General features: G+C 43.3%; 5 protein-coding genes and 1 long non-coding RNA gene across 7 annotated transcripts in view; 4 read left to right on the top strand and 2 right to left on the bottom strand.

The window, feature by feature from the left end:
* The window catches only part of tonsl (tonsoku-like, DNA repair protein), a 17531-nt gene extending 3594 nt beyond the window's left edge, over window positions 1–13937 (bottom strand). Inside the window, 25 exon segments of the mRNA XM_036543033.1 lie at window positions 285–460; window positions 806–977; window positions 1503–1810; window positions 2753–2831; window positions 3024–3180; window positions 3524–3624; window positions 4111–4239; window positions 4524–5045; window positions 5490–5719; window positions 6066–6189; window positions 6780–6943; window positions 7266–7338; window positions 7581–7670; window positions 7853–7908; window positions 8288–8468; window positions 8690–8815; window positions 9235–9387; window positions 9769–9914; window positions 10299–10413; window positions 10738–10909; window positions 11208–11337; window positions 11885–12068; window positions 12355–12497; window positions 13322–13417; window positions 13823–13937. Coding sequence (XP_036398926.1) covers window positions 285–460; window positions 806–977; window positions 1503–1810; window positions 2753–2831; window positions 3024–3180; window positions 3524–3624; window positions 4111–4239; window positions 4524–5045; window positions 5490–5719; window positions 6066–6189; window positions 6780–6943; window positions 7266–7338; window positions 7581–7670; window positions 7853–7908; window positions 8288–8468; window positions 8690–8815; window positions 9235–9387; window positions 9769–9914; window positions 10299–10413; window positions 10738–10909; window positions 11208–11337; window positions 11885–12068; window positions 12355–12497; window positions 13322–13417; window positions 13823–13847 — 3852 coding nt within the window. The 5' untranslated portion in view covers window positions 13848–13937.
* Window positions 13938–21806: 7869 nt separating this feature from the next.
* Window positions 21807–23487, top strand: LOC118786532. The gene is made up of 3 exons (XR_005005345.1): window positions 21807–21895; window positions 22613–22660; window positions 23428–23487. It is a non-coding gene; the product is annotated as an uncharacterized LOC118786532 (long non-coding RNA).
* Window positions 23488–26370: 2883 nt separating this feature from the next.
* On the top strand, window positions 26371–32395 carry LOC118787471. The gene is made up of 8 exons (XM_036543042.1): window positions 26371–26413; window positions 26773–26832; window positions 27787–27846; window positions 28190–28249; window positions 30821–30868; window positions 31443–31501; window positions 31605–31697; window positions 32041–32395. The coding sequence occupies exons 1-8, from the start codon at window positions 26371–26373 to the stop codon at window positions 32275–32277; spliced, it is 660 nt and encodes a 219-aa protein (XP_036398935.1). The 3' UTR covers window positions 32278–32395.
* An 8928-nt stretch (window positions 32396–41323) lies between these two features.
* On the top strand, window positions 41324–91229 carry crybg1a (crystallin beta-gamma domain containing 1a). Of its 2 annotated transcripts, XM_036541817.1 has the most exons (22): window positions 41324–41911; window positions 57962–58106; window positions 64504–65855; window positions 67236–71046; window positions 72468–72506; window positions 72612–72730; window positions 73078–73243; window positions 74102–74241; window positions 75972–76098; window positions 76496–76531; window positions 77568–77725; window positions 78371–78497; window positions 78739–78884; window positions 80565–80691; window positions 81859–81888; window positions 82027–82139; window positions 83178–83310; window positions 84105–84244; window positions 86369–86492; window positions 87637–87795; window positions 87998–88160; window positions 89576–91229. In XM_036541817.1, exons 1-22 carry the CDS (start codon window positions 41568–41570, stop codon window positions 89662–89664), a joined length of 7788 nt encoding a protein of 2595 aa, XP_036397710.1. In that variant the 5' UTR covers window positions 41324–41567; the 3' UTR covers window positions 89665–91229. The 2 variants fall into 2 exon arrangements, with proteins under 2 accessions (XP_036397710.1, XP_036397712.1); XM_036541819.1 differs by lacking the exons at window positions 41324–41911; window positions 57962–58106 and adding an exon at window positions 62970–63275.
* A 196-nt stretch (window positions 91230–91425) lies between these two features.
* rtn4ip1 (reticulon 4 interacting protein 1) lies at window positions 91426–104546 on the bottom strand. Its single transcript, XM_036542365.1, has 9 exons — window positions 103882–104546; window positions 102536–102687; window positions 102078–102146; window positions 101238–101362; window positions 100299–100347; window positions 100063–100199; window positions 99216–99399; window positions 95275–95367; window positions 91426–91803 (listed from the first exon to the last, which is right to left on the bottom strand). The coding sequence occupies exons 1-9, from the start codon at window positions 104177–104179 to the stop codon at window positions 91681–91683; spliced, it is 1230 nt and encodes a 409-aa protein (XP_036398258.1). The 5' UTR covers window positions 104180–104546; the 3' UTR covers window positions 91426–91680.
* A 127-nt stretch (window positions 104547–104673) lies between these two features.
* Window positions 104674–114631, top strand: qrsl1 (glutaminyl-tRNA amidotransferase subunit QRSL1). The gene is made up of 11 exons (XM_036542738.1): window positions 104674–104775; window positions 105628–105787; window positions 106164–106262; window positions 107643–107739; window positions 107964–108125; window positions 108877–109052; window positions 109595–109707; window positions 110094–110286; window positions 111456–111573; window positions 112213–112418; window positions 113514–114631. Exons 1-11 carry the CDS (start codon window positions 104752–104754, stop codon window positions 113732–113734), a joined length of 1569 nt encoding a protein of 522 aa, XP_036398631.1. The 5' UTR covers window positions 104674–104751; the 3' UTR covers window positions 113735–114631.
* Window positions 114632–120366: the final 5735 nt, after the last annotated feature.

Here is a 120366-nt window from a genome sequence, read left to right as displayed (position 1 = left end):
GAGCTAGTGGTAAAAAGAAGTTATTCCTATTTCCGTTGTATTTGCCTGCACCAAACAGGCAGACAGCAGCAGAAACTGCACGCAAACAGTTTGTGCATGAGTATTACTAACGACACTCATGGGTTTCCCATTCACTGCAATGCATCTTCAACAAACAGTGCGATCTCCTTTATTCAATAGTAGCCACTGTATTTCAGCTGCATTATAGTAATCAGAGCAACAGGCTGAGTTATGGGAGACAGCCATTTTGTCTCTGTGTTTATAATTTCTGCCAATTCAGCTACCTGTGACAGGAGGGCAGTGAGGTGGTCCGTGATGGGGGGGTCAGCCGGCCCTCCGCGGACGGCCGAGAGGTAAAGGTGCGTGAGGCAGTGGAGGGGCAGGGTTTTCAGGACCAGCTCAAACCCTGTGGAGCCCAGGGCATTGTGGGATAGACACACCGACCTCAGGTGACCTGTACCTGGTGGGGGCAGAGAGGCAACAGTTAGGAGCTTTTCTGTCAGCTGAGGCCACCTGGAGTAACACCTTTAACACGCTCCTTCCTTGTTTCCATGCTGACGCTTTCATCCGTCCGAATCTAAGGCAAAGTCCAACACGTAACAATGGCTTAGCACTGCTCTGTCTCCGTGCAAGGCAACGGCAGATCATGCTGCCAATGATGGCCCAGAATGCAGAACTGGGAGGAGCCGCCACACAGTCCAACTCAGGCTAAACAATGACTGGCCGCCGAGCTGAAACAGAAATCGCTCTCTCTCACAGGATTGGCCAGATACAGAGCCAGGTGAGACGTGTGGGGCACACTCACTCGAAAGCGCACAGGCCAGCTGAAGGCGGTGCTGCTGGAGGACCCGGGCGGTGAGGCCACAGCCCTGCAGCGACAGACTGGCCAGCAGGGGGCAGGCCGACAGCAGGCTGGACAAAGCCTGTGACACACCGTCTCCTAAAGGGTTAACGCTCAGCACCAGCTCCTCAAGACACTGCAGGGAGAGAGGAGAGAGGCGCACGTACACATGCTTACATTCAGACCTACGCATTCATACTCCTTTTCCTGTCAGTGAGCCAGTAACCCCAGCAAAGTCTCCTATCCACTGACTCATCAGGGCATGAAGAGGGGGCAGGCAAACATGCTGGCCTCAGGAAACAGTATAACAGGAAATGACATCACCCCTCCCCGTACCGTTACTGCTACTAAGTGCTGCCTGATGACACATATTGGAATCACACACAAACACACCCTACATGTGATATTCACACTGACAGAATTAGTCACACCCACCACACTCACACACGTTCACAGTAACAGATGCAGACACTGACAAATAGATACTTTCTCACATGTGCGAATAAAAACTCTGCACAGACACCAACTGAGGGGGGTGAATTTATGTCAGAAAGCAATCATGAGTCTGCAGTGCCTCCCTTCTTGTTGTTGGATCAGTACAGGCACAGGTCTCATTAAAGCAAAGACTGCAACATCACAGGTTAGGCAGCCAATGAAATACCGGAAACGCTGGCTGACTCCGCCCCTCCAAAGTTGACGCAGCCTTCTTCAGCCCCTCCCCTGTGATCTGATTGGCAGATACATCCAGTAGCTGGAGCTTGGGCATGGTGGTGACCGCAGATACGAGCTCTGGCATGAGGTCGTCGTGGAGACGGTTGCCAGACAGGCGGAGCTGAGTGAGGTTTGACTGCAGTTTGAGGGCGCGGAGCAAGGGGGCGAGGGAGGCAGGGGGCAGGCCGAGTCCACACACCGAAATGGAGGGGCTGCCGTCTTGAACCTCACACAGACGTAGCAGCAGCCTGTTCTCACCTGCAGATACAGAGACACGCTTGCCAGGTTCACATACCTGCACACCCTGAAACATACACACACACACACACACACACACACACCTGGACTGGCCCACAACATACATACACACACACACCCATACACATGCAACAGACATAAATGCAAATACAAAACTATTTTGAAACAACATCCCCCCCGAGAAACAATGCTGATAATTTCCTCCCACATATTATATGCTGCGATTAGTATTGATTAGTATGGCATCCCAATTACATGCAGATTATCTCACACAGCAAGGCTTGCCTCAGTAATGTATATGATAAACGAGCATCTCACACACACACTTTTCTTTGTCATCACCACTACACCACCTCGCAATATCCCGTGACAACATGACTGTGTCATCAGTCCTGACAACTGCCCTGACAACAGCGGGATCATTGTCCTATTCAGACTACACCTGGCTTCTCCAAACTCTGATCCCTCCCGCTCCTAACAATGTGATTAAAGCTAGCAGTTGTAAACCAAACTGCTATTTAAGTATAGAAGATAAAAGCTTGGTGCCACCTCATACCAGTTGCAGCAGCAACTGTTCAGTGACAAACACATGGTGGCCATATAAAACATGCGGCTGGCAACTGACAGTAATAGTTTAAGGCTGTGCCTGTATGATTGTACTTACTGCTATTGTGGCAGCGCTTTCCACAAAGGCACCATATTTCAAAGATTGCTCTAATGATTCAGTATATGTGCGGCTAACTGACTAACCCTATTGAATAGACTCCTCTGTCACTATTGACTGCTAAATGAATACATATAGATGTCTGTGACAGAGTGAGGTAGTGACGGTAAAAGGTAGCAACAGCACGAGGTTGCAGCAGTGTGAAGCAGTGAAGATGTGAAGATGTGTGATGGTGTGGGGTTGGTTCACTGTATGATAGTGTCTCTGTGAGGTGGTACCTGTAGCCAGACTCTGACAGGCCTTCTTGTAGCGTTCAGGGAGTGGGGGAAGATCCCAGGAGCACACCTCTGCCAACACCTGCGTACACAGTTAAGCCTTCATCTCCATCATCATCATCATCATCAAACATTTTACTTCACAAGAAATTGAGTGTAGCTTGTCATTGTTGTCATCGTCATCCTCGCTGTTACTATTACAATCCATGAGTCTTCTCTGTGAGAAGCAGTAACAGTACAAAATAATTTGTGGCACACAGACATCGACTCTCACCTCCTCGTTGGTGTGGAGCACAGAGAGCAACAGGTCGGTGGGGGAGAGAAGAGCGCCCTCTTTCTGCAGGGAGAGGCGTGGCAGGAGCCCACAGGCTTGGTAGTACCGTTTGGCAGCCTGTTCACACAGCCAGGACACAGTGCAGGTGTCCGCCTCACTGAAATACAAGGAGACAATGAGTGTGTGTGTACATAGGCCTGAAAGACACGTATCACTCTAGCTCAGACTTATATAAATTCTAACAGATGCCTTGCATCCTTTATTTAGAAGCTTTGAACTAGGCTAGGCTTATAAACATATGGATTTAAATAATCTTCAATATTTTGATCTGAAAATTGAATTGAACTGAATTACCTCCAGTACTAGCTGCATCACAAACATATTCACAACTTAAGCTGGCAAATTCAAAGGAATATGGGAGTCCCCTAGTGGCACAAATGAAAACTACATGAGCTGTAAACTGACCAGAGTGATGTGCAATCTGAGGTAAAAAGGCCAACCTGTGTGGAACCGGAATCAGGAAGACATTGTCCTGAACTCTGACCCTCATTCTGATTGGAGCCAGCAAGGGAGCTCCGACACTCTGCGATGAAGCTGGAGGCTTGAAGAAAGACCCAAAGATGATTTTAATCTTCTGCGTGTCAGGCAACAAGTGAACATGGTGTGCCATGTCCACCACAATTATAAAGACACATCATTCGCCCACACAGCCACACACATGCACCCATCCACTAACCTAAGCACAACACAAACAACACTATCCAGGACAGTGTGTCTGACAGAAAACTCATGAGCTGACTCACAAAAATAAAGGCTGGAGCATATTCTGTCCCCAACAAATGACACACCTGCTTTTTAATACATGACTTGAGATAATTCAACTTGAGACAGCATGATTTTACCAGTCATTACCCATATCATAAAACATAACAATGCAATTACACTGACATTTTCCAAGAAGAAAAAAACTCCATGGATACATGTGACAATCTCCCTTTCTCCTCAATGCCAGTGAGGCCTGTAAGTGAAGAGACTCTCTCTCTCGCCCTCCCTCCTTTCAGCCCTCCCCCCTCTCTCAACTCCATACCTGTGAGGGATATGAGAGAGTGGGCTCCTCCGTCGTGGGGCTCTGAGGTCGGCTCACCTCCCTCCGGCCCAACATCACCATCCCAGACAGCTGTGTCATCTTTACCTGCCGGGACTTCGAGGCTGCCTTCTGCAAAGAGTGCCCCCTACTGGAGGTGGTGGAACCTGCATCAGAGAGGGAGAGATTATCATTGTTTTACTCAAATACTTTAGTGCTATAGTAGTGCAGTCTGTGTCTGCGTGTGTATGTGTGAGTGAGAGGGTATGTGTACCATGAACAGTAATCACTGTGTGAATGAGTGGGTATGTCTGTGTGAGACAGCAAGTCAGTGAGTGTTTGTGTGTGTGTGAATGAACAAGAGACTACGAGCGTGTGTATAAGACAGAGCATGTTTGCGTGTGTGAGAGAGAGACTGTGTGTGTGTGTGTGTGTGTGTCAGTGAGTGAGTCAGAGGGTGTGTGAGTACCTCTAGGTGCAGGCTCCGGAGACACAGTGCGGTGACTCTGGCTTCTCGCTGATGATGAAGGTCCCGCCTCCCGCCACCCATCCTGTGCTGTACCAACTCTCCGCCTCTTCTTGGGCTGAGCCTCGCCCAGGTCATCCTCGAGCCAATCGTCTGCCATGTACTCCTCCTCTGGGACCAGTGCTGACCTGCCACTGGTCAAAGACGACGGCATGCCACTGCACTCAAGCTCTGATAGGCCCTGAGCGAGGAGGCGGGTCTTGGCACTACCCAGGCCGCGCATGGCACTGTGGTACTCCTTCGCTTCACAGACAGGGGGCACTGTGGCGTCTCTCGCCGTGGGCGCAGGACGGCATGGGCTGAGAGGTGCGGCCGGAGGGGGAGGGGACGCTGGGAAACGTTGGCGAGGCCTGACGGGGCGTAAGGGGCTAATTGCGCCATCAGAGTCGCCGTGCTCTGAGGAGGAGCTGCTCTCCTGCAGGAGGAACGCACACAGACAAAAAAAACACCTATCATTTTCTACAGGACTCAGCACTCTGAGCTCTGAAGCTGCATTCACATGGATGTCTTTCAAACTTTTCTTTGTGTCAACAGTTATTTATTTCCAACGGGAGCTCTGTGCTATAGCTCAATATGTTCACCATACTGATGTCAGACGTGACTTTGATTTCATGTCTTAGAAAATAGGCACCAGGTGCATCTTAGACGCCTCCCACAATGTTTTGGACTGGCTGGAAAATCAGTCCAGCCAATCAGGTGATAGAGGAGTATCTCAATCTGGTACAATCTGTATTTATTCCAAAATAACTTCACCTCATAAGTTTGCATAACATTAACTAAAACACACCCACACAACTGATCCATTTCATCCAGCGCTTGTGAATGCAGCATTACAGAGCAAATATACCAAGAAGACTCATACCCCATACAGAACGGCCTGCTCCGTTCCGCGTTGATGGCCAGCGGAGCGCCTCCTCGGTGGCCTGGGTGATAACGCGCTTCCTTCCCCACTCCCGGCCCTCTGAAGGCCCTGGTCGGAGGAGCGGCGCCCCCCGGAGGGCACCAGCGGCTCGGAGTTCTCTGCGTCAAACAGCTGGCTGTCCAGCAGGACGTCGAAGGGCCTCTCTGCCGCCGGAGCTGCAGGCACTAAGACGCGAAGCAGCGAAACAGAGTCAGTATCAGAGGGGCTCTAAACTACAGCGTACATCAACTCTCAGTGAAGTTACCAAGTCACCTGGTTACACTGCCCACATAAGCATCTGAGCAGAAACTAACCCATCTGAGACTAGCTGTGTGAGTGGGGATACAGCTGATCAGCGTCTGTGCAGGAACACGCATCTGCACACATGTGCATGCAATCTGTATGTGTATACTATTAATGTGTATGTTGCCGGTGTATGGATGTGTATGAGTGGATGTGTATGTACGTATATGTGTATGTACATATATGTATGTATATACTGTGTATATGTATGTGTGTGTGTGTGTATACCTCTCTCTGTGGCGGCTTTCTTTAGCGCTCTCTCAGTCTTGATGCATTCGCTCCGTGTCTCCTGGTCCAGATCTCTGCTGTACATCTTCAGCCACTGACGCAGGCTGTCCAGGGGGGTCTCACCCTGCAACGGAATCCCATAGGAGGGGGGGGGGGGGGGGGGGGGGGGGAGTCACGAGGGCAGCACAAACGAAACACCAACACTGGGAAAACGGGCAGTTTGACTAGAGGTTTTGTGTGACACATTCCCCCACACATTCTCACTGAAGCAGAAAGAGCTGAGCCTGAGATGGCGACAAACAGAGGGGTACCCTGCCGGATTAAAATCTGACATCTCCCCTCACACCCCTACCCACAGAGCACCACCTCCTAGTCTGTGCCAGCTGTGCCTTCACTTGAAGCACACGCTTAAAGCTGATTGCGGTTTCATTTCAACAGGCTCATCGCTGTATGTGCTGTGACAGCTCAGGTAATGTAATGACACTGGTTAGTACAACAGCCCTGGTCTGCGATTCGCGCTGATCAGTAAACCCAACTCTGGTTGGCAATTTAGGCTGGTCAATACACAGATCTACTGTGCAATTTACACGTGTCAGTATAGACAGTTCTGCTTGTTAAATGACAGTGGTCAGTACAGAGTGCTTTGTTAAGTAATTTACACGGGTCAGTACACGCTGCTTCGTGTGCTCGCTGGGGGTGGCGGGGGGTGCTGACCTTTTTGTTCTTGAGGGTGACAGAGGCGCCCCTCTCCACCAGCAGTCGGGCCACCTGAAAATGTCCACAAGAGAGGGAGTCGTGCAGAGGGGTCACGCCCTCACAGTGTTGGCCCCCAGGGTCGTTCACATTGGCCCCCCGATTCAACAGCAGATCCACGATATCTAAAGGGGGGGGGGGGGGGGGGGGTCGAGTCGATTAGAGAGCCATCCTCATTCTTCATGCTTTACTACAGCATGAGTGAGAAATCCATGAACAACCAGCCAACCAGCATCACACAGTAGCCTTTTAATCCTCAACTGACACTTTTGTTGTCCCTTTCAAAGTGAAGCTGCTCCAAGGGATACACCTGTACAGTCCTTAGTGCACGTCAGTATGTTTTTAAACAAAGCGAAGCTTGAGAAAAACGAGAGAGAGAGAGAATCCTGATAAGGCACATCTCACACACATCAGAGCGCTGCTGTAGAGTTTCAGCCCTACACTTACCATAGTGGCCATGGTTACAGGCTTCATGCAGTGGGGTCCAGCCACAGTAATCTCTGGGATTGATAGGGTGACCCTAAAAAAGGTAACACACATTAACACACCTGTCGCTACGCCTGGGATATCAACTTTTAACCACTGCAATGAAAATGCATCAGCTACAGTGGTTACCAGCAAACACAACGTGGTGGTTTAAATTCCATCACTGACTGTTACCTTGCAGTACTCAGTTTCATTGAATGATCAGCTGTGAATCTAGGTATAATAAGCCACACATTTGTCTGGGCTCAGTCCGTGTTGAAGCGGTCAGGGACTCACCTGGTCCACCAGGCACTGGACCTGCCTCAGGTTTCCCTCGATGCAGGCTCGGTGCAGAGATGTCTCGCCCTTCTCGTTTCTCCGGTTCCACTGAGCACAGAGAGAGAGAGAGAGAGAGAGATGAAGAGCTCCAGCCTCTCCTGAACCTGAACAGAACTAACACCTCCTACTAACCAGCACTCTCGCAGGCCTAACTTCCACCGAACACAGCACCCTCCCTGGTCCAACCTCAAACAAAAACAGCCCCCTCCCTCACCCGGCTCAGCACTCACCCGACCCGTCTTCCTTCGGCCTGGGACCATCTTGTCATACTCCTCGAGGTCCTCATCTAAGCGAGAGAGACAGAGAGAAATGATGACTGAGTGAGTGATTATGAGTGGGAGTGAAACAAAATCAAGATACTTCTACAAGCAAATTGTTGGCTAGTGCTACTACTAGCTTTTCTATTCTGCTGTTTCTTTCCTTTCCCACTTTTTGTGCCTTATTAAAAGTCTTTTCATGGGATAAGGAGATAATTTTCCTGTTTCAGTAGATACAATGATGTCTTTGCTAATCATAGTTGTCTGCTGTGGGCCCTTAAAGATGGGAGAGTGAGGATTCATTCATCAGTGGATCATCAATGCAAAACACCAGCTGTATCATCCATCGGTGACTTAACAATTTGCACCAATCACACCTTGCGCAATCACTACTGATCCTCTCCTCACCTGAGTCAGAAAGCTCAATGTCACTGTCTTCCAGTGGCTCGCTGTTCTCCTCTTCCTCCTCCTCCTCTCCGTCGCTCCCCCCCTCTGCCTCACACAGCTCCTGGAGCCGAAAGGCTGTGTCATCACATTGGGAGGAGCCTCTTCGTTGCTGGGCAGCATGCCACGCCCTAAGTACCTGCCGCTAAGAGAGAGAAAAGGACAGAGGGGGAGTCAGAAAAGGAGAAAGAAACAATTAAAGAAATTACAACTTCACTGTTTGCCGTCAAACATATGCAATAACATGTAGTTATAATATTTTATATATATATATATATATATATATATATATATATATATATATATATATATATATATATATATATATATATATATATATATATATAAATAAATATTTCCACACACCTGCAGTTTAGGGAGTCCTGTTCTCTCTGCACACTGAAGGGCTGTTCTGTAGCAGCTGTCCAGCTCCTCCAGGCTCTGCCCACTCTCCTCCTCAGATACAGCAATGTTCAGCCACGACTCACATTCCTATGTCGCACACACACACACAATGAATTGTTAATGACGCTGCAACACATCACGCTAGAACCAAACTCTGTGGCAGCTGCACTGAACACACTGCCTACACGTAAACTTGACTGTATGATCCTGGACGACGCGCTGAGCAAGTGTTATGCCACGCAAAGCCACGAGAGAGAGCTGCAGTCTGGAGAAAACAGAAAGCGACGGGACTGCTGTCACACAGACGCGGGTAGGCTCGTGTAAACACGTGCACGGTGCGAGCAGAGCACTTCCTCTGTGTACTGTGAGCATGGCGCTTTCTTAGTCTGGCTTGTACGCGCTCCTGAATCGTTCTCCAACAGCACAGCAAACACACACACACACACACAGACGACAGCCCTGAGCAGTCCCACAGGTGAGCACAGGTGCATTCAGGTGTGCAGTACCTCTTTGGGGTTGTTCTGCCTCAGGGCAAGCTCCTGTCTGTAATGTTCCACAGCTTTCTGATGCTGGCGGAGGTCAGTGTAGGTGGCCGCCAGGGAAACATGGATCACGGCAAGCTCCCGGGCTGGCTTCCCAAGAGCCACTGCGCTGGACAGCTGCAGGCACATGTGCAGACAGAAGACACCAATTTAGCAGCAAAGCTTACATCATAATTGCCAATTCACACACATACACAATCTGTGGTACAACACCACATACAGTGCTGTCTTTCTTCAAGAGCAACACTCTGTTATACCAAAGATCAAACCAACAGGCAATGATATTCTGATAGTGGAAAGAAGACTGACAACAAAACTAAGACCCAATAAGTGCTGGCATTAACAGATTAGTTTTAAATCCTTTACCAAACAAAAACAGGCCTGACTAGCAACTGACCGTGCTTATATTAGATTCAAATTCATTCCCCTCCAAAACTTGGCCTGACTAGTGGCTTTCTGATTTTTGTCAGCCTTCCTCCCCAGACTGGCTCCTCTTACCTGAGATCGGTAGGCGTCCAGGGCCTTGCTGTAGCAGCCCACCTTGCAGTACAGGTCTCCCAGCTGCTCCGACAGCCCAACGGCCTCCTGCGGCTTTCCATCCCCCAGCTCAGAGAGTGCCTGCTCCAGCCGACAGCCCTGGATCGCTACGGAAACAAACACCATCTTGTCTCACAACCCTGGAGTGTGACACAGAAGGAGCAGCCGGAGAGCCTCACCTGTGTAGCGTGTACCGTAACACGAGGGGGGCTGAGTTTGGATCTCTCTGTGTATGGGTGGTGTCTGTGACGAACAGTGGACACATGTTGGGTGTGTGTACACATTGAGTGTTGATTATAGTGTGTGTGTGTGTGTGTGTGTGTGTGTGTGTGTGTGCAGTCTGTATACAGCGAGACGGTTAGACTGTGTGTATGTATGCATGTGTGTGCACATGTGTGTATGCATGTGCAGCGTGTGTACAGTGTGATGTCAGAATGTGACTGTGTGTGAACGTGTGTGCAGTGTGTTTACAGTGTGGTGGTCAGTCTCACCATGTTTCAGAGCTCTCTTTACAACCTCCCGGTCTGCAGGCTGCTGGGAGCCCAGAGTGAAGGCTTTCTTAAGGGAGCGCCGAGCCGCAACAAAGTCGCCCAGAGACAACAGCACCTGTACATACACACACGCACACACACCCACACACAGATAAAAAAAACCTAATTTGAGTTATCAGCAGCAACTACTTATCTGAATCAAAGACTCTCTGATCACCAGAGGTCTCCACACTGAAGTGTGGTTTCCCTCAGGGGCTGCCGGCTCACCCGGTGAGAGCAGATCTAATGAGGCCCCTCTGGGAGGGTGTAAATTTAAGTGGATGTACCTGGATGAGTGTAGTTAGTATTGTGTAGCTTAATCAGAACCGACTGGGTGAGTACATTTTTCAGGGGACCTAGCTAGGTGTGTGTAGCTTTAAGGGGAGGCTGGTTTTGTTACCTGGCCAATGCTGCTGTAGCACTCACTCTCGCAGAACCGGTCCTTCATCTTCCGGGCGCACTCCTTGGCCTGCTCCAGGCAGCGCACGGCGTTGGAGTGCTGCCCGTTGCGGAAGTGGATGCGACCGAGGTTGAACTTGGCGCGGTACAGGTCTTCTAGAAGCTGGGTCTTCCTGTGAACACAGAGACAGAGACTGAGAGAGGTAAAAGAAAAAAGCCTTCCTTTCTCAATTAGCCTGGCCCGATCTGTTAATTCTGTGACCACAGTGTAACCAGGCAAATTGAAAAGGACACAGACACATGGAAGGATTACAAAGGGCAGGGATGCTGGCTGACTGGGTGGGACAGATATATGAATAGACATTAAAGCAGGGAGAGAAAGAGAGAGAGAAAGCCAGGTGGGGTGAGACAGACGGCTGGAGCAGGACAGACAGACAGCACAAAGGGCCAGGGACAGAGACACAGTCATACTCTGCGATGAAGATGCTCCGGCGGATGAAGTCGGTGCATCGCTGTGCGTCCTTCAGCCCATCGTACACAAAGCCCAGGTTGAGGTACAGCCGTGCCCGCATCTCACTGAGCTCGTGGGACGGCACCACACCTGAGCAGAAGGCAGGCGAACCCATAAGTAACCCTGGTTGAGCATTCTATTACATATAATGTCATAGCTGGAGTGTGCATTACCACTGCTGCTCCTCTACAAAAACACACTGCACCTCTAACTGAATTCATCACCAAGCCAGAACTACATACTGAAGAGCTAACACCTTTACACATATTGCATATTATATAAACCTCTTCAAGACAGAAATACCTTAACTGGGATAGAATCACAATTTTATCTATTCAGAGACAGTTCAACTACTTCCTGTTTGGTGACAGTGTAACATAGGGCAACTGTAAGCTGTGTGTACTGCTGTTATATCATTGAGAAAGGTACCAAACCTTCAGTAGTTCAGTAAACAACCAGTTTGTATGAACAGTTAATACATAAAACCGGCAGCTTCTTAGGCTAGCCTAACATTGCACATCACTTCAACACATCAACCATTGTTGTAAATAGTTGGTATCAGTACCTTCTGTGGCTAAAATTGTTTCACATGACCGTTTTATTTAGAGGATTTTTCAGTTTTGCTGAAAAAGCTCACCTTGCAGACGGTCATCGACAATGGCCAGGCTCTTCCTGAAAGCCTCCTCCGCCTGCCTCAGGCTGTCCTGCGATTGGTCAGATTCGTAACGGAACAGGAAGGTTCGGCCAATGGTGGCCAGCGCCCTCTGCTCCTCTGCCGCATCACTGACTGAGCGAGCCAGGTCCAGGTGACGATGTTGGTGCTGGGAGGGGGAGGGGAGGAGAGATGGAGGTAGAGACAATCTGTAACTCAGAGGATTTCACCACAGAAAGGAAACAGGACAGTGCAAGTTACAGTGCAAGACAAACATTCTATATTACATTTTATACAAAGAGGTTTTCCCTGCAAACCTACTTTCACAGCACTCAGTTCTACTTCCATGTCTATCAGAAGACACAGTCACAGGGGAAGAAAATGGAACATGACCATATTTGACCAAGCCCAATTACATCTGAGACCTGCTCCATGTGCAGACCTTGGTCCCTCACCTTCAACGCTTCCACAAAGTTGCCGAGCTCGGCAAAGCATTCTCCTATCTTCCGATTAGCCACAGCACAGCCAATCACATCACGCAGCACTTCAGACAAGGCCAGCTCCTGACGGTGCTCCTCGATCGCTGCATGGAAATCGCCTGGGCAACAGACAGACAGAGGCTGCTGTCACAATAACTCAGCTCTATGACCTAAGACCTTGATTTCATCATTGTTTCGCACCATTCACTTTATATGGTGCAATTGTTGCTCTTAAGGGTAACTGCAAGGTGTTGTGATTCTACAGTTACATTTTAAGTTACATTACATTACATTAACTTAGCAGATGCTCTTATCCAGAGAGACTTCCTGCACAAAAGAACAGGACAGAAGTGTATCCATTCAAACTGAATGAAGAACAGTGTCAGACCAGGCTAACAATGTTCCCAAACCAGTGAGTGTGAGCATAAGACTATTCAAGCCCTACCACAAGTTAACTTGTGCAACCTGACAAGGGAAGCCAAGTATACTACCATACATCACAGTCAATAGATCACAGAATTTAAAATACATCGCACAACTAAGCTTTTCACTTTAATGCATATTAGCGGATGTATCTGATGTATGTAATCTAGAATGTCGTATGAGCAATGCGCATGTACCAAATAAATACATAATAAAAACAGTGAATGAAAACCATCTCTGAGCTGCCACATAACCAGAACAGCAGGGGCTGTCCACTTAGGAGTGACTATTGTTTTTCTCACCAAACATCAAGACCAACCTAATTTTCTAGCCTTGAATAGGGGTGTTGTTCGATACACGTCACATGCCGACATGCAGTCTCTGTCACACACACAGAGCGGTGATGTACTCTGTCCAAGGGTACAGCTGTATGACCCTGCTCTCTTGGACGCACTTCCTTCCAGCGGCAACTGGATAAAGCCACCGCCAGTTGTCACTACTTAGCGATCCACCCTCTTACCATTTTTAGCCAGAACCTCCCCAAGCTGGTTGCACAAGCTGGCCTCCTCTTTCAAGTTGCTGGTGCTCTGCGCCTTACTTTTGGCCTTCTGCAGCTCTGCAATAAGACAGAAATCAGGCCAATTAGATCCAACCTGTCGTTAAGCTTTTTAACGTATCTGCCTAAATACCGTGTTCGACAAAGCAGTCTAGATACAGTATTAACCAGCCACCATGACATACTAGCTTTCGCTAATGCTTGTCTTCCTAGCTATCTAACGCTGGCTAACGCAGTGTTATTAGTTATTAGCGTAGTGTTATTTAGCTAGCTTGCTGTCATTGCTAGTAGCAGCTCACCTCCAGCTAGCTAGCTATACGCGGTAGACTAACGGCAGTCGTGATCTAGCTAACTAGCGTTAAGTAACATTCGTAACATGCTACCTTATATATAATTAGATGTATATTCTTACTTGTCCATGCCCTTGCTAGTTTATTCATCCAGCTATCTAGCATGCATACTTACGTTTTATCTGCCGGGAAGCGCTCATCTCCTAGCTATTTTTCTAGCTCGCTAGCCAGCAAGCTAACTACAGTTTTAGAGTCCAGCTCAGCTAAAACAGCACGAACAAATGACAGAAACGCCGAGGTTCTTCGTTCTTGAAACGTTAGCTAACTATAAGTGTTCGATTTTACATAATCACTATTGTATTTATTTCTGATCACAACTCATGACCATTTTCACTTTTGCTAACAAGATGGCTAGCAAGTAATTTGTTTTCGGCAGTCTTTCTTTTCGCAATACCGCGCCTGAATGTTCTGCCAATCAGTTCTCAAGACGTTTCTAATTGGCTGGCGGGAGTCCGTGACGCACAAGGAAGTTTGGTAAGAGTATGCATGCGTGTCAACACGGTAGATAGAGGTCTGATTAGAGGTTGGTAAAGGCTTCGTTTACATGTTGTAGTTTGCTACGTGGTGATCATATGTAATTCGACATATTTGAAATTCGCAATATTTTTAGCATGCTGTGTAGTCTGTCCTTCATAATTAGTACGCTGACGTGACATGCTGAAAGCAATCATCAAGAAGTTTGCTAATGTAGTCATTAGACTTACTGTACAGTATATTTGCTGTTGGCTTCTGTTAACTTTGCTAACGTTACGAATGTAGTTATCACATCAGTTGCATCTGAGCATTGCCATTGACAAGGGGGGGTTAGATGGACTGATTGTGAACTCTCTATGAAAACTAGGCAATAAGTTAATTTTATTGGTGACACTGTGGTAAGTGCAGTGAATGCACAAATACTTTTGCAGATGAAAGGCTTATAAGTACTTTTCAGTTTAACCCGCTTTCTTGGGCACTGGTGTTGCAGTGAGCTGGCGAAATGAGACATCTGTGTTTTGCTGAACTTCAAATAATAAAGCAAACAAACATAAAATACAGTCCATTGCATCAACTGCCCTCAACTGTCCTGTTTCAGTACCAGATAATGTTGCAAGACATACTGTATATTTGTAAAGGACTCGTTATAGTTTGACATTATGTTAATTGTGTAGAATTGTCATCTCCCAGTTTAAACCCCTTTTGTCTTTGGATATGCTGGGGGAACTTTGTTTAGAAATAGTTTTGGAAAAGTGTTTTTTAAAGCCACTGTATGACTGAATAAATAGTTAAATGGTTATTTTATTACAAATAAACTCAGTTCCATCTTTTCCACATTTTGGTCGCTGTTTCCATGTTGGTTTTTATTTAAATACAGTTATTTTGTATTCTTATAAAAGTGGGTCTCTCGCTATAAAATCATTTGTCTTTTCTAAGAATCAAAAACATACGGATGAACAGCTGACTTCTTTTTTTCTTTTCTTTTTCTTCTTCATGGTTAAAAACAGGTCAATGTGAAGTAGCATATTGTAGTTTCTCATGATCTGCCTGGCAAGTTTTGCTCTTTATGGTCATCAGAGAATTCACAGCCACAAGTTGATGCTACAGACAGTTTTTCTGTGGTCATAAGTACTGCATCACTTCATCATGTGATATAAAATGTTCTTGTCCATATATGGGAACAAAGTAGAAAACCAAACTATGATGTTTCTGAGATAACTATAGTATGAGAAAACTTGTCATGTTAGTTCAATAACACAGAAATATAGTGGGATTTGTTATTTTATCTGTGAAGGCCCCCATTTAAGACAGTCTTTTCTTTTTAGATAGGTTCATTCTTCTCAAGCACGGGTCATGAACAGGCTGATGCTAAAGCTCATTTATTGGTAGTCTTATTTTTGTTAGGCATGTTTTTAATGTTACTGATATTTCATAACAAAATAGTCATGCCTCACAAGAAAACATTGACCATATATTCTTACTGCAGATTTGTACCTGGAAATACCATAATTTTAAAGTTTAGAAAGGTTTGAAATTCAACTGGGTAATTGTCTTTTGAAAAAGATAAAATATTTGACTGAAACTTAAAAATATGTATTCAGTACTTTTCCACCAGTAACATATTTCATCTCTGGGGTTACCTAGATACAGAGTGTCCATACAAACTCTGACAGCCAGTTTTGATAGTGCAGCTTCACTGGTTCCTGTCTGAAGGACTTGAAGTTATGGAGAAGATGACTATTAACACCTAAATAAAGAGCGATGAGTGATTTATGAGAATTTCAAACTTTTCTGACATTATCATCCTTCAGTGAGTGGAGCATGAGAGCAGCTTCAGTGGCCACTGTGTTAAAACTCTTTGCATGTATTGGCCATGACTGTTCTCTTTGCTCTGTTCAAGGCCTGCAGGAGACACCAGGCCTCCCAGGCTGGTCTCCATCACTGCATGGTGACTACGGCCCAGCCAGCCTTGGAAACCAACTACTCTCAATCACTACTGGTGATCTGGCTTCCTTGTTTCTGTGCACTACTCTGTGGTCATGGTACAGACACTAACCTCAGGGAAAGAGCTCTATTTCAGTCTTGGTGTCAGTTACCTAATTTCATTCCTGCACTCTAGACTCTTTGACTTTCAGGAACCTGTCGGAAGATTCTCAACATATGGTTCATCTGCAAAAAAAGTAATTGTTTTTCCCATCGGTTAAAATTATGGTTCATGGCACCAGAGTAACAGACATTTGGCAACAGATACTTTACCTTTAGTGACAATTTTCTGAATTTGTATTTTACTGTGCGCTATGGTGACTTGATTGGGGCCTGACATATGAAATGGATTGCCTGATGTTAAATGTTGCATTAATAACTTCTGTATAAGCCACAGCATGTTCACACCATGCTCATTACTGTCCAATAGCTGACCTTGTATTGGGTGAAAAAAGATGTCATGCAAAGGAAATCAACACATTGTTTCATATACTTCGTATAATCATGTTCAGATAATTCTCAATTTTTGTATCTCTACAGTTGTTCTTGTGAAACCTATCTGCTAAATTACATGTTCATCACCAAAGCACACAAGTGGCCATAAGTAAAATGAGAATTTTTTCATTTCCAAAGTCTTTACAAAAATGTCAGCTGTATTGTCAATGAAACAAAAATGCCAACAAGGAAGTGTGGCCTATGTAAGTGGCTATTTTGTTCTGTCTTGTCCATCAGTTCTTCACACCCACACTACTCTATCTCTTTACTTCTTCTCTTTTTCTCTTCACCAGTGACCAGATATAACCAGTCTGTTTGACACTGCACCCGCAATAAAATTTCAGTACGTTCTTCAGGGAGGGGTTTATGAAGTTTTGTGAAGGAAACCATAAAGGGCAAAGTTCTCTGGAGATGTCGTTGTTCTTACTGTTTCACAAGTAGACCAATATTCTTAATTCTCTTGAAATATCGTGAGTATGTGTATGGCTTTTTTGTTTTCTTCACCACACCTTTACTTTTTGCCACCTCTGCACCACTGTTAAGAAATACTCAAGCACTGAGACTGTCATCTGACACTGGAACTGGTGGCACATTTGGGAAAAAAAGGATGCCAGTTCAGCCCTTCATTTCTCACATACCTGCATGTGAGGCCCAGTCATCTGTAGTTACCTATACTAATCATCTTTTCTTAATCTGATTTTTTGTTTTAAAGAGCAAGTGCCTCATTTCCTCTGAGCTTTACACCATCTGTTGTCCATGGCAGGACAGCAGTCTGTTTAGTGAGGGCCAATAAAAGGACAGGGCTGCAAGTGGCACACAGCTCTGCACTTTAACTGTGTTAATGTCAGGAGCCACGAACGCCGACGTTGGCCCCCGTTACCCAACACAGGTTCCCCCCAATAGATCCGCCCGCCACAGACGACCAGGACGCGGGAGTACAGGTACCAAAACTTTATTAAATACAAAAGGCAATTCATACAGGGACGGCTCACGCTCTGCTCTCATCTCTCCCCGAAACAACCCAAAAGAAACAAACAAAAAAAAAACAAAAGCGAAACTTAACAAAAATATTCACAAAACAAAAGAAAAACCCGGACGTAAACGACAACCAAAATCAAAACCGAAAATAACCGAAAGCAACAAACACCGAACTAAACCAATAATAAAATAATAATAATAATAATAATAATAATAATAATATTATAACTTCCCCCTAGTAAAACCCGCGCGCGGTGCAAAGCGTTTCCTTCCTATGCCTGATTTGTTTTTACACCTGCACTCCCGCTAATCATGACAATTCAGAACAGCCGCGGATCCCGCCAGTTCGGCAGCGGCAACCATTCAACAAACCCGGCTCAAACACGCACCCGCGGCTCCCAATTAATTCCCCCGATTGCGGCGCTTAACACGGCGGCAACTGTCGGCTTACCTCCCGACATTAATGAGAGATGTTTGGTCTGATTGGTGTGTATGTGTTGTTTTATTTTGATTGGTTTAGGTTCCTTTTTATTGCTTCATGGATGTACTTTTGAGATGTTTTTTTTACTTTTCTCATTTGTAAGAATTAACCATATATGACACCACAGTTTCATGTTCCATACTGTATGCTGAAACCCCATCCACTTCCATTTAGTGGAAGTGGCCAACTCATGGTATTAACAAACGGTTAGCTGCCCTTGAACTGCTGTTAGTGAGTATAAAAACCCTATAAAATCCTGGATCTCTACTAATACCTCCCCAAAATGAGCTCAAAAATGCATTTGTTCGTGGTGATCGGTTACTACCTTATCTATTCTGGTGAGTACAACTGAAGTATATCTAAAGAAACTGTTGTGCCATATATGTCTTTCTTGGGCACAGAGATTGTATGTATTTATTGCACATACAGCCCAGGCAGGAATTCAAGTTGGCCAGCACTCCTGTAATCAATACTGAATGGGCTCGTTGTAAATGTTAACCTCTTTCTCTCTCTGTCACATGCCAGCATTTGGGGAACACATTCCTGATATTGGGGAAGACTTCCCTTCATTCGGTGAGCAACTGTGAAGCATAGGGGCAAAGACTCACCTTTCACTCATCTGATACTTCATGCCTGCACTTGATATTTGCTGTGCTGTGATGAAAGAACTGCTGTCTGACAAATTAAGGAAAAGCTCTTGATATCATGAAATAGCAATAAGACGTTGTCCTACATTAGTCATTATTAGGGTGTGACAGAATTACCACTGAATAAACTGTGATAGTAAAACTTAATGTAAGCCCCCAACGATACTGCTATTCTATTCTATTCTATCCTAATACAGACGTATAAGAAATACTATATAATAGTTAATTGCAATTTTCATAAGCATTCATAAATAGCACTTTAAGGAATTTTAAGGAAAATATTACAACATTTCACAGGAACTGTGGAGTCTTGCAACAATTATGTAATGCACATTATTTTCATATGGATGTCATTTATAAAAAAATGAGTTCATTTTAGCAGTCACTAGTCTTCAAAGTGACACATTGATGAACATTCATGACTCTCAGCCACTGGTGAATGAGACTGAAGATTCAGAGTTTAATAACAAGTCTGGATATCTTTAAACACTTGACCTGGCCTTTGTGTCTTTTTGCAGATCTTGATGATTCTGCATTTGACATTGACCTTAATGGAGAGCTCTATTTTGATCCCACAGTAAGTTGACTAGTGTTCCACTAAGGTCACCTTCCTGTTCAATTCTTCTAATCCTCTGTTATTGTGAACCTGTACACTCTGTTAATTGCAGTTTAATATTCTACGGAAATTGAATGACACTCAGAAAATCCCCGGCCTTTGTTTCATCTGCAAGAAGGTGGTGGGTTATGTCCTTCACAAGGTACACGGTACTCGCACCGAGGTAAGAGTCATTCTCATCTCTAGCTCTGTGATGCATCCGAGATAATAGTAAAATCAGTGGTAATGCTACTAAGGGAAGAGTTCTTTTAAAACGGCACCATGATTCGGCACCATGAACATTCAGACAGCTGTTCTTCCAAATACATATGCCTTTTTATGTTCTTTTTTAAAAGCTGTTCGTCCCAGTTAATGTGTAATTATTCCTACTTCTGCAATTGTAGCTGAAGCTGCAATGTTATATTGTATATCATATTGTTAGAAAAAATCCATTATGTGACACTGAAATAAGAATGGTGAAGGCATGAGAGCTTTTTGATGATCCTGTAGATGTATCTTTTGACCCTCTTCTTCCACCTCTAGAGGGAGGTCAAAGATGCCTTGCACTCTGTCTGTAGAGATATTCATGTGCCACATTGGATGTGCCGAAAGATTGTGAATGGGTTCTTTGGCAAGCTCGTCCACAAGATAGTGTCCCTGCATGCAGCAGGGGCAGTCTGTCGGGCACTCCATCTCTGCAGGCGCCCTCTTTCTGAGAACACAATGCCAGGGAAATCAGCAGCAAAGCCGGCTCCACTTCGAAGCATCCGCAATCATCTGCTGTGATGTCACAAGCTATAATACACAGCAGAGGTGGAGGTAAACGCATTGCAAGTAAAAGTAGACATGCTTATCAGCAGTGAGAAAAGTCTGATTTGATGAGGGCTTGGAGTTAAAGATTGGTGTGACTTCATAAGAGTGCTTCTCTGCTTTTCTTTACCTGATGTTGCATTTGTAATCAGTAAACTGCCATTAAAGCCAGCATCAATGAATCATTGTGTGTTTGACTGGGGCTGCGAGGACCTTGAATGTTTCCTATCCCTCCCCTGTCCTTGTTTTTATAGATGCTATTACATGATTATAATAATTCAATTCAATTGAAGTACAGAACCAAAGGGAATCAAATTCCATTTTGTACTATTTTATTTATGTTTTAGGCAGGTGAGGGGATGGGGGGGGCGGGGGTTTAACATCATACACCTTGATAAGGCATTTCTCTCTGACACTGTAAGGCACTGTAGAGACAGCTGAGAGATTGGAGAACTTCATCATTTGCTGTAATTGAACTGAGGTCAGGTATGTATGCTCCATAAAGTAAAGACAACATTCCTGAGCTGCTCTGCTCTGCACTAATAACTCATGTATAAACCACAGCATGTTCACCCAATTTTCATTAATGTCCAATAGCTGACCTCATTTGGGGTGGGAAAAATGTCACCATTGTTTCACATACTTCATGTAATCATGTTCAGATACTACTCAAATTTTGTGTCTCTGTTGTTGTTCTTGTCAAACCTATCTGCTTTAGTATTTAGAAAAATGTCAGCTGTATTGCCAATGAAACAAAAATACCAATAACGATTGTGGCCTATGTAAGGGGCCATTTTGTTCTTGTTCATCAGTTCTTCACACCCATCACTTCTCTATCTCTTTACTTCTTCATTTTCTCTTCATCAATGACCAGATATCACAAGTCTATTTGACACTGTGCCCACAAAAAACTTCAGTACGTGCCTCAAGGAGGAGTTTATGAAGTTTATAGGAAACCATGAAGGGTAAAGGAAGAAGTTCTCTGGAGATATCGTTGTTCTCACTGTTTCACCAATATTCTTAATTCTCTTGAAATATCGTGAGTATGTGTATGGCTTTCTTGTCTTCACCACACCTTTACTTTCTGCCATCTCTGCACTACTGTTAAGAAATACTCAAGCACTGAGACTCATCTGACACAGGGACTGGTAGCATGTTTGGGGAAAAAGAATATCAGTTCAGCCCTTCGTTTCTCACATACCACATGTGAGGCCCACTCAGCTGTAGTTATCTGTACTATTCATCCGTTATTGATCGGGGATGCTCTGAAAGAATAAGTGCCTCCTCTTAGTGAAGGCCAGCACGAGGGCGAGGCTGCAAGTGGCACACACCCCTGTACTTTAACTGTGTTAATGAGAGCTATGTTTGGTCTGATTGGTGTGTGTGACTTTCCTTTGTTGTTTTGTTTTGATTAATTTAGGTTCCTTTTGGATGGTTACTGGTTCATGGATGTACTTTTCTGCCTTTTTTGCCTTTCCTGTTTGTAAGTATTTAACACACATAACACAGCAGTTTCACACTATTTGAGCTTTTTATGCACTAAAACCCCACCCACTTCCATTTAGTGGGAGTGGCCAACCCATGGTATTAAGGAACGACTAGCTGCCCTTGAATTACTGTTAGTGAGAATAAAACCCTATAAAACCCTGGATTCCTAATAGATGTCCAGTATGAGCTCAAAAATGTATCTCTTCATGGTTATCGGTTACTACCTTGTCTATTCTGGTGAGTACAATTGAGGTATATCTAACGAAATTGTTGTGCCACAGCCATGGTATTTACACATATAGTATTCATATTTTATGTGGTATTTTTTCTGTTCATTTCAAAGATCATACAATAAAGAAAAAAGCTCTCACACTATGTGCACTCTGTTATATGTTTAACATTGCTTTGGCAATTGGCAATATCATCCAGAAATTGAAAAGTCACTTGCATATTAAGGCATCAAGGTGATGTTTTTCATCATTCAGGTTGTGCAGAATTTTTCTTTCACAATAACATGCTCCTTGTCTCCAGGTATGCTAAGGCAAGGACCAAATCAGAAAAACGTGAACTAACTAATCAAACTAAGCAATGCTGAAAGAACCTAGTCAATATTAAGTACAAAATCAGTGCTGTGTATGTTGCTGCAAACTGGCTATAACCTGTTAATAAAATACAGAATAAAATATGGAACATGATTCTTTAACTTTTGCAGGTGAAGCGATCATTACATTTAATGATAAAAAACTGATGCAGTTTGTATTTTAAATCCTTTCTGTCACAGATTTTGGGGTGTAGATACCTAGGGCATCTAGCACAGCCCATGTGGCTTATTGAGGGTGATGTAAGTTGCACATACAGCCCAGTCAGGAATTCAAGTTGGCCAGCACTCCTGTAATTCATACTGCATGGGCTAGTTGTAAATGTTAACCTCTCTCTCTCTCTGTCACATGCCAGCATTTGGGGTTCACATTCCTGATATTGAGGAAGACTTCCCTTCATTCGGTGAGCAGATATGTAGCATAGGGGCAAAGACTCACCATTTACTCATCTGATACTTCATGCCTGCACTTGATATTTGCTGTGTTGTGATGAAAGAACTGCTGTCAAATTAAGGAAAAGCTCTTGATATCATGAAATAGCAATAAGGCGTTGTCCTACATTAGTCATTATTAGGGTGTGACAGAATTACCACTGAATAAATTGTGATAGTAAAACTTAATGTAAGCCCCCAAAGATACTTCTATCCTATTCTATTCTATTCTAATACAGAGGTATAATATATACTATATAATAGTTAATTGCAATTTTCATAAGCATTCATAAAGAGTATAACTGGTTTAGCCAGGTTTAGATGGGAGATGTGACATATGTTATGTCATAAGTGCCATGATGCATCATTATGTGTTATAACATTATGAAAGTTGTCATAAGCTAGGGATAATGTTAATTTATGCTTATGAAAAGAATTGTAGTCAATATTTAGTTAATAAAGTCATTATGAGTGCTTCATATGACTCATTTTAAGGAAAATATTACAACATTTCAAATGAACTGTGGAGTCTTGCAACAATTATGCAATGCACATTATTTTCATATGGATGTCATTTATAAAAAAATGAGTTCATTTTAACAGTCACTAGTCTTCAAAGTGACACATTGATGAACATTCGTGACTCTCAGCCACTGGTGAATGAGACTGAAGATTCAGAGTTTAATAACAAGTCTGGATATCTTTAAACACTTGACCTGGCCTTTGTGTCTTTTTGCAGACCTTGATGATTCTGCATTTGACATTGACCTTAATGGAGAGCTCCATTTTGATCCCACAGTAAGTTGACTAGTGTTCCACTAAGGACACCTTCCTGTTCAATTCTTCTAATCCTCTGTTCTGAACCTCTACACTCTGTTAATTGCAGTTTAATATTCTACGGAAATTGAACGACACTCAGAAAATCCCCGGCCTTTGTTTCATCTGCAAGAAGGTGGTGGGTTATGTCCTTCGCAAGGTACACGGTACTCCCACCGAGGTAAGAGTCATTCTCATCTCTAGCTCTGTGATGCATCCCAGATAATGGTAAAATAAGTGGTAATGCTACTAAGGGAAGAGTTCTTTTAAAACATAATTCAGCACCATGAACATTCAGACAGCTGTTCTTCCAAATACATATGCCTTTTTATGTTCTTTTTTAAAAGCTGTTCGGCCCAGTTAATGTGTAATTATTCCTACTTCTGCAGTTGTAGCTGGAGCTGCAATGTTATATGGCATTGTTAGAAAAAATCCATTATGTGACACTGAAATAAGAATGGTGAAGGCATGAGAGCTTTTTGATGTTCCTGTAGATGTATCTTTTCACGCTCTTCTTCTTCCACCTCTAGAGGGAGGTCAAAGATGCCTTGCACTCTGTCTGCAGAGATATTCATGTGCCGCATTGGATGTGCCGAAAGATTGTGAATGGGTTCTTTGGCAAGCTCGTCCACAAGATAGTGTCCCTGCATGCAGCAGGGGCAGTCTGTCGGGCACTCCATCTCTGCTGGTGGCCTCTTCCTGAGAACACAATGCCAGGGAAATCAGCAGCAAAGCCGGCTCCACCTCGAAGCATCCGCGGTCATCTGCTGTAAAGTAAAAGCAGTAAAGGCATTGCAAAAAAAAAAAAAAGTAAACATGCTTCGTCAGTTTCAGAAGTGAGAGAAGTCTGACCTGGTGAGGCTTTGGAGTTGAAGATCGGCGTTTCTTCATAAGAGCACTTCTCTGCTTTTAACTTTGCTCTGCAGCCATTTGTAATCGGTAACCTGCCAATAAAGCCAGCATCAATGAATCATTGTGTGTTTGACTGGGGCTGCGAGGACCTTGAATGTTTCCTATCCCTCCCCTGTCCTTGTTTTTAAAGATGTTGTTACATGATTTTAATAATTAAACTCAGTTCAGGCACAGAACCAAAGGGAGTCAAATTCCATTTTGTACTATTTTATTTATGTTTTAGGCAGGTGAGGGGATGAGGGGGCACTGGGGTGAGGGGATTTAACATCAAAGGTACAGACCTTGATAAGGCATTTCCCTATAACACTGTAAGGCACTGTACAAACAGCTCAGAGATTGAGGAACTAAACAGCTCAGAGACTGAGGAACTTCCTCGTCAGCTGAAAGTGATCTGAGGTCAGATATATATGCAGCTCTGAGCTGAAAGCCCAGCAGTGCCTAGAGCATGAGACTGCATCAGACATATGCCAAGATGAAGATATGTAGATATGTACATTTTACAATACACTAAATTTATGACCCATTAATTTGGAGAGTTCAAACATAATACGCTAAATGCTGATGTCATGCATTAGAGGTGACTTTTGAATTCTGTAAGAAATTACAGCATTCTGCCCCAGAATGTGTATTCCACCAGGCATGATCTAATTTGAACATCTGCGGCATCCCAAAGGGCTTGAGATCATAGAGACCCCGACAGGATGGTCCACACCTCTTCTGACACCTTAACAATTTGGTCAAGGGAGGTGGCAAACAATTATAGAATGGGACCGGGAGTGGGCAATCGGGAGACAAAGGGGCAGCCAAGCTTATTCAAACAATGGTGTCCTGGCTTACTCAAAACCTTGCACCTCACTTCATTTTCATACCGGCGACAGGTCCGGTTCATTTACATTAAGAACAAACCTAAACTGTGTATATGGGCATTAGTCTGGATGATCAGGGTTCAATTACTCCGCGAACCCAAAGAGTTTTCTGTGATACTTTGCTGATCATTGTAAAACTTTCTCGTTGCAACTGCTCGAACGCCAATAAAACTATACCGACTTCCAAACTACATCGGACCCGCACCTCTTCAATTCTTACAATACCAAGACTTATATTTGATTGGTTGACTTTTCTCCTGGTTGGAGCATGGAAGACATTAACTTTTATCAAGGGTGTGGACAGTACTATTCACAAGAGGCTCCTTAAATGCTGGATTTGACACTTTTGTCAAGTGTGATACCTTTTACACTGTATTGTGAAGTCACCTTTGACCTTATCTGGTATAGCATGTGGTACTATATACTGTATGCAATGTTTGTGAACCACATGATATATTTCAAGGAGGTTATCGATATTTCCACTAATATTTATGATTAGTGCGCCAAGAGAACATATAGGATGATGACTAACAATCCCTAACACTTTATAAATTGTTACATGCCAATAAGCTGGGGTAATAAGCTTTGTCCTCTTTCCCTGTGGCATGAGTGCCCATACCTCCTGGATCCGTAATGACCCAAGAGCATGCCCTACAGGACATCTCAGTCCCGTCACGTCGTGAAGGTGTAAGATTTCCCCGAGTGAGACCCGAGGCTCTGTTTTCATCACACAACCGACTGTAATGGCAAGTTTCGGTACCTGTTCAGCTAAAGGCCACTTGCCCCTCGCCCCATAGGCAGCAACGCTATCTAACTGGAGTATCAGGAAGTGACATCACTGCTGAGACCAGCCCGCCCAGCTATGAATATTAAACTTATTTTCACACTTACACCAAAAATTCCAAGTCAAGTGTTTGTACAGTGTTTGTATTGTGGCACCTCGCCTTTTTTTTGTTCTGTGGGTGTGGGGCACAGCTAGCAACTATATATTATAATTTTAACAAGTGGTTAAGCATCCATATCTGATACAACAACATCTGGTATAAAATGTGTGCTTCTACTGATAGCTGGCCAATAAGAGCTCAAACATGCATCTGTTCACGGTGATCATCTACTGCCTTGTCTACTCTGGTGAGTACAACTGAAGCATTTCAACCAAAAAGGCCAATGTTGTGTTTCTGCAATGCACAAAATTGGGTATCATTTTAAATACTTTGTTCTGGGAATATTCATTCATTATATTTCAAAGATGGCAAGAGAAGATGTTCTTGCAAATGGTGTATTATGTGCTATAATTCGCACATTGTATTAGTAGTATAATCCAGACAGAAAAAAAGATGTTGGTGAAAACTGTAACTCAGGTGAAAATTACAATGCTCACAGAAAACATTATGTTCAAGGTAAGACATAGATATGGTCATGCTGATGTCTGCAATCCATAGTGAATGGGCTGTTTGTAAAGACGGAGTTCCCTGTCTGTCTCATTGCAGTGTTTGGGAAACACGTCCCTGATACTGACCCAGGGGAAGACTTCCCTTTGGACTTCTCAGGTGAGCAACTAATTACATTTACATTTACATTTATTCATTTGTCAGACACTTTTATGCAAAAACTGACAAGTGAGGCAACTGACAAGAGTACAACAATATTAATAGTCAACAATATTAGAAGCGCTGCATGACCAAATTTCATTAGTTGGCCAGATAAAGTACAAGCTAGCTGGTAGAGATATGAGTGCGTGAAACCATTAGATTTTTTTAAGGAAAACAAAGTTTAAGACATGAGAAATTGCTTTAGGTGGTGTTTCAGGTGTTCAGGTGAGTGCAGAAGAGCTGTCTTCAGATGTTTCTTTAAGATAGTGAGGGATCAACAGAACAGAGGAAGTATGGAAATTCATTCCACCATTAGGGGACAACGGCAGAGAAAGTTCTGGATAGTGATTTTGTGCCACAATGTGACAGGACCACCGGGCACTGTTCGGTAGCAGAGTGTAGTGGTCAGGAGGGAACATAAGCTTAGCTATGAAGTATTGGGAGGGAACATAGGCTTAGCTATGAAGTGTGTGGACAAAGATCCACATTTTTCATCAAGATAACTCTTGTTTGGACGAGATGTCTGCTGTGTTGTAATGAAAGGATTCGATTTTAATTAAATTTACTACTCCATTTTAGTTTTGGTATACTGTACATGCATAATTCAAACTGCATAAAACAACACCCAAATCGAGTTTATCACTGAATGCAAGCTGCACCCCTAATAGGAAAATGTCTAAGCTGCAAAACAGTATGATCTTGAGTCTTCACTTGGGCAAATACAGTAAACCACATTCACACTGCACCTATTTCCAGTGAAAATAGTAGCATTAGTTTGGTAACATTTTAATAGCATGCGGTTTTCCTGCTGTTTCATTTAGTCTTGTGCAGCTAAAGATAAAGTATCTACACTGAAGGAGGAAAGCTGTTTGTAAAAGTATAGTTTATCTTTCTCTCTCTGTCTTATGAAAGTGTTTGGGAAACACATCCCTGATACTAACTCAGGGGAAGACTTCCCTTTGGACTTCTCAGGTGAGCAGCAATTTTGGTATACTGTAAATTCATAAGTCAAAGTGCATAAAACAACGCCCAAATCGAGTTTATCACTGAATGCAAGCTGCACCCCTAATAGGAAAATGTCTAAGCTGCAAAACAGTATGATCTTGAGTCTTCACTTGGGCAAATACAGTAAACCACATTCACACTGCACCTATTTCCAGTGAAAATAGTGGCATTAGTTTGGTGACATTTTAATCGCAAGCAGTTTTCCTGCTGTTTCATTTAGCCTTGTGCAGCTAAAGATAAAGTATCTACATTGAAGGAGTAAAGCTGTTTGTAAAAGTATAGTTTATCTTTCTCTCTTTGTCTCTGATAGAGTTTGCGAAACACATCCTTGATACTAATTCAGGGGAAGACTTCCCTTTGGACTTCGCAGGTGAGCAGCAATTAAGTGTATGGTCAAAGACACACTTATAAATCATGATAATTCATGCTTCGATTATGTGTTTGCTGTGATAAAATGAAAGGTCTGGCTTCGGACAAATTACAAAAAAGCCATTGATCTCATCAAATAGTAAAAAATGCAGTTTTACTGTAGTCAATGTTAAGGTGTGACAGAATTGCATTTTAATCTTTCGCAAGGGAACTAAAGTTTTTATGCAAACAGGGTGTTATGTGGTACTTATAACAGCTTTGGAAGTATTACCTAATGCTGAATGATAATTTTCATAAGCATTCATCACTATTTTAACCGCCTTATAACAAGGTTTTCAGCAGAGATGGTTTGTCACTAGTGTGGCAATGCTTATTATTGCATGTGTCTATGCATAATATTATGGCAGTTGTCATAAGATAAAAATAAAGGTACTTCACATATTTTAACCTTAATTGTCCTTAACTTTAATCTTAATTAGATTACTCACAGCAAAGTCATATTGTTCACAAACAATTCATTTTCTTCCTGCTTACAGGATAGGAACATGTTATGAAATTGCTATAATGTAGGAAAACTGCACTGTTAATTTGGTTGCTTATTCTTTCATTGTGAAAACCGACAGCCATTATTTTTAAACTTGCTAATGAATCAATGTAAAATGATCTGCTGACATATGCTCCATTATCTGTTGGAGAGAATGGGATGTGTAATGCTTGGTATGTACTATATTATTACAACAACAATAGTGCACATACTGAAAATGAATAATTAGTTGATTAATAATGGACAATAATTAATGTGTAAATACTTTGCAGTGATATTGTATCATCCTATTCATGAGTTAACTTAAGAGCCCTGTAATATTTCTTTTTCAAAAGTTCCACAACATACAATGTGTATGTAAACAGTTCCCTCTGGTGTGAAGACTAGGAAACCACACAAAGAACAAACAAGCTTGGCTTGTTCTCATCTTGAAACATCTTGCACATGTTTTTATGTTCTGTAATATCCAACAATGCATATAGACCATGTGTAAAAAGCACATTACGTGGATTAAGTTGTTTTTTTAGTCATCATATCAGAATGTGTGTCTTTGGATGTCCAGAAAAGTGCTATACACATACAATATATCATTGTTAGTAATAATTAATAGTTCCCTTCTGCAGAATCTGTGAATTGAATTGGGAGAGGAGTCATCCATGGTTCACAACCTGGCTCATACAAACCCATTTGCGTATGTGTATATTGACCTTGTGTATCTTGTTCCTTGCAAAGCATTCAGGCGCAGCCATGTATTCAGGCCTGCTCAGTTGTAAGGGTGAGGGAGGGTATCACGAAAGGGGTGAATAACAGGCCTTCTTTCATGGGAAGTACATTTTGTGCCTTTCAGCTGGTCAGGAACTGAACAACAGGTAACATGTCAACACATTGTGTTACTGTAACCAGGCACCTCATGCACGGAAAAACATGGCGGAATGGGGCTACTGATATCAGGCTGCCTCTAACCACCTTTTAAGATAGAATGTCCAAATTGGATTGCTGAATTTCATCGAAGGCTCACTGCAAAAGTAGCCGGCTCAGGGGATTTGATATTTCAATGCCTCTGCCTCTGCCGGTGTGCATGGACACTAACCTGGGGCCCCTCTCCCTCTCAGGTGGGCTGTCTCAGGTGTTTGCCATTTTGCAGAATGGCCGCGAGTCAGACCGTCCCAGGCTGTGAAGTAACTGAGTTCAGTCTTTGCGTGACTGGAGTCATAGGCTGTTGTTATTACTGGCAATTAGAACAGAAACAGAAAGAGAATGCTATCTACCTGCACATCAGGGATCAGGGATGCTCTGAAAGAGCAAGTGCCTCACCTTAGTGAAGACCAACAAAAGGGTGAGGCTACAAGTGGCACAGAGTTCTGCACTTCAACTGTGTTTATGATAGCTATGTTTGGTCTGGTTGGTGTGTGTGTCTTTCATGGTGTCTTTTCATGGTGATTGGTTACTACCTTGTCTATTCTGATGAGTACAACTGAGGTATATCTAAAGAAATTGTTGTGCTCATGTATGTCTTTCTCAAGCCACAGAAACTGTATGTATACATATATTGTATTTTATGTGGCATTTATTCTGTTTATTTCAAAGATCATACAATCACACTATGTGCACTCTGTTATATGTTTAACATTGCTTTGGCAATTGGCAATATCATCTAGAAATCGAAAAGTCACTTACATGTTAAGGCATCAAGGTGATGTTTTTCATCATTCAGGTTGTGCAGAATTTTTCTTTCATGATGACATGTTCCTTGTCTCCAGGTATAATAAAATATGGAACATGATTCTTTAACTTTTGCAGGTGAAGTGATCATTACATTTAATGATAAAAAACTGATGCAGTTTGTATTTTAAATCCAGATCTTGGGGTGTAGATACCGAGGGTATCTAGTACAGCCCATGTGGCTTATTGAGGGTGATGTAAGTTGCACATACAGCCCAGTCAGGAATTCAAGTTGACCAGCACTCCTGTAATCAATACTGAATGGGCTAGTTGTAAATGTTAACCTCTCTCTCTGACTCTTTGCAGCGTTTTGGGAACACATTCCTGATACTGGGGAAGACTTCCCTTCATTCGGTGAGCAGATATGTAGCATAGGGGCAAAGACTCACCTTTTACTCATCTGATACTTCATGCCTGCACTTGATATTTGCTGTGCTGTGATGAAAGAGCTGCTGTCTGACAAATTAAGGAAAAGCTCTTGATATCATGAAATAGCAATAAGACGTTGTCCTACATTAGTCATTATTAGGATGTGACAGAATTACCACTGAATAAACTGTGATAGTAAAACTTTATGTAAGCCCCCACAGATTTAATACTTCTATTTACAGTGGTTGTTATGTATCCTTCACAAGACTTTTGGAAGTACTATATAATACAGAGGTATGATATATACTATATAATAGTTAATTGCAATTTTCATAAGCATTCATAAAGAGTATAACTCGTTTAGCCAGGTTTAGATGGGAGATGTGGTATATGTTATGGATCAAGCGTCATGATGCATGATTATGTGTTGAAACATTATGAAAGTTGTCATAAGCTAGGGATAATGTTAGTTTATGCTTATGAAAAGGGTTGTAGCCAATATTTAGCATTCATAAAGTCATTATGAGTGACACATACGAATCTTTATGTCTTTTTGCAGACCTTGATGATTCTGCATTTGACATTGACCTTAATGGAGAGCTCCGTTTTGATCCCACGGTAAGTTGACTAGTGTTCCACTAAGGTCACCTTCCTGTTCAATTCTGTTCCTTTGTTATTGTGAACCTCTACAGTCTGTTAATTACAGTTCAATGTTCCACAGAAATTGAACAGCACTCAGAAAATCCCTGGCGTTTGTTTCGTCTGCAAGAAGGTGGTGGGTTTTGTCCTTCGCAAGATACCTAGACCCTCCTCGGTAAGAGTTATTATCATTATCATTTCGTATCATTAACATTTCCACATCTCTCACCTCCAGCTCTGCAATGCACCCCAGCTAATGGCAAAATTAGTGGTAATGTTACCAGGGTAAGAGTCATAAACATTTAGACAGCTGTTCTTTCAGTGTATTTTTCAGTTCTTCCCAGTTAATGTGTAGCTATTCCTACTCCTGCAATTATAGCTGAAGCTGTAATGTTATATCACATTGTTAGAAAAAAATCCATCATGATATAACACTGAAATAGGAATGGTGAAGGTATGAGAGTTTTTTGATGTTCCTGTAGATGTATCTTTTCACCCTCTTCTTCTTCAACTTACAGAGGCAGGTCAGAAATGCCTTGCACTCTGTCTGCAGACGTATCCGTGTGCCGCATTGGATATGCCGAAAAGTTGTGCACATCGGCAGGCTCATCCACAAGATAGTGTCCCTGCATGCACCATGGGCAGTCTGTCGGGCACTCCATCTCTGCTGGTGGCCTCTTCCTGAGAACACAATGCCAGAGAAACCAGCAGCAAAGCCAGCTCCACCTCGAAGCATCCGCAATCATCTGCTGTGATGTCACAAGCTATAATACACAGCAGAGGTGGAAGTAAACGCATTGCAAGTAAAAGTAGACGTGCTTATCAGCAGTGAGAAAAGTCTGATTTGATGAGGGTTTGGAGATAAAGATTGGTTTGACTTTATAAGAGTGCTTCTCTGCTTTTCTTTACCTGATGTTGCATTTGTAATCTGTAAACTGCCATTAAAGCCAGCATCAATGAATCATTGTGTGTTTGACTGGGGCTGCGAGGACCTTGAATGTTTCCTTTCCCTCCCCTGTCCTTGTTTTTATAGATGCTATTACATGATTATAATAATTCAATTCAATTGAAGTACAGAACCAGAGGGAATCAAATTCCATTTTGTACTATTTTATTTATGTTTTAGGCAGGTGAGGGGATGGGAGGTTTAACATCAAACACCTTGATAAAGCATTTCTCTGTGACACTGTAAGGCACTGTAGAGATGGCTGAGAGATTAAAGAACTTCATCATTTGCTGTAATTGAACTGAGGTCAGGTATATATGCTTCATAAAGCAAAGAAGACATTCCTGAGCTGCTCTGAGAATGAGACCACATCAGCAGATGTTGTGTGTGTGTATGTGTGTGTGTGTGTGTGTGTGTGTGTGTGTGTGTGTTTCCATTTTTTGGCATTCTGAAGAGGAACATATCTGTCTCCAGCTATGTCCACTCTCCAGCTGTTACTGCAGCTGCAAATAATACAACTTCTATGATTAGGCCTACTTCAACGACTTTTTTCCCATTTTTTTCAATTAGTGCCATGCATATCCATTACATTTCTTTTGTTTTGTTTATTCTTCAATAGTCAAGAACTCAGAATCTCGCAATCACGCGCAAATACTCACATGGCACTTCTTGATCAAATAATAGAATAGAAATGAAAGCTTCGGGCTACCACCTGAAAACTCAAACGTGGGACCCGGAAGACAGCAGCATAATCGCGCTGCACATGAATGCAGGTGAGGAATGAATTCGCGCGGACTGGCTGCTCTTCTTTACCTGTGTGCGTCTCTGCGAGCGCGTGGGGACAGGACGCACGGCTGGTACATACACAGCAAGCTTTAATTCTGCAAAGGCAAATATTGGCCAGACTTGAAGAGGAAGGGGACATTTTATTCATTTGCGCAGCACAACTCAAATTGAATATCAACAGCTCTTACACTTGCCAGTCATGACCAAATCAGCAGCATCCAAGGTAAAGCAACTGTCGCGGGACTCTGGACCAGCGAGCCCAAACAAATCTACACTGCCGAGAGATGGGTTACCCACCATCCCTACTGGGTCAAAGAAAAGGCGATTCAAGTCGTGGCTTAAAAAGAAAGCTTCACGGGACCGATCGCATGACGACCCCCTGTATTTCACCGACACATGAGCATGACACATGAATCCATGAGCGGCTACATGTAATGATCTGTTTCATCCTATACGATTCATGTTTCATATCGGTTTGCTATAGACTTGTCAGATTGTTTATTTAACATGTCAGTGATAGTTACATTCAGTGTAACACATTTTGCTGTTCGTATGATTTACCATGAACATTTCTTATCTCAAACTGCCTTTGTAAATATCCAGCTGTATATATGGATAGCATTGTTTAAAAAAAACAAAAAAAAAACAAAACTATAACGCATGTAATTTTCAATTCAGATTATTTATATAGTGCTTTTTACAACATGAGTTGTCACTAAGCAGCTTTACATCTGTATTCCAGGCCTGAGACCCCCTCAGAGCAAGCCAAAGGACACAGTGGCAAGGAAAAACTCCATGACTATGTTTTGTTGAACTTCAAATAATAAAGCAAACATACATAAAATACAGTCCATTGCATCAACTGCCCTCAGCTGTCTTGTTTCAGTACCAGATAGTGTTGCAAGACATACTGTATATATGTAAAGGAATCTGTTTATAATTTGACATTATATTAATTGTATAGAATTGTCATCTCCCGATATAAACTAAGTAAAAAGTTAAAATGGCTATTTTAATACAAATAAACTCAGTTCCATATTTTCCACATTTTGGCAGCTGTTTTTATGTTGTTTTTTTTATTATTTAAATACAGGTATTTTGCATTCTATTTAAAGTGGCTCTAATGCTGTAAAATCATCTGTCATTTCTAAGAATCAAAAACATATTAATGAACAGCTGACTTCTTCTTTTTTCATTTTTTCTTCATTGTTAAAAAAAAAGGTCAGTGTGAAGTTTTGCTCTTTATGGTCATCAGAGGATTCACAGCCACAAGTCCATGCTACAGAAACGTCACACGTCATTCCCACATTTTTGTTTTTGTGTTCGTGAATATTGCAACACTTCATCATATGATATAAAATGTTCTTGTCCATATATGGGATCAAAGTAGAAAACCAGACGATGATGTTTCTGAGATCACCATTTTATGAGATAACTACTGTCATGTTAGTCAAATATCACAGAAATATAGCGGGATATCTTATGTTATCTGTGAGGTCTCCATTTAAGCCACTCTTTTCTTTTTTGATTGTGCCCTCACCTATGAAGTTGATTGTCTTATGTTCATGTCTTATGTCTTATGGTGCATTAATAACTCATGTATAAACCACAGCATGTTCACCCCATTTTCATTAATGTCCAATAGCTGACCTCATTTGGGGTGGGAAAAATTTCACCATTGTTTCGTATACTTCATGTAATCATATTCAGATACTTCTCAAATTTTGTGTCTCTGTTGTTGTTCTTGTCAAACCTATCTGCTAAATTACATGTTTATCATCAAACTACTCAAGTGGCCATGACTAAAATGAAAAATATTATGGATTCTATTCACCAGTATTTAGAAAAATGTCAGCTGTATTGCCAATGAAACAAAAATACCAATAACGATTGTGGCCTATGTAAGTAGCCATTTTGTTCCTGTTCATCAGTTCTTCACACCCATCACTTCTCTATCTCTTTACTTCTTCATTTTTTCTTCATCAATGACCAGATATCACAAGTCTATTTGACACTGTGCCCACAAAAAACTTCAGTACGTGCCTCAAGGAGGAGTTTATGAAGTTTATAGGAAACCATGAAGGGTAAAGGAAGAAGTTCTCTGGAGATATCGTTGTTCTCACTGTTTCACCAATATTCTTAATTCTCTTGAAATATCGTGAGTATGTGTATGGCTTTCTTGTTGTCTTCACCACACCTTTACTTTTTGCCATCTCTGCACTACTGTTAAGAAATACTCAAGCACTGAGACTCATCTGACACAGGGACTGGTAGCATGTTTGGGGAAAAAGAATATCAGTTCAGCCCTTCGTTTCTCACATACCACATGTGAGGCCCACTCAGCTGTAGTTATCTGTACTATTCATCCGTTATTGATCGGGGATGCTCTGAAAGAATAAGTGCCTCCTCTTAGTGAAGGCCAGCACGAGGGCGAGGCTGCAAGTGGCACACACCTCTGTACTTTAACTGTGTTACTGAGAGCTATGTTTGGTCTGATTGGTGTGTGTGACTTTCCTTTGTTGTTTTGTTTTGATTAATTTAGGTTCCTTTTGGATGGTTACCGGTTCATGGATGTACTTTTCTGCCTTTTTTGCCTTTCCTGTTTGTAAGTATTAAACACACATAACACAGCAGTTTCACACTATTTGAGCTTTTTATGCACTAAAACCCCACCCACTTCCATTTAGTGGGAGTGGTCAACCCATGGTATTAAGGAACGACTAGCTGCCCTTGAATTACTGTTAGTGAGAATAAAACCCTATAAAACCCTGGATTCCTAATAGATGTCCAGTATGAGCTCAAAAATGTATCTCTTCATGGTTATCGGTTACTACCTTGTCTATTCTGGTGAGTACAATTGAGGTATATCTAAAGAAATTGTTGTGCCACAGCCATGGTATTTACACATATATTGTATTCATATTTTATGTGGTATTTTTTCTGTTCATTTCAAAGATCATACAATAAAGAAAAAAGCTCTCACACTATGTGCACTCTGTTATATGTTTAACATTGCTTTGGCAATTGGCAATATCATCCAGAAATTGAAAAGTCACTTACATATTAAGGCATCAAGGTGATGTTTTTCATCATTCAGGTTGTGCAGAATTTTTCTTTCACAATAACATGTTTCTTGTCTCCAGGTGTTAAAGCAAGGACCAAATCAGAAAAACGTGAACTAACTAATCAAACTAAGCAATGCTGAAAGAACCTAGTCAATATTATGTACAAAATCAGTCCTGTGTATGTTGCTGCAAACTGGCTATAACCTGTTAATAAAATACAGAATAAAATATGGATCATGATTCTTTAACTTTTGCAGGTGAAGTGATCATTACATTTAATGATAAAAAAACTGATGCAGTTTGTATTTTAAATCCTTTCTGTCACAGATTTTGGGGTGTAGATACCTAGGGTATCTAGTACAGCCCATGTGACTTATTGAGGGTGATGCAAGTTGCACATACAGCCCAGTCAGGAATTCAAGTTGTCCAGCACTCCTGTAATTCATACTGAATGGGCTAGTTGTAATTGTTAACCTCTTTCTCTCCCTGTCACATGCCAGCATTTGGGGAACAAATTCCTGATATTGGGGAAGACTTCCCTTCATTCGGTGAGCAACTGTGAAGCATACGGACAAAGACTCATCTTTCACTCATCTGATACTTCATGCCTGCACTTGATATTTGCTGTGTTGTGATGAAAGGGCTGCTGTCTGACAAATTAAGGAAAAGCGCTTGATCTCATGAAATAACAATAAGACATTGTCCTACATTAGTCATTATTAAGGTGTGACAGAACTACCACTGAATAAACTGTGATAGTAAAACTTTATGTAAGCCCCAAAAGATTTAATATGTCTATTTACAGTAGTTGTTATGTATCTTTCATAACACTTTTGGAAGTACTATATAATACAGAGGTATAATAAATACTATATAATAGTTAATTGCAATTTTCATAAGCATTCATAAAGAGTATAACTCGTTTAGCCAGGTTTAGATGGGAGATGTGGCATATGTTATGTCACAAGCATCATGATGCATCATTATGTGTTATAACATTATGAAAGTTGTCATAAGCTGGTGATAATGTTAGTTTATGCTTATGAAAAGGGTTGTAGCCAATATTTAGCACTCATAAAGTCATTATGAGTGCTACATACGATTCTTTGTGTCTTTTTGCAGACCTTGATGATTCTGCATTTGACATTGATCTTAATGGAGAGCTCCATTTTGATCCCACGGTAAGTTGACTAGTGGTCGATTAAGGACACCTTCCTGTTCAGTTCTGTTAATCCTTTGTTATTGTGAACCTCTACAGTCTGTTAATTACAGTTCAATGTTCCACAGAAGTTGAACAGCACTCACGAAATCCCCGGTGTTTGTTTCATCTGCAAGAAGGTGGTGGGTTATGTCCTTCGCAAGATACCAGTTAGACCCAGCAAGGTAAGAGTCATTTTAAAATGTAATTTAGTATCATTAACATTTTCACGTCTCTCACTTCCAGCTCTGCAATACACCCCAGCTAATGGCAAAATTAGTGGTAATGCTACTGAGGTAAGAGTCATTTTAAAACAGACAATTCAGGACCATGAACATTTAGACAGCTGTTCTTTCAGGTAGATATATTTTTTTATATTACTTTTTAAAAGCAGTTCTTCCCAGTTAATGTGTAGTTATTCCTACTCCTGTCATTATAGCTGAAGCTGCAATGTTATATCATGTTGTTAGAAAAAAACACTGAAATAAGAATGGTGAAGGTATGTGAGCTTTTTGAAGTTCCTGTCCATGTATCTTTCTACCTTCTTCTTCTACCTCTAGAGGCAGGTCAGAAATGCCTTGTACACTGCCTGCAGACGTGTCCGTGTGCCGCATTGGATGTGCTGGAAGATTGTGAACGGTTACATTGGCAGGCTCGTCCACAAGATAGTGTCCCTGCATACAGCAAGGGCAGTCTGTCGCGCAATCCGTCTCTGCTGGTGGCCTCTTCCTGAGAACACAATGCCTGAGAAACCAGCAGCAAAGCCAGCTCCACCTCGAAGCATCCGCAATCATCTGCTGTGATGTCACAAGCTATAATACACAGCAAAGGTGGAAGTAAACGCATTGCAAGTAAAAGTAGACGTGCTTCGCCAGTTTCAGAAGTCCCGTGACAGAGTTGCTTCTCTTTCGCTGGGACTTGCGGGCGCTTCAAAGCCTTTGATTTAATGAGGGTTTGGAGTTGAACATCGGTGTTACTTCATAAGAGTGCTTCTCTGCTTTTCTTTACCTGATGTTGCTCTGCAGCCATTTGTAATCAGTAACCTGCCAATAAAGCCAGCATCAATGAATCATTGTGTGTTTGACTGGGGCTGCGAGGACCTTTAATGTTTCTTATGGGGATGAGGGAGTTGAACATCAAAGGTGTGTGTGTGTGTGTGTGTGTGTGTGTGTGTGTGTGTGTGTGCAGCAGCAGACACTGAGTCTAAAGTTTTGCCCACAGCAACAGGTTGATCCACGCTTTTATTTGTTAGATTATTGCAAGAACAATAGCATAATTAATGAAAATGAACAGTTAGTTAAGTAATAATGGCTAATAATTAATATTTAAATCCTTTGCTATTATATTGTATCATTGTAGTCATGAGTGAACTTAAAAGAGCCCTGTAATATTTCTTTTTCAAAAGTTCCACCAAAATTCAATGTGTGTATAAACAGTGCCCTCTGGTGTGAAGACTATGAAACTACACAAAGAACAACTGACTGTTTCCAAGTTTTTACTATTCTTCTTATTAAACTGCTTTCAAAAATGTCATCATGTATGTACTGGTCACCAAGTAAGCTGCTAGGGCATTGAAACTAGGTGTGTTTATAGTATCATTGATGTTTTAAGACAGTTAGCATGTAGTTAAAAATGTGCAGGTCACACATCATACCTTAAACCAGTGTTTGATAAGGCTGTTTCGATAGCCGTTAGTGTGAAGTCTGAGTCTTTGTTTGTTAATTCTGTTTACTAATTCCATACTCCAGTATCTTGGGTTTTGAGTTACATGGCAGATCCTACACATCTCTCACACACAGCGTGTGGGGTCATGTGGCAACACAAAGAATACGGCTGGTATATGACATATGCTTTGATAGCCTTATTGAACAGACTGATTCTTAAGTCCCTCCCAAATCAACAACAATCAGACAATTTTGAAAATGAAGTCGCATTATTGCTCAAGGACTTGAGTGATTCTGGCAATCTACCACTAATTTATCATCAGCCAGTCAAATATAGAAAAAAATATATGTTGCATGATGCTTAATCTTTGTGCAGTGAATGTTCTTAATCCACCACACAAAGACAACGTGTAGTGGTTGATTTTAACAGTTTTGTGTGTGCTTGATCGAAAATCGAACTGAATGTACACTTAACGTCACTCTGTGGAAAGTGCATGACCAATAGGCCTTGACAGAAAAGTAAACTTTCTTTGCAACTTAATGATTCTTAATCATCCTTTTGTATGGCATCCTTGTGTGTGTATCATGCAGTTCTGTTCCCATTACGCCGCATATTGAATTGTATATGCTTCTATGACATATGAAAGGTTCAAAAAAAAAATCTGGTGGGTTATACTCGCACTTCATATCCTATTAACTTCTGACTGAATAGCGCACAATTAATGGCGTTTTACAGGAAATAGATTAGCATGTCTAGTGTACGTTTCAGCTTGGAGGTGTATGGAGATCCTCCCTACCACTAGCTCCAAATTTAATCTGTTTTTGGTTGCCCTGTCATGACTGTTTTGGTCATTATATTCTTTTCATTTACATATTCATTTTGGTCATTTACTGTGCATACTTTTGTTGCTGTATTTTTTCTCTTCCGTATCTTAATTGACATTTAACTGTATTTAAAGCTGTTCTCTGTTTTTAACATTTGGTTGGAGATAAAACTTATATTTATTGACACAACGGTCTGCATATTAAATTGAAATGATAGAATACCCAAAAAATAAATGAAAACAAGTAAAGACTCATTCTTCCCTCTGTGCAGTTCAGGGTGCGGTCTCAAGCTAGGGAAAACATAACATACATCCCAAATGAAGCAAATCATCTGCTCACAAGACCTTGCTAGCAGATCTGCTTCATCCCAGATGATGACGACACGGGATTGTGCCTGTGATGACAAGTTCAGCTGGCAGGTACAACAAAAAATGCATTCATTGCTCCTACATGTGTGACCTCCCCTTCTTGATCCCGCCCGCTGCCCCAGGTATTGCACAGGAGACGAGGTGAATGGAGCATTCAGCGTTTATTCTGGGCTGCACAATGGAACAAACACAACAACACACTGAGAGTTGAATGATGGAATAGTGTCCGGTTTGCTGTTATTTGCTACAGCAAATATCTGTCCCTGTGCTGTAGAGCACCCACAATTCTATTGTATGTATATAAAACAAAAGCATTGAATTCTATTTGTCAATCAAAATAAAAGTCCTACATACAACAGCGGGTGTTCCAATTTAAGCAGGACTGTTTAAACTTAACTATTTGCACTGTTACACATACTTAAGCATTTATCCAGGAAAAGTGGCCTCATGGTACAGCGAGAGTCCCACTACTTCATTTGTATTCTTTGTGCATGCATATATGTGATTATGAAACTGTTGGTGTGTGTGTGTGTGCGCGCGCGTGTGTGTGTCTATCTGTTCTGAACAGGAACAAATCTGCCTCCAGCTATCTCCACTCTCCAGCTGTTACTGCGGCTGAAAATAATACAACTTCCAGAATTAACTCTTTTTTAAAAGAATTTTTCCTTTTTGAAATTAACGGCATGCATATCCATTACAATTTTTTTCGTGTATTGTTGAATAGTCACGAACTCAGAATGGCACTTCTTAATCAAATAATGACCAACCCTTCACATTTTTGATAGAGTGGAACGTAAACAATATGACTGTTACCGTGCAGCGCTGCACAAGTCAAACGCCCCAAACGCCGTTCGCCTTAGACGTGTGGTGGCACTCTTATCACTAGGATAGAAACGAAAGCTTCGGGCTACCACCTGAAAACTCAAACGTGGGACCCGGAAGACAGCAGCATAATCGCGCTGCACATGAACGCAGGTGAGGAATGAATTCGCGCGCACTGGCTGCTCTGCCTTACCTGTGTGCGTCTCTGCGAGCGCGTGGGGACAGGACGCACGGCTGGTACATACACAGCAAGCTTTAATCCTGCAAAGGTTAATATTGGCCAGACTTGAAAAGGAAGGGGACATTTTAAAAACAGTTGTTCGTGCAGCACAACTCAAATTGAATATCGACAGCTCTTACACTTGCCAGCCATGAGCAAATCGGGAGCATCCAAGTTAAAGAAGTTGTTTCTCAAAACAAAGTCGCAAGAAAAACAGGACAAGGAAAAGAAAGGGGATGGAAAACATGTGCCCAGCCACAAGGATGGAGCACCCGCGAGTCCCAGCGAAAGAGAAGCAACTCTGTCGCGGGACTCTGGACCAGCGAGCCCAAACGAATCTACACTGCCGAGAGATGGGTTACCCACCAGCCCCACCGAGTCAAAGAAAAAGCGATTCAAGTCGTGGCTTAAAAAGAAAGCTTCACGGGACCGATCGCATGACGACCCCCTGTATTTCACCGACACAGAGGACCTCGAATCCATGAGCGGCGACATGTAACGATCTATTTCTTCCTATAATACGCTTATCGTGTTTGATATTGGTTTGCTTCTATTTGCTTTGCATATAGAATTGTCAGATTATTTATTTAATGAATTTTATGTCAGTGATAGTTATAATCACTATGACACATTTTGCTGTTCGTATGATTTACCATGAACATTTTTTCCTGCAGATACGATGCAAGTTGGGGGTTTTTTAGGCACAGAGTGCTAATACTAATATATAACATTATTTTATAGTTTTGACACGAATCATAGTGACGGTGTGGCAAGACGTGTCTGACCGGTCAGTGAAAGGCTTCACGTAATCCGTCTGAAATTATGCCTCATGGAATTATTGCAGTTGGAAATGCCCTGTTCAATGTCATATCAATATGGACACAGTGATCTATGTAATGTTGTCACAACTGGTGTGATTTTTCAGCAGATGAACATGAGCTGCGCAAAATGTTCAAAATTACATTCACATAATGTATGCTCGTCCTGTAACATTTCTCAATGACACAATGTACCAACAGTGATAATGGGGCATCTTTGTGATGACCTAATGCCTCACACTTGATATACTGAAGATTCAATCAGACAGTAAAATCACAGTTATATACAGGTGAATGTGTTTTGTGTAAAGTGCCTCAGCTCATTGTACTCTCTACACATTGGGTCTCTGTTTTATTGACACACATCATCTGTTAAGACACAACCAACTGTGTGTAATCCACACTATCATAGAAGTTCCTGGGGTACTTGTACTGGTACCTAAGTGTTACTGGAATTTTCTCTGTTACCGTCTTGAATGACATCATGCATCGAGTGCTTAGCAGTGAACATGGAGGAAAGAGACCTTTGATTGGGCTGTCGGAAATGTGTGTGTTTTGGGGGGAGGGTGTGGTTGATTTTTAGAGTGGCTTCTTTCTTGGAATATGCAAGCTAAGATAGAGCAGCATACTATAAGTGCTCTAACAGAGAATGAGAGGCCATGCTTCTCGGCTTCAAGGAAATGTATTGTCATCCCATAGTTAGTTAAACATCTTAAGCCTTTGGAATTCCACCGTTTTATCCAGTGTTTTCAGAGATTATCACAGCCATTTTGCAATTCCTGAAATTCACGAGTTTCAAAATCGAGTCTGTGCAGTTCATCCCTCCTCACGACGGTTTGAGCGGATTTGCCCTCTGGCGGCTCATGCGGTAAACTGGTGAGGTATCCTGTTTCTGCTGCGCTAGTTTAAACTCGCTCAAGTTTCACCCTCTCAGCCTCAAACGGGAGCAAAAAAGTACTGGAAAAGGATATGACCCGGAACACTCTGGGGGAATCATGAGGCAGAATTCTCCATAAAACTGGCAAAAAATGGCGCCCACCTTTGCCTCTGACAGAATGCCATAACAAGTGGCATCCTGTAATGTTTTTCAAAAAGGTGCTTTCTGTTTCCTGTCCTCAAGTCATTGGTGATCCCTACCTGAGATAAAATTAACATTAAAAAGCAACAAAATCAAAGATTCAAGCACATACGCACAGTATGATTCTGATCTCTGTGTTTACCTCTGTGGTGCTGTTGGTGTATTCAACAGGTTTAATTGTGATGGTTTGCATTATAGTGTGACTGGTTTGTTCAGTTTTTATTCTTTTACTCGTTGTCAGTGATGCCAGTTTTACAAGTCAGATATCCTTCCTTTGAGGCTGGGGGGTTCAGGTGGAGGTGTGTGGAGTGTCCAGTTAGAAGTATATGAAATATTATACCAGAGAGCTATGTTGGAGTCTTGATTTGTTTGTTCACTTTCAGGGATTGTAAGGTGCAGCCTATATTGAGGGTTATGCTGAAATTTTGAAAGGTTTGGATTGTGTATGGCAGTGGGTGGATTAGCTGGTTGGCAACTAGACCAGTAGGTTTCAGGTGCAAACCCCAAGTGTTGACCCAGCAGTCTGTGTAGTATACCAGAACCCCTAGTAGAAGCAGAGACTTCTGAATTGCTAGATGCACTCCAGGCAGCAGGCAAAATGATGAGCCTAAATGCCCAGCTTGGCTTGTTCTCATCTTGAAACATCTTATATGTTTTTATGTTCAGTAAAATCCAACTTTGCCCACAGATCATGTGTAAAATGCGCATTAGGCAGATTAAGGTGGATTTTAGTCATCATATCAGAATGTGTGTGCCTTTGGATATCCTGAAAATTGCTATATAAATACAATGTATTATTATTAGTAATAATTAATAGTTCCCTTTTGTGGACTCAGTGAATTTAATTGGGAGAGCAGATGTCCATGCTTCAAACCCAATCAACTGACTTCCAGCATTGCTGAAAACAGAAAAGGTGCATTACGCATAGTACCTGCACCTGCCACTATGGAATGAAACTGATGAATTTTGAATCATTCAGTCTAATTTGAATTCAGAATCATCTGGTCAGAGATTAAGCTCAGTCTCTGCAAGCAGTTACATGGTTACATGGTACAGACACGGTTGAGTCCACAGCTCAGCTGCAGTGTCCCATTACGTCATTTGTACGGGTTTGTACACTGATGCCACCACAGCACAGCAACATTGTCATAGCATTCAGTTACACCCATTTGTGTATGTATATATTGACTCTTTGTATCTTGCTCCCTGCAAAGCATTCAGACGCAGCCATGTATTCAGGCTTGCTACATTGTAAGGGCCTTCTTTCATGAGGAGTACAACGTTTTATGCCTCTCAGCTGTCCAGGAATTGAACAACAGGCAACACGTTAACACATGGCTTTACTCTTAACAGGCACCTCTGTTAGCATGGAAAAACATGGCGGGGTGGGGCTACTGTTATTGGGCTCCATCTTACCACCTTTTAAGGTGATTGCACAATTTCATTGAAGGCTCAGTGCAAAAGCAACCAGCTCAGGGGATTTGATATTTCAATGCCTCTGCCTCTGTTGGTTTGCATGGACACTAACCTGGGGCCCCTCTCCCTCTCAGGTGGGCTGTCTCAGGTGTTTACCATTTTGCGGTGTGTGCATGAGTCTGACCATCACAGGCTGTGAAGTAACTGAGCTCAGTCCTCGGGTGACTGGAGTCATAGCCTGTTGTTATTCTTGGCAATCATCACCATTGACAAAAAGACAAAGAAAGCTATTTACTTATGAGTTGCCTCTTAATAAAATCAACTAATGATGAGTCATCACTCCTCCCCACCCCCTCAACATGTTCCCCCAACAGACTTCCTTTACATTTTATTTGAATAACAAACTGAGTCACAAGAACAGGAGTGTATATGTTGCAGCATATGCTTTTGATGTTGACGTCTGCCCTATGCTTTATGCAAATGCAGGAACCATAAACTGGCTGTACCGGTACATGTCAGTGATCCCATTCATCAGTTAATCAGAATTTTTTTTATTTTGGCCCTCATTGTCAAGCCTGAATCAAGGTGTCACATTTTTATGAAAACGAACTCGGCCACTAGTCAAAAACAGGATACGGAAGGATATGGTACTCTGAAGTACTAACACTTCAACAGGTATCTTCGAGCAGTAGTCCTGTTTGAGGTCAACTTGTTGCAGAAGACATCTGTGCAGATTTACTGATTTTAAAGTCAAGGTAGCCCAAGCTATTTTCTGTGTCCACCATATCAGCCGATCTAGACACTTTTGTGCATCATGTTACCCTTATATGGGACGAGCATTTCTCAGAGCTGGTCCTGGAGACCAACATGTATGCTGGGTTTTATCCTAACCCAGCTCTCAATTGGTTTTAGTACTCTGTTCATTCAGTGCTGATCTGGATTTGACATCACTCAACAAATATCGGTCAGATACAGATATAGATTGTCAGAAATGCTATATTCTAACAGAGTGATACAAATATAGGTGTTTCTGTACAATGAATTTCAAATGTTAATATGAACCCCTCAAACAGGTCAGTAGTACAGTGAATTGCAGTTTTATTAACTAAGAATAATTAATTGTCAAATGGAGCCCAGAATAACTAACTGAACAACTAATCAGCTCAATTATGACAGCCTCGTCAGTGAGTTAAATGGCCAGATATTAACAAAGACGTTTTGAATATTTTTATTATCACAGACACACCTCCATCACACAAAGAGTTTCTCTAATAAAGATCTTATACCTGGTTACATCTGAATACAGCAAATAAATGTTTTGAGTCCTTAATACTTAAACCTAAACCTAATAATTAAACCTAATACTGAAACTATGATTTAAGAAAATTGTCCTTCTATATTTGACGTCTAAATTGTGTGGTATAATTAGGGATGATTATAAGGTGTTATGTATTTATTAGTATGTTTTACTTTTAGCACTGTGGTCTTCCTTAATGCCTATTAACTGTAATTGTTGCTGCCCTGTACACTGTTGCTTTTCCTGTTGCTTCTGTTATATATATATTGGATGCATCATGATGAAATTACAGGTAACACTGTAGCAAGTGAAACTTGAGAGAATATTTTGAATTAGCTGTATTATAAAAGTGGTTACATTGAGCTCTATAATACCCTTGGTGAAAACTTGTTCAGCCTGTTGGAATGCCCATTGTGCAACGGTGAAATGATCGGTCTGTATCCGCTCAGATTAACAGACAGGAGTCTAACACTTACCAGACACCTTCATAAAATAGTGTAGGCAGATAATCAAGAGAAAAGGATCACAGAGCAAAAAGTGTCACCTGGATAGAGGTGCCCACTACCCCAGTATTCATAGTGTGTTGGTTGTGGCTAAAGGAGTTGGAGCAGCGACCTTGCACTGTAATTAAACAAACACTCAGGGAGCAGTTATGACTGCGCTGTAAAACTCTGCTCTTCATTTTTCACTTCTGACCTCCGCTCGCCCTCTGCTTTTGTCAACAAGGCCGTCAGCCAAAGCAGGCAGGCCTTAATAACTGACCACAATGCATTGCTACAATGGTACAGACTCCAATGAAATGCATTAAGTGCATTAAGTTTTATTTAGCAAAGATTATGTATGAGTGTGCAAATTCCTGTTGGAGTAATAATTAAACAGTGTTATAGATGAAGCCAGCTTTGCAGAGCTCTGAAGTACATCTCAGGCCTCCATCCCCCTGCCACCCCGCCCCGTACAGAAGCCGATCTCCGAGCCAAGCAGGAAGACAGACTTGGAACTGATGTAGCCTTTGTTTCCAACATACCTGAAGTTATGGCCACATAACAGAGCCTACATACCTGTACTTTCTTGTAGAGTTAGATCAGCTTCGTTGCTCCTGTTTTGAACACACCTACAACTGTAGCATTGTTAGTAGGAGGGTTTGCACATCAGCTCATGTCTTACTATGACTAACACAGCAGTACTGGGGCTTTAAGTGCTTGATTCCACACTTTTCAATGTCCTAAACAGGGTTCTAATGTGTAGGTCATGCAATGTCTGATCTTAACATTTCTTTGTCTGGGACTTGTTAATGCAAATAACCTGTTCAGGTGTGGTCTGTGTAGGAGATCTCTGCCTTTCATGACCCTGCTCTCTGCACTGCAAGGATGCACAATGTATATCAGAGAAAACGCCCCATTCTAGAAATTACTTGCTTGTTGCTAACAATGTTAGTCTGAAGGCTCCAACTGTGTGCCAGTTTAACAGTGGAATTGGAATGACAAGCCTGTGGGTCTTGATCCCGATTTGGAAGATGCTTCTGTTGAAATATTGTGCCAAAAAGGCTGCTTTAGGAAACGGGGCACAGATGTTGCGAAGGCAAATCTGTGTGTACATTGCCGGAGGCAAGGACATGTTATACATCGGTAAACAGGGTGATGCGGGGCGTGAAACACGGCGGTGGCTGTGACTCTGTGTTCGTCAGTCTGCAGGTGAGTGATGGTGGTCTGCCTAGGATAAACTCACGGCAGTGTCTCTTCCTGGTCCTGTCGCCACTGCACGTATCCCAGGTCAACACTGACAGCTGTGTTGCTGTAGCTGTACTAGCAGTTCCACTGCAAGCCATGCTGAGGTCAATGGTTTTGTGTCCTGCTGAGCTTGTCAACTCAATTAACTAAGACTAAGTTACCAGTTTCGTAATTTTAATTTTAATTTTAATAGTTTATTCATTGTTTGGCTTATTTATCTTGATATATTACAGTAGCAATGCACGTTACTTGTATTGTTTAATATCTGTTATCAGTGAGTCAGAGGTACAATGGAAAATTGTGGTCTGCTTGGATTTCAAGATAAGCAACGCCTAGCCCAGCTCACGATGTGAAGAAGCACTATTGTTCTTGGAATGCTGTTCAATCAATAGCATGCAAGACAAAGTGCTTTTTACTGTATTACACGTTTTTCTCATATGCTTTGGTACATTTTTTAAAAGACTGTGACAAAGTGCAAAAATTAGCAGCAAAAGCCAGAGTTATGTTCAAACCCAAGGTTTAGAATCACATTAGGAATGTCTTTCAAAAGTAAATACCAAACAAAAACTTGTTGATAATTTGATAATTCAAGGGAAATAAAATGCAGGCAACTTTGATGAACATTGTTGTCAAATGTTAAATACATACACAAATAAATTAAAAATCCCAGAATAGTCAAGTATTTTCCAGATAAAAATGGCCCAAGGGTATTTACAGTACATGGGAGCAAAACCAATGCAAACAAATAATTGTTGTATTGCACAACTAAAGCAATGCTTTACAAATGGGAAGACCATTCATGCTAGGCAACTGTTACTGTTATTCTTCAATAGTTACTCCTCACTTACTGTAGTTAAGCACAGTTGGCAGCCATACCACCCTCCACCTGGGAAAAATAAAGTTTCTCGGAAACAGTATTGGTAACGGTAGGAGATGCCAGCCTTTGGATGAGGTGTTAAATGAGTTGTAAGCATACGTGAGAAAAGGATTACTAAAGGATTGAACTTTTATGACAGCAGTCCTCTTAGATAGATGGATAGGCACTGCACAGGTGTACTGCTATAGGCTTGGCTGTGTAGGTACCATACAGTGCACCTCCTAGTGGAAAAATCTCTTTCATAAGATGTGTCATAGGACAAAGACAAATAAACACATCGAATCTGGAAACAAACTTTAGTTAGGGCCAATGTCTAAAGGAGGCGTTCAGTACCTGCTTTGGTGTGTGAGTGTGCATGTGTTTGTGCATATGTGTGTGTGTGTGTGTGTGTCTGTGTGTGTGTGTATGTGTGTGCAATTCTAAAGTTTACTTTGACTGCAGGCTGACCTGCAAAGCAGTGCAAATACAGGAGAGGCTGTACTGTTTAACTACAGTGGGTGGGGTTTCTACTTTCATGTCTACTGAGAAATGGGTGACCAAAAGAAAATGGAGGGCGGAGAGAATAGGGTCCAGTATTTTTATGTCCACAACACCTGATGGCATCTTTTTCTAAGAAAAAAGTTTCCCATCTATAACCCCTCATTTGCTCTAGTCCCCAACCTGATGGTCTCTGCATTCTTTTTCAGCTATACAGCCAGCACTCATGCACAGATGAAACACTCATCTCCCAGAGACCTATGCAAGCACAAGGCATTAGTGTCCTGTCGTGTTTTCCAAAATACCCATCATGCCTCCGTCACGTTAGACTGAACCAGGGTTAACCAGCTGACTGCAGGGCTGATACCGTTAGCTGTATCAGACACATCAATAGAAGCCGATGCCTGATGATGTTTGAATAGGAGCCGATGAGTAATGATACATCCAACCTCACATACTTAAACATCTGAAGCATAAAGAAGCACAGCACTGCATCAGAGTAAAGCACAATGCCTCCTGTAATTGTCACATCAGTGTCAACATTTAAAATGTACATTTTTATCAAACAGGTTTTCAAATGCTTGAAGGCCCTGGTGTTTGACAAATCTTAGAATGAGCAAAAGTAAGCAGGTTATGATCCTTTGTCATTTTTAAGGTAAATAACTGTGTAACTGTATTAACATGTGTATGTATACATGTGTATTAGCACTTACACATTACTGTATGCAGACCTTTGATGCTTCCCACATGTTAGTCATGTGACATGAATTTTTTTAATCTTGTCCTCCAAACCCAAAGAGGCTGAATGGTAATGTATTTATTTCTTTTTAATGTTGCAGGTTTGCAGTTTGCCAAAAAGGAAGGAGTGGATTTAAGTCTCCCACTGCGACAGTGGAATTCAGCCTCTCTTGACCCCTGTTATAGGCTGTTTGTTATAGCTTTTATGTTCTGGTGACAGATGTCTGTCTACACCTGCTGTAGAAAATACCGTTTTGGGCGTTTTTCATTGCTAACGGTAAATTACCCTTAATGTGTGTATGAGCCCTGGCGTAAACACCGGTGATTCTGAAGCAAGCAAGCGAAAGAGTGCGTGCAAGGGTGAGATCTTTTCCGAGGCTTGATGAGGGTGAACGTTGCTTTTTTCAGGGTGTTGTGGACAGGTGGATAATGGATTTACTGTCAGATGTTCCTGCCCTGTGACCCATTACACTTGTGAGAGATAATGATAATGCGAAAAATGTGAGCAATAATGCTAATGTTACTGCAGGCTATGCAGAGCTCACCTAGCCACATTTTTTAAAGCTGTCTGAATGTAGCCAGCTCAGGACACATGGTAAACAGCTTGTGAAGGGTTTAAATCATGCCACACATACTCCTAATAGTCAATTCCACATAGACGAAATAGGATGCAAGTATTTAAACTTTAGTCACCATATTATTGATAAAAGGATTCATCAGGATAATAAATATGGACATGGATACTAAATTAAAGACAGGTATAGGCCACTGTCATTTTGCCTGTAGTCTATAGTATGTCTGGCACTGTGTCAAGTCTGGTCTTGAACAATCCAAGTGTCTGCACTTCCATTGCAAGTCCTGCAAGTTATTCGTTGCATTAACATCTGGCCACTTTCTGTGTCTTAGGTGCCACTGTGCAATTTACCTTTAGATTCCACATTGTTCAGTTGGCAGGTCCACTTTATTGATCCTTTTCAAAATTGTAAAAACCGTTATCAAATCCCCCCAGAGTCACCTTTCACAAAGACTGAAGAGATTAAGTGTTTTAAGTTCCTGTTATCATGACTCTTTGTGTTTTTGATACTGTTTGAAGGAAAATTATTTGGACATTTTTTCCGCTTGCATTTGTCCCAATGAAAAATAATCTAGGTCAATATGTTCTGCAAACAGTGGCTTTTCAGACACTGTTACCCATATAGTCTGGGGTTGCACAATGCCACACAGCCTTTGCCACATCTCAAGAACTACCATGGCTGGTTAGGACAAAATACATTTCATCTGTCTATATACTTTCACCTCATATCAATTTTTCTATTGTGTGCTGTAGAAGCAGGTCATGTGTATTTAGCTCTGGTGTTTTTCATCACGCCTGGTGGCTTCATTCTTAGCTTAACCAACTGTCTTCTCTGTAAGTACAACCACACTCTATGTGTGTATGTCTGCCTGCCTATATTTATGTATATAGCTACCTATAAATATAAAGCTGTATATAACTAAACATAAATATATCTAAATATAAACATCTCTGCTTTTTAAACAACTTTATGAGGTAACTGGGGCTGTGAATAGGAGAGTGAATGCAAGCATAATGTCATATTTTGTGAATCACCAGACCGTAAATTCGAGTGTTTTTACACAAACGGAATGGTTTCAGACAGATACAGACCTGCAGAGTGTACAGCAGACATCGTGAGCCAAAAATGTGCTTCGTCTTGGAACACAAAGCTCCTTTGTTCTTGGGGCACAGTGAATGATGCCAATAAATATAACACTCAACAGCGCTCCACCACCGTGACGAAAGACGACATTTGTTTCAATCGTTGAGAATCGGACTGAAATCGCCATGAAACACAATACACTGAGTTTGTGCTGCTCTGGCCTGCTTTCTGAGAAATAACTTTCTGTTATGTTTTTCTTCGCCAGAATAGCAGTATTTCCCTCCTTCTCTGGCACTACACGGCTTAATGCTAGGTGATTTCAGGTTTTCCTTGCTGAGTCAAACTTTATTGCAAAACTCTTCACAGTTGTCTTGTGGTTATTGTTTATGTGGATCTGATCTAGCATGGGAAAGTGTGGGATCCAGAGATACGAGAGAGAGTAGGTGCACTTTATTCCTGTTCCAAGGTCAACATGTGGGTACATGGCCTCACCGTTTTAACACACCTGGGGCCTTTTATTGTTTTTATTCAATTTTTTTATCTTGTTTTTATCTGTTTTTGGCCTTGTTTCATTTGTTGTTGGTGCTATCCGTATCTTTAATTTCATGAATAATTTAACATATTAATTCACTATTTTTTCTGTTGTTCCTGGGAATTGTTCTTACTGTATCATGATTGTGCTTCTTTCATCATTTCTGTGAAGCACTTTGGGCTACAAATGAGTTGCACGATAGGTGCTATATAAATAAAGTTTATTGTTATTATTAAGATCTTCCAAGTCTCCACCCACCTACCTTCACTGTGAGAGGGTGATTCACAAATAAGTAGGGGTGAGATTAACGTAGATGAAAAGGCTTAGACTTCAGGATCACTCCTTTGTTTGAAGTTGCAGCAGCTTTAGTGACCTGTGGTCTTCTGAACCTGATGAGAGATTCTATGTACACATTCTGTGATATCTACTGTCTTGCTTCTAAGGAGGCAGATTTAGATACTGAATTGGTAATCTAGAAGTGTTCTGGGGATGTTTTGTAATGCTAAATTCAGTGAAAAGATGACATTAATGATACTAACATGAACCATAAACATTGAGATTTTTAAGATTTGCTTTGAATTGACAGTCTTTAGATAAGTCAGGCATTCATTATCTGCTCAAGGTGAGAGATTTCTGGTTCAGGGCACAGCCACACCTTTAATTCAATGATTCAATGACAGTATAGTCTTTGTGTCCACGGGGTTTCCTCTATGTTCAGTATTCCTCCGTCTTATGTGAAGTATGAATGATGAACAAGACATGTTTTGATACTGCAAACTTTGCCGTTGTCAAGGTGATTGCTGTGCTGAGCTGAGTCGGTGAGATGGAGGCGTGTGAGTGCCTGTCGCATGGCCCAGCTGTGGCTCCTTAGTAGAGGGGGTATCTTGTTGGCTAATACATCGATCAAGGAAGTCCCTCCAACCCCAGTCACACCTCGGGTCAGGATCAATGAGCGATCCAGCAGATCAGTGTCCCTGTGTGCTGTACAGGGAGAGTCAAAATGTTATTCATTTAATGTTGATTACATGTCCAGTAGTGCATGCAACATTTCTGTAAACTTTGTTGCCTTTGTCTGTGAGGGCAGTGGCCAAATGCAGGACAATTCCAGGCATTGGAAGAGCTGTGAGTTATTGAATTGCCTTTCAATTAGTGGTTGAACTTAAATCAAACTTAAATCAAACAGTTATGATTTCATGTCCAACAAATCCCAGAAGACCCCTGAGGACCTGAGTGAGATATGCCTGGTAGAACCATGGGCAAAACTAAAGTTACAGGAGTATTTCAGGTGGAAAACATTATCTGAGCAAAGTTTACAGGTATATACATTATGTTACCTGACTGTGTCAGTATCAGCTGTAACCTTTATGTCCCTGTGCACAGGGGATCAAATAGTCTATATGTACCTGCACAGGTGTTAGAATGGTCTCTATGTAACTGCACAGGTAACAGGGAAATTAGTAAGTATATGCACATCTAACAGAGACCCCTGTTTTCACCTGCGCAGGTAGCAGAATCATCTCTAAACACCTGCATAATTAACATTAATATGCATATTCTTGCATTATGGCATTATGGTCATTTGTTTGCACATGCAGAGCTAACAGTCACCTATGTCAGGATTTCCTCTGCACTGTTCAGTCAAAGTGGGCCCCCTCAGCAAACACAGTGACTGTCCTGGATACAGATGGAGTTGTTATTCCTTGTGAATCAGTTTGTAGATATGCTTTTCACGTTAGGTTCTGCCTGGGAGGGTCCCTGGAAAAGGGGAGACAGTACCATGCAACTATGTGTAACCAGACTAAATGTTTTATTCACACATTTTCTTCATATGGTTCCTTCATACATTTCATTTTTTCTTCTTTCCAGAGATTTAGAAATCTATTGTTTTGATAGCATAGGGTTTTGCATATCGTAAATTCTTTATTGCTGTTAAAATACGTTGAGGTCCATAGTGTATAATATGATGCTGAGAGGACACTGAGTTTTAAAAGATTAGGGGAGGTATGCAGTGTGCTAATGTTATGCAAACTGACACTCTTTCTGCTGAACACCAGAAGATGTTAGGCCTGACCTGGGGCTGCTTTCTTGTATTGTGAACAAAATGGTCAGGGTCAAAATTAGTGCTGGGGTCAGCTAATGCTGGGTCAGGGGTTGTCAAGAGAGGTCTGTCAACCTGAATACATGGGAATGGCACTGAACCGAGCTCTGTAGCATTAAGCCCTCCTATTTTCTTCAGCAAAAGTCACTTCCTTATTTTGTAGGTGGTTGTTTTAGAATAGGTGTTGTAAAATGGTTGCAGCTGGAATTTTGGATCCCTTGGTTGGGATCTTGCCCATAAGATAAGTAGCTATTGAAGGACAGCAGCTCAATTCTTTTGCTATTATGTCAGTTGCCATGGAAAAAACGTAACTCCTAACATGCCATCGCACATACAGGGATTTTTTTAAGTCCAGGGGGCAAACTGACACATGAAAATTTTGTCCAAACCTGTGCAACAGGTATTACCCAGCATCCTCGTATTACCATATGCAGTCATCTTTTTAACCCCAAACCACTAGGTTGAGAGGTGAGGGTCAGAGGTAAAGATCTGCACAATAACAAAAGTCTATCTTTGGAACAATCATCTCCTTGGGTGTTTTAGAGAATTCTGAATTCCATTTTGCTTTACCTTGTCAGAACAGACATTCTTTACTCCCACAGTGAATACGCACATGAATCATTTAGGTGGAACCTCTGCCTCTGCTTTGGAATGTTGCACCTGAACTGTGATGTTATGTTCAAAACAATGCTTGAATGTATCCAACTGCTGGTCACCTATATCAGATAGGAGCGTTGTTTGTTGTTAAAATTCAGGGGTATATAATTCTTCAACTGTGGTATGAAGCTGCGGTGAATCTGAGGTGTCTGGTCCACTCAATGTGAATATTCTCTCCATCTTGGATTGCATAGCTTCACACAAACTAAACTAAAACAGAATTCTCACCCAAAGCAGCAATACTATAGCTATATGTTTAACACTCCAATAGATTTCCACTTGGGTTAAGCAATGGTTAAAGGTTTTCTGTAGTCTCTCCTGTATTTACAGTGGCAGTAGTTATTACATCACTGTGTGATGGAATGACACATGCTCAGAAGTGGTCTGTCATGTTCTGTATGTGTCATTGTTCTGGGTGATTTATTAGATGCACTTTTGTGCTCTTGCTTTCTAAGTCGCTCTGCATAACAGCATCTGCCAAGTGACTTCATGGCAATGTAAAGTCAGTTCTCAGTGCTCAGAAAGATGGGCAGTTTGTCCCATAAGGTAACAAGTCCTGTTCTAAATTGTGGCTGATTGCCTGACCTCACACGCACTGGTCAACCTGTAGGTTTGACAGGCACAGTGTGAAAGGGTGCTCCTCCATCACTTTGTGTCATGTTGAAATGTATTTGGCCTTAACAAATGGCTGTATCTGGGGCAACGCGTGGCACTACCAGTGTAACCTCCTTTGACTTCAGTGAGAGATGTATCACTGGTGTGGCTGAGTCATCCCACCTTGCTGTGGGGTATAGCATAAACATCCCACGTGGACTCCCAGCACCTTGCCCTCAGGTGCCATGGCCGCCCACTGATTCACCCTGCACTTTCAGATATCGCATTTCTCCAGCTAGTCCCAGCAGGTCCAGAATATTATGCCAAGGTCTGTGAAAAAACAGAACTGCCATGGCTGGGACGATACAAAGACTGGGGATTAGCTATCTGATCTACCAAACAATAGGCAATAAAAATAAAAAAGGTAATTATTCCTGAACGGTGGTTTTCTTAATAGGGGCATTCAACATACAATTCAACATAAGGTTAAAGGCACAGAGAACACTCAGTTCTGCACTGTTGCTCATGGTACTGCAGTCTGTAGTGAGATAGAGATAAAGCCTTGCTGAGAGTTTGCTTTCAATTCAGGCATAGAAATATACTGTGTAACTGACACAGTAAGTAACAAACAGATAAGTGTCCCTCTAAAATGATTTGTTAAAGCAAAATTGGTGTCTGCGGTTCAGTTGTTTCGCCTGTGTCAGCCATTTATGTAACACTGCATCGATTGAGTCACTAGGGGGTGCTATAACTCTATGCCGGTTTTTACAAGAAGCAAAATAAATGTTTTGTCCTCAACGATTACAGTTCATTCCAATCAGAGATATTTAAATATTTGCTGGTCTTACTCGTTTAAAATATTTTCCAATGACAAACAAGATTTTTAATGTCAATACATTGATTATATTCAGGAACAAAGATATTGATTACACAGCCAATAATTTCTTTTGAAGCTCATATTGAAGACTTTGAAGATAAAGGCACACATTAATTTCACTTCATAATAAACTGAAGCTACTGTACTTTACTTCAGAAAAAAATATACACTGAAAATTTGTTAACTTCAACTACCTCCGTTTCATAGACATCCCACCTTAAGCTCCATTTTCTCCCACAAGCACTTCATTGGTTGTTGGCAAGTTGTCTCATAGTTTGCTATCTACTCCTCTGCACTCTGGCCTGGGGGGGTGACATGTCTGTGTGGATCAGTGGACCGGCTGACAAAATCATTGTCAATGAACTTTTACAGATGGCCTCAAGGGGGCATAAGCGTGCAAAAACGCACAGCTGCCTTAGCAGACTTTTTGGCAGCGAGGAAGATGCATTTAGGGTTCTCTGTGCCTCCTCCTCTCTCATAAATACTGGAGGGATTTTTCACATGGCCACTGCAGAGCTGGAGCCTGTGTTCTAACTGAAACGCTAATGAGTCGGCTGGGAGGAGCGGATGTCGCCTGACCACTGTCACGTTTTTTTATTCCAGTACAAGCGTCCTCCTCTCACGGTCTGCTGTGAGGAGAGAATGGACATGCGCCTGCTAGAATTCTGTCCCATACATATCTTCATAACTGGCGTTTAAGTGCAGAGGATCTCTGTGCAAACTAGCAGGCTATTTAGTTCCTCAGCTGAAAAAAATGGATGATGTGTATAAATGTGGGCTGCATTGTCCTGCTTTATTTCATGCAATGTAGATGCTTGGCATAGGCAGTGAGGGTGGGTAGGGGGTTGAAATGATTTTCTTATATATCTTATATATAATACAGAGTGAAAGGCTGTAGGTTCATAATGCTGTTTTCTTAGTACTGAAAAGCAGGGCTTCTCCCACATGTTGATGAGGGACTGAGAATCCACCTCCCTTGGCTCAGCTCCAGACTGCTTTCAATGATCAGCGGATTGAATGCAGGCCTTTGAATGTCACAACCAGATAAAGGTACTCGGTCACCAGATTTCAGTGTATGCAGCAGTACATAAGGCAGTTCATTGTTTCACAGCCTTTAATTCGTCATATGTTCAGCAGAAGACTCTCATGCCTTGCAAGACCCAGAAATATTAAAATTAAAATTTTAAATTGAGATTGAAAGGCAGGTTATTTCGGTGGTAAAACCTGAAATCATATGCAGCTCCCCCTGCTGGTCAGGGAATAAAACTAAGTCAGTAAGCATGCTCCTTAGAACAGAGGTTGGGGTAGCTGTTTTGCGTCTTATCTCCGCACCTAAGTGTGAGAATTAGGGCAGATGTTGGGTGGAGGGTGGGGGGAGGAAATGTGCACCCCTTGACATGGTGCATTCCTCCGGTATCCCATGAGCCTGTGATCACACAATCAGTTTTGCACAGAGACAAGAGGTGAGCGTTCCAGCACCGGCAACGTGTGGTGGTATGTGCGTGGGAGAGGACGCGCGCTGTGTTATCAGCGCAGTGGGGCAGGAGCCCTTCGGCCTCCCTCTGTGTGCTTCCCTCTGGAGTGAGGACACAGAGGCAGAAGGCAAAGGGAGTAACTCTGCGGAAAGCTTGTGGAAACTGTTAGTGCTCTTTTTACATGACGTGACCTCCTTTCCGTATGTGTGTGTGTCTCGCCCTGAAGGTGCTTCGACCAGGTGAGCGTGCAGACGGAGTACAACGTGAGGAGCGACGCCACCTCACCCCTCTACACGGAGTCTGCTTCTATGTTCGACTTCGACATGGCCCACCATGGCGGCCCCACCTCGCCCTCCTTTAAATCCAGGAAGGTAAGTCCCAGCCCACATTTCCCGTGTGTTCCACAGGGAACTGCTCTGTCTTTCCCACTCGGACAGATATGTATGCAAGGAAGACAATGGACAGTTGAACAGTAATTTCTCATGCTGGGTTGGTTTCCAGCTGTTTTCTGTACGCAGATTTTCCTGCATCCATGGTTATTTGCGGTCCAGGAAATGACATATCCGCTGGCTTAATAAAGAAAACATTAACCACCTCTAACCATGCTAACACATTAGCGGACCTTATGTCGTTGCTGTTGTTGGTAGTGCAGATATTTAGGCTGACATCCATGCTTCTGTGGTCAAAGTCCAGTTTTCAGAGGGAAAACCAAAACATGAAAACATGACCGAGTTTGCCGTTTAAAATTCAAAGAGCGATCTTTGAGATCTGAGTAATGTGCTGTTTCTGTTCTATTATCTGTGGTACACACCAAAAAGTCAATTGTTCCAGACTTCAGTGTTAAAATTTCAGGGGTATCTTTTAACAGCTGACTCAACACCAGTCCAGATAACATTTCTTAACTTAACATTTACTTCTGGAAGAGGTGTTTTTTCTGGCAAGTTTCAATTGAATCTTTTGGCTTGTTTAACAGTTGTTTTATTATAAAGAAATGCAGCACAAAAATCATTTAAACATTTTTGTTTGCTCATGAATAAGAGCTCTTTAGTTTCTTTATTGAATTTCCTGTCTTTTTTACATTTTATTGGCTCTTGCTTTCACTTAAAACACAATTTTTAGCTTTAATAGTAATACAGCCATAGTTGTATACTCATGTTTACAAATAAATCTTACTCCATGTACTCCATGCTACTTCTATATACTGCAGTGCTGTATTACTTAAAAATGGGGTAACCAGAAACTAATCAATAATACATATAACTAACAATAGTACATATTATGATGGCATTTGTTGGTGGGAATAATTGTGGACCAGCTTTAGATGCAGTGGCCACACCCTGCTGTCAGAGCTTCCACAGGAAGTGGTCATGTCTCCTCCCACAGACTACCACACCCAGCATGTCGCATTACCTACAGGGCTGCCCTGAACTACATTCAGTTAGCTGTTTGTTTGTGCCAGAGTGTATGAGTCAGCCAGTTAGGAGCTGGAGGTGGGGGGGGTTAGGGGGGTGGTTAGGATAAAGGAACTGCACTCGGATTGTTCTCAGGCTACCGTTAAGTTCCTGGGGTGGGGAGGGGCGAGGTAACGGCAGATGCTAAATTTAAAAGTTTAAATTGTGTCAGTTTCAGGGGAGTGTAAGGTCCGAGGCCATCTTTTCCTGGAGTCAAATGTAAGTGTAAGATTCTTCAGACAGTTTAGCTGTTGGATGTCAGAGATGTACTGTAAATGCCAGCACTGACCACCCATTCAAATTATAGTAATTAAACTAAAAGCAGCGCGCAGAGATAAACTGGTCCCTTGAGGGGTGTTATGCTGGAACATGTCCAGAGGAGGGCAGCACACTCATACGCTCACTCAAAAACACCACACACCAGCATTTGCTTGCTGGCCTCAGGTCGACTGCTTCTGAATTTTTTTAATTTCAATTATCTGGTGGCGAAAAGGATGACAGCGCACTCACTTCGCAGTCTTGTGTAAAGAGTGACACCAGATTACTGTGTTTTTCAATCCTGCCAGTCAGCATTGTAGAGGCCAATTAAGGAAATGGCCCTGTGAAGTTGTGTCCTGTTCAGAGAGATTGACCGCACCTGTGAATCGGCTCTTTCCTCCTTCTGTTTCCCACTCAAATCAAACGTGTCAGACCTGCTTTTCCACCTTGAGAGCTTTTATTGCATTATTTGGTTGGGGTGGACAGGGGAGAGTTACATCCTGCTCCAGTTAACAGGCCTATTGTTCACCTAATTTTGATATTGTTGTAGTAACCATGGAATGCCAAGATGCAGCATATGAAAACAGATGGATCTCCTCTGAACGCTAATGAGAGAGATACGTGAATGTCCTTATTATATTTCTGTGTTACTTCAAGATTACAATAACACATAACAGAAAAATATATGAATATCTATTAAATAATAAGGAACTGTATTGCCCTTTGCATTCAGAACAGCTTCAGCCCCTCTCAGAGTACTATTGTACACGTTTTGAACTGTTTCCAGAGGGATACTGGACAATTTCCAGGAAAAGCCTCCAATTCTTGAAGGAGGTGAAAATATACTCCGCACTCTATTTTCTAGAACCTTCCGTAAAGATTCATTGATGATTAAATCTAGTGAAGGGGAGGCCATGGTAGGTGTTTGACTTCATCTCGGTGTTCATAAAACCACTCTTGCACCTGTGTGTATGGGTGCATTATCATTTTGGAATAGGGGAAAATCTTGAGGGACCAATGTATGCATCACAGGCTGCACGTGGTTGCCTAAAATGGCTTTGTATTCCTTGGCCGTAATTCCACCATGCAGAGTAATAATCGGACTCTGTGACTCCCACAAGATGGCTGCCCATACCGTAACAGATCTACCACCATGATTAGCAGTTGGGAATAGGGGTTGAAGGATTCCTTTGGCTTTTTCCAAATGTTAATCCAGTCCAGATGTAGGGAAAAAAAAGACTCATCAGACCATGTTACTTGTTCCATGACTCAGATGTCTGGGTCTTGTGCTCACTACATCATGTTATGCAGTGTTATGCATTGGCCTTGGTTACAAGCAGCTTCAAAATGGCAGCCCTACCATAAATATCAGCTTTGTAAAGCTCACAAAACATACAGTTTTTGTTGAGACTGGGCGATGAAAGTGTAGACTCAGGTAATGGTAATTTATGAGGCTGCTGTTTTGTGGCTTTTAGCAACTGTCCTGTTCGTCTGTCCCTTTCGGCGAGCTTCGAATTGCGACTACTGTTCCTGTTTCCTGACGCAGTTTTTCCTTGTTTGGGGTATGCCTGTATGATTCCTTGTTGTCCTTGACACTAAAGTGATTTTGTCATTTCTGCGTCTGACACAGCTGTAATCCAGGCACCAACTATCTGACATTTCAAAATCTGTTAGATCTCTCATGATTCTTTAGAAACTCACATATTAAAGTTAATTTTGAAACGTCTTTTACAACAGAAGCAAACTGGTCATTAGTATTGACGCTGATATGAAACACATGGGTAGATTCCATTTTAATCACAAATTAATTACTTCAAAATATGAGTCCTTTTTCAAGTGGTGATTATCTTGTGTACCCCCTGTCTTTTACACCTAAACTCCAAATCTTGAGTTCATCTTGTCTTTGATGAACAAACACATTTTAAACGTCTTTCTGTAGAGGTTATCTAATTAGAGGATAAGGATGAGGATTTTCAGTAACCCTGTTGGATTGCTTTTGGCAAATGCGATGTATGCAGGCTGCAGAATTTTTCTAAAGCCAGGATCTTTATAGTCATGCACTACATATACAACTGGTGGTGAAACCAGTTACAGCAAAAGTATCATTTTTAAAATGCAACTCGCACTCTGTGTGCACAGTCATTAGTGATTTATGGAATCTGTTTGCACACGTATTCATCCAAACAGGATTCTCATCAGGAAATGATCCTGTTTAAATTAAACTGTAATCCTTTTGTGTTCAAACTGCTTGCATAAATTATTCTTTGAGTACATACATAAGTGTGTGGGCCTCACCTTGTTTCAAATACTGTGCTTGTCAGACACAGGTATAGTATTACCTTGCCTTAAGCATATGAATACAAATCAGCCCTTTTGTAGTGGCACCGTGGATATACCAGGTATACTGACACACCTTGATCCTGGTATAGAGCTGCACTGGCCTTGTTGTACTAACATATCTTAATGCTGCTGTAACATCTCTTTGGTCCAGGTATACTAACATCTTAGCGCTGGTATAGAAATGCAATGAGCACTACTAAGTGTATAGGGGGCATCCCATCACTGCTTCTTATTTCAATATGAAAAAGGCCTGAGTGGATTTGCGGTGTTGAGTGATTGAATGTTATTTGCTCTCCTTTCCTCTGCAAAGCACTCTGCATTTTTTTCCATGAGCCAGAAGATAAGAGACCACATCCCACATTCAGTTTAAATACGGCGCAACTGAGTCACGTGACATTGAGTAGGAACTCAATTATTCTTACAGAACAATTACATGTTTTGATTAATATGATCAAAATATGTGGTCTGTGCTCATTCAGTGGAAGGAATGAATTCACTGGAATATTACATGCAGTAAAACAGTCATGAATAAAGGTAATGGGACCGGTGTCAGTGTCAATGACAAGGGAGGCCAACTTGTAATCAGGGGCTTTCAGGATCCTGGTTAAGTATTGCTCTGGTAACCTTTGTGGAAGGTTATATAATAGGTGATGTGTAAAAGATAATATATAGCCTCCGTAAATGTATAAATTATAAATGGACGTCACCCTGGATCACGGTGTCTGTTTTGCTCATAAATAATGTACTGTAAGGTATCAGGTTGCAGGACATTAACTGTCGTGACACAAATCATAGTTAATTCACGTCAACACTATGATTGCAGATTTTGCACTGAAACTTTAATCTAATAGCCCAATACTGTGCTACCCTTTTTGCGCAGGGAGTACGTTTCCGCATGTCTGTGGCTGTATGCGCATGCCATATTTACACCTGTGTGCGCAAAAACACGCAATCTATGTTGTTGATTTTTTGTTGCTTTGAGAGTAGTCTCAGACTATTCTTAACGTGAGAGAAGGTGTGGTCGTTTTTGCACAATGCACGCAGTCTTTAAATAATTCAGGCGTGTGTAAGCCACATGAAAGGTGTTGCTCAACTACCTGTATTCGTGTGCTATCCATAGAATCCAGACGACGAGGCAGGTACTCCAGTAACCGTGCTGCAGTATAGCTAAGGTTAGACGGATACACCTGTGCAGCTAGACTGATGTGCTGATGAAATGTTCTCCACTGGCACGGCTAATGATAATTGATGTACATGATATTTCCAACTGTTAACATGATCAGAATATTTGTTATTGCTTTACTCGCGTAGCTTTATAATTTGTTGTTTTCCGGCGAATTAAAAGGACGAGAACGTGAAAATTTAAGGAATGCTACAGGGAACTTCTTAAACTACTGTACGTGTCGCGCCGATCGTGAGGTTCCAGTTTCATTTGATCTACTTCTTGGGACGGTTGAATGAGATTAACTAGACCCCAACTCAGCCAGCATGGTAAGAGAAACATTCAGCACATTATTTCATATTGAATTACCGTATGTTATGATTGACTATATGTTTTGTCCCAAATAAAGACTGTTGGGGATTGGTAAGATATATCCTGGGACTTAAACAGTAAGCTTTGGGACATGAAAGAAATGCAGAAACCCTAAACATAACCTTAGCGGGTTATGTGCCATAAATCATGCTTTTAGATCATTTGATCTCTTCCTTATGAAGACATAAAACTGGCAAAATATTTTACGTTAATACTGACATAAATATACAAATTTATATGTCACTAAATTGACGCAGGCTGGAGCCTATTTTTCTGCATTCCATATCAGGTTGAGTCACTTTCCTATGCTTTCTAAATTGTTATCCGAATCGCCTTCGAAAAGCGTTGGTAATCGTTTGTAACGCTAAACCATGGCTACGTCATAACCTAGGTACACGGACCTGATCATTTTCGCGCTAGGCTGCTGTACTTTTAGCAGACTCAAGCCATGCGCCCGCCCCCAGTTACTCTGTCGGTGCTGGAGAATATGGCTTTTTTCATCAAGGCGGACACCAAGAAATTTATACGGAATTTTTAAGTCACCGTAGAGCCAGAACAAAACAGCTTTACAGCGCAGGAGCAGAAAGCATATAATAGCAAGAGGAAATGAGAACCGTTTGTTGTGAGTTTACGGTTTTATGTTTTTATTAAAATCGTAGTGTGATAGCAGGAGTCAAAGTTTGGAGCGACTTTGTTTTAAATATTAAATATGGTAAATTTAAAATATAGGCTACTACTTTATTGAGTACGGTTGTTTACGAGGGGCACTAAAGTCTTTGGTGCGTTTTCTTGGCCATAACTTTGACCGGGCAAACATGAAAACGTTTGCCCTTCAGACGTGGCTGTTAAGAGCGGTTATTCAGTATTGTTTACTCAGTGCTGCAATAATGTGCGTTTACTGCCAGCTGGAACGCTGAGAGAGCTTTTGCTTTTAGAAATTTTAATGATTTTTTGTAGTTCCTTAGAGCTGAAGTAACGTTAACTTTTAGAAATGGAAGGAATGTGTGATCATACACAAACTAATAAGGTTCAAGCATGTTGATTCTGTGGTCACACTAGCTGAAATCCCTTCAAGAGACTTTGAAGGGAGCAGAGACCTTTGGGTGTCTAAGTACACTTAAAGACTGTGTTTATAAAAAATATAGTGGCAGCATCAGTGAATATTTTTTTCTCTCACCTTCACAGAACTCAGGGGAGAAGGGTGGAGTCTTTGTCCGCATTGGGAGTTTTTTCACCAAGCGAAGAAAAAGCAGCAAGAGTCACTCCGAAACGAGTGAGGATGCATCGCCGGCAAGTGCCAGGGACGCTGAACGGCCCGATGACGAGGGGTCCCGTACCCCGATAGGGAGCCCACAGGAGCAAGCGAAAAGCGTTCACACCACAGACAAGCCGATTCAGAGCAGCTCCAGTGTCAGGAGTATTATTTCTGCCCTGGAGGCGGATGATCTCCCGTTTGCAGACAGCGACAGCAGTGGGCGGAGCAGCGTGAGGGAGGTGCGGCCGCGTGAGGGGGTCAGCTGGGAAGCAGGTGGGACCAGCAAGGAGGACGAGAGCACCAGCAATCAGAGCACGGAGCCTGCTGTGCAGTCCCCAGAGCTGTATAAGAAGCTGACTGCTTTCCTGGAGGAGACCAGCGTGACCAACGGCACAGAGGCCCAGGACAGTAGGCTGGTCATCCAGAAAACCATTAAGAAAAACTTTGAGGTCACGGCCAAGGTGGGCTCCAAGAACACAATCCCACCAGAGTTGCCTCGTAGTCCTGAGGGAACGGAGCGGAAAAAGACGTCCCTCAAAACAGCCGTCGGCAGTAAAGGCAGTTATTCCGCGCTCACTGGAGTGACCCTTGGCCCGCAATCCAGAACCCAGTCTTCCTCTGAGGTCCCCCCAGAAGTGGTGGATAGTGAGGTGATGGGGAGGAAAAATTCAGCCAAGAGGAGGGCCCGGAAGGAGAGTAGCAGGTCTGGCGAGACCACCCCGACTCATGGTGCCTGCACGCCGGCCTCACCTGAAGCGGTTAACACGGTTACGAGTCCCCACCTGTTGTGGGTGGAGACTCACCTGGGAGAGGCAGAGGAAATACAATGCTCAGGGTCGTCCCCGGCCCGTCAGGACTCTGATTTACCTGCACCAGCAGTGCCTGCCGTTGTCAGTGGTGAGGAGGGTGCCAGCAATCCAGGCGCGGCCGTCCTCTCTCTGCCAGGAGCCTCTGGCAGCACGCCATCCACGGCAGTCTCCACAACACAGGCGTCCTGGCACGAAGAGGCAGACATGGCTGAGCAACAGGAAGCAAGTAGTACAAACACAAGCTCTGCCACAGATGCCGAGAGCCCCGTCCAGGAGTACAGAACCACAGAGAGCGGTGAATCCAAGCGCAGGAGCATCAAACTGTCCCAGAGTCAGAAGATCTTCCCCAAGAAGGTGTGCGTGAGTTCGGACCAAGGCCCGGAGGAGGGTGAGCATGCTGAAAAGGCTCCCCAAAAAGGGAGAGAGGACGCTGAAGTTTCGACAAGAATCCCTCAAAAGTCCGAAGTCAAACTGTGAGTACGGCTTGCTGCAGTTCCCTTTTCAGCAGCTAAGAGCTGAGCTCTTTGATCATAACAAAGAGAGCAGTGAGTAACCTGAGCCAGCAGGTTTCCATGTCTGAGTGCACAGGAGGAAACAAATGAGTCTGCTCATGGTGAAGCAGGAGCATTTACAGACCTGATAGTAAAGCACGGATATAAATGTGATTCAAACATTCTTACGTATCAGTGTAAATACTATGTAAATAATGAAACACATATTCCCCACCTGTGATTGTTATTACTTAAGTGTTGCATAATTTTTGTACTGGAATCTTAGCCTTGTAAGAGAGAGTGCATTTGAACAACACAAGTTCTGTTTCTATCACCAAACAAGCATTTTCAAATCCTGTATATACGTATTTAATCTGCAGCTTGGCTTCAAGGTGAGTAAAAGTTGAATGTATATCTTCAGGGTGTACTCCACATTTCCAGGTTTTTTGTTCCAGATAAATGACTCATTGATGATCATAGCCATTGTGTAAAACCTCTGCGGGCTTGGTTTGAATGGAAGTCTTTCCACGCTGATAAAAGACTGAAGCAGTTAAGATTCAAAAATAATTTTTTTCCAACAAAGATTTTCCCCAACATAAAAAAGGTCCCATCTCTACTGTATCCTTTCATGAGATTTTCTATGCTGCTGCTCAGGGTATGGTGCATACAGTACATGGAACATTAACTATAGTTTACAAATCTCAAACATATGTTAAAGTCATGAAAAAACAACATCAATCTGTTGCTGAGTAACAATGCTATTTCAGTAATAGTGGATGAGCGTGTGGATTTTGCAGGAGGACAGGGTAAAAAATGATCTTTCTCAGACGTGGGAAAGCATTATGCAAACACTTTTAATGTATGACACTCAAGGTCAGTTTTTTACTTGCACCGAGTAGTGGTTAACGTGTATCATAAAGTTAATATTTGTTCTGTAAAAAAAACTCTTTCCATGACCGAGATTCAGTTTGCCTTCTCACCCTGGTCTCACTTTTACAACTTGGCTGATAAACCTGCAGTCAAAGTGCACACACTTGCATGATGTTTTCCAATTTTTTTTTCCTCATTTTCTGGAATCCCAAAACAAAGTTAAAAAACAAGTGTGAATCATTGATCGATATCATTAATCAACACTGGAAGAGTGCTTTCTTTTTTAAAATTCAGAGAGTGGTTAAGATTGCTCTAATTCACTGATAATGATCAGCGTATGTGTCTGGTGGCATCACAAATGTGCCACTGATTTGTATGCTCCAGAACAGGAAGGGTTGAGCATCTCTGTGTTAATCTGCTTTTTGTAAATTGAATGCTTTTTTTGCTCACGTCTGCATTGCTACAGAATTAATCTTTTTGTTCTTCCCACAGGACCCCAAACCTCAAAAAAGTGAATTTAGAAATCAAGCAACCAACACAGCAGCGGAGTGTTACCCCAGAAAAGAGCGGTCCAATCAAGGGAGGGACTGCTAACCAGACTCGTGGTGTCATTAAGGGGGTAGACAGTTCCTCAAAGACGGGCAAGGCACCCACAGACGTGGCTGGCTCAAGCAAGAGTTCTCAGAGCATCACCATGGCAGCAAATAAGACCCCATCAGTTGATAGTGAGAGTTCAGAGGTCAACAACTGTACATCTCCTATGACATCAGAACATGTGGGGAAAACAGGGAACAAGTCAAGCCCATCAAAGCCTATGAGCCCAACCTCTCCCACAGTAATGGAATCCAAGACGGGCGGCACAAAGTCGAAGGACACAGAAGCACCTCAGGTAGAGAATGGAACCATGCTCCCTTCAAAAGCAGGTAGTGAAGGTGCCCTGTTACAAACACCTGCTTCAGTGGACCAATCAGCGACAGAGCTGTCACCAGTGGACAAAACCAATGACACTGTCAGGTCTAAAATCCCCAAGAAGATTTTCGTGGAGGCAACGTCAAAATCGTCTGCAGCACTGGAACCCACCTCTCCAACTGATGTTTTTGTGTCACTGGGGGACCCAGCAGACTCAAACACAGGGATGCAAAGTGAAGTGGAAAAGGTGGATAGTCCACCAGCTGGCCACACCCTGAAGGACCAGCATCCCACATTGACTAAATGTGAACAGTCTGAAACGCAGTCCGAAAACGTAAAGACATCTGTCTTGTCTAAACAGCAGCCACGAGGACCTTCCAAACCCCAGGAGGACACGCCCACCAGGCTAGGATCTGCATCTAAGCCAGCAGTAGATGGAGAGGGCCAAATCACAGAGGATAAACCTGAGGTGGGCTCTGCAGCAGAAAGGAATTCCCCTGAGCGGGACTCTGGCACTCTGAATGATGATGCTGTTAAAAGACCAGCACAGAGTGAAAACAGTCTGATCCCCAAGAGTAAACTGCCCAAAGCCACAGACCTTGTGGTGTCTCCAGTCAGAAAGACCAGCGACAGCAAACCCCCCACAAGTGATCAAACCCCCAGAAAAACAAAACCCAGATGTCCATCACCTAAAACACCTGACAAAGTGTCTCCTGCTCAGCTGAGCCTAGGAAAGCAGGAAACCTCTGACACCACAGGGAAGAGGGCTGGAGGTGAAACGTTAGCCGCTGTACCAACAAGTCCATTGAAGGATGCAGCCGGTGGACCGCAGTCAGGAAGTAAACTGCCCCGCCCCACCCAGACACACCTTTCTAAACAGTCATCAAACGAGGAAGCGATCTCTGACTCAGTTGAGTCCCCCACGCTGGCCTTGCAGTTAGACAACAAGCTAAAGAAGTCTAAAGACTCTGCAAAGATAACTAAGCCACAAAATGACACCAGAGCAACCAAAGAGGAAAAGCCTGTTGCAAAGGTTGTTAAAGTCAAGTCAGATAGTGGGTTGAAAAGCCCAACTGATATGTCACAGGGTGGGACCAAACTGCCTATGGCAAGTCACAAAAGCCCCCCAAAACCAAAGCCTAAAAAAGACTTGAAGAAACCTGAGCAAACAGTTGAATCTCCAAAAACACCCCCTGTGTTAAAAAGGAAAAATGTCAAACAGTCTGAAAAGGCCCACAGTACATCTAACAGTCAGGCATCTACCAAACAGGTTGATGACCCAGTTCCAGCAGTCACTGAAATAAATGATACATCTGGGGCTAATGTCAATAGTATAACCCAAAGAAAATCTAATGAGGAGGACAAGACTTCATCTGTTCTTGAAAGTAAGACAGTAGGTGTGGAGATGTCTCACACAGAGGGTCAACAGACACAAACAGAGAAGCCTCAGCCAGCAAAGAGTGAGTGCTCACCTTTGAAGGCCAAAGTAGGAAAACTGCCGGAGGGTGAGCAGATAGATGATACAGCATCTGCCAGCGCCGCTGAAGGGAAAAGCACACCTGAGCCGAGCCCTGCCTCAGCAAAGATTGAAACACCTGTATGTGTGGAAATGGCAAGTGAATGTGCCAAACCTGAGCCATCTGAAGCCAATGTCAGTGTGTCCGAGCTCCAAGCTCCAGACCAGTTGAAAAACCAACCACATAAAATTGTCCCTGATGCACCTCAGGAGGAGTTGTCAAGTGTGGAACAGAAGACTGACAAGAAGGTAGGGCCTGTAGAAAATGGTCTGGATATAGCAGCCAAGACCATACCTGAGACCGTCGCCATGGCAACCAGCTCAGAGGTGGATGACAGGCAGGTGCAACAGGTATCTGTGAGTGAAGCACACAATAGCGAGCAGGAAACCCCTGATGGTCCGTTGGCTCTGGATAACACTGACAGGGTGGGGAAGATGAACGGGGGGGAGAAGACAGGTGTCATCATGGCGGAGGTTTCTGCTGCAGGAGGGTCTGCTGTAAACGGCACCCTCCTCCCAGAGAGAGAGTCTCCGTCACCTGCACTGGGGACCTCAGCTGAGGGGGACAAGGCCAGTGTAAACAACAAGGATGTTCACAAAGATCTGATTACGTCACCTAAGAGTGCTACAGAAAAGCAGGCTGAGGACAGGTCACATTTAGGGAGAGAGCTGAAGGGGCCAGCAAAGGGTGCACAGAGAGGGGCAGAGAAGGAGAGCACAGTAGCAGCTGTCCCAGTTAGCAAAAGCAAGACCATGGAGCCCCTCAAAGGGCCAGGGCTTAGGCTTCAAGAGAGATCTGAGACTACTCCTCAGCAGTCCCTGTCAAACAAGAGCGTTCCTCCCCCTCGTAGCCTCCCAGCTCAGCAGGAAGCTCCCTCCAGCTGGTTAGACGTGGAGAAGAGCTTCACCAGGAAGCAGAGCAACAGCGAGAAGAAGTTCAGTTCTTCCGCCAGTGAGGATGGCTCCCTGGACCCGTCGGACGAGTTTGAGGAATTCATCCAGAATGTGAAGAAGATGGGAATTCCATTCTCCCTGCCCCCGAAAAAGCACAGCCACAGTAAGGCTCCCTCTCCCCCCTTCGCCATGCCCGCCATCAAGGAGGACCGCTTCGAGAAAGCGTTTGATCCTGAAGAGTTCCTGTTCGGGCAGGGGAAAAAGGCAGGCCCTAAGGACCCTTCCCCAGCCATGATCATCAAGAGGCAGAGCACAGAAGTCAAAAGCAAGGTCCAGCACAAGAGGGTCAGCGCTGAGCAGAGCATGCTCTTCAAAGCACTCCAGTCACCTTCCAGGAATCGTAGAGGAATCCAAGGAGCTCAGGAGAAAGAAGAGAAAGAGGAGGAGGAAGAGGATGCCAGAGAGGAGCCAGGAAAGATGTCATCTCGTCTGGAGAGGAGCTCCTTGCTCTCAAGCCTCATCGGCTCCTCCAAGACCTCCAAGAAGCCTACGAATAAGCCAGAATCTGCTCTGAGCACCACTGTTTCCCCAGCTGTGTCCCAGGAGCAGTCTCCCCCAGGAGAGCAAGCCACCATGACTCCATCCCTCCCTGTGCCAGCAGGGACAGATCAGCACATGTCCCAGGCTGGGATCAGTGACTCAGTGCTGAGCCCCTCCTCGCCTCCTCCCCTCCCTTCCTTTGCAGAGGTAAAGCTTCCAGATCACCTGGAGAGGTACCTCACCCAGGACAAAGCGGAGTTGAGAAACACAGAGGGCAATCGACAGAACTCAGAGGTGGGTTCTCTCGCTCCAAGAATGGAGCAGCTCGATGGCACCAGCCGCCACGCCCTAGACACCAACCCACCAAATGTTCCGGGACTGCTGCCCAAATCCAACCTGATCCAGCAGGCCTCTCTTCCTGGTCTCCCAGAAGCACATACTGAGGTGAGTGAGTCAATAAAATGTTTTACTGTAATACAATTAAAGTAAAGAATTAGACTGAGCAAGTATTGATGTGACACAAAGTGTGATTTTTTTTAAAATTAAAATCTATGTCATAAGTATCTACCACTTTCCCACATTTTGCCTAACATTGGACAGGAAGATGTGGACCATTTGTAATCTTACACTGGTGGGATATTGTCTTCACCAAGCCAGTTGTTTTCAGTGCTCAAGAGAGACAAAATTTGCTATTGAAAGGACAAAATGCAAAATGAATCTGTTCCTCTCTCTGCATTGTATAAGTGGGCTTACCTCATGCTCTTATTTTCCGAGACAGTTATCGTTTGTTTAGAGGCCCTGACCTGTCAGAACAGAGTGCTGTTTTCTCATCCTTCTTTGCGCCTTGTCTCGGCTTTATGGGTGAAAAGAGCGTGATTCATTGGAACAATCACAGGAATTCGAACCCGCAGGGTGCTTGCGTGCTGGAAAACTCCGGAGTGATGCAGAGATATTCACATCCCAAAATATTCACAAAAAAAAGCCCTGTTGCCAGACTACACTGCCCCTGCTTAAGGCACAGTTAGAATAAATCACTCAGGATGTCGGATTACAGAAAATTTTTCAAATGCCTCTGTGCATTTGAAAAATTTTCACAGTTTTCAAGTCAAAGTCCAGTACGTGTTAAGGCAAGGACTGGCCCTCAGATACCATGTGCTAAGAATCTTCTTTTTACTGCTCCAAAGTAAGTTCTCGCACAGTTAACAACTTCCTGTAGGCTTCATTCCAGAGTCAGCATAATGGTTTCTAGATAACATTAGAAACAGACAGTTGTTTTATCATTACTTTGCCAGGGTTAGCTCTCTATTTTGCTACATTGAGCCACTTTCTATGGATGCATAGGGATATGGTATAGGTATTGAACCTATGAAGTTAGAAAACCCTGAATTTGATATCTGATATGTCATTTTAACACCAATCTCCACATACTACCTTATGACACTGGGCTTATAAGTGTCATAAGGGAGTATGTGTAAGTGTCATTTTTCACAAATGCTAGGAATGCATTGAAAGACACAAGATTTTCCACTCAGAAACAGTGGATGTCAGTATACGTGCTTCTCTGTACTTTATTTTTGTCTGGGCACAAGGGAGATGAATCTGCTTCCTGTACTTACTGTGCTAAAGTTTTTGTTTTTTTAGGAGAGAACTTAATTGAAGCATGTACAGTAAAGCAGTGCTTAAATGTCCCCCTTCTTCATCTGTATCCCTTTTTTGTTTTCGGCTGGCAGATAGTCCTTTAGAATCTGTTGGCAGTGCATCAAAGCAAAATCCCAATATCAGCCTGCTGGAATCCCTGGAATTTATGTGCCTTTGCCTCAGTTAAGCAGAGAAATGAACTGGTCATCTCTTGTCTTTTACTGCAGATACCAGCCGTGAGAGGGTTCCACAAACGCCCAGGCAAGGTACAGTATCTATTTCTACACAGGCAGTTGGCGTTTGTGATCAGGATTATGACCACAGGGCATATGAGAATAGTCAGTGTTATTACTTTCTCTCCTCTTATGCAGATTGTCATCCATGAGCATGCTCAGTTCGGTGGGCAGGCTTTCGAGATCTTCAGAGATGTGGAGGATGCAACGTCCCTGAAACTGTCCCCTGTGATTTCAGTCAGGGTGGTAAGGGGATGGTAAGACCTATTGTTAAGTGAAGTCCCCACCCCACCCCACCCCACCCCAATTTTTTAAACGATTTTAGAAAGAACACTCATTTACTTAATGATGTAGGAGCTCTATGATTTACCATGTGTCATGCATCTCTTTGTTACACTCAGTGAGGTATTGCAGTACCAGCATTGCACAAGTGAACACCTTTAGCATGTGTGACCTGCATGCTCTGTACCAATTCCTGGTCGGAGTGTGGCAGCATCCCTTATGGGGCTGGCACTAATGACCTTTGAGGATTCACTGTTCCCGAATCCAGTGCCCTAACCACTAACCTACACACCTGACACATCGTCCACATACGTTCCTGCAGCTGGATCCTGTATGAGAAGCCAGAGTTCAAAGGTCGCTCTATTGCCCTGGAAGAGGGGACCATGGAGCTGGTGAACGTGTGGGCAGAGGAAGAGGTTGCTGGTTTGCCCGGGCAGGCCATCCCCACCTCCCCCATGGTTATCGGGTCCATCCGGCTGGGTGTCAGGGTATGTTTCCCTCTCCTCCCTCTCCTCCCTTCATCCTGCATGTGTTACATACTCATCCATTGTTGAGATACGGCCTCCATTTCAAAAATGAACCATAATGAATGAAGGAAATGTAATTACAACATGGGATTCCACCTCGCCATTCACGTTTTTGCGATTCATACCTTTCCGTATTTCAGTTTCAGGCAGCACTCATGCTCAAAATTAGGTTTTTTTTTCATGTCAGGAGCAAAGCCCACTTTGAGGATAAGCCTTTAGTATATGTACAGTACGGAAAAGTGTTCACAGACTTTCCCATTCATGGGGATCTCTCAAACATGCTGCACACAAATCCCCAGTACTGCCATTATACACCCTTGGCTAGAAGTGATGGGTGTCATCATTCCCATTGTGACTTCATATGTTCTGACTGTGTAGTCTAACCATTAGTAACAGATGTTACTAAGTGAGAAGTTCTGTGCACATTAATCCAAAGTACGTTCACTAAATCAGCTGTTTGCAAACCTGTTTATGTGTTATGCACAAACATATGGCCATATTATTCATGGAGAAACATTGGCAGCCTTTAAAGACACAGTGTTAACAGAAGCTGGTGCTTCTTCCCTTTGAGAGTCAGCACCCAGGAATACAGCAGAAATAGGTTTTTATTCTATTGCTGGTTTTTGTTTCAAACCAGCAATAGAAGAGTGTACACACCCAGCCTGAAAACACTAAGATTAGATCACTTTCAGATGTATACAGTGTCCTTTGTGTTTTTCACCTGTTGGAGAACAGTAGGCTGTTGTTTGATGCCCCGGTCAGGCTAGGCAGCGGGATGGTTCAATGCTTTGATCCAATGCTGTGATTGGCTCCTTCCAGGACTACAGTGTGCCCCAGGTTGACCTGTTCACGGAACCACAGGGTCTTGGCCGGCTCACAACTTACTGCGATGACACTATAGATGTCTGTGCTTTCGGGATCCTACATGGAACCGCATCCATCAAGGTGCACTCTGGGGTGTAAGTTCTATCCGCCACAGTGTTTTGTTCCTCTCCTGCATGAGTTCTGTCTGTCACAGGGCCAGAATACCTCTGTGTGACTCTGTTTGAGGTTGTACCTGTCGATGAGGCCACATTTAAAGGAAACTTCATTTTCTGCATTAATTTATTAACCTTATTATTTAAATCAAGTAGTCCCATTGAAATAAACCACTTCTGCAAAAGATATTTGGGCCTGGATTACAACATGCAACATTTGTCCTCAGCTTTGACTCCTCGTTCAATGAATGCATTTTTCTTTTTTCCAATTATAAATCAATGAACCATCTTCGTAAACAGTAAAATTAATGCTTATGTTTAATATGAGTCAAATTTGTATGAAACCAGTTGTTGGTTCCAAAATGGCTGGCACACTTGCCAAAATAGAATGCAAGAGTAATATGCAACATGCAATAACAGGATCCTTTTTGCACTGATTATAGACATTAAATCCAGAACATATGCAGTCATCAGAAATGTAATCGTTTTAAGTTTTAAGTTGGGCAAAGATATAATCTGTTGCATTTGTAATGCCTTTTGAAGTGAATTCCAAGACCTGAGGGTAAGGCAATTTAATACCCTTTTCTCAGTATTTCACTTGAAATGTGTTCTGGAGTGGGAACATATTAATTTTCTGTGATGTGGTGGCAGTTTTCCAGTCATGGGTTGGCATGCCTATGTGTGCCAGTGTTTCAGTTGGCGTGAAGTTAGGAACGTGTAAATGAATTTTCTCTTTTGTTCGCACTCACACTGACTTTTAAATGGATTTGTGCTCATTTAATACTGTATCCTGTATGAGGTCTTGAAGATACAATACTGATGAGTTCATATAAAGAACATCACTATCACTTTAATTTTTTTATTACCTCAAACCGAATTCAACACAAGCATAACCACTGAAAAATCTGATTTTTTGTGGAAAGGGGGATTTGAGTGGAGTACGGCATACATCAATGCTATGATTATAGCCAAAGAGCAAGCATTGTTTTTTCTATTTTTGGTGAAAGTATGCACCAGGAATTCAGCTTTAAAGAATTAAGGAACTCGATTTGCTAAGGACAGGAGACTGAAAGCGTATGATCCAGCGTGAGATCGTGACATCTGTGTCTTCTGAGTGTTTTCACTTTTGTCCATGGAATGTGACCCCACCCACTTCTGTCTGTTAGTGGTGAATAACTTTCCGTAGACCTGTTTTCTGTTTTAAAAGTGTAGCTGGGTGCCAGAAGTTTTGCAGTGAGTCAGCAAAAAGACATTTCTCGAAAAATCACACATCGCTTTACAAGAAGTGGGAAAATGTTTTGTTTTCCAGGTAGAGCGTGATTGCAGTGAAGTGCAAGGTTGATTATTGGATGCCCTGCAGGAGGTTGTCGAAATTCTCACACCCATTTGCCATGTGCACGTGTCAGACAAGCTACATTTCTGGAATAATTTGGATTCAAAGTGATTTGCTCACGTCTCCTGTTTAAAGGCATCTCCTCAATCTCTGAAACTGAAAATTCAGCGGTTAGATGCCAGCATATTCCCAGTCATTTTCATATTTTTTCAGGTTTTAGCGTTTTTTTGATTTGTGAAATGATTTTTTCTGTGTGTGTGTGTGTGTGTGTGTGTGTGTGCATGTGTGTGCGTGTGCGTGCGCGTGCGTGCGTGCGCGTGTGTGTGTGTGTATGTGTGTGTGCGTGCGTGTGTGTGTATGTGTTGGGCTGTTTCCTCAGCTGGTTGGTGTTCAGTGAACCTGGGTTCCACGGTATGCTAGCAGTACTAGAGGTGGGAGAGTACCCCTGTCCTGAGTCCTGGGGCTTCCCTGAACCCTTCATTGGATCCCTGCGACCCCTAAAAATGGTGACTACATCCCCAATACTTACACAGCACCAAAAAACATCATAGCTATCAATAGCAGTCAACAATACTTAATTATATGTATCTGTAGAAATATTTCTGTTTGTAGTAAATGTTAATTCATCTGTTTATTAGTAAATATTTAGCAACGGAGATTATATACTGATAGAAGCTAGAAGTCAGCTGGTGCTGAGACCCATTAAAATTTATTTTAATATCCCTAAGCAAAGATATCTAGTTATTTATTTTATTTTTATAGGCTGTCTTATTGCACCTGATCACCTGTATTGATCAACCAGGTGGTTGCATGATGTATTGATGATGTTCATGCCTACACTGCTCAGCCAGGGTCTTTGATAGTACCTAAACTGACTGAAATTTCTGTGTTCATCCCTTCCAGGGTGGTATAAGGGTGGAAAATCCCAATGAAGTCAAGGTATGAAGTTACTCTCAATCATTCTCAAGTCGTACTGATATATTACTGATGTATTGTACTTCTGTAACTAAAGTAACCTTGCCTGTGTGTGACATCAGCATTCATAACACAAATACATGGATTCATTTATTGAATTGTGCTTAATTGTCAAATGACCACACTAAAGCAATTTCAAATTCACAAAACGTAGGAAAAAATGCAGGAATTTGTGTACAAATGTTAGTTGTCTGGAAGTATTTAGTATTCTCAATTTACTTGACTAGAAATATCGCTAGAAATTTTGATGCCTTTTTTTGAAATACATTAGGATCAATACATGTGCTTAATATACAAAAGGTCAGAAGTCATGGCATGGTGACGACACAAAGCGCATTTTTGTGTATACTGCATGCTCACATGCTTGGCTTCACGGACTCAGTAGTTTTCTCTGAAGTACATAGCATGCAAGCATGCGATTTGGAACACAGCCAAAATGTCTCCTTTTTCACACCTGTGTTTTCAGGTGTGCAGGTATGACTTCACGCACCTTGTTAACTGTATTCACACTTGTCTGGGGCTCCTCGTTGGCACAGGGGGAATCAGCACTTGTTGCCGTCTTAGTTTTTCATTCTCTGTCTCACGCTATTTGCTGGTGCATTGTTACAGCATGTTGGCTCAAAAAGGTCTGCTGTATTGCCAGGGAGTGCATTCCTGTTTGTACTACTTTTCACAAGGAAGTTATTTGATCAACATTTTTCAAGGGGGGGAGGGGCGGTGCGTGTGGTTACTCATGTACATGTAGTCTTGAAGGTGATTTGTTGCCATGTGCCATCTCCTCTTTGGTCATCATTGGTTATAGGCATCTAGGGCATAGGGATATCTAGAGCAGTGTTTCTCAGCTGCCTAGGCAGTGCATGGGATACAGGTGGGTAATTGTGGTACTCAGAGAATGGCAGGAATTTGGGGCCCCTAGTTCCTGGACAGGCACAGGCGGGAGAAGAACCGCCCGCTGCAGCACTCGGAGTTTTAGTGAGGTGAACCCTGACCTGTTCTCCAGGCGCTGGTGTACGAGAGGCCTCTCTTCGAGGGAGAATGCATGGAGATCGAAGGCGATGTCTTCAGTTTCATGGAGGCAGAAGAGGAGGGTCCAGAGACCTCAGCCACGGGAGTGAAGAAGCTGAGTTCTGTCGGCTCCATCAAAATTCTTGGGGGGCTGTGAGTATCCGAGTGTCGTTACTGGAACAATGAATGTTATAAGAAGTGCACAGTTGGAGAAACAAGGCTGTTCTCCTTGTGTAGTGCAGTCTTTTGGGTCCTCTGGGAAGTCACATATCATGACTGTGAGTCAAGAGTCATGTATGTGTGTGAATAGTTATAATAGTTACTGTGGTTCTACCCATTTAAAACAATTACGGAAGGCATTCAACCACCAGCCAACCACACTAAAGCAATAAGGGTGTGCATTATTACAATTATTGGCATGGCGGTGATGCCATTGCTAGGTACAAGGTGGGGCCCCACATTGGCCTCACAAAGTGCCGATAATTGCAACAATGTACACCCGTGAGTTTATTATTGCTTTTATAAAATGGTCCATATTTTTACATCCAATCTTAAATGGTCATGAAATACATAAATACATTAAAATGATTGCTATGTAAAAATGAGGACTAGTTACACTAAACAACTTGGACCACATTAATTCACACAAGCTGAACAAGCACCATCAAAAAGTAATCCTAGTCAATGTCTGCTAAATTCTTTCATATAGCCTGTCAGATGGTGTACTTACGTGTGTCCCTAAGATAACTGAATATGATTTCTTAATCTGTGGCTACATGTCCATCCTGTGCTCTCCAGGTGGGTGGGCTATGATGAGCCAGGGTTCGAAGGTATTCAGTACATCCTGGAGGAGGGGGAATACCTGGACTGGAGGGACTGGGGGGGACGCGGTCCCCGTCTTGAGTCTTTGCGACCCGTGCTGGCGGTAAGCGTGGGCAATTCGTTTGTTACTGCCATCAATAGTATAGCTGATGAAAACGTGATCCCTCTACACTTTTCTGATTACAACTTAAGTGCTGAATGGGAAACTAGGCCAGTTTAAATATTAACAGTGTCTTTGACTCTCTATCTGGACTCTTGGCACGTAATCTCAATCCTTTTTTAAGGAGATGCATGTGCTGTTATCTGGGAGATTGTAACAGTTATTTTCTTGTCTCACCTCACAGGACTTCCTGTCTCCACACATGAAGATGTTCAGTGAGCCAGACTTTGGGGAGCGAGGGGTTAACGTGGACCTGCTGGGGCCTGTCATCAACCTGGAGGACATAGGCTATGGGCTAAGGACGCAGTCTGTGGATGTCCTGTCTGGCGTGTAAGGAAATTTAACCCCAGCCTTTTCTATTTCTACACATGCAGTACCTGCACAACGAACCGCAAATCTCAAAACAGGCAGGCGTCATTCATTGTCAGGGCTGTGACAAAGGCATACATGTCTTGGCCGTGTGGCATAGCTTTATGGAGAGGGGCTTGGAACCTAGAGGTTGCCAGTTTTCCTCTGTCTGCTGTTGTAACTTTGGGCAAGACTCTTAAACCGAAGAGCCAGCTGTGTGAATGGATGATACATAAAAATTGTAGGGTATGAAATTCATTCCGGATGACAGGGTCAGCGCCCAGGCTCAGGTCCAAAGTCTTCAGGTCCACCTACTCATTTCCTGTCTAAGTGTATTGTGGGGTTTGTCCTAGCCCAGGTAGGGAGCAGGCCCAGGCATCATCTGTGTTCCCGGGACATTCGTTGCTCATTTCCTCTGCCTGTGGGCTTCATCGTGTGATAGAGGACATTGAGAAGCATGTCTGCACAAACACACACGCACACACCCTGCCCCTGGAGGCAGAAAACATGAAAACAGGGCGTGGACAGCTTGTCACCCATTGGAAATGGATCCCAGTATTTCAAAACAGGCCAGGAAACCTGAGAGTAGTTGCAGTATACCTGTTGAAAGTAATGTTTATGCCATAATCGGGTGGTTCTCATTCTCAATTCAGTTACCTTGGGCGTTTTCTCTGAACGTGCCGTGTGAGAGGAAAGACTGTGCAGGTTAAATAGCACTGAACTGTCTCAAGGGTGCCCCCTGCAACCTGACTGTGTTCATCATGTCAGTATCATTTTCCCATTGTTCCCATTGGATACCAGCAATATGTATATTTCATGGGCTCATCAACCACTGCATAATGGTAAAGAGATACTGTGCTCTAATAATAATTTTTCATTTTTTACAGCTAGCCACAGTCAGGCACCACAGTCGCTTACATACTCATATGCAGGGTGTCTTCTCCCTGCAGTCCTGAGACTGACTGTTCTACCACATTTATTTGTGTATATTGTAGAAGTTTATGCTTTTGTGCAGATTAGATCATTCTAGCCAGCAAGCTGTATGTGGTTTGGTTAGATTTGGATTTAGGTTATATTTGGTTTGGTTTGTGTGTATTTTTTGATTTGGTTATGTTAGTTTTGTTGTATTGCTGTGTGTTTTTGCATTGATTTTGTTGGATTTAGTTTGGGTTTTAAAGTGTAATGTTGTTAGGGCTGGTTTGGGTTGTTTTTTTTTTTGATGTGGTGTGGTTAAGCCTGGTAGTTAATATCTTATAACAGTGGTGCTTAAGCAGAGATGGAGTGAGAAGCATGCAGAGGATTTATAACAATTACCCTCCCCTTGCTCCTAACAAACCAGCTGTCATTGTTCACTCCCATAGACAAGCACAGACACACAGATGCTACCGCACATGAAAGAGTGAGTCCTCACGCAGCATGAGCCTTCCTCTGTGGGAGGTTTAGACCTGCCCTAACTCACAGCAAACTGTTCAGCTTTAACATGTTCTTCCTGCCTGCTCTCTGCCTTTCCCTCTCACAGGAAGATGCCCATTGTTTCTTGGATTACTTTAATTCCTTTGTCTGACTCATTTGTTCAATTCACTTTTCCTGCCCTGGATTTTCTCCCCAAAGCCTTTTTAGTTTACAGTCCTTGCATATCTGTGGTTTTTTTTCCCTCAACAGATGGGTGGCGTTTGAGAATCCCAGCTTTTCCGGAGAACTCTACGTCCTGGAAAAAGGCCTCTACAGTTGCCCTGAAGACTGGGGAGCTCAGAACTTCCGCATTTCGTCGGCACAGCCTGTATTTCTGGTAAGAAAACGTAGCTTTGAAATGCAGTAAGAAAAATAGGCTTCATAAATCAGTCATTTCAAAGTCTTATCTCTGTTCAGTGTCTGGCAGAATACACGTTCTTTGGGCGTAACGTCTGTGCATGCCTATAAATCTGTTGCAGCTGAAAATGTGTCTATACATGTTTTTGCAATGTTTGTGTGGTTTGTTTTTCACAGAAAAAGGCACATTGTTACTCAGTATCAATAATGACATTTCATAAACATTAATTGCTGTAAAATCCTCCTCTCTTTGGCAACATGACCGTAGGGTAGTGTCATTTAGTGTTAATATATTTTAATATCACAGCCTCTGGCAGACATAACCCCTGATTAAAAAGCAATTGATCATTACTCCTGCAGTCTGATTAGGATATCAGTGTAGCTGCCATGTGCCATCGACACCTATAGGCAATTTGATTAAACTGCTATGTTTCATGAGAAGCACCTCAGCATTCTGTTATAGTCAATGGTGTCTTCTGCACCCCCCCTGCAGTTTGAGTTTTCCAGCTTTATGCGCTTTCTGTCCGTTGGTGGTTTCAACACTAATGGTATAAAATGGCATCCATCACACTGTGAGACAGTCACAGTTTCCTCAGTTTAATTGTTGCAATCAAAATTGTTAGGATGGAATGCAGTAGGGTTAACGAGAGGCCAAACCCCTCACACTCCTGCTGACGTAACATGTTCCAGTGAAAGTATATATCTCTGAATGTATATCTCTGAGTGTATATCTCTCTCGGTATCTGAATGACAGGGACGTTGCAACCTTGCATACTGACTGAAAGTCTTGTACAGGCTCAGAAGGTCATGGACTCAAATATCAGACACACTGCTTCCATTATTTTCAACTCTCTTCTGGTGAAACACAATGATGGGCCAGGCTAGTTGTCCTCTGACAGCCTTCATATTCATTTACACATAATCCCCTTGCCTTCAAATATGTTGTCATGCTATGACTCCAGCTAGACAGAGTTCACAACATCCAGTGTGGAATATTGTAGTCTTAGCATGAAACTGCATCTCTTCAAAAGATTCAGGCAGTGTGCAGGTAAATAGAGCATTTCATTCTGTTTTTGAGTGTCATTCTGTGTGGTCTTGCTCAATGCTGGTGTTCTCAGATTCTGATTTGTTTTTCTTTATGATTTAGGATAATCTCTCCGGATCTCCTAAATTTAAGGTAAGGACAGTGAGGTTTTTTTTTTCCTACATCCTGTTTTTTTAAGCTGTAGATTGGAATGGGAGCTTTTTTGTGTGATGTGAGTAATGTGAATCTCCATGCTGCAATATGACCATGGCATCGGTTCTGGTGTCTCAGGTCCAGCTGTTTTCAGAGCCCAATTTCCAGGGCTCGGTCCAGGTTCTGGAGGACAGTGTGTCGGAGCTACCGGATGGTTTCTCTCCAGCGTCCTGCAAAGTTCTGGCAGGCAGGTGTGTGCAGCAGTAACATCTTTCTTTCTCCCTCCCTCCCCTCATCCATGCTGTTTCCTAAAAAAGGGTGCGCACCTCGATGACCCATTTTTTTTGCAGTCTACACCGACCATCACACCTCTCAAAAGTGTTATCACTGTCAGTGTGGGCAAGATATCCCGACTGCATAAGCCAACCACATTGCAGACACTCGTGCTTATAGTACTGTTATAGTATAGTACACAATCCAGCAATCATGCTTAACTGCACAATTCTAACACTATGCTCCTTTTCAGCACAATGTACAAGCTTTGCAACAATAGAGTTTGAAAGCCCATGGCAGGTCACTGGGGATTAGTTGGGCTACAATCAGACATCTTTCCATTGCTGAGATTTAGGTCGAGCACTGAAATGTAAACACTTCTTCACTGCTCACGCTGAGAGTCTAGTTCCCATGGAGGCTCCTTCCAGACTGCACATTCTTCAGTAGACTGTAAAGTGTGGGGAGATTGGGGTTATGCTGATTTAAAGTTCTGCACAGTCCTTAGGTCTCAGGAATTTGTCTGCTTGCTTAACCATTTACACGTATGCTTGGTGCCTGGCATTGTGTATGCCTTTTTAGATCAGGACAACGATTAAAAGGAACAGCAATGCTCTTTTGTATTTGCTGTATAATGAATTGTGGTTTTTATGAGTCGTTTCCAGTTTCAGCTTTTGTTGTGAATGTACTATATGGAAACCCATTTGCACCGTACTCAATTCTTGGAATTCTCACATCATTGTTTGAGACCCATTGAAAGCAAGAGTTTTTGTTCTGCTGAGATATATTTAATTTAAAATGCCATATTAGCCTTGTAATTTATTTTGGCTAAGAGAAACTGCCAAATAATTACTACTACTAATGATAATAATAATAATTCTAATAATAAATGACATTCTTAACAATTCATTATTATAATGCTAATATATCTAGCTAAATACTGAACAAGAATCATTGAAGTCTACATTTCAGGACTGTCGGAGTTCCAGCTGATGAGTTGCCCCAATGTTGTGTTGCAGCTGGGTAGCATTTGAGGGCCAGAATTTCACTGACTGCATGTACGTGCTGGAAGAGGGGAACTACCCTGACTGTGATGCCATGGGGTGCCAAGGACCTGATTCTTCAATTCGCTCCCTGCAAACAACTGGATTTGTGAGTACTGAGGAGATTTGCAGTACTGTGTGTGTTTGTCTGTGTCTGTTTGTGAGCAGTGTCTGTGTGTGTGTGTGTGTGTGTGTGTGTGTGTGTGTGTCTATGTGCAGTATGCACACATGCGTGCATGCTGTGCATGCGTGCTTGTGTGTGAAAATACATTTTCTGTTGTGTTATGAGCTACGCATTGGCACATCCTAGACCATGATTTTCCTGTAGTTCGTGGATCAGAAATATATTTAGTGAAATGTGTGGTATTGTGGTTATGGATGTTGACTTGTTTTTCAAAGCTGGCACATTCAAACACCAATACAGGCATATCTGTTGTAGCCTTAAAAGATAAAAATACCAAAATAAATAATGAAATTACTTGCAGGTGCTTTCTAAAGAGCCTGCAGTACTTTACATACTCACAAACAAATCAGCCCTCACCCGATGAATCCAGAATTAAAGCCAAAGTGTCTCCAAGAATAAGTCATGTTTATCCTGAAACTGAGACATTCATGATGATGTTGGCGGCATTATGACATAGTTGGTAAGGAGTTACACTTGTAACCCAAAGCTTGGAGGTTTAATTTCCAGCTAGTACCCTTGGGCAAGGTACAGTAGCTTACCCGACTTGCAAATATCCAGCTGTGTAAAATGAGAATGTGCAAAAGCTAAAAATAATAAAACACCAGTCAAAAAAGAAAGATATGCGAGCTATGTAATGATCACTGGGTAAGGGCGATTGCTGAGATAATGTTTAAAATTCCAGACTGAGTCTGGTGACCTCCCTCTCCCTCCCTCTCCAGGTGTTCTCTCTCCCCTCGATCACGTTGTTCTCTAAGCCCAGTTTCAGAGGGAGGAGGATGGTGCTGAAGGGTGAGGTGGTGAGCCTGCAGCAGGCCGGTGCAGACGGCCGCGTCCAGTCCGTGCTGGTGGACGGAGGAATGTGAGTAGACCAGAATCGGGAAAAAAAGCAATGTATTCTGTCTTTCAGCTTAACACAAAAAAATGGGAGCACAAGAAGATTTCCCCTCTAGGTTGCATTTTTGAGAGACAAGGCTCCAATGAACGTTGTGAGATTGAAATGTTAGGTATTTATCAGTGGTGATATTTTATAGAGGCGGACTGTGCATGTCGTTCTGCTGTAGTTCAGAGCAATGTTGGAGTCATTGAGCCCAGGTTTTCCTGATAACTTAAGAAAGAACACAGTCGCTGCATTGGTTTGCATCGAACACAGAAGGAGTTACAGAAGTTCTGCTTAACTCCCTTTCTACCAACACCATCTGAAGGTCTGGCCAATCAACTACAGCCTGAAGCACCTCATATTGGGCTGCACCAAAGATTTGTCTGAAACATGAAATCAAAGATGGATAATTGGTCACTCAGGCTCCTTCAGAGAGAATCTGTTCCTGTTTGCTTTCTGGAAACTGGGTGGAATTTTGTGCACTACACTGACATCATAAACAAAGCAGATTTAAACAGTAAATGTGAGCCAGCCCTCGGGGAGCTAGCGTGATTGACGTCTGAATGACATTAAGGTGCTCATTACAAGACGTTACACAGCAACACACTGTAATTAGATCACAGAATGGTTTGGTCTTAAGTTCCATTGACGCAGTGCTATTTTTGGTGCGCAACATTTTGAAAAACCATCATTCCATTTCATGTTGAAATAATGTTGAGTCAGTTATGAGGCAGTTTGCATCGAATGCAGACAGTTTCACTCCCAGAGTGTAAATACCATTGAGACATCAACAATCCCTCATCTCAGATCACTACACAACAGCCTGCTTGGCTGGCTTGATTGGCAAGAGGCAGCTTTCCTCCACAGAAGAAGTTGATCTAGGATGATATGGAAAGCAAACTGGTTGGTAGATCTGTAGTGCCAGGGTTGGAGACCACAACCCTTTATAGTTATGTTAACACTCGGCAAGGGCATGTGAAATTCCCTGTGGTGGTGTTTTTCCCAAGGGAATGACTGGGGCTATTCCCCCTCTGAAAGGTGGGAGATAAATGGGTATGAAGGAGCCACTGGAGTGCAGTGGTCCCATAGGGAATACCAAAGCTGGAAGCATCTGTGTTTTTACATGAACGCCCCATTTCTATCGGTTAAGAACAATACACCTTCCAAAATAAGATACTACAATTAGAATGTTATTAGATTGGGTTTACTTTGGGGAAGTTTTTCTTCATAAATTAGAGCATGACCATTTTTTTCCTTCTCAAAAACTTTTCTGAGCTGTGTGTATGTACATTGGACAGTGAGACCAGATTGAAACTGCAGTCGTGTCCCATCCTGTCCTGTTCAAATTATTATGCCAAATTTCATCCTGTGCCATAATCACCTCTCCAGTCTTGTCCGAAGTGTTCCTACTCAGCAACATTTGTATCACATTAGAAATGAAAACATATTTTTTAAATTAATTATATGCTAATAATTAAACACAAGCATATGAAATAAACTCACAATATTGCATTTTAGGCAGGAATCAGCAAGGCATATTTTCCGTTTAACAACACAGTAAAAGTTTTCTCTCATGCAGTACTTACAAAGTAAACTAACTGTGATGGCAGGACTGTGTGTCCTGTAATGTTTCCCAGGATTCCTCCTGGTCTGCTGAGCCAGCCTTCCCCATGGAAATAAACACACATTAACTCCCATGGTTTCTATAGCAACCCTGACCGCTGTTTCTGTTCAGTGGGCGGTGTGTGCGTCTGTGGGTATGTGTGTGTCTATGACTGTGTGTGTGTGCCTGCTTGTGTCTGTGGGTATGTGCGTGAGTGTGGGCATGTGGGTGTGCCCATAGGTATGTGTGTGTCTGTGACCATGTGTGTGTGTCTGCTTGTGTCTGTGTGTGTGCAAGAGTGTGTGCATGTATGTGGATGTGAGTGATAGTGTGTGTACGAGTGCTTGTGAGTGTGTGTGTCTGTATGTGTACATGTGTGAGTGTGTGTGCGTGTACATGAGAAAGTGTATGCATGCATGTGTGTGTGTGTGTGTGTGTGTGTGTGTGCGTGTGTGTGCAAGTGTATGTGTGTATGTGTAACTGCCTTGTCCTGCGCCCTTTAGGTGGGTGTTGTATGAGGGAAGAAACTTTCATGGCCGTCAGATCCTGCTACAGCCTAGTGATGTGGGAGACTGGCGCAGGTTCAGCGGCTGGCAGCGAATCGGATCCCTGCGCCCACTGTTCCAGGTATGAAGCCCCACCCACATTGTCCAATACCATCTTCATAGGAACATGGGGGTGAATGGGGTTGTTTGTAGGTACAAAAGGTAGACAGCTACATTTGTGGGTAGTGGTGGCCAACTCTTTACAAGATACTGCAGCTACACATTGAAGCCAGATGGAATTACTCTAGCAAAAGTAAATTATCAAATTAAGGGTCACTAATATGTAATTTAAGTCTGTAACCCGAGACATGATTGTTGTTGTCATTATTATTCAGGTCACAAGACTTGCTCTTTACCCCTGCGATCCCTAGGTATGCTTCAGCCTGTTGCATAGCAATGTACAGGTGATTCATCTCTGAACTTAATAGGCAGTGCCTGGTGCATTTTCAATATTTGAGTGTGGCTCAGATTGTGTACCTAAAAGGAATGCTAACAAAAAACTCGGAGCTAGTTTCAGTTTCCACTCCAGTCCCTCAGGTTCCAATGCTTTCATTTTCACAGTCCTTTATTCATTAGTAGAAAAGTGGAGAGGTGCCTAGGGTGTACAGTGCGAGTTTAAGTTTAATTTTTGGAGTCGTGCATACAGTAGGCAGAGCTGCAGTGGTGTGAATGAGGCCCACAGGGGTAGTGTCATGGCATTTTTCACATTCATTCCCTTGGGGAGCCTTCAGTGCAGCCATAGGTGTGTCCCTCACACTGAGGCTTGTGCTCTCGCCCTGTGGGAGAATGAGGGAGAGAGCAAATGTTAACTATCCAGGCAGAGCCAAGATGAGGCAGGGCGGAGTCAGCAGGGCAGAGCCATTGTCACGGGGAGCGCAGGTGAGAACTGGAAACCACAAGGAGGTCTTGCTTGACAGCATGATTGGCGCATCAGGTGTTTTCCTCACGCTCACGCTGTCTGCTCTTTTAAGAAACCATATTGAAGACTTTACACATGAACATTGACACTCTGCAAACGAATTTGTTTTGGCGGTGCACACAGGACAACATTTCAGACAGAAAGTCTAGGAAATCAGGTGAATTTTACCTGTGGGTATGATTATTATCTCAGTAGAGTGAGGTAAGCCTCATCTGTGTGTAGGTATGCGTGTGATGGTTATCTCTATAGAAACAGGTGTACTTCATGTGTGTGTGTGTGTGTGTGTGTGTGATTACTGTCTCTGTAGAAACAAGTGTACTTCCGGCTGCAAAACAAAGAAACAGGAACGCTGATGTCACTCACCGGGTCTCTAGACGACATCAAGCTGATGCGTATCCAGGTGCAGGAGATAATGGGCGGACTGGACCAGATCTGGGTGTACCAAGATGGCTTCCTACGGTGCAAGGTACCATTGTCATGGCAGCAGCGTACAGTGAATCCGAATCACGACTGTGGCTATGTGTGTTGGCTCTGTTGTAGGGCAGCAAATCGAGTAACTTACACCGAGTCATGTGCCAGCTTCAAAATCATACACTGAGCTCTCAGGTCCAACAGGTGTAATAACTGTCCAGTGCTGGACTGACTCTGTCACACTCCTTGCATTTTAGTTGCTGGAGGACTGTTGCCTTGAGACGACAGGGAGCGTTGTCATGGCAGGCAGCCGTCTTGGCATCTCTCCGGAGCCTGGGAAGGAGAATCAGTTCTGGAGCATCAGTTCGGACGGGGTGATCCACTGCAGCATGAAACCAGACCTAGTGCTAGAGGTCAAAGGTCAGTTTACCACAACGCACATTCTCCTGTCCTCTGTTGGCCCATACAGCCTGCAGCCCAGTTATCTAACAACCCAGAGGAGGGCAGTCTGTTTTAAATGCCACCGTGTTAAGAGGGAAACACCCCTGACATTTTGTCAGATGAAGACTTTTATTGTGAGCTGTGCTACCTGAGAAAGCCCTTTTGTTCTAGCTTATAACCTGCTGCACGTTACAAAATGGTTTCATGATTGAGTAGTAAGAGGTGTGGCTGCAATACATATTAGTGGGGCGCCTTTGGTGATTGGCTGTAGAACCTTCATTCGTTATGGAAGCCTCGGATCTGATTGGGCCATGTGAGGGTGGAGCAGTGGTTGAGTGTGACATGCCTGAAGCGCGTCTCGTATGAGGGAGGAGTTGGAACATTGCTTGGAAATACATAGCATTAGCAGGAGTGCTGCCATTATCCTGTGGTCAAAAGGATTGGTTGGCCACATTACTGTGGTCTAAAACAATGTGGTGCACTGTGATGGTGGGACACAAACATCACTCTTACAGAACAGAGAAAGGATAAATGGACATAATGATAATATCGGTATGGTAAATGGGTTGTGTCCCAGCATGGGCACATCCCACTCATTCCTGAGAGAAATAGGCAGCTTCTGAATAGGTGTGACAGTCAGCAAGCCCCACCCTTAGAGACTTGATTGACAGATCTCAGGCCCAGGCACACAAAAACTGGTCTTTCAGATAGTAAGGGAGACAGACAGAGGAGGGTGGCAGAGTCCCAGACTGTTGTTTTCTTATAGCTGGAAAAAACCCCTTCCTTCATGCCTGAGTTACAGTACACACAACATCCTCGACCATGGGGTGGGGCTGAACACTGAACTCACACATACGTACACACACACACACACACACACACAGGCATGCCCACACACACCTACACACATTCCTGTTGTGATACCAGAACACACATCAGTAGGCAGGCAAGTTTATCAGGCATGTTTTTCATGATATACAACCAGTATGCGTTTACCACATTGTGAATAATTATAATTGCGTCTGTTTAGACAGGGAGTGGAATTAATTTTGCACTAGGCCAATTTAGGGCATTTATATACTTTTTGTGTTACTCACTGACTGGCAAGATTTCATTTAAACTCAAAGGGTGCCAAGTGTCTTCCAGGCAGATTAGTTTTCTCCTAGCGCCACCATGTGGATTGTTTAAAAAGTGCAGGTGCAGTATGTGAAATGAGTCACAATGTTCAGTACGTGTTCACAGCCACCAAAGAAGTCAACATCTCAGTAATATCTCAGCAGGAATATATCAGTGAAGGAGCAGTATTTCTCTATATTCAATATGTCAAATGTTTATATTCAATGTGAAATTATCAAGATAAACCTGTCTAATTTTTTATTTTTCCTTTTTTACAGGGGGCCAACAGTATGACAAAAACCAAGTGATACTTAACACGTTTGATGAAAAGAAACTGAACCAAAGATGGACTCTGGAGATCTTGTGAAGTAGTGACACAGAGCTAGAGAGGGTCTGAGGAGAGCTCCACGTTCACCCCAGTGCTCTCTGGTGCAGCTCCACGCTGGGCCTGAGGACTCTCTGGTGCAGCTCCATGGTAGGCCTCAGGACCCACTGACAAACATGCTAAGTGAATGTCGTAGTGGGTCATTGTCAACATTTCTTGTCACGCTTTCCCTTCTGAAACTGCTTTATTTCACAAATACTCCAGGCTCCAGATGTTGTACATCAGTCACACTCTTTGCTGTGCACTGAACACCAGGTCCGCTCAGGTAGAATTTGCACCCTATCTCACTATTTCCAGCATCCATGCCTTTGAAATGTTCTGTGTGAGAAAGTTGTTTACAGGCTTCATAATTTGACGCAGTAGTGTGAGCATATTTTAATTCAGATGTTGTCAAATACAGGCATCTGGAACAAGTACTGTTGTTTTGTTTATTGATTCAGTATGCTAAAAGGGAACAATTTTGAGTCAGACACAGTTAACATGCAGGCAATGTAGCTGATTGACTCATTCATTAAGCTGCACCACTGGCATGCTCAGCCAAGAAGCTCTCGATCAAAAACAGACATCGTCTCTCTTCCCGTCTCTCTCTCTCTCTGTCAGGAAACAATATTTTTAACATAACTTTTAATAATGAAATGCTCAGGGGAGCAATCATCCAAAACCTGGAAGCCTTAATACGCTGTATTTTAAGTTAATGGACATACAGTATGTCATTGAAAAATGACAACACAAAGCAGCCTTACAGTTCTGTAAATAACCTGTTAACTCCGCAAAGCTTCATGTTACCCTACAGCGCTGATGGTGCAGTTTGAGCCGGCTGCTCTGAACAGATTCACTGTGAGCAGATATTCAGTGATTGTATTATCTCTGCATTCAAATGCGCACATAGTGTCAGTGACTTTGTCATGGAAATCTGGAATTACTCCTGTTGTAAGGACTGGAAATAGCCATCAGGATTATTGTAAAATACCAGGATTCACTGCTTACCAGCATTGCCCCTGATGGATTATTCCTACAGAAAGCACAAAAAACACTTTTTGGGCTTAAAAGGAAATAAGAAAATGTCTAGTTCTTTTGTAAATGCTGCCTTTGCCATTTTATTTTCCCAGAAGCCCTTGGGTGATGGCAAGTCAAACTAACACAACTCACTGGAGAAATGTGCTCAGTTTCCAGTCATCACCAAAGTATCTCAAATGATGTGACAAATTAATAAGGACAATATAGTTTAGTTTTGTAAGACTTAACACACTTCAGTAAGGTTTTTCTGACCACAGATGCCAAGTCCACATTACAAAACCGAGTTCCTGTCCACTGTAACCCAATAATATTGTGAGGATTTGCAAATTCTGGAAAACTGAAATGTATATACAGTAATTGCAGTCATCTCATTGACTTATAAATATTCACCACACATGCTGTAATTTACTGTGTTAAGAACTGTTTTATAGTATTTGCATTATGTCCTGGTGTAAAAACTCTAAAAAGATTAAAACCAATTTTAGTATTGTCCTAAAAATTATTTTGTATGAAAATTTAAGAATTTATGGAACCCCACTCAGTGCTGTTACATTTAAATGAATAAACGGATGTTTGTTTTCATAAAGGAGGCATCTGTCCTTTTTTGTGAAGTGCACTTCTGAGGGAATGCTTAGTACCTGATGAGAGATTTGCTTGGTATGGCCTCTGGAAAGGAGGTCTCCTTCTATTTTTGTTAAAGAAGAGCTCACACACAATGGAGGGTTTGTATGTCTGTTTTACTGTGACAGCCAAAAAAAAGGACCACACGTCTCTGCATCAGAGAACATGCCGGTAACAAGCATAGAAACCCATTATACAAACTTAACTCAGTCTATCCACCCAAAGAAGTCAAAGGACACGTGTTAGCTGGCAGTTGCCAAGGACCCCCAGTGATGACGACTTCAGACGTGGGGTCCCCCACTTTAGGCTTCTCACTTGGTACGATTTATTGCTCCATCCCCAGTTTCCTAGTAGCCGTGATCACTCAGTGTCCCCACTAACGATGTTTACTACAGTCTTCCCACGGGCGTGGCCCTTCTCCAGCTTCAGGAAGGCCTGAGGCACCTGAGCAAAAGTGAACTGCTCTTCCACCACAGGGCGGATCTGTGAAACAGGAAAAGACAGCGAGGTGGGTGTGTGTCACTCTCTGCAGTGTGACAGTGACTCGTGATAATCACAGCTACCAAGTGTCCTGTTTTCATCAGGATTCTTCAGGTAAAAGTATCGTACGTGGTTTACAGAAAAAAGTCACACTCGAAAACATGAAATTTCACCCCCCAACAAACACAACAACTTTGACATAAAAGCTGACAGTAACCATAGAGCATCTTGATGTTACAGAAAGCAACAAACAGAATATTTTCTATTCAGACACAGAGCCAGCTGTATCTCCCATTTTCCAGACAGTAGAGACATTTTCAATCTCAACCCAATTTACCCAGAAATTCACAAATTTGTTTTTCAACAGCTGTTTGGTTTTTGCTAATTTCCTCCTTAACTCCGTGTCTCTCATGATTTGAAAAGACTTATGTTTGCAGGTTAAGTTACAATAATGACTAATTACTGTATTTTTGTAGTAAATGGTCCTCTGCTGGTCAAATTAAAGGACAAAATAGGGAGGGGGCATAAATGCGGGTGAATGTGCTGGAGAAGGTAATGACATTAAGAGAAGACCCTGAAAGCAAATGACATTGGCACATTTAAAACAAAATCAAAACAAGATACATTTAGAATGGTTCAGAAGCTTCAGTCGGGCACCCCAGGGCACCGGGAACAGGATGTGGGGAGTGCAGATAAATGTGCTTCGTGCTGCTCTGTACCACGTCTTGGTGTAGCTGATGCATCTCTGAGGAGTATGTGTTTAAGCTAATGCGATTTGGATACTTTTCTAAAACCACACTTATTATAAAGAAAGCCAGCATCCTAATAACTTGATAGGCAAGTAGCTCAGTCTAATCAGTGTATGTTGTCAGCTGTAGCTAGCTGGCTAGATAACTAGCCAGTGAAGAGGCTACCCTGTGCTTCACAGCCACAATTACAGCTTGAAAAAGTCCTACATATAGTATACTGCTTGTCTCCATAAATGTTTGTACTGTACAATAGCGGGGTCTATAGCAATCATTGTGGTTATAATGAATATCATCATCTCCAGTTCAGGTTGCAGCTGTGTGAAACAGTGCAATAGCTAATATACAGAAATGAATGGATGTTGCTGTTTTTCCAATATAAAGTCTCCAAGAATTTCTTAGGTAAGCTTTTTAAAACATTTCTTGGACAACAACCCTAAATGATGGAGACACTGTGGACATCAGGCCCCCTCAATTATTAATGAGTACATTCTATAAAAGAACCACAACAGCAGTTCCCCACAGCCACAACCACAAAATTAAGCTAACCCTACATAGAATTTCAGGTTATATCAACAACAACCAAAAAAAATGGGTGCTATGAAACTGAATGGCAAACATGCGCATGACAGACATCCAAAAACAAATAACACCAACAGAAAAAAAGAGGGGGCAACGTTGCTGAGATGTCAGTTTCTCAAATCCATCTCTCTTTCTCACAGCTAAAGAACAGGTGGTCCCCCGCACATCTGCCTCTAAAATTGAACGCCCAATCAAAACCTGCCACTCTCAGTGTCCCTGACCGGGAACTGCTCGTCCGCCCACAGCACAAACAGGGGAAAAGTGATGAGGTTTGACAATAACCGGCAGCTCCGCCAGGCCCGTTATCAGCAGGACGCATCACCCCGCTGTTTCACTTGCGCTCAATGGGGCCATGATGTCATCGCGGAACACCTCTATTGAGCGCGCTCCGCAATCCCCCTGACAGAGACAGAAATGCTCCCCGCTGTCGGCACGTGGGCGTGAGCCCGGATCAGTGACAAAGAGCGGGATTTCGGAGGGATTACGGGGCATTCATTCAGAACTGTCAAACACTATCAATCACCGTTGTGACTGTCGCTGCCCCCTCGACCCACTGAGCACTCTGTCGGGAACAGGGCAGTGAGTAAATGGGGTTACTACAGTACATAACCGACTCCATCATCACACAAAATATATTCAGGCAATCCGTGACAGCACCAGTGATATTACTGTCATTGGCTACAAAGAGCAGAGTCATCATTTTGTTCTCTCCATGAAATGTCCTCCAAAAAATAATCAAAGCAAATGAAAATACTGTTATCAGTTTGCAGAGTTTCACCATGATTAATATGCTCATAACTGCACTGAATTTCAATGAAAATGAGGTCTGAGTTTCAGTGTAACACAATGACAAGACCGCTGGGCATTTACCATAAGCTTTTCTATTGTCAGTGACCTCTTTTCAAAGCCAACGGCTGCCATTGGATATCACCCAGCCTTAAATTTTCCACCTCCTGCCAGTAAGCGAGAGACACATAACACAAGTAACAGGGAAGTGAAAACGGATTGATCCGCATCCCAGACACAATGTGACAGACAAGTACCGTACAAATCTGCCGCCATGATTCTGCAGGCCCGCATCAGATAACCGACACACTTGCGCTAACATGCAGGTCCTTTCCGTGCAAATGGTCAACAGGCCTGGCTCACTGGCGTACTGTTACCATGTATGCAGGGTGAATGTGGGCAGACATACCATAAATGCAGGACAACTTCCAAGAAAAGGAAGTAAAGTTTTTTTTTTTTTTTTACATCGATGTCACTGACCTTAGCAGCGATATCTCTCTGTTAATCCACACCTTCCTGCTATCGAAAAACCATGCTCCATCATTTCAATTGGGGGAACCCTTGACTCAAAGAGTATTAAACTCTCTGCAATGTACTCTGTGTGTGTGAGCGAGTTCTGCCTGAGATAAGACCATATGTTCTGACATGGTCCCGCCATCCGGTTTGGCCCGGAGAGACCAGGACATGAACCCAAGACCCTAAGACGTTTTTGGCACTTGATGAACAGGAGAGCCTTTTTAGCTGCTGTGCCTGGAAGCACTCCTCCTCCCTGTACTGAAAGGCTGTGCGCCCCACTGACCCACTGGCATCATCCTCACACTGAGACGAGCGTGCCTGACGCGGCTCCTACAGCGGGGCAGATCCGCTCCCACTGCGCGGGCGGCTCCAGGAAGTGATCAGGTGTCGCTCCACCCACCACAGGGAACTGCAGCAGGTCACTGACCCAGATTGCAGCAGGGACAGGCCCAATAATGTCACTCAGTACCTGAGGAACTACCTGAGTCACAGGGGAGCCAGCTGACTGGATCTTACGGGTGAATGACGGGTGGGTGAATCTTACAGGTGACTGCCGTATGACAGACAGGGGAATAGATCTTACAGGTAACAGTCAGGTAATGTTACAGGTGACAGACTGGTGAGGGAATCTTACAGGAGACAGACAGGTGAGCACATTTTCCAGGCGACTGCAGGGTAATGAGGTCTCTGAGCCCAATGGGTCAGTGAGTCCCAATCCCAAAACTGGTCTTGAAACACAGACACACCAGGTAAAACTGTAAGCACCACCACTTTCTGCTCATATTCATGATGATGAAGAATAGCAGATACAGGTGAGAAACAAAGGACACACAGGTGAGCTTACCTGTCCAGCATCCACCATCTCACAAACCTCATCCAGTGCCACACCACTCGGGGCGAAGAACCCCCAGCGATAGTGAACCCCCTTACACAGGTGCTGAGAGAGGGAGAGAGAGGGAGGGGGGAGAGAGAGGTGCATAAGTGAATGTGATTTACACACACTCTGACACTTCCTGCTCTTACACAGTGTATACCTGTACAGCCCTTTTTCATAGGTGCTATAGATCACAGACAGAGTCAGGTGTATCTCTCACCTACCTTGGGATCTAATACTGTATGATATAGTTTCATACAGCAGGGGGCAGCACGTAGCCTTTCACCTAATGGCTTTAAAACAGAAGCCTGAATTTAATCAACATGTGCCTTTAATTTTCAACCAATATGTGCCCTAACATCGCTACTTGGGACAAAAATGATCCCTTGTCTCTCTTGGGGAGAAAAGGCCTCACCTTGTCTCAGTGCACACTCTTCTGGGTCGTGACACATGGGCCTGTGCTCAGTACAGTAACAGAACAAAAATGCTGAGCCACCAAAGAGGGCACTCTGATGGAAACGGGATCAAGAGTTAAGCCCCGCCCTCCCAGCCCCCTCAACCCCCAACAAGGCCTAACGCTAGCAAATGGGGGGCTTTGTTTCCTGCCAACTCAAACCGCAAAGAAAAACACCAAGCATCCATCCTTCAACTGATGGCATTTTACGCATCCTTACTCAGATGCTGCACGTATATACACAGATGATGCTGTTGCAAAGCCCTCTGCCAGTGGTCCTGAAACCTTTGCCTGTATTCAGAAAAGTAAAATGAATTATTTTATTTTTTTGCAATCCATTTTGAAACAAGCTCAAAGATCATGTAAAAAATATACATTCTGGGTGGGATTAATATTTACTTACAATGAAATGCAAGTGCTACCAGTTCATTATATTGTGGTTTTTTAGGATTGATTATCATTGTTCATGCCCAGATGGAATCTGAAATATGGCAGTTTAAGTCCAGGAGTCCGGGCAGATTACGGTTTCCAGGGCGACAATAAAGCTCAAGTGCTGAAATGTATACGCTGTAATCGAGGTCCCCCCTGGGAACAGACACTGCGTTTTTACCCATGGTGCTCTGGGCCACACAAAAAGTTTGACAAAGGGGGCCCCACTGACCAATCAGCACTAATCTTCCACAACAGCAGAGCCAGTATTGTCTCCTAAACCCACAGGCAATGACTGCTACCTACAGCAGGATGTAGACTATTCAAAAGGAGCCACTTTACTTTCATCTGAATGGACTTTATCCTCGCCCTTTTAAATAGAGGTACAGGCCGGAAAGAGGCCTAAAGCCCTGAAATTACATCTAGCGTCCTGTTGGGGTCATTGAGGAGGGGGTACAAAGAGACACAACAGCAGAGAAAAGTCAGGAGGCCACAGCGTATGCGCGAAGCATACGTAGGGCACTACCGCTGGGTGGCACCAGGGGGCCTCGTGAGCTCTCACAGGTGCAGCAGCCGCATGCAGTGGTGTGCAGTGACTCATGTCACAGACGCGCCGGCTGTGATCCGCTCTGCAGGGCCAACAAAAGCCCTGCCTGCTTGGCGGGAAATGCACAAACATTGATCTCTTCATCAGCCAAAATTATGCTGCCTCTGCGCTTCTGTATCTTTCCTGAAACATGCAGTAGCTCCACCCAGTAGACCCCCCCCGCCCCCCAACTCCAAAAACATGCTCTAACCCCAGCCAGCACATTCCCCCACACCACACTCCTGCACTTCCATGAAATGTAATCCTCATTCAACACAGGACCAGCGCAGGACTAAAGAAAGTGGTACAGAGAACCATACCCCAAGCACACACACACACGCACGCACACACGGACAGAAACATTCACATTTATTCATTCGGCAGATGCTTTTATCCAAAGCGTGAGGCAGAACACAACACAAGCAAAAAGCCATATAAGGAGTCAAGCAGACACAGACACGCACATACACAGGCACACGCACAAACCTGCACACACATGTGCACTTGCACACAAAGCTAACTTGTAATCCCTTCCAGTCTCCTACTTTCCCCTTTTCACTGCAACTGACAAGCCCATCCGATCATAATGTCCATGCCTTACTGCACCTCTGGCTGCTCTCTCTCAAAGCGGGTTTAATGGTGGTAAATGTCCTCACCCTGACACTGACTTACTTTTTTTTTTCTACTTCCCTACCTGTTTTTGTGGAATAGGAAGCACGTGTGGAACAACAGAAATCCCACGGTTGGAATATGCCAGGTGGAAAAACTCATTTCCTGAGAGCAGCTTTACTGAGAGACCGAGAGAAAAATAGACGGCATGTACCCGTTTCAATATCTCCAACTAAACCCCATCAACAACAGCAGACCTGTGACTTCTCCCTTTCTTTTCACCGTATGATTCCCTGTCCTCCTCCACAACGCCAAACATCCCGACACACCCTGCTCTTCTCTCCCCAGAAACACTGCTTCCACCGCCCGGGACTAAGCTCTCTGCGGGCCTGGTTTTACACCACAGCACACACGTTGTGAAACAAACACAAACACTGCTCCTCTCCTGCGCTGCCTCTCAGCACTAGAACATTTTCTCACAGCAGACATAGTGAAGAGCCAGTGTGCCAGGAATATGAAGCATCAGAGTGTGTGAGTGTGTGTGAGTGTGTGAGCCCTGGTGCCATTCGCCTTCATCATGTCCCCATGGACGTCCCAGCAGACAGTATAGAAGGGTATGCACCACTGGTTTTTCCCCTGCGAAAGCATTCAAAAATAACGCCTTTCAATGAGCGCGGATGGACAGGACACACCTGACTGACCCATGGGATTTAGCTAGAGATGTTCTCTGTGCGAACTGGGCACGCTCAGATCACACGTGAGCAGATGAATATGTTGTAGAAAAGTGAAGTTCCAGGAGGCTCATGTGTGGCATCTTCTTTAATAAGAACTTTTTTAAACCCCAGTACTTAACAGTACAATATTCAAAATATTTGCAAAGGTGCTGTTGCCACGCGACTGTACTGTTTGTCAGCTGATGCAGAAGAGAGAATGAATACACCTGATGAACTAAATGGGCTTATCACAGACTGGGGAACTGATTGGACCAGAAAAAACACTCGATAAACACTCGGCCAATCAGGAACAGTTTGACACCGCTATTCTAGAACATTTCTTTCCTGTTTCATATCCACTTCTTGTGGGTTTTGTGTGAAAATGTAGGAGGGGGCAAAAAAGGGAGGGAAGAGATGTTTCTGCCAAATGAGGTCAAAGACAAGAGATGGTGATGAGTGTGCCAAACATCCTGTCTCTCATAACCACACAGACACCAGCATACACGCATACACACACACACAAGCACACACACCCCAGCATACACACGCACACATGCACAGAAAACATACTGACACACACGCTCATGCATGAACAACCACATATGCGTGCGAGTGCACACACACACACACACACACACACACACACACACACACACATACACACACACGTGCGAGTGCACACACCCAGCACACCTCATCATACACAAACACACTGATAAACACATACACATACACTACACACACTACAAACACTTACAAGCATGACCACACACACACACACACACACACAAAACACTGTCAAACATATGCATACATGTTGACCCACACACACGCGCATGTGCAGATAACTCAACTTCAGCAAAGCTGCATCAATGCGGTTGCAAAGTACATGAAGAACGCATGAGCAGAGGCGTGTCTGCACGTTGGGGGCACAGCGCTTTCGACTGGCAGCGTGGGGTGTCTGCATGTTGGGGGTACAGCGCTTTCCACTGGCAGTGTGGGGTGTCTGCACATCGGGGGCACATCGCTTTCCACTGGCAGCGTGGGGTGTCTGAGCATGGGGGGCACATCGCTTTCGAATGGCAACGTGGGGTGTCTGCACGTGGAGGGGCGCGATTACCTTAAGCGCCTTGCTGGCGATGGTGACCCCCGTCTGCAGCATTCCATCCGCAACGCCCAGCGTGTCCGTGTTCAGCAGGAAGGGCGTCACCAGCGTGACATATTTGGCTCCGGACCAGGGCTTCAGTAACCCCAGCGCCCACTTCTCTGTGTCCCCGCCCACATTGTCAAGGATCAGATCGAACCTGGAGCGCGCACAGACAGAAGCAATGACCTCTTCAACACCACAGTGAGAAAGAGGAACTTCAACCTGAACACCAGAGGGAGAGAAAAATAACAACCTAAAAAGCACATACAGCGAGAAGGGGGCTATGGCATTCATTATCTGATCACACTGGCAATGACTCATAGAAACCTGCAGGGCAAATGACATACACTGCAGTGAAACGCAAATAAAGGTGCATATATGCATGCTTAACAAGCTTTTAGCAACTTGTAAAAACAAATAGAATGTATCAGTCACTTAATCACTTTTTTTGTTCGGTGATCATCACCATCCTGAGACTGCCACGCAAGGGAAGAGTGGGTTTCTTTATTTGACCGGCCCCTAACAGTGACATTGAAAGCCCTTCAACTCCAGGACAGAGTGTTCTCATGGCAATGCTTCATCTGAGACCCAGTTTCCATGGACACCGCTAGGCTGAGCGAGCAAGCGGGCACAAGGAGGGGCCAAGGACACGCTCTGCTCCATCGCCGAGGAGCTCATTCCCTGACCTGCTCCTCGTCCCCTCAGACCAGAGGACAGTTAAAACACCCACCTCCAATTCACACAAAGCTCAATGTTTCACTGTTAACCTCCCACAAAGAATGGAGAGAGGGTCTGTCACTCTCAGAGCCAGTGAACTCACTTTTCTAGAGCCTTCAGCTGAGCCGCTACATCCCCCGTTGTGTAGTCAACCACATGATCGGCACCCAAACCCCTCACCAGCCCCTCAGCGTTCTGGGAGCATGTTGCGGTCACATGGCCACCCCAGGCCTTCACCATCTGCAGAGAAGTAGACCCCGCCCCCGCCCAGGGATGAATTTTGCTTGATCCACAGACCAGCTGTCTAGATTTTATCCTCATCATGATCATGCCTGTTACCTGGATAGCAAAGGTTCCAACTCCACCTGAGGCGCCGATGATCAGAATGCTGTCGACCAAAGGGAGAGAGATTACAGAGAAAAATATATACATATACATATATGTCTTTACGGTACAGAAGAAAAAAAACCCTTCCAGTATCAAAACAGTGAAAGAAAAGAATAAATTCAACCATTCACGCATTTGTGCATTCCTAGCTCGACGCTCAGACCAGTGCCACGTACACACATGGATCAGAGGTGGTCAGAGACTTCTGCTCTGCAAGTCCATTTATATCTCCCAATTACTAACAGCCAATGGCGCGTTGGTCCCTCGGGAACAGCCAGTCCAAACAATCATCACACTAAGAGCTCATGGTTTGATGAAGCAGAAAGAAGAGATCACTGCAGCTCTGCCAGAACCTATTTGGTCCTTCATATGCAGTGACATGGTGGTGTGAAAAAAAAAGAGCGGTGGTGCACGGTTTCCAACATTGTAATAAATTCCAAATAACTGGAGAAGAATACTTTGAATATTTTGTATTATTCCATCCCACATTTAAGAAATTAAATGATGAAGAGAAATTGCTAAATCTTCTGGCGGGGGGAATCACTGCACCATTGGCAGCATGGTATGTATTGGAGTGCCATAGCCTGAGAAACAATAGACAGGAAACATCTGTACCAGAAACTATAAAAATGTAGAATTTATATTTCCTATTCTTTGTTTTTTTCATATATTTATTCCATTACTTTTCCTGTTTAAGTCAGCAATCCTTTTTAGGAGACTAACAGCAGTTTTGTATCAGTTTGTCTTATCTGTGTGAAAACCTCTGTGGGAAAACTGTACATCTGTGTGGTCAATGCAATAAAGCTTGTTTGAATTTGAATTTGACAGTTAGGAGTAGGATAGTAAAGGGGGAGCAGTGGGCAGGGGGGTGGGATTCTGAGTGGAGCTTGCCGTTTCTTTGCGCAGTTGTCCTTGTTGAGTCCACCTGTGTTGACCAGGGCTGACCAGGCTGTTGCGGCCACATAGGGAATAACCGCCGCCTCGGTGTGACTCAGTGATTTCGGTTTGTGTGACACCTGGGTAAGAAACGACACGCCGGTCAGACATCCAACCCGACCTTTACCCAGCACACCGTCTAACAATGGGAACTGTTCTGTGTGAGGACGCCCTGGTGGGCCGCCCTCCACAAAAACAGCCCCCCTTCGGTGAAAATGAGTGCACGCACACTAGAGACTTTGTCTGCAAGTCGTAATTGCTTGTTGTTTGGCTCTCAGTCACAATAATACGCTTAATAAGCTCTTGATTAGTTGAACATGGTCTGATGAGCTGTTACATACAAACTGTAACAAAAAAAAAACATGATTTAATTTTCCATAGTTAATACTGGATTCAATAGAATGCCTAGCCAGAAATCAAATATTGGCCTTGTAGATGGAAGCTTTCCTTCACTTAGAATACAAACCAGGAAGGTCACCAGTCCAAGACTCCTTGGCAACTAGTCATCCCACAGAAAACAGACATCCATGAGCTGAACGAGTTACAGTTAGAAAATCTCAGTTTTCCCACACTACACCACTGCCATGTTACCATTCAAAGGTACCAATGACCTTTGCTGTCAAGTACCTGACGCTAACATATGAACAAAAAAACAGATTGCAAACTCACAAAATAGCGGCAGTGGTTTTAGCTAGCCCTTGCTGCTCTCAGATTTTACTCTTCTACTCCTCTCTAAACCTGGTCCCCATCCTGACAACAGGACACTCAGTGATTCATCCAGAGCAACCGGCCTACCTCATTTCCGCTGACCACCACAAATTCTGCCAGGCTGCCCTGCTTCCATGGAGGAATGGCCGCCCACACCTGGCAGCAAAAAAAAAAAAAAACAGCCCATTAATCATTCAGGAAAAGCAATCAGACACTAATAACTGAGTCACTGGACAACAGTTGCATGTAATACAAAAGGCTGACGAGTTTGAGCTAAAAGAAAACAAAAATCCATCTGAGAGGTAGATTTGCAATCACGTCACTCAGCTCTCTCACTCTGACACAGCAAGAGCATAGTTTGGCCTGTTTTACCTGACAGTAACATGATTGCGCAATGCTACGTAATGTTTTGTTCAAAATTCAAAAACATGTAAAGAGAGAGGGATAGGGCAAACAATGCACAGCAAAGACATACCATGGGTCACTTCATTCCAAATAAAGAGACTGTGAATGACTCCCTGAGTAGTGGGAGGGGGTGTCATTACCTCATCTCCTGGTTTGAAACAGCCTACATCTAGGCCACATTCCATAATGACCCCTGACACATCCCGGCCCAGGATCAGGGGGAATTCACTGCCCGTCTGCATTATGTTCAGGGGGTCACGCTTCACAGAAAGTGTGGCGGCTCCGTACCCACCTGAGAGACAAACAGAGATACACCTAGTCACCATGGTGGCTTTCCCACATCAAAACAGCATGGTTGTTTAAGTCACTGAGACGCTAAGGGCATGCAATTGCAGCACCCGTTTTAATGTTCATATGATGTCAGTCTCTAATCACTGACATATAGTGATTGCTTGCCTTTTGGCGCAGACAGCAGTAGGTGGCTATCTAGCTTGTTATCGATTCAGATGGACTTTTCCAGAAGCTTAACCAGCCTATACAAGGGCTGAACCAAGATATGTGCACTGTGTGCTATTTAACTGTGATAAATGTCACAAAACTGTCATCCACCAAATGAAATCTCTCCTTCTCACATAAACACACGCAAAATTATACACATAAATGGCCATTTCACAATCTCAATACATGTGATGAATGGGCAGCAATGTGATGTAGCAGTGAGGAATAAGGTTTGTAATCCAAAGGTTGCGGGTTCAATTCCACAGAGGAGCACTGCTGTTCTTCCCTGCTAAACTAGGTATCTGCTAAGCAACTGCAATATAATGCCCCAGTAAAGAGAAAAACTGAATCTAAAACTAAAGGGTACTACCTAAATAACTATGCTTCCTACGACACATACACACATGCAGTATCCAGAGTGGGATATCAGATATCAATCCTGACAGGAATGGAGGCTGGACTGCTTCTGAAAGCTTTACTCCTCCAAACACAGAAACAACTCCTGGGCACTATCTGCAAACCAGCAGAGAATCCAAAACTGTTTGTGGTGTGTGAGACATCAAATGAAACAAGACAGCCCCAAACTCTCATGAGAATATGGTAGAATTACCAGGTAATAAATGTCAAAACCACACCACTACTAATCCTTACAAAGGCCATTAAAATATCAGCACATTGTAACAGACTTTTCAACCTTTGATCTTCAGCTCATCTAAGATCAAATTTCACCAATAGGGAACAGCAAACTGCAGACATAATCTGTGTAATGTACGAGAGTGTTATGGACAAATGGAGACTATAAACACTGAATGTTCACAAAAATACCAGGTGTTTGCAAAACTGCACAGACGTGTTTTATGGACAGTAGATCGTTTACTCAAGGGAGCATTTTTTATTTTTTTCGTTAAAAAAATGCCTACACCTCGCCTCACATTTTCTATGCAGAGTGGCCATACACAGGTAGCCTACATTCCTAAATGCTACTTACCTCTCATGCTCAGGTCAATGGGGTTCAGACCTGCTGCATGAACTTTGACAATGACCTCGTTCGGATACATGATCATCGGGAAACTGGCATTTTTGGTGAACCTAAGGACGTCGTTGCTACCGTATTTATCGATTACCCAGGCAGGCATGACTGTCTGGCGTGTAGGAGACGTACTGAGCATTCTGAGGTAGCTGCCATGTCCTGCCACTCCAGAAACTGGTAGTCTCATGAGCACGGATTTACTATGTGAGGTACATAACCACCGACTACACGCCACTATCCCAACTTTACGAATCATTTTCGATGTTATCTAGCAAGCGTTATTAGCTACAAATATGGTGATCAAATCTGCACAAACAGCAAAGGATCAACTTGCAATGAAATGCACATTGTAAAGTCAGTTCAAGGAGATTTGTGTAACCTCCTTGGTAACGTGTAGCTGGTAATGTCTATACGTTAGCTAATACCCTAGCTAGCATAGACAGCGTGACTATAGTTGCAGCAACAATGTGTTAAGGTGAACGTTTCTTCTTTAGCTATCCGGCTTGACAGTCGTTCGGTATGTTAAATACTGACACAAATACTACTTATTGGTAAGTTCATTTTGTACTCCTGCAACATGCAACGAACTCCGAATTCTCCCACCGACTTCTCCTGTCGCATACTTCCGCTGAAATCTGTTCTGTATCCTCTGTCTTCCTTTGCTCTACCAATAAAAAAGTGATATGTTCCGCCCTCAACCAACCACGTAGCGCATAGTTGACACGCTCAATACGAAAACAATATGGCAGCCTCCTGCAGCTGCACAAGTTGAAGGTTGCAGAGTAATTTCAGGCATTATTAGCATCACAGAGACATTATTTTAGAGTCATGCTGGGCTTCACGATCAGAGAAGTAAGTCTCCGCAACACAACTACAACTGAAACATGCAATTGTTAACATTCATTCACCGACACTCAATGTAATTTGGCTTCAGAGACGTTGCTTTACCACCTGACGCCGGTTAGCTGCCTAAATTAACTATGTTAGCAGTGTTGCGAACTTCATTCATTGTCATTAAATACGACCCAGCAGTTGTCAGGGCCCATTGTTGCTAGGAATGTTTGTGATAACTATCCAGCTATCGCTAAATATACCAGAATACCTGGGTAACGCTTAGCTGAATAGCTGTAATAGCTAGTTGTGGTTCCACAGTACTAGGATATAAGAGTTGCACAGGAAACATTACGAGCGACGTTGATATATCCCCTGTTCCTGCAGTTTAATATGGATGTCAAAACCTTAATTTTTACCCTTTCACTTTGATTTATTTGTCACCAGCTGGCTAGTTAAATAGCTAATTAGTGTACTTTCCAAGCATACGCAAAGTCATTTAGCTATACGTTACAGTTAAACGTCTAGGTACTGGCAGCGACTGGATATAAGTTCTTATAGAGTGGAGACTTGGTGGGTTTTGCGCTACGCATTAGTATTGTTGTGACAATAGTTATGCTTTTAAATGTGTGAATCGATATCAATATCGTGCATGTAACTGTTATGCAGAATAGGTTTAGTAAACGCCCTCATCTTAGTTCGTGGTTCAGCTGGGCAGACTTAAAAGTCGTTGCCGAAGAACAGACAGGGAAACTTTACTGTCGCTGTCTCCTACAAAGCCTACGCAGCTGTGGTGCAACGTATTATGCATAGGGTATGACAACATAGAAAATGGTCTTTTAAATGAAACGCTTGACTTCTCTGACCACGCAGGTCTCCCAGGCTTTTCGAGAGGGCAGAATTTCGCCCACTGAGTTATGCCGAAAATGCCTGAATCACATCAAGGAAACGAGACACCTCAATGCCTACATCAAAGTGACAGAAGAGCTGGCTCTAAAGCAGGCAGAAGAATCTAAGGACAGGTTCCTCAGAGGTAGGTGGTGTGTGTGTGTGTGTGTGTGTGTGTGTGGTTGGGGTTGGGGGTTGGGGGTTGGGGGGGGGGGGGGGGGGGGGGGTGATTAACTGTTTATACATCTGGGTATTACTATTTACTGAGAGAATTCACTAAACGTGCCACACCATTCTAAGCAGATCATCACGGTCACTCTTTTGATTCAAGCCTGTAATCTATGGGCTCCCTAATCATTACACCATGTTGCTGCACATCTATATTTGCAAGTCAGTATGTTGAGTGGCCATACTGGTGAAGTCTCTGGCCTTTTTTTCCCCATTTAGCCAAGCATCGGCCTGTCTAAACCTTTGTCTCCTGCTTTTGGTGACCCACCTTGTCTAATTTGCCCTCCCTGCAGGGGCACCTAAAGGTCCTCTAGACGGAATCCCGTTCGCTGTAAAGGACAACTTCTGCACAGAGAACATTGAGACAACCTGCGCCTCAAGGATGTTAAAAGGTAGCATGCTGATGTTGAGGTACCTCATGCAAGTTAGCAGGCAAATCTGAAGGCCTCTATCTCAGCTGACCAGATGGATTCACTTAATCAACATCTAAAACTTATTAGAAAGTGCACTTGAAATGGAAATGGTTTTCAAAAGTAATGTAATCTAGTGACAGCTTAAAATCAGGGTCATAGTGCTTCCCATGGAGTGACCCCTTCGGTTACAACTGCAGTGTCCCCTGTCCCTTTTCAGCTCTGCTCTTCTTTTATACTATAGCAAGTAGAAATTGACAGACTGCTGGGTATTACATTTACTGAAGGTAACCAAGTCCTCCATTCTTTTGTATTTTAATGTCAATCTGTGATGTCACTGCTTGCAGCGCATTACCTGCAGCTAGTTAGCTACGTCAGGTCAGGTAGTGATTAAGGTACAGTGGACTTGGTGGAGCTCTGAGAGGACAGAGTGCTGCAGGATAGGAATTACAGTGGAAAAACTGCACTACCTGGGAGACCGAGAGGACAGAATCCTTAAGGATTTGAATGAATGCTGGTCACACAGAGAAGGCAGGTAGAGGCAGCAGGGAGAGCTGTGACCTTAACCTGTAACCTTTTAAATATGTGTAACCAAAAGGAACGATCACACTTATCTTGGTGTACTTTCAGATGTGTAGGTGCCAAGAAGTCACGCACAGATACTTTAATATTTCATTTTTACTCATTTTCAGGAAGGAAGATGAATTTTCTTTTCTTTTTTTAAACAGCACAGGTCCTATACAACCATACATAATATTTTGTGTATTAAGTAGAAATAGACTGTAAAATGAAACGGTATTGCAGTGGAAATTTTAATTTATGCATGAGATGATTGACCTTTCATTTAAACAGTTTGCATTCAGACAGGAAGTGCCGCTGTGTTCGTGTATCACCTCATACTTTGTACCTGATGCATGGTATATGCTACCAAATCTATGAAATGTTTTAATTATTACCAACCTCAATTACTGACAGCCTTCATTCATCCTATATGTTTAATTTAGTAAGATAAGAACATTTAAATTGTATATAAACTTCAGAGTGGCTAATGATTATGATTTATTTTTCTAATTTGATTCTTAACACATTCAATCCTCTGCCATAGACCAGTATAGCCCAAAAACATCATTCCAACCCTGTGGCCAGAGAGTGATCATTTTAGTCTACCCTTTATTCAAAAGTATTTTTACTTAGTTAGTTCATGTGAATATAATGTATTGCAGTACTGCCAGTTTGACACAATGTATAGTCTGTTTAACCTTCTTCTAAGTTCTAAGTTGAACATGCAATGTGTGGATGGCTTGCACTTGTTTCTATTATATCCCTGGTTAAATATCCAGTCTACTCTGGGTTGATTTTTAGGTTATAGGCCTCCATTCAATGCCACTGTGGTTCAGAAACTCTTGGACCAAGGTGCTGTTCTTTTGGGGAAAACTAATCTAGATGAATTTGCAATGGGGTAAGTTTCTCCAAAATAATTCATGTTTGATTTCAATGGTGTTGATTTTGGCATTATTTCAAGTGCCATTTTTTATTGCTGGTCTGAGTGTTTGTATTTTATGAGAGGATTAGCGCTGTGTGTGCTTTGTGCTTTTTGAGAGTTTTATCAGAAGCTCTTGTGCGTGAATATGTGAGTCAAGGAGTGTGAGTGTACACAAAAAAACTTTGTTTCCCTCCCTCCAGGGCAGGCAGCACAGACAGCGCCTTTGGGCCGGTTCGGAACCCCTGGAGCTACTCCGACACCTACAGGGATCAGAGCAGGGCAGAGCCAGACTCTGATTGGGTGATCACAGGAGGAAGCTCAGGGGGAAGTGCTGCTGCTGTGGCCTCTCTGAGCAGCTTCTTGTGAGTCACACCACATAGACAATAAAAGCATCTGCATCACTACAACATACTGCAGAGATTAGCATAGCATAACCACTGATCTGAACAGCATAATTACAGCATAACTGCAGAGGTCAATTAATGCAGGACCACTCCTCATGTTACCAGGGTGTGGTGTCTGATTCATAATCAGCAAGTTCTCTGGTAATTGATGAATGCAGGACTGGACCAATGTGTATAAAGCCGTCTTTGATTGATAAGCGACACTTGGGAGGCAATGTCCTTAATGAACAGAAGGCAGACAAGCACTGAATTGACAACAGAATTGGTAGAAGGCTCAGGTGTCATTATCTATTCATCAACGGTACAATGGCCTCCCTTGAAATCAGGAATTAAAGGATGATTGCAGTTTCCATAAGAACACCTTGTTAACAACAAGAGAACAAGAGTGAAAGGCTAAAGTTTACTTTTAAGTAAACTTTTACTTCACTTTACATCGGAGTATACAAATGCAAAATGTCCGTGAGGTCTGCACAACTCTGTACATATTATCACTCAAGACCCATCTGTGTTAAAATAAAGTTTTGTGCATGCTTGTAAGTTGCGTTTGGGGAGAGTGTGTAGTAAGTGCATTAATAGTGTCATGAGTCTGGGGGTATAGACTGCTTGAGGCTCATTGCGACTAACTCACTCAGTAAGGCACACTTGGCTGTGAAACTGAAACCCATTGACCTCTGACCTCTGACCTCTGTCCCTGGCTCTGGTTCTGCAGAGCTTTGGGTTCAGACACAGGCGGATCCACCCGTAACCCGGCGGCTCTCTGCGGCATCGTGGGGCTGAAACCCACCTACGGACTGTTGTCCCGCCATGGCCTCATCCCGTTGGTCAACTCAATGGATGTCCCAGGAATCTTGACCAGGAGTGTTCACGACGCAGCCACTGTCCTGGGTACGTCAGAGAGACGTGACATGGCTCCTGCCCTCTCCTGTGTACAGGCTCAGGAGATCCCCCACAGGACCATTTGGCAGAATAGAGCCTGACTCAAACATCACTTCTCTTTCCCACCCACAAAGAGCTGAATCTCACACATTCGTACGCTGTGGGAGGGGTTTACTAGGATTGACAGACAGGATGGAGAAGACTGAGGGAAGGTTATACATTGCTGAAGCTCCCCCGGTATTTTCACTGATAAATAAAAGAAGTTTATTATTGTGCCTTTGATGGTGACATGAAGTTTGGATTGTAGCAGCTCAGTTCATGCATTGATGTTTTTTGATACGTTTTCTGGCATCATTCAAACCTTCTTTTTCTCATTAGCTGTAGGTCACAGCCCAACAGACCCTGAAATCTGGTTGCTGCTAGTTTCAGTTTTGTTGGCATGTGACCCCATTGTACAAAACATTTCATCCAAATGAAATATGTCACTTGGTCATGTTTGAGTCCCCAGGACATGGTGGCACAGGTGTTCATGTTTGTGTCTGGTCCTGCAGGTGTCCTTCAAGGCCTTGATGTGAAAGACTCCACCACTATTTATCACCCAGCCCCACACAATGACCTTCCTGATGACATTGATATCAGAAAGGTGTGCATTGGAGTACCAAAGGTAAGTGGCATCTTCTTACGTGCGCCTGTGGTTTGCCTCAGTGACACTGCAAGTCGAGCATGTGTAGCAATTATCTGCATCAGCGCTGGCAGCCGGGTTATCAGCAAATCACAGGCCAGCCCTTTGTGATGTTGACGCCACATTGTAAGAACATTGCACCACCATCACAGGATCAACATCGGGTGACATTGTTTGTGTGAAAACATTGCGAAAACATAGTGTAGTGTGTGGAGGTCCTTGGGTTGCAGCGTTATCCCAACAATCTGTTTTTGCTCCCATCAGAAGGACTGTGCTTGGTTACTTGAGTATTATAAGTATGTGGACGCTCCACATTTTGGGATAATGGTGCCTGCCAATGTGTCAGGTAATGGTTTTGTCCACATCAGGAGTACCACGCCCCAGGCCTGTCCCGGGAGACAGTGTCTCAGTGGAGCCACGTGGCAGACCTCTTTGAGAGGGCGGGGGCAACAGTGAGAGAGGTCTCCCTCCCCCACACTCAGTACTCCATCGTCTGCTACCACGTCCTGTGCACAGCGGAGGTGGCCTCCAACATGGCCCGTTTTGATGGCCTGGAGTACGGTAAGCACTCCTCTTGCTCACACACTGGGGGACTGGCCTGTACACTCTGTTGAGGCCTTTATTTTTTTCTGTGTCAACGTATGTTCTCCATTCCTGTGGTTTCAAGGAGTTATCCCTTTAGCGTTCTCTTTTATGGGCTGACACATGTAGCCAGCTTGGCAGCACAGTAAGGTAGCTGTGTAGATGCATTTTGAAGCCCTTCAGTGGTAGGTCTCCAGCAGCATGCTTCCATTTTCATGTAAAACCACCTTGACCTTCCAGCATCACCACCTTGACTCGAAGCCATGCCTTCATGTGACGCAATGATTGGATTTGTTATAAAAAAATAACTGAACAAAGAGGTAATTCTCTGCTCTATTCCCACAAACTGGGGCCGTACCATCATGGGGCCCATTTTATGCTGTTATATCTGTATATGTTGTGACGCTATCCATTGCCAGCAGCCATAGCATCCTGTGGCTAATGACTGACTTGTGTTGGACTAAACTAGTACTTAGATGGGAGACCTCTAGGAAAACCAGATTCCAGCTGGGAGTGGTACTGGTGGACCAATAGGCATTCTTCCTCTTGGCCAAGCAAAGACAATGCCCCTTCGTGGTAAAGTTATAATCAAGAGCTACATCATACATGTAGACCAGTATGCCCAAGCATTTAAGAAAAAAAACCTCTGACTTCTGGCTTTTAGATTTGAAAGTCAGGTACAGTATTTTCAAATCCGCTTAGTGGAAACCACTCCAGAGAAGAAGCAAGAAGAAGAAGAAGAAATAGTTTTTCAAAATGAGCAAGTGAGGGAAGCTCACATAGGCCGGATTCTTGCATAGATACTTTTTGTTGTTGTTGTTGTCTTTGTCGTCACGGTTTTGATATGCGGTCTTTTGTTTTGTCGCCATAGACTTGTGTTATGTTTTGACATAATGTGGTCTTTTGTTGTCATGCAAATTCGGAAGGGTAGGAGCAGATAGCGCTGCAGTGTAACGCCTTCAGGAGGATCGAGCAGGGCACGACCAGACAGAGGCACACGCACGTCTATTTTGGTCACATCAGCACAGCGAGATGGAAAGCGCAATAATCTTTATCACAGGCCTCATCTGCTCTGCCTTATTGAGGCACGGGCTGTTTTCACAGCGAGATTCGGTGTTGATACATTTGGCCTCCCTTTCCCCCTGCAGGCCACAGGAGCGCCATCAGCAGCTCCACCGAAGCTCTGTATGCCACGACCCGTCATGAGGGCTTCAACGACGTTGTGCGGGGAAGAATCCTCTCGGGGAATTACTTCCTGCTGAAGCGGTAAGAAGATCATTTCTCGGACGCAGCTGTGGTTACTGCGCTTCGTACAAAGATGAGTCAAGAGCACTTAATTTAGGTTAATTTACATTCAGGGTAGAAACACTTAGCTCAAGCAGTGGTTATTTTCAGCAGTTAAAAAACTGTATGCATCCACGCAAGACCAACTTACCCCTGAGCAATAACACCCCTGAGATGAAAATGGATCTTTTTTTTCCATTTTGTTATATCATCATGAGGAGGTAAGATATCATTTGTGGGATGTAATTATATTATGTCAGATGATAAAAGTAACAGCCAATCAAAATTGTTCTGTATTGTTAACAAGAAGTTGAACGTCAGTTAAGAACTTCTTCCCAGACATTGTGCACAGTGGATACCTTTCTAATACAGAAAGTAAGTGATTGTGTAACGTCACACAGATCTAAGCCCTTATGTCTCTGATTGACCCTGACATTCAAAGGTTTATATTTCCTGAAAATGCAATGACTCAGCCAGGGTGAGTTATTTGGTATTGTTGAGCCTTGGGGTAAGATTACTCTATGAATAGTGGAAAATTCCGCTCATTTGTGTGTGTGTGTGTGTGTGTGTGTGTGTGTGTGTGAGGCTCACTTCATTCTCTGGTGGGTCCTTTTCTGGCAGAAACTACCAGCACTACTTTGTGAAGGCGCAACAGGTGAGGCGCCTGATTGCCAATGACTTCACCCAGGTGTTCGGCTCAGGTGTGGACATGCTGCTCACGCCCACCACTCTGAGCGACGCCACGAGATACTCAGACTTCACACAGGAGGACAATCACACACGCAGCATGCAAGAGGATGTCTTCACTCAGCCCGTCAACCTCGCAGGTAAACCTGCTCTCCACAAAGCCACAGAGACCGTACAGCCAAATAATAATATAAGGAGTTTAATGATGACAGTAGGCCATTCAGCACAACCAGGCTTCTCAGCCTCAGGCTTGTCATTCTGTAGTCTAAAGGGCATATCTATTGTCATCCGTATGGCTGGACAACTAAACATTCACACAGCATGTTGCTGTGTGTATTTTTAGTTGACCAGCCAGACACTCTACATCTACACCAGGCAACATGTCAGGTGCACTAAATCTACACACAGCAACATGGCAGATGCTGTAGAGAGAGAGAGCTTGAGAAGCTATCTAACTACCACAGACGCTAGAGACACAATAAACACTGAGGCAGGCCTCAAGCTGCCGGGTCTGGAAATGAAAAATTGACAATAGAGGAGCTGCCCTCCTGGTGCCGATCCAGCACCTGTCTTTGACATGCTGTGACATATTCTCCTCTTAACAGCACAGCCCCCTGTAGCAAACCCCTTGACCACATGCAGAGGACTGTGACATGACCACGTTGTTTGGGCATATTGAGCCTTGGATAAATCAGACAGTAGATCACTGTTTGTGAGATGATATGCAAGTATATCATAAATTATGCAGAATCAGATTGGTGTGTGATAAACTTACAGTTGACAAGCGTATTGGGCATCTAGACCGATAACCGTGATAGATGTTGCACATGTACGCAGATCAACTTGGCAAGGCATGAACCGGCAAAGTTGTGGCACAGGTACACATATCATATGCTGTTACCAGATTTGCTAATGCTGGAGCTGTCTTACCAGACTGACTACTAAAGCTGTAGTCCTCTACTTGTGCAGTAGAGCCTGCAGTCTGATTGCATCCACTAAATGTACAGGAAAAGGTGAATAGGGGAAGTTGAAGCTCTTCAAGTAGTATTTCTATCCACATGCTCTTTGTTTTTCTTTATTCTCTCCCTGAACCTCCACCCCATTTCCACCCCAAATTCTCCCCCTGCTGCCTCTCATCACACCCTTTTCCTCCTCTCACCTATTGATCCTGTCTCTCCCTTTGACCCTGTGCACCCCTACGTCCTCTCACTCTTCCTGTTTTCCCCCCACCCCAGGTCTTCCTGCGGTCAGCGTCCCAGCTGCACTGTCACAGAGGGGCCTTCCAATCAGCCTCCAGCTCATAGGCCGCGCCCTGCAGGACAGGAAGCTGCTGACAGTGGCCAAGTGGCTGGAGCGGCAGCTGGCCTTCCCCCAAATCCAGTTGGGAGGGTTGGAGGCGAGGGACCGTGGGAGGAGCCCGGGGGTCAGCCAGAGGGAGCAGACGTCTGCTGCTTGAGCAGGTCCACGATCAGAGACAAGCTGCCTGCGTCTACAAAACCCCCAGCGTGCACATCCCTGGCATTAACGATTTTATGATGAGATACCACAGCCTGGACTGCTTGGAAAAACAGGACCCTAAGCAATGAGCTCGTAACATGAGGGGCTTGAGTATCAGACCTCGTATAGCGTCATGTCAGAGGGATAAAGTGCCAGAGAATAGCCCGGTGTCAGCGCTCCAACCAACTGCATGCTGTTGATAACTTCACTGTGTTTTGTGCACTGATGGAAGAAGGTGTGGCAAAATGCAGCAAATGCAGGTGTTACAAACAGTGATTGTCTTGATTTAAGGTTTCTAATAATTTGAACCCTGGGAGCTAAAGTTCTTTAGTGTTTTCCTATCTGTAATGAATACTTTTCATATCATAAGGATGGTTGGCTAGGCCCGTACAAAAATGAAATATATTCTAATATATTGAGAATATGTTGTTCGGCCCAAGAATATACTGCATATAGATTTCAAATCTATTAATTTAAATCAGAAATGTATGTCAACATACTAAAATAGCAGTAATTTACACATTTTAAATATTTTGATTGAGCTAAAAATACGTTCTCAATGTATTTCAGCTATATAATTTTTTTAGTATAAGATGGATTGAACACAATTGCAAACATGTTTGGAGAACATCAATCATGTTGTGAAAGAACGGGCAGAAAACTGGTCTGCTCTGTCTGAATGAGCAGACATGTTTCGTGCTAAAATGGCAGCGGTGAGGGCTGAGCAGAGCACCGCAGAGCGGAGCGTTTGCTCACTTCCTGCCACAAGCCACCCACGTGTGCGGTGAAGCACCCTTCATCAGAGATGAGTGAGGCCGAGGCGCAGAGTCATGGCAACGACCCCAGGATAGATCCTCAGAACAGGAGAGCAGGACCAGCTGCGGTCTTCAAACGGCACGCAGAGCCCCCGTCTCCCTTTGTGCTTCTCAGATGAAGGCGTTGCTGAGCTTGAATGGCTAGGATTCGGGCTTCCTAAACTCTGCTGTTATTTCTAAGACTTTAACAGAAAAACCATTATTCCGTTATTACTGAATAGTTAATGAAGGGTTGGACTGCTGGGTTGGACTTTTCCCATGATGCTTTTGGTCCTCACAATGAGGTAACATTACTGGCCAGACTGTGTGGGGTTCAAAATATAAACCATATACAAGTAAAAAACTTGATTAGCTCACTGCACATGTTGGAAGAATTGTTCCTGTAAGATTTTTTTTCTTATACATCAGTTTGTTCTCAAAACAATCAACTTGATTGTCTGACTGTGAAATCTGCACGCTGTAATATTGCTGAGAGGAACAAAGGTTCTTTTTTCATCTGGAGAAATCTACAGCGGTGATACTTTAGCTCAGGTCAGGCGAAAAACGACAACAGCGACCAAAGATATGTTCCACAAATTGGCATGAATAGTCATGATACATTATTAAGCAGAAAATTAAACACTGTGTTCATTGTTAGAATTCACAATGCGCTGCCCAGTGAAATACTGCAGCTTTGTCTCTGGGACTTTAACTGAACTTTGCAGTTTAATTACATCTGTGCAGTGAAGCAGGGGTAACTGCTGTCCATCTCCTGCAGGTTCCACCTACTGACTCTCCTGAAGGCAGTGCTGGGAGGGAGAAAGTTAGCTCCCGAGTGTAGAAAGCCTCACATTTTCAACATGTTAAGGAAAAGGCTTTTTTTGATTGACCCCAGAGCAAAGGGTTTTTTTTTTTTGAACTATAGTGTATGAAGAGGAGCCAGATGTGTTTAGAGTCCTCACGAAGGGAATACATAATCATTTAGAAAACACTCTTATCCAGAGTGACGTACATAAGGTGCAAATTTACATTGTATCAATTTATACAGCTAGATATTTTAATGAGACAATTTTGGGGTTAAGCACCTTGCCACAACAGCAGTGCCCCAGTAGGGAATTGAACTAGCAATCTTTCAGTTATGAGCCACTACATCACATTGCCGCCCTAAAATACCTATAACACAAGGTCCGGTGAATGTATTAAGCCTTTTCAGTTGATCCAGTTAGTTAAATAAGGGTCTCAGTTGCAAGAAAATCTGAAAGGAAGGTCTGTACCTGCATTTACCTGTGTTTGTGGTGACCGCAGATTGTGATTGTGATAATCCAAACTGTGGTCTTCACATAACCACACTACACCTCATTGCTCTCTTGCATCTGCTCAGATTGAGTTGACAGTCCCTTTTAAGCCAGAAAAAACCACACTACACCAGTATTAAAGACTTATGCACAACAGGGGCTAAGTGTAGTTGGCTGTGTTTCTTCCCCACTAACTGACCTAGAAAACTAGCTTGCTAGCCCACGTTCAGCTAGCTACCAAATGATGCTGTGGTTTCAAAACAGTGTCTCTTTCTGAAGAAAGGATGCTTTGGGTTGGTTGCTAACCTCAAAGAACCACTAGTGCTCATTCCACCACACTGCATATGATTATGATTGGCCTGTTATAGATGTGACTGGGTACAGATGGTGAGGTGATCTGACCTGCTAAACATCATGCCTGGTGAAAGTAAAAAAAAAAAAAAAAAGTTAAGCAACTCTCCAGTCCTATCAAGAGAATGGCATCATACTACACTATGGTAGAGGCTGGACTGCCTCTGTCTAGCTTTCTGCTTAGGGTGTTTCTCAGCTAGCAGTTTCACAGGCAGCATTTTCAATCTTGACATAAGGTTTTGGTCAAAGTTCTGTTATTACCTCACGGTTTCAAGACCTTGTGTTGCAGTACCACACACATTGAATCGAGCAGACATCATGCTCCACCTTTGAATGATCAGCTGATTAGTGCTTCTTCTTGAAGCATCACTGAAATGTGTGTGTTGCCAGTCAATTCTATGAGGTCAAACACTACTGAAGTGAACATGTGAAACCTTAACTTTTTTTTTAAAGTTTTGCTTTTACAGAAACAGTATAATGATGGTGAAACTTTGCCAAAGAGGCATCTGTGCTGAACCGGTTGGTTTTATCAAGATGTTTGTCCGTTGATGATGAAATAACGCCACACTCCTGGTTATCTGTGGCACTGTTTCTTTTGTGGTTTCACAGCTGTAAATAATACCTCTTTAGTTTTTACGGGTGGTATCCTCTTTATTTTATCTTGTTCTGTGTCATAGGGAAACAGAGCTTATTCCTGGCTTATTCCTGGCTTTAATGCTGACAGACTTGCAGGTGGAAATTTGTCTCCAGCCCAGATCTTGTGTGATCACAGCTCTGGGGCAGATGGAGGAAGGGCCACATCACAAAGTGTGGAATAAGGTGCAGGGCAGATTCCCTCACTCCAGCTGGAGTCACACTTACTGTTTCATCAGGTCTCTGGAATTTCTGAACACTGATGTATCTGCCATACATCCCAGTGCATGTATGCATGTGCATATCATTGGGGATGAGGGCTCTTTACATCAAGAAGCCCTTACAGTCCTCATTCCCCATTTCAATGTGAGAATTAAACAAAGAGTTTGGATGATGATTTTTAGACTACCTCTTTGGTGGAACTACTGTACACACACGGGCTAATATGAACCATTTAAACTACTTTGCTCTCTATTGGAAAACATTGTGATTGGTTCAGATCAGTGAGTAGCTGGTAGTGTGTGTGTGTCTGTGTGTGGGCGCGTGCACATGTGTGCATGTATCTGCAGGTTGCTTGCGTTCATCTGGAGGGCGGTGTCTGTCCAGTTCTCTCACAGTCGCATGAGCTGACTGCAGATTTTAGTGTCTGCATCATCAGGAGGATCGATGTGACACCCTTCCCAGTTCCCTGTCTGAATGCAAATGGATCTGTGACTGTCACCTGCTTGGACACAGATGCCAGTTTAAATATGGCCATTCACTTCCCTTGTGGCGGGGATTGGGATTTTGTTGATTGGTCTGCAGAAGAATGAGACATGGTCACTATCACAGGGCCCATGAACCTGGCAGAGAACATTTTGGAGCACATGCCCATATATGTACATAAACACACAAACTCTGATGTATTGATGACATTTCCCACCAGTCCCTCAGGATATAGTCGCAGAAAACATAGATAAAACCATACTCTCTCACCTGTGATGTAGTATCAACACATAGTTCTACTGTCCACAGGAGTAATCATAACATTACATTGCATTATTGGTATTTAGCAGATGCTCTTATCCAGGAAGACTTGTATGAATTACAGGTTTTTACCAATGTTATCCATTTATACAGCTGGATATTTACTGAGGCAATTCTGGGATAAATACCTTGACCAAGGGTATATCAGCAGTGCCCCAGTGGGGAATCAAATCAGCAACCTTTTGGTTTCAAGCCCTGCTCCACTATGCTACACTGTCACCCTAAATCACAAGAAAGATACATACACACAACTGTACGTATGTAACTTTAGGTCCAAAGCCTGCAGTTAGACACAAAGTGAGATGCTAGTGAAAGGATGATGGTGGGGTCACGCTGCCTCTGATCCTGCGCCAGATCTGCTTTATAATATACCTTTTACAGTCCTTCTGGGTTGGATTTTTCAATGCATCTCCTTCTACTTTTCGATAACTACTCTTAGCATTGTGATGCACTTATTTGGATGTCACCCTGGGTAAAAGCGTCTGCTAAATGACCTAATGTAATGTAATGTAAAAGCAAAACTGTCTCTGCCACACAAAGACCTCCTCAGCACATTCTCCCAGAGTTCTGATTATACAAACCAAATTCTAATAATGAAACTGATTAAAAATAGCTTGTCTCTATGGGTACAAATTAGGGACTTTCTTACAATCAGCCATATGACCCTGCAGCCTTCTACCTGATGAATGAGCTCAAAAGGGGTTGGGTGTGGGTTTGGATAGCAAATTGGGTTATTGATGAAAGTGGTTTCGGTGTGCTGGAAGGAGGTAGTCTGCTCTCTCTGGACCTTGAAAAACCAAAGCCCCAGTGCTTAGATGGGGATACTTTGCTGCAGGAAATGCCATCCTTTGGATGGAATGTTAGGCAGAAGTCCTGACTCACTGTAGTAATTAGATCCCATGGCACTTAAAAAGAGTAAAGGGGGGGGGGGACCTTAAATCCTGGTCAGATTTCAAAAATGAATCTTTCAAACTGGCCATCTAATCAGCCCTCCCTGGGAAGATCGCAAAGATTCACACGTCTCCTGAGGGTCTGACGTTTGAATCTGAAAATGAACACAAACGCACCTCCTCAGGCAAGGCAGAGCCCTGGAAGAGTGTGAGATGTATTCTGCCCGGCACTCCCTGACCCAGACAAACTCATTCTCACGTCTGCCAGGTTACTTGAACTCACCGTCTGACAGCTGATCGGTGTGCGATATGGAAACACAGACATGCATGCACACACATGAAGGCATGAGTTCTCACCATTAGCAGCGTACAGTAGGCATGTTTGCGACATCTACATACACACACGTGCACCCTCTCAAAGCTTTTTACGTTTTCTTTGGCATACATGTGGTTGTGGTTGGTGTGTCGCCCTCATTAAAGCCTGACCTCATCTCTCCCAAGCGACACATTCATTACCCAAATGTCACCCTTCCACCGCACCCATGGAGGAAGATGTGCTCATAAAATCTCAGCCACGCGACAACTGCTCCCCACATACCTCAGACAATCTCTCGCTCGCACTCTCTTTCACACCCCTGTGTTCCATCATTTACCTCCAGGACAGCAGCCAGCTGGTCAGGGCCCATTTTATCACTCTGTAATGCAGCAATCCAGCAGTAGGCTCTGATCACTTCCACCCCCATATTCAGAGCTGCCCTTATGTACATCTACACAGACCTTCTGAAGACCCCTCTGTGCCCCCGCTCCCCACCCCCAGTAGTGGATAATTGTCTACCAGTTACATCTTGTCTATGGTGGCCTGTAGCGCAGGCCAAGTCACCCTCGAGCTGCCCTCCCCTTCGGGAAGCGCGCCCATGCACTTCACGCACCAAGGCTTCCCTCACACTGTGCTTCACCCATCTCTGGGGTCCCTCACACCGGGGTCAACCAAACCTGGGGGTCCCTTGTACAGCTCACACACTGGGCACGCCTCCGATGGCCTCGCGGCAAGCCATCCCACCCTGACACCATTTGTAGCACATTACATTTACATTTATTCATTTAGCAGACGCTTTTATCCAAAGCGACTTACATAGGTTACAGTTCTTTACAATGTTATCCATTCATACAGCTGGATATTTACTGAGGCAATTGTGGGTTAAGTACCTTGCCCAAGGGTACAGCAGCAGTGCCCCAGCGGGGATCGAACCGGCAACCTTTCGGTTACGAGTCCTGCTCCTTAACCACTATGCTACACTGCCGCCCAGTCACCCCACCCAGCCTCAAACCCAGGTCTGCGGGGTACCAACCATGCGACTTTGACCGTGACGCCAAAGAGCCAGGCTCGTTGGTATGGCAGTCAGAGCGCGTACTCCACCGTAGTGACGGCACTCCGTCACAAGGCCATTGCTGTTTTGCTGAACTATTAAGCATTGAAATGCTACACAGAATCAGATAAGGAGGGAATGATGATGATGGCTGTGCAACAACGCAAGCAAAATGAGAAACAAGACAAAAGAAAAAAAAAGCCTGCAAACTCGGCACATAACTCGGGCACGTGGG

The sequence above is a fragment of the Megalops cyprinoides genome, chromosome 12, assembly GCF_013368585.1.
Source record: "Megalops cyprinoides isolate fMegCyp1 chromosome 12, fMegCyp1.pri, whole genome shotgun sequence".
Lineage (NCBI taxonomy): Eukaryota > Metazoa > Chordata > Actinopteri > Elopiformes > Megalopidae > Megalops > Megalops cyprinoides.
Note: the sequence above shows the minus strand (reverse complement) of the source record. Positions and strands in the feature narration are given on the sequence as shown.

What these genes read in the sequence shown, in the direction of transcription:
- LOC118787471 (XM_036543042.1), top strand. Translation starts at nt 26,371, where the DNA reads ATGCATCTGTTCACGGTGATCATCTACTGCCTTGTCTACTCTG. An exon ending in CTTCCCTTTGGACTTCTCAG is followed by an intron (nt 26,833 to 27,786) that starts GTGAGCAACTAA and finishes GTCTTATGAAAG; the next exon opens with TGTTTGGGAAACACATCCCT. An exon ending in GGAAGACTTCCCTTCATTCG is followed by an intron (nt 30,869 to 31,442) that starts GTGAGCAGATAT and finishes GTCTTTTTGCAG; the next exon opens with ACCTTGATGATTCTGCATTT.
- rtn4ip1 (XM_036542365.1), bottom strand. Translation starts at nt 104,179, where the DNA reads ATGATTCGTAAAGTTGGGATAGTGGCGTGTAGTCGGTGGTTATGTACC. An exon ending in GACAACTGCGCAAAGAAACG is followed by an intron (nt 100,348 to 101,237) that starts GCAAGCTCCACT and finishes TTTGGTCGACAG; the next exon opens with CATTCTGATCATCGGCGCCT. An exon ending in TTGGAACCTTTGCTATCCAG is followed by an intron (nt 100,200 to 100,298) that starts GTAACAGGCATG and finishes ACTTCTCTGCAG; the next exon opens with ATGGTGAAGGCCTGGGGTGG.
- qrsl1 (XM_036542738.1), top strand. Translation starts at nt 104,752, where the DNA reads ATGCTGGGCTTCACGATCAGAGAA. An exon ending in CTAGATGAATTTGCAATGGG is followed by an intron (nt 107,740 to 107,963) that starts GTAAGTTTCTCC and finishes CCCTCCCTCCAG; the next exon opens with GGCAGGCAGCACAGACAGCG. An exon ending in TTTTGATGGCCTGGAGTACG is followed by an intron (nt 110,287 to 111,455) that starts GTAAGCACTCCT and finishes TTCCCCCTGCAG; the next exon opens with GCCACAGGAGCGCCATCAGC.
- crybg1a (XM_036541817.1), top strand. Translation starts at nt 41,568, where the DNA reads ATGAGCAAATCGGGAGCATCCAAGTTAAAGAAGTTGTTTCTCAAAACA. An exon ending in TCCACAAACGCCCAGGCAAG is followed by an intron (nt 72,507 to 72,611) that starts GTACAGTATCTA and finishes CCTCTTATGCAG; the next exon opens with ATTGTCATCCATGAGCATGC. An exon ending in CGGCACAGCCTGTATTTCTG is followed by an intron (nt 80,692 to 81,858) that starts GTAAGAAAACGT and finishes TTTATGATTTAG; the next exon opens with GATAATCTCTCCGGATCTCC.